At 42.4% G+C, this 144,179-nt stretch overlaps 1 long non-coding RNA gene and 1 pseudogene across 1 annotated transcript; both read right to left on the bottom strand.

The window, feature by feature from the left end:
- Positions 1-39,006: 39,006 nt before the first annotated feature.
- On the bottom strand, positions 39,007-108,612 carry LOC141583273 (uncharacterized). The gene is made up of 4 exons (XR_012515952.1): positions 108,412-108,612; positions 69,830-69,968; positions 65,246-65,363; positions 39,007-39,312 (listed from the first exon to the last, which is right to left on the bottom strand). It is a non-coding gene; the product is annotated as an uncharacterized LOC141583273 (long non-coding RNA).
- A 1,464-nt stretch (positions 108,613-110,076) lies between these two features.
- Positions 110,077-114,408, bottom strand: LOC141583246 (phospholipid phosphatase 2-like; annotated as a pseudogene).
- Positions 114,409-144,179: the final 29,771 nt, after the last annotated feature.

Here is a 144,179-nt window from a genome sequence, read left to right as displayed (position 1 = left end):
GAAACACGTTTCTTCTAAAAGCTGCGTTTGGACATTCCAGAGTGGATGGGAGAACAGGCTGTAAAGAGAAATACATTGCTCTAAAACCAAAACGGAGCTATCTATCAGAATGGTTGTCAATGTGTGTATACAACTTCCAGAGTTAAACTGATGTGTGTTTGCTGCAGTTCGGAAACCCTTTTTTTGGAGAATGCAGAAACAGTCTTTTCCAGCCGTAGAGACGCCTATAAGAGTCAGCAGTAAAAATGTGTTTAAAACACAGAAGACCCGCTTCTTACGAACTCATATGCTGTGTGTTGGTTCCTTTTAGGAAGTTGTATCTATGTTTAGATTCAGCGAGGTAGAAACACGTTTCTTCTAAGAGCTGCGTTTGGACATTCCAGAGTGGATGGGAGAACAGAATGTAAAGAGAAATACCTTGCTCTAAAACCAAAACGGAGCTATCTAGCAGAATGGTTGTCAATGTGTGTATTTAACTTCCAGAGTTAAACTGATGTGTGTTTGCAGCAGTTCAGAAACCCTTTCTTTGAAAAATGCAGAAAAAGTCATTTCCAGCCCTAGAGACGCATATAAGAGTTAGCAGTAAGAATGCGTTTAAAACACAGAAGACCCGCTTCTTACACACTCATATGCTGTGTGTTGGTTCCTTTTAGGAAGTTGCATCTATGTTTAGATTCAGCGAGATAGAAACACGTTTCTTCTTAAAGGTGCGTTTGGACATTTCAGAGTGGATGGGAGAACAGAATGTAAAGAGAAATACCTTGCTCTAAAACCAAAACGGAGCTATCTAGCAGAATGGTTGTCAATGTGTGTATTCAACTTCCAGAGTTAAACTGATGTGTGTTTGCAGCAGTTCAGAAACCCTTTCTTTGAAGAATGCAGAAACAGTCATTTCCAGCCCTAGAGACGCATATAAGAGTTAGCAGTAAGAATGCGTTTAAAACACAGAAGACCCGCTTTTTACGAACTCATCTGCTGTGTGTTGGTTCCTTTTAGGAAGTTGCATCTATGTTTAGATTCAGCGAGGTAGAAACACGTTTCTTCTAAAAGCTGCGTTTGGACATTCCAGAGTGGATGGGAGAACAAGCTGTAAAGAGAAATACCTTGCTCTAAAACCAAAACGGAGCTATCTAGCAGAATGGTTGTCAATGTGTGTATTCAACTTCCAGAGATAAACTGATGTGTGTTTCCAGCAGTTCGGAAACCCTTTCTTTGGAGAATGCAGAAACAGTCATTTCTAGCCCTATAGACGCATATAAGAGTTAGCAATAAGAATGCGTTTAAAACACAGAAGACCCGCTTCTTACAAACTCATCTGCTGTGTGTTGGTTCCTTTTAGGAAGTTGCATCTATGTTTAGATTCAGCGAGGTAGAAACACGTTTCTTCTAAAAGCTGCGTTTGGACATTCCAGAGTGGATGGGAGAACAGGATGTAAAGAGAAATACCTTGCTCTAAAACCAAAACGGAACTATCTAGCAGAATGGTTGTCAATGTGTGTATTCCACTTCCAGACTTAAACTGATGTGTGTTTGCAGCAGTTCGGAAACCCTTTCTTTGGAGAATGCAGAAACAGTCTTTTCCAGCCGCAGAGACGCATATAAGAGTTAGTAGTATAAATTCGTTTAAAACACAGAAGACCCGCTTTTTACGAACCCATCTGCTGTGTGTTGGTTCCATTTAGGAAGTTGCATCTATGTTTAGATTCAGCGAGGTAGAAACACGTTTCTTCTAAAAGCTGCGTTGAGAGAATCCAGAGTGGATGGAAGAACAGAATGCAAAGAGAAATACCTTGCTCTAAAACCAAAACGGAGCTATATAGCAAAATGGTTGTCAATGTGTGCATTCAACTTCCAGAGTTAAACTGATGTGTGTTTGCAGCAGTTCAGAAACCCTTTCTTTGGAGAATGCAGAAACAGTCTTTTCCAGCCGTAGAGACGCATATAAGAGTAAGCAGTAAGAATGCGTTTAAAACACAGAAGACCCGCTTCTTACGAACTCATCTGCTGTGTGTTGTTTCCTTTTAGGAAGTTCCATCTATGTTTAGGTTCAGCGAGGTGGAAACACGTTTCTTCTAAAATCAGCGTTTGGACATTCCAGAGTGGAAGAGAGAACAGGCTGTAAAGAGAAATACCTTGCTCTAAAACCAAAACGGAACTATCTAGCAGAATGGTTGTCAATGTGTGTATTCAACTTCCAGAGATAAACTGATGTGTGTTTGCAGCAGATTGGAAACCCTTTCTTTGGAGAATGCAGAAACAGTCATTTCCAGACCTAGAGACGTATATAAGAGTTAGCAGTAAGAATGCGTTTAAAACAAAGAAGACCCGCTTCTTACAAACTCATCTGCTGTGTGTTGGTTCCTTTTAGAAGTTGCATCTATGTTTAGATTCAGCGAGGTAGAAACACGTTTCTTCTAAAAGCTGCGTTTGGACATTCCAGAGTGGAAGGCAGAACAGGCTGTAAAGAGAAATACCTTACTCTAAAACCAAAACGGAGCTATCTAGCGGAATGGTTGTCAATGTGTGTATTCAACTTCCAGAGTTAAACTGATGTGTGTTTGCAGCAGTTCAGAAACCCTTTCTTTGGAAAATGCAGAAACAGTCATTTCCAGCCCTAGAGACGCATGTAAGAGTTAGCAGTAAGAATGCGTTTAAAACACAGAAAACCCGCTTCTTACAAACTCATCTGCTGTGTGTTGGTTCTTTTTAGGAAGTTGCATCTATGTGTAGATTCAGCGAGGTAGAAACACGTTTCTTCTAAAATCTGCTTTTGGACATTCCAGAGTAGATGGGAGAACAGGCTGTAAAGAGAAATAACTTGCTTTAAAACCAAAACGGAGCGCTAGCAGAATGGTTGTCAATTTGTGTATTCAACTTCCAGAGTTAAACTGATGTGTGTTTGCAGCAGTTCGGAAACCCTTTCTTTGGAGGATGCAGAAACACTCTTTTCCAGCAGTAGAGACGCATATAAAAGTTAGCAGTAAAAATGCGTTTAAAATACAGAAGACCAACTTCTTACGAACTCATCTGCTGTGTGTTGGTTCCTTTTAGGAAGTTGCATCTATGTTTAGTTTCAGCGAGGTAGAAACACGTTTCTTCTAAAAGCTGCGTTTGGACATTCCAGAGTGGATGGGAGAACAGGCTGTAAAGAGAAATACATTGCTCTAAAACCAAAACGGAGCTATCTATCAGAATGGTTGTCAATGTGTGTATACAACTTCCAGAGTTAAACTGATGTGTGTTTGCTGCAGTTCGGAAACCCTTTTTTTGGAGAATGCAGAAACAGTCTTTTCCAGCCGTAGAGACGCCTATAAGAGTCAGCAGTAAAAATGTGTTTAAAACACAGAAGACCCGCTTCTTACGAACTCATATGCTGTGTGTTGGTTCCTTTTAGGAAGTTGTATCTATGTTTAGATTCAGCGAGGTAGAAACACGTTTCTTCTAAGAGCTGCGTTTGGACATTCCAGAGTGGATGGGAGAACAGAATGTAAAGAGAAATACCTTGCTCTAAAACCAAAACGGAGCTATCTAGCAGAATGGTTGTCAATGTGTGTATTTAACTTCCAGAGTTAAACTGATGTGTGTTTGCAGCAGTTCAGAAACCCTTTCTTTGAAGAATGCAGAAACAGTCATTTCCAGCCCTAGAGACGCATATAAGAGTTAGCAGTAAGAATGCGTTTAAAACACAGAAGACCCGCTTCTTACAAACTCATATGCTGTGTGTTGGTTCCTTTTAGGAAGTTGCATCTATGTTTAGATTCAGCGAGATAGAAACACGTTTCTTCTTAAAGGTGCGTTTGGACATTTCAGAGTGGATGGGAGAACAGAATGTAAAGAGAAATACCTTGCTCTAAAACCAAAACGGAGCTATCTAGCAGAATGGTTGTCAATGTGTGTATTCAACTTCCAGAGTTAAACTGATGTGTGTTTGCAGCAGTTCAGAAACCCTTTCTTTGAAGAATGCAGAAACAGTCATTTCCAGCCCTAGAGACGCATATAAGAGTTAGCAGTAAGAATGCGTTTAAAACACAGAAGACCCGCTTTTTACGAACTCATCTGCTGTGTGTTGGTTCCTTTTAGGAAGTTGCATCTATGTTTAGATTCAGCGAGGTAGAAACACGTTTCTTCTAAAAGCTGCGTTTGGACATTCCAGAGTGGATGGGAGAACAAGCTGTAAAGAGAAATACCTTGCTCTAAAACCAAAACGGAGCTATCTAGCAGAATGGTTGTCAATGTGTGTATTCAACTTCCAGAGATAAACTGATGTGTGTTTCCAGCAGTTCGGAAACCCTTTCTTTGGAGAATGCAGAAACAGTCATTTCTAGCCCTATAGACGCATATAAGAGTTAGCAATAAGAATGCGTTTAAAACACAGAAGACCCGCTTCTTACAAACTCATCTGCTGTGTGTTGGTTCCTTTTAGGAAGTTGCATCTATGTTTAGATTCAGCGAGGTAGAAACACGTTTCTTCTAAAAGCTGCGTTTGGACATTCCAGAGTGGATGGGAGAACAGGATGTAAAGAGAAATACCTTGCTCTAAAACCAAAACGGAGCTATCTAGCAGAATGGTTGTCAATGTGTGTATTCCACTTCCAGACTTAAACTGATGTGTGTTTGCAGCAGTTCGGAAACCCTTTCTTTGGAGAATGCAGAAACAGTCTTTTCCAGCCGCAGAGACGCATATAAGAGTTAGTAGTATAAATTCGTTTAAAACACAGAAGACCCGCTTTTTACGAACTCATCTGCTGTGTGTTGGTTCCATTTAGGAAGTTGCATCTATGTTTAGATTCAGCGAGGTAGAAACACGTTTCTTCTAAGAGCTGCGTTTGGACATTCCAGAGTGGATGGGAGAACAAGCTGTAAAGAGAAATACCTTGCTCTAAAACCAAAACGGAGCTATATAGCAAAATGGTTGTCAATGTGTGCATTCAACTTCCAGAGTTAAACTGATGTGTGTTTGCAGCAGTTCAGAAACCCTTTCTTTGGAGAATGCAGAAACAGTCTTTTCCAGCCGTAGAGACGCATATAAGAGTAAGCAGTAAGAATGCGTTTAAAACACAGAAGACCCGCTTCTTACGAACTCATCTGCTGTGTGTTGTTTCCTTTTAGGAAGTTCCATCTATGTTTAGGTTCAGCGAGGTGGAAACACGTTTCTTCTAAAATCAGCGTTTGGACATTCCAGAGTGGAAGAGAGAACAGGCTGTAAAGAGAAATACCTTGCTCTAAAACCAAAACGGAACTATCTAGCAGAATGGTTGTCAATGTGTGTATTCAACTTCCAGAGATAAACTGATGTGTGCTTGCAGCAGATTGGAAACCCTTTCTTTGGAGAATGCAGAAACAGTCATTTCCAGCCCTAGAGACGTATATAAGAGTTAGCAGTAAGAATGCGTTTAAAACACAGAAGACCCGCTTCTTACGAACTCATCTGCTGTGTGTTGGTTCCTTTTAGAAGTTGCATCTATGTTTAGATTCAGCGAGGTAGAAACACGTTTCTTCTAAAAGCTGCGTTGAGAGAATCCAGAGTGGATGGAAGAACAGAATGCAAAGAGAAATACCTTGCTCTAAAACCAAAACGGAGCTATATAGCAAAATGGTCGTCAATGTGTGCATTCAACTTCCAGAGTTAAACTGATGTGTGTTTGCAGCAGTTCAGAAAAGCTTTCTTTGGAGAATGCAGAAACAGTCTTTTCCAGCCGTAGAGACGCATATAAGAGTAAGCAGTAAGAATGCGTTTAAAACACAGAAGACCCGCTTCTTACGAACTCATCTGCTGTGTGTTGTTTCCTTTTAGGAAGTTCCATCTATGTTTAGGTTCAGCGAGGTGGAAACACGTTTCTTCTAAAATCAGCGTTTGGACATTCCAGAGTGGAAGAGAGAACAGGCTGTAAAGAGAAATACCTTGCTCTAAAACCAAAACGGAACTATCTAGCAGAATGGTTGTCAATGTGTGTATTCAACTTCCAGAGATAAACTGATGTGTGTTTGCAGCAGATTGGAAACCCTTTCTTTGGAGAATGCAGAAACAGTCATTTCCAGACCTAGAGACGTATATAAGAGTTAGCAGTAAGAATGCGTTTAAAACACAGAAGACCCGCTTCTTACGAACTCATCTGCTGTGTGTTGGTTCCTTTTAGAAGTTGCATCTATGTTTAGATTCAGCGAGGTAGAAACACGTTTCTTCTAAAAGCTGCGTTTGGACATTCCAGAGTGGAAGGCAGAACAGGCTGTAAAGAGAAATACCTTACTCTAAAACCAAAACGGAGCTATCTAGCGGAATGGTTGTCAATGTGTGTATTCAACTTCCAGAGTTAAACTGATGTGTGTTTGCAGCAGTTCAGAAACCCTTTCTTTGGAGAATGCAGAAACAGTCATTTCCAGCCCTAGAGACGCATGTAAGAGTTAGCAGTAAGAATGCGTTTAAAACACAGAAAACCCGCTTCTTACAAACTCATCTGCTGTGTGTTGGTTCCTTTTAGGAAGTTGCATCTATGTGTAGATTCAGCGAGGTAGAAACACGTTTCTTCTAAAATCTGCTTTTGGACATTCCAGAGTAGATGGGAGAACAGGCTGTAAAGAGAAATAACTTGCTTTAAAACCAAAACGGAGCTCTAGCAGAATGGTTGTCAATTTGTGTATTCAACTTCCAGAGTTAAACTGATGTGTGTTTGCAGCAGTTCGGAAACCCTTTCTTTGGAGGATGCAGAAACACTCTTTTCCAGCAGTAGAGACGCATATAAGAGTTAGCAGTAAAAATGCGTTTAAAATACAGAAGACCAACTTCTTACGAACTCATCTGCTGTGTGTTGGTTCCTTTTAGGAAGTTGCATCTATGTTTAGTTTCAGCGAGGTAGAAACACGTTTCTTCTAAAAGCTGCGTTTGGACATTCCAGAGTGGATGGGAGAACAGGCTGTAAAGAGAAATACATTGCTCTAAAACCAAAACGGAGCTATCTATCAGAATGGTTGTCAATGTGTGTATACAACTTCCAGAGTTAAACTGATGTGTGTTTGCTGCAGTTCGGAAACCCTTTTTTTGGAGAATGCAGAAACAGTCTTTTCCAGCCGTAGAGACGCCTATAAGAGTCAGCAGTAAAAATGTGTTTAAAACACAGAAGACCCGCTTCTTACGAACTCATATGCTGTGTGTTGGTTCCTTTTAGGAAGTTGTATCTATGTTTAGATTCAGCGAGGTAGAAACACGTTTCTTCTAAGAGCTGCGTTTGGACATTCCAGAGTGGATGGGAGAACAGAATGTAAAGAGAAATACCTTGCTCTAAAACCAAAACGGAGCTATCTAGCAGAATGGTTGTCAATGTGTGTATTTAACTTCCAGAGTTAAACTGATGTGTGTTTGCAGCAGTTCAGAAACCCTTTCTTTGAAGAATGCAGAAACAGTCATTTCCAGCCCTAGAGACGCATATAAGAGTTAGCAGTAAGAATGCGTTTAAAACACAGAAGACCCGCTTCTTACAAATTCATATGCTGTGTGTTGGTTCCTTTTAGGAAGTTGCATCTATGTTTAGATTCAGCGAGATAGAAACACGTTTCTTCTTAAAGGTGCGTTTGGACATTTCAGAGTGGATGGGAGAACAGAATGTAAAGAGAAATACCTTGCTCTAAAACCAAAACGGAGCTATCTAGCAGAATGGTTGTCAATGTGTGTATTCAACTTCCAGAGTTAAACTGATGTGTGTTTGCAGCAGTTCAGAAACCCTTTCTTTGAAGAATGCAGAAACAGTCATTTCCAGCCCTAGAGACGCATATAAGAGTTAGCAGTAAGAATGCGTTTAAAACACAGAAGACCCGCTTTTTACGAACTCATCTGCTGTGTGTTGGTTCCTTTTAGGAAGTTGCATCTATGTTTAGATTCAGCGAGGTAGAAACACGTTTCTTCTAAAAGCTGCGTTTGGACATTCCAGAGTGGATGGGAGAACAAGCTGTAAAGAGAAATACCTTGCTCTAAAACCAAAACGGAGCTATCTAGCAGAATGGTTGTCAATGTGTGTATTCAACTTCCAGAGATAAACTGATGTGTGTTTCCAGCAGTTCGGAAACCCTTTCTTTGGAGAATGCAGAAACAGTCATTTCTAGCCCTATAGACGCATATAAGAGTTAGCAATAAGAATGCGTTTAAAACACAGAAGACCCGCTTCTTACAAACTCATCTGCTGTGTGTTGGTTCCTTTTAGGAAGTTGCATCTATGTTTAGATTCAGCGAGGTAGAAACACGTTTCTTCTAAAAGCTGCGTTTGGACATTCCAGAGTGGATGGGAGAACAGGATGTAAAGAGAAATACCTTGCTCTAAAACCAAAACGGAGCTATCTAGCAGAATGGTTGTCAATGTGTGTATTCCACTTCCAGACTTAAACTGATGTGTGTTTGCAGCAGTTCGGAAACCCTTTCTTTGGAGAATGCAGAAACAGTCTTTTCCAGCCGCAGAGACGCATATAAGAGTTAGTAGTATAAATTCGTTTAAAACACAGAAGACCCGCTTTTTACGAACTCATCTGCTGTGTGTTGGTTCCATTTAGGAAGTTGCATCTATGTTTAGATTCAGCGAGGTAGAAACACGTTTCTTCTAAGAGCTGCGTTTGGACATTCCAGAGTGGATGGGAGAACAAGCTGTAAAGAGAAATACCTTGCTCTAAAACCAAAACGGAGCTATATAGCAAAATGGTTGTCAATGTGTGCATTCAACTTCCAGAGTTAAACTGATGTGTGTTTGCAGCAGTTCAGAAACCCTTTCTTTGGAGAATGCAGAAACAGTCTTTTCCAGCCGTAGAGACGCATATAAGAGTAAGCAGTAAGAATGCGTTTAAAACACAGAAGACCCGCTTCTTACGAACTCATCTGCTGTGTGTTGTTTCCTTTTAGGAAGTTCCATCTATGTTTAGGTTCAGCGAGGTGGAAACACGTTTCTTCTAAAATCAGCGTTTGGACATTCCAGAGTGGAAGAGAGAACAGGCTGTAAAGAGAAATACCTTGCTCTAAAACCAAAACGGAACTATCTAGCAGAATGGTTTTCAATGTGTGTATTCAACTTCCAGAGATAAACTGATGTGTGCTTGCAGCAGATTGGAAACCCTTTCTTTGGAGAATGCAGAAACAGTCATTTCCAGCCCTAGAGACGTATATAAGAGTTAGCAGTAAGAATGCGTTTAAAACACAGAAGACCCGCTTCTTACGAACTCATCTGCTGTGTGTTGGTTCCTTTTAGAAGTTGCATCTATGTTTAGATTCAGCGAGGTAGAAACACGTTTCTTCTAAAAGCTGCGTTGAGAGAATCCAGAGTGGATGGAAGAACAGAATGCAAAGAGAAATACCTTGCTCTAAAACCAAAACGGAGCTATATAGCAAAATGGTTGTCAATGTGTGCATTCAACTTCCAGAGTTAAACTGATGTGTGTTTGCAGCAGTTCAGAAACCCTTTCTTTGGAGAATGCAGAAACAGTCTTTTCCAGCCGTAGAGACGCATATAAGAGTAAGCAGTAAGAATGCGTTTAAAACACAGAAGACCCGCTTCTTACAAACTCATATGCTGTGTGTTGTTTCCTTTTAGGAAGTTCCATCTATGTTTAGGTTCAGCGAGGTGGAAACACGTTTCTTCTAAAATCAGCGTTTGGACATTCCAGAGTGGAAGAGAGAACAGGCTGTAAAGAGAAATACCTTGCTCTAAAACCAAAACGGAACTATCTAGCAGAATGGTTGTCAATGTGTGTATTCAACTTCCAGAGATAAACTGATGTGTGTTTGCAGCAGATTGGAAACCCTTTCTTTGGAGAATGCAGAAACAGTCATTTCCAGACCTAGAGACGTATATAAGAGTTAGCAGTAAGAATGCGTTTAAAACACAGAAGACCCGCTTCTTACGAACTCATCTGCTGTGTGTTGGTTCCTTTTAGAAGTTGCATCTATGTTTAGATTCAGCGAGGTAGAAACACGTTTCTTCTAAAAGCTGCGTTTGGACATTCCAGAGTGGAAGGCAGAACAGGCTGTAAAGAGAAATACCTTACTCTAAAACCAAAACGGAGCTATCTAGCGGAATGGTTGTCAATGTGTGTATTCAACTTCCAGAGTTAAACTGATGTGTGTTTGCAGCAGTTCAGAAACCCTTTCTTTGGAGAATGCAGAAACAGTCATTTCCAGCCCTAGAGACGCATGTAAGAGTTAGCAGTAAGAATGCGTTTAAAACACAGAAAACCCGCTTCTTACAAACTCATCTGCTGTGTGTTGGTTCCTTTTAGGAAGTTGCATCTATGTGTAGATTCAGCGAGGTAGAAACACGTTTCTTCTAAAATCTGCTTTTGGACATTCCAGAGTAGATGGGAGAACAGGCTGTAAAGAGAAATAACTTGCTTTAAAACCAAAACGGAGCTCTAGCAGAATGGTTGTCAATTTGTGTATTCAACTTCCAGAGTTAAACTGATGTGTGTTTGCAGCAGTTCGGAAACCCTTTCTTTGGAGGATGCAGAAACACTCTTTTCCAGCAGTAGAGACGCATATAAGAGTTAGCAGTAAAAATGCGTTTAAAATACAGAAGACCAACTTCTTACGAACTCATCTGCTGTGTGTTGGTTCCTTTTAGGAAGTTGCATCTATGTTTAGTTTCAGCGAGGTAGAAACACGTTTCTTCTAAAAGCTGCGTTTGGACATTCCAGAGTGGATGGGAGAACAGGCTGTAAAGAGAAATACATTGCTCTAAAACCAAAACGGAGCTATCTATCAGAATGGTTGTCAATGTGTGTATACAACTTCCAGAGTTAAACTGATGTGTGTTTGCTGCAGTTCGGAAACCCTTTTTTTGGAGAATGCAGAAACAGTCTTTTCCAGCCGTAGAGACGCCTATATGAGTCAGCAGTAAAAATGTGTTTAAAACACAGAAGACCCGCTTCTTACGAACTCATATGCTGTGTGTTGGTTCCTTTTAGGAAGTTGTATCTATGTTTAGATTCAGCGAGGTAGAAACACGTTTCTTCTAAGAGCTGCGTTTGGACATTCCAGAGTGGATGGGAGAACAGAATGTAAAGAGAAATACCTTGCTCTAAAACCAAAACGGAGCTATCTAGCAGAATGGTTGTCAATGTGTGTATTTAACTTCCAGAGTTAAACTGATGTGTGTTTGCAGCAGTTCAGAAACCCTTTCTTTGAAGAATGCAGAAACAGTCATTTCCAGCCCTAGAGACGCATATAAGAGTTAGCAGTAAGAATGCGTTTAAAACACAGAAGACCCGCTTCTTACAAACTCATATGCTGTGTGTTGGTTCCTTTTAGGAAGTTGCATCTATGTTTAGATTCAGCGAGATAGAAACACGTTTCTTCTTAAAGGTGCGTTTGGACATTTCAGAGTGGATGGGAGAACAGAATGTAAAGAGAAATACCTTGCTCTAAAACCAAAACGGAGCTATCTAGCAGAATGGTTGTCAATGTGTGTATTCAACTTCCAGAGTTAAACTGATGTGTGTTTGCAGCAGTTCAGAAACCCTTTCTTTGAAGAATGCAGAAACAGTCATTTCCAGCCCTAGAGACGCATATAAGAGTTAGCAGTAAGAATGCGTTTAAAACACAGAAGACCCGCTTTTTACGAACTCATCTGCTGTGTGTTGGTTCCTTTTAGGAAGTTGCATCTATGTTTAGATTCAGCGAGGTAGAAACACGTTTCTTCTAAAAGCTGCGTTTGGACATTCCAGAGTGGATGGGAGAACAAGCTGTAAAGAGAAATACCTTGCTCTAAAACCAAAACGGAGCTATCTAGCAGAATGGTTGTCAATGTGTGTATTCAACTTCCAGAGATAAACTGATGTGTGTTTCCAGCAGTTCGGAAACCCTTTCTTTGGAGAATGCAGAAACAGTCATTTCTAGCCCTATAGACGCATATAAGAGTTAGCAATAAGAATGCGTTTAAAACACAGAAGACCCGCTTCTTACAAACTCATCTGCTGTGTGTTGGTTCCTTTTAGGAAGTTGCATCTATGTTTAGATTCAGCGAGGTAGAAACACGTTTCTTCTAAAAGCTGCGTTTGGACATTCCAGAGTGGATGGGAGAACAGGATGTAAAGAGAAATACCTTGCTCTAAAACCAAAACGGAGCTATCTAGCAGAATGGTTGTCAATGTGTGTATTCCACTTCCAGACTTAAACTGATGTGTGTTTGCAGCAGTTCGGAAACCCTTTCTTTGGAGAATGCAGAAACAGTCTTTTCCAGCCGCAGAGACGCATATAAGAGTTAGTAGTATAAATTCGTTTAAAACACAGAAGACCCGCTTTTTACGAACTCATCTGCTGTGTGTTGGTTCCATTTAGGAAGTTGCATCTATGTTTAGATTCAGCGAGGTAGAAACACGTTTCTTCTAAGAGCTGCGTTTGGACATTCCAGAGTGGATGGGAGAACAAGCTGTAAAGAGAAATACCTTGCTCTAAAACCAAAACGGAGCTATATAGCAAAATGGTTGTCAATGTGTGCATTCAACTTCCAGAGTTAAACTGATGTGTGTTTGCAGCAGTTCAGAAACCCTTTCTTTGGAGAATGCAGAAACAGTCTTTTCCAGCCGTAGAGACGCATATAAGAGTAAGCAGTAAGAATGCGTTTAAAACACAGAAGACCCGCTTCTTACGAACTCATCTGCTGTGTGTTGTTTCCTTTTAGGAAGTTCCATCTATGTTTAGGTTCAGCGAGGTGGAAACACGTTTCTTTTAAAATCAGCGTTTGGACATTCCAGAGTGGAAGAGAGAACAGGCTGTAAAGAGAAATACCTTGCTCTAAAACCAAAACGGAACTATCTAGCAGAATGGTTGTCAATGTGTGTATTCAACTTCCAGAGATAAACTGATGTGTGTTTGCAGCAGATTGGAAACCCTTTCTTTGGAGAATGCAGAAACAGTCATTTCCAGCCCTAGAGACGTATATAAGAGTTAGCAGTAAGAATGCGTTTAAAACACAGAAGACCCGCTTCTTACGAACTCATCTGCTGTGTGTTGGTTCCTTTTAGAAGTTGCATCTATGTTTAGATTCAGCGAGGTAGAAACACGTTTCTTCTAAAAGCTGCGTTGAGAGAATCCAGAGTGGATGGAAGAACAGAATGCAAAGAGAAATACCTTGCTCTAAAACCAAAACGGAGCTATATAGCAAAATGGTTGTCAATGTGTGCATTCAACTTCCAGAGTTAAACTGATGTGTGTTTGCAGCAGTTCAGAAACCCTTTCTTTGGAGAATGCAGAAACAGTCTTTTCCAGCCGTAGAGACGCATATAAGAGTAAGCAGTAAGAATGCGTTTAAAACACAGAAGACCCGCTTCTTACGAACTCATCTGCTGTGTGTTGTTTCCTTTTAGGAAGTTCCATCTATGTTTAGGTTCAGCGAGGTGGAAACACGTTTCTTCTAAAATCAGCGTTTGGACATTCCAGAGTGGAAGAGAGAACAGGCTGTAAAGAGAAATACCTTGCTCTAAAACCAAAACGGAACTATCTAGCAGAATGGTTTTCAATGTGTGTATTCAACTTCCAGAGATAAACTGATGTGTGTTTGCAGCAGATTGGAAACCCTTTCTTTGGAGAATGCAGAAACAGTCATTTCCAGACCTAGAGACGTATATAAGAGTTAGCAGTAAGAATGCGTTTAAAACACAGAAGACCCGCTTCTTACGAACTCATCTGCTGTGTGTTGGTTCCTTTTAGAAGTTGCATCTATGTTTAGATTCAGCGAGGTAGAAACACGTTTCTTCTAAAAGCTGCGTTTGGACATTCCAGAGTGGAAGGCAGAACAGGCTGTAAAGAGAAATACCTTACTCTAAAACCAAAACGGAGCTATCTAGCGGAATGGTTGTCAATGTGTGTATTCAACTTCCAGAGTTAAACTGATGTGTGTTTGCAGCAGTTCAGAAACCCTTTCTTTGGAGAATGCAGAAACAGTCATTTCCAGCCCTAGAGACGCATGTAAGAGTTAGCAGTAAGAATGCGTTTAAAACACAGAAAACCCGCTTCTTACAAACTCATCTGCTGTGTGTTGGTTCCTTTTAGGAAGTTGCATCTATGTGTAGATTCAGCGAGGTAGAAACACGTTTCTTCTAAAATCTGCTTTTGGACATTCCAGAGTAGATGGGAGAACAGGCTGTAAAGAGAAATAACTTGCTTTAAAACCAAAACGGAGCTCTAGCAGAATGGTTGTCAATTTGTGTATTCAACTTCCAGAGTTAAACTGATGTGTGTTTGCAGCAGTTCGGAAACCCTTTCTTTGGAGGATGCAGAAACACTCTTTTCCAGCAGTAGAGACGCATATAAGAGTTAGCAGCTAAAAATGCGTTTAAAATACAGAAGACCAACTTCTTACGAACTCATCTGCTGTGTGTTGGTTCCTTTTAGGAAGTTGCATCTATGTTTAGTTTCAGCGAGGTAGAAACACGTTTCTTCTAAAAGCTGCGTTTGGACATTCCAGAGTGGATGGGAGAACAGGCTGTAAAGAGAAATACATTGCTCTAAAACCAAAACGGAGCTATCTATCAGAATGGTTGTCAATGTGTGTATACAACTTCCAGAGTTAAACTGATGTGTGTTTGCTGCAGTTCGGAAACCCTTTTTTTGGAGAATGCAGAAACAGTCTTTTCCAGCCGTAGAGACGCCTATAAGAGTCATCAGTAAAAATGCGTTTAAAACACAGAAGACCCGCTTCTTACGAACTCATATGCTGTGTGTTGGTTCCTTTTAGGAAGTTGTATCTATGTTTAGATTCAGCGAGGTAGAAACACGTTTCTTCTAAGAGCTGCGTTTGGACATTCCAGAGTGGATGGGAGAACAGAATGTAAAGAGAAATACCTTGCTCTAAAACCAAAACGGAGCTATCTAGCAGAATGGTTGTCAATGTGTGTATTTAACTTCCAGAGTTAAACTGATGTGTGTTTGCAGCAGTTCAGAAACCCTTTCTTTGAAGAATGCAGAAACAGTCATTTCCAGCCCTAGAGACGCATATAAGAGTTAGCAGTAAGAATGCGTTTAAAACACAGAAGACCCGCTTCTTACAAACTCATATGCTGTGTGTTGGTTCCTTTTAGGAAGTTGCATCTATGTTTAGATTCAGCGAGATAGAAACACGTTTCTTCTTAAAGGTGCGTTTGGACATTTCAGAGTGGATGGGAGAACAGAATGTAAAGAGAAATACCTTGCTCTAAAACCAAAACGGAGCTATCTAGCAGAATGGTTGTCAATGTGTGTATTCAACTTCCAGAGTTAAACTGATGTGTGTTTGCAGCAGTTCAGAAACCCTTTCTTTGAAGAATGCAGAAACAGTCATTTCCAGCCCTAGAGACGCATATAAGAGTTAGCAGTAAGAATGCGTTTAAAACACAGAAGACCCGCTTTTTACGAACTCATCTGCTGTGTGTTGGTTCCTTTTAGGAAGTTGCATCTATGTTTAGATTCAGCGAGGTAGAAACACGTTTCTTCTAAAAGCTGCGTTTGGACATTCCAGAGTGGATGGGAGAACAAGCTGTAAAGAGAAATACCTTGCTCTAAAACCAAAACGGAGCTATCTAGCAGAATGGTTGTCAATGTGTGTATTCAACTTCCAGAGATAAACTGATGTGTGTTTCCAGCAGTTCGGAAACCCTTTCTTTGGAGAATGCAGAAACAGTCATTTCTAGCCCTATAGACGCATATAAGAGTTAGCAATAAGAATGCGTTTAAAACACAGAAGACCCGCTTCTTACAAACTCATCTGCTGTGTGTTGGTTCCTTTTAGGAAGTTGCATCTATGTTTAGATTCAGCGAGGTAGAAACACGTTTCTTCTAAAAGCTGCGTTTGGACATTCCAGAGTGGATGGGAGAACAGGATGTAAAGAGAAATACCTTGCTCTAAAACCAAAACGGAGCTATCTAGCAGAATGGTTGTCAATGTGTGTATTCCACTTCCAGACTTAAACTGATGTGTGTTTGCAGCAGTTCGGAAACCCTTTCTTTGGAGAATGCAGAAACAGTCTTTTCCAGCCGCAGAGACGCATATAAGAGTTAGTAGTATAAATTCGTTTAAAACACAGAAGACCCGCTTTTTACGAACTCATCTGCTGTGTGTTGGTTCCATTTAGGAAGTTGCATCTATGTTTAGATTCAGCGAGGTAGAAACACGTTTCTTCTAAGAGCTGCGTTTGGACATTCCAGAGTGGATGGGAGAACAAGCTGTAAAGAGAAATACCTTGCTCTAAAACCAAAACGGAGCTATATAGCAAAATGGTTGTCAATGTGTGCATTCAACTTCCAGAGTTAAACTGATGTGTGTTTGCAGCAGTTCAGAAACCCTTTCTTTGGAGAATGCAGAAACAGTCTTTTCCAGCCGTAGAGACGCATATAAGAGTAAGCAGTAAGAATGCGTTTAAAACACAGAAGACCCGCTTCTTACGAACTCATCTGCTGTGTGTTGTTTCCTTTTAGGAAGTTCCATCTATGTTTAGGTTCAGCGAGGTGGAAACACGTTTCTTTTAAAATCAGCGTTTGGACATTCCAGAGTGGAAGAGAGAACAGGCTGTAAAGAGAAATACCTTGCTCTAAAACCAAAACGGAACTATCTAGCAGAATGGTTGTCAATGTGTGTATTCAACTTCCAGAGATAAACTGATGTGTGTTTGCAGCAGATTGGAAACCCTTTCTTTGGAGAATGCAGAAACAGTCATTTCCAGCCCTAGAGACGTATATAAGAGTTAGCAGTAAGAATGCGTTTAAAACACAGAAGACCCGCTTCTTACGAACTCATCTGCTGTGTGTTGGTTCCTTTTAGAAGTTGCATCTATGTTTAGATTCAGCGAGGTAGAAACACGTTTCTTCTAAAAGCTGCGTTGAGAGAATCCAGAGTGGATGGAAGAACAGAATGCAAAGAGAAATACCTTGCTCTAAAACCAAAACGGAGCTATATAGCAAAATGGTTGTCAATGTGTGCATTCAACTTCCAGAGTTAAACTGATGTGTGTTTGCAGCAGTTCAGAAACCCTTTCTTTGGAGAATGCAGAAACAGTCTTTTCCAGCCGTAGAGACGCATATAAGAGTAAGCAGTAAGAATGCGTTTAAAACACAGAAGACCCGCTTCTTACGAACTCATCTGCTGTGTGTTGTTTCCTTTTAGGAAGTTCCATCTATGTTTAGGTTCAGCGAGGTGGAAACACGTTTCTTCTAAAATCAGCGTTTGGACATTCCAGAGTGGAAGAGAGAACAGGCTGTAAAGAGAAATACCTTGCTCTAAAACCAAAACGGAACTATCTAGCAGAATGGTTTTCAATGTGTGTATTCAACTTCCAGAGATAAACTGATGTGTGTTTGCAGCAGATTGGAAACCCTTTCTTTGGAGAATGCAGAAACAGTCATTTCCAGACCTAGAGACGTATATAAGAGTTAGCAGTAAGAATGCGTTTAAAACACAGAAGACCCGCTTCTTACGAACTCATCTGCTGTGTGTTGGTTCCTTTTAGAAGTTGCATCTATGTTTAGATTCAGCGAGGTAGAAACACGTTTCTTCTAAAAGCTGCGTTTGGACATTCCAGAGTGGAAGGCAGAACAGGCTGTAAAGAGAAATACCTTACTCTAAAACCAAAACGGAGCTATCTAGCGGAATGGTTGTCAATGTGTGTATTCAACTTCCAGAGTTAAACTGATGTGTGTTTGCAGCAGTTCAGAAACCCTTTCTTTGGAGAATGCAGAAACAGTCATTTCCAGCCCTAGAGACGCATGTAAGAGTTAGCAGTAAGAATGCGTTTAAAACACAGAAAACCCGCTTCTTACAAACTCATCTGCTGTGTGTTGGTTCCTTTTAGGAAGTTGCATCTATGTGTAGATTCAGCGAGGTAGAAACACGTTTCTTCTAAAATCTGCTTTTGGACATTCCAGAGTAGATGGGAGAACAGGCTGTAAAGAGAAATAACTTGCTTTAAAACCAAAACGGAGCTCTAGCAGAATGGTTGTCAATTTGTGTATTCAACTTCCAGAGTTAAACTGATGTGTGTTTGCAGCAGTTCGGAAACCCTTTCTTTGGAGGATGCAGAAACACTCTTTTCCAGCAGTAGAGACGCATATAAGAGTTAGCAGCTAAAAATGCGTTTAAAATACAGAAGACCAACTTCTTACGAACTCATCTGCTGTGTGTTGGTTCCTTTTAGGAAGTTGCATCTATGTTTAGTTTCAGCGAGGTAGAAACACGTTTCTTCTAAAAGCTGCGTTTGGACATTCCAGAGTGGATGGGAGAACAGGCTGTAAAGAGAAATACATTGCTCTAAAACCAAAACGGAGCTATCTATCAGAATGGTTGTCAATGTGTGTATACAACTTCCAGAGTTAAACTGATGTGTGTTTGCTGCAGTTCGGAAACCCTTTTTTTGGAGAATGCAGAAACAGTCTTTTCCAGCCGTAGAGACGCCTATAAGAGTCATCAGTAAAAATGCGTTTAAAACACAGAAGACCCGCTTCTTACGAACTCATATGCTGTGTGTTGGTTCCTTTTAGGAAGTTGTATCTATGTTTAGATTCAGCGAGGTAGAAACACGTTTCTTCTAAGAGCTGCGTTTGGACATTCCAGAGTGGATGGGAGAACAGAATGTAAAGAGAAATACCTTGCTCTAAAACCAAAACGGAGCTATCTAGCAGAATGGTTGTCAATGTGTGTATTTAACTTCCAGAGTTAAACTGATGTGTGTTTGCAGCAGTTCAGAAACCCTTTCTTTGAAGAATGCAGAAACAGTCATTTCCAGCCCTAGAGACGCATATAAGAGTTAGCAGTAAGAATGCGTTTAAAACACAGAAGACCCGCTTCTTACAAACTCATATGCTGTGTGTTGGTTCCTTTTAGGAAGTTGCATCTATGTTTAGATTCAGCGAGATAGAAACACGTTTCTTCTTAAAGGTGCGTTTGGACATTTCAGAGTGGATGGGAGAACAGAATGTAAAGAGAAATACCTTGCTCTAAAACCAAAACGGAGCTATCTAGCAGAATGGTTGTCAATGTGTGTATTCAACTTCCAGAGTTAAACTGATGTGTGTTTGCAGCAGTTCAGAAACCCTTTCTTTGAAGAATGCAGAAACAGTCATTTCCAGCCCTAGAGACGCATATAAGAGTTAGCAGTAAGAATGCGTTTAAAACACAGAAGACCCGCTTTTTACGAACTCATCTGCTGTGTGTTGGTTCCTTTTAGGAAGTTGCATCTATGTTTAGATTCAGCGAGGTAGAAACACGTTTCTTCTAAAAGCTGCGTTTGGACATTCCAGAGTGGATGGGAGAACAAGCTGTAAAGAGAAATACCTTGCTCTAAAACCAAAACGGAGCTATCTAGCAGAATGGTTGTCAATGTGTGTATTCAACTTCCAGAGATAAACTGATGTGTGTTTCCAGCAGTTCGGAAACCCTTTCTTTGGAGAATGCAGAAACAGTCATTTCTAGCCCTATAGACGCATATAAGAGTTAGCAATAAGAATGCGTTTAAAACACAGAAGACCCGCTTCTTACAAACTCATCTGCTGTGTGTTGGTTCCTTTTAGGAAGTTGCATCTATGTTTAGATTCAGCGAGGTAGAAACACGTTTCTTCTAAAAGCTGCGTTTGGACATTCCAGAGTGGATGGGAGAACAGGATGTAAAGAGAAATACCTTGCTCTAAAACCAAAACGGAGCTATCTAGCAGAATGGTTGTCAATGTGTGTATTCCACTTCCAGACTTAAACTGATGTGTGTTTGCAGCAGTTCGGAAACCCTTTCTTTGGAGAATGCAGAAACAGTCTTTTCCAGCCGCAGAGACGCATATAAGAGTTAGTAGTATAAATTCGTTTAAAACACAGAAGACCCGCTTTTTACGAACTCATCTGCTGTGTGTTGGTTCCATTTAGGAAGTTGCATCTATGTTTAGATTCAGCGAGGTAGAAACACGTTTCTTCTAAGAGCTGCGTTTGGACATTCCAGAGTGGATGGGAGAACAAGCTGTAAAGAGAAATACCTTGCTCTAAAACCAAAACGGAGCTATATAGCAAAATGGTTGTCAATGTGTGCATTCAACTTCCAGAGTTAAACTGATGTGTGTTTGCAGCAGTTCAGAAACCCTTTCTTTGGAGAATGCAGAAACAGTCTTTTCCAGCCGTAGAGACGCATATAAGAGTAAGCAGTAAGAATGCGTTTAAAACACAGAAGACCCGCTTCTTACGAACTCATCTGCTGTGTGTTGTTTCCTTTTAGGAAGTTCCATCTATGTTTAGGTTCAGCGAGGTGGAAACACGTTTCTTTTAAAATCAGCGTTTGGACATTCCAGAGTGGAAGAGAGAACAGGCTGTAAAGAGAAATACCTTGCTCTAAAACCAAAACGGAACTATCTAGCAGAATGGTTGTCAATGTGTGTATTCAACTTCCAGAGATAAACTGATGTGTGTTTGCAGCAGATTGGAAACCCTTTCTTTGGAGAATGCAGAAACAGTCATTTCCAGCCCTAGAGACGTATATAAGAGTTAGCAGTAAGAATGCGTTTAAAACACAGAAGACCCGCTTCTTACGAACTCATCTGCTGTGTGTTGGTTCCTTTTAGAAGTTGCATCTATGTTTAGATTCAGCGAGGTAGAAACACGTTTCTTCTAAAAGCTGCGTTGAGAGAATCCAGAGTGGATGGAAGAACAGAATGCAAAGAGAAATACCTTGCTCTAAAACCAAAACGGAGCTATATAGCAAAATGGTTGTCAATGTGTGCATTCAACTTCCAGAGTTAAACTGATGTGTGTTTGCAGCAGTTCAGAAACCCTTTCTTTGGAGAATGCAGAAACAGTCTTTTCCAGCCGTAGAGACGCATATAAGAGTAAGCAGTAAGAATGCGTTTAAAACACAGAAGACCCGCTTCTTACGAACTCATCTGCTGTGTGTTGTTTCCTTTTAGGAAGTTCCATCTATGTTTAGGTTCAGCGAGGTGGAAACACGTTTCTTCTAAAATCAGCGTTTGGACATTCCAGAGTGGAAGAGAGAACAGGCTGTAAAGAGAAATACCTTGCTCTAAAACCAAAACGGAACTATCTAGCAGAATGGTTTTCAATGTGTGTATTCAACTTCCAGAGATAAACTGATGTGTGTTTGCAGCAGATTGGAAACCCTTTCTTTGGAGAATGCAGAAACAGTCATTTCCAGACCTAGAGACGTATATAAGAGTTAGCAGTAAGAATGCGTTTAAAACACAGAAGACCCGCTTCTTACGAACTCATCTGCTGTGTGTTGGTTCCTTTTAGAAGTTGCATCTATGTTTAGATTCAGCGAGGTAGAAACACGTTTCTTCTAAAAGCTGCGTTTGGACATTCCAGAGTGGAAGGCAGAACAGGCTGTAAAGAGAAATACCTTACTCTAAAACCAAAACGGAGCTATCTAGCGGAATGGTTGTCAATGTGTGTATTCAACTTCCAGAGTTAAACTGATGTGTGTTTGCAGCAGTTCAGAAACCCTTTCTTTGGAGAATGCAGAAACAGTCATTTCCAGCCCTAGAGACGCATGTAAGAGTTAGCAGTAAGAATGCGTTTAAAACACAGAAAACCCGCTTCTTACAAACTCATCTGCTGTGTGTTGGTTCCTTTTAGGAAGTTGCATCTATGTGTAGATTCAGCGAGGTAGAAACACGTTTCTTCTAAAATCTGCTTTTGGACATTCCAGAGTAGATGGGAGAACAGGCTGTAAAGAGAAATAACTTGCTTTAAAACCAAAACGGAGCTCTAGCAGAATGGTTGTCAATTTGTGTATTCAACTTCCAGAGTTAAACTGATGTGTGTTTGCAGCAGTTCGGAAACCCTTTCTTTGGAGGATGCAGAAACACTCTTTTCCAGCAGTAGAGACGCATATAAGAGTTAGCAGCTAAAAATGCGTTTAAAATACAGAAGACCAACTTCTTACGAACTCATCTGCTGTGTGTTGGTTCCTTTTAGGAAGTTGCATCTATGTTTAGTTTCAGCGAGGTAGAAACACGTTTCTTCTAAAAGCTGCGTTTGGACATTCCAGAGTGGATGGGAGAACAGGCTGTAAAGAGAAATACATTGCTCTAAAACCAAAACGGAGCTATCTATCAGAATGGTTGTCAATGTGTGTATACAACTTCCAGAGTTAAACTGATGTGTGTTTGCTGCAGTTCGGAAACCCTTTTTTTGGAGAATGCAGAAACAGTCTTTTCCAGCCGTAGAGACGCCTATAAGAGTCATCAGTAAAAATGCGTTTAAAACACAGAAGACCCGCTTCTTACGAACTCATATGCTGTGTGTTGGTTCCTTTTAGGAAGTTGTATCTATGTTTAGATTCAGCGAGGTAGAAACACGTTTCTTCTAAGAGCTGCGTTTGGACATTCCAGAGTGGATGGGAGAACAGAATGTAAAGAGAAATACCTTGCTCTAAAACCAAAACGGAGCTATCTAGCAGAATGGTTGTCAATGTGTGTATTTAACTTCCAGAGTTAAACTGATGTGTGTTTGCAGCAGTTCAGAAACCCTTTCTTTGAAGAATGCAGAAACAGTCATTTCCAGCCCTAGAGACGCATATAAGAGTTAGCAGTAAGAATGCGTTTAAAACACAGAAGACCCGCTTCTTACAAACTCATATGCTGTGTGTTGGTTCCTTTTAGGAAGTTGCATCTATGTTTAGATTCAGCGAGATAGAAACACGTTTCTTCTTAAAGGTGCGTTTGGACATTTCAGAGTGGATGGGAGAACAGAATGTAAAGAGAAATACCTTGCTCTAAAACCAAAACGGAGCTATCTAGCAGAATGGTTGTCAATGTGTGTATTCAACTTCCAGAGTTAAACTGATGTGTGTTTGCAGCAGTTCAGAAACCCTTTCTTTGAAGAATGCAGAAACAGTCATTTCCAGCCCTAGAGACGCATATAAGAGTTAGCAGTAAGAATGCTTTTAAAACACAGAAGACCCGCTTCTTACAAACTCATATGCTGTGTGTTGGTTCCTTTTAGGAAGTTGCATCTATGTTTAGATTCAGCGAGGTAGAAACACTTTTCTTCTTAAAGCTGCGTTTGGACATTCCAGAATGGATGGGAGAACAGGCTGTAAAGAGAATTACCTTGCTCTAAAACCAAAACGGAGCTATCTAGCAGAATGGTTGTCAATCTGTGTATTCGACTTCTAGAGATAAACTGATGTGTGTTTGCAGCAGTTCGGAAACCCTTTCTTTGGAGAATGCAGAAACAGTCATTTTCAGCCCTAGAGACGCATATAAGAGTCAGCAGTAAGAATGCGTTTAAAACACAGAAGACCCGCTTCTTACGAACTCATCTGCTGTGTGTTGGTTCCTTTTAGGAAGTTGCATCTATGTTTAGATTCAGCGAGGTAGAAACACGTTTCTTCTAAAAGCTGCGTTTGGACATTCCAGAGTGTATGGGAGAACAGGCTGTAAAGAGAAATACCTTGCTCTAAAACCAAAACGGAGCTATCTAGCAGAATGGTTGTCAATGTGTGTATTCAACTTCCAGAGATAAACTGATGTGTGTTTGCAGCAGTTCGGAATCCCTTTCTTTGGATAATGCAGAAACAGTCATTTCCAGCCCTAGAGACGCATATAAGAGTTAGCAGTAAGAATGCGTTTAAAACACAGAAGACCCGCTTCTTACGAACTCATCTGCTGTGTGTTGGTTCCTTTTAGGAAGTTGCATCTATGTTTAGATTCAGCGAGGTAGAAACACGTTTCTTCTAAAATCTGCGTTTGGACATTCCAGAGTGGATGGGAGAACAGGCTGTAAAGAGAAATACCTTGCTCTAAAACCAAAACGGAGCTATCTAGCAGAATGCTTGTCAATGTGTGCATTCAACTTCCAGAGTTAAACTGATGTGTGTTTGCAGCAGTTCAGAAACCCTTTCTTTGGAGAATGCAGAAACAGTCATTTCCAGCCCTAGAGACGCATATAAGAGTTAGCAGTAAGAATGCGTTTAAAACACAGAAGACCCGCTTCTTACAAACTCATCTGCTGTGTTTTGGTTCCTTAAGGAAGTTGCATCTATGTTTAGATTCAGCGAGGTAGAAACACGTTTCTTCTAAAAGCTGGGTTTGGACATTCCAGAGTGGATGGGAGAACAGGCTGTAAAGATAAATACCTTGCTTTAAAACCAAAACGGAGCTATCTAGCAGAATGGTTGTCAATCTGTGTATTCAACTTCCAGAGATAAACTGATGTGTTTTTGCAGCAGTTCGGCAACCCTTTCTTTGGAGAATGCAGAAACAGTCATTTCCAGCCCTAGAGACGCATATAACAGTTAGCAGTAAGAATGCGTTTAAAACACAGAAGACCCTATTCTTACAAACCCATCTGCTGTGTGTTTCCAATGAAAGTTTGAGGACAGCCAGGCCAACATGCTGAAACCCCAGCTCTATTAAAAGTACAAAAATTAGCTGGGCATGATCCCATGTGCCTGTAATCTCAGCCTACTTTGGAGGATGAAACAGAAGAATGACTTGAACCCAGGAGGCGAAGGTTGCAGTGAGGTTAGATCACACCACTGCACTGTAGCCTGGGTACAGTTTAAAAAAAAGAAAAAAAATTAGGTTTTGTAGAGACAGAAGTTTCCCTGTGTTGCCCAGGTTGGTTTCAAACCTCTGAACTTAAATGATCCTATCACATCAGGATTACAGGTGTGAGGACTCACCCAGCCAACAAACTTGGGAGATTTAAAGAGGCTTAAAAGACATAACAATGCTGGCGAACAGTTATGGGCTAGAGATGCATACTAGGAAGGCTCTACTCTAAAGAAACACAAAGAGGCCAAGTGTGGTGGCTCACACCTGCAATGCCAAACACTTTGGGAGGCCGAGAAGGGAGGATCGCTTGTGCCCAGGAGTTTGGGACCAGCCTGGCAACGTAGTAAGACCCTGTCTCTACAGGAAAAAAAAAAAAAAAGTTTTTTTAAAATTAACCAGGAATGGTGGTGCACGCCTATAGTCCCGGCTACTCAAGAGGCTGAGGGGAGACAATCACTTGAGCCCAAGAGGTCAAGACTGCAGTGAGCCATGTTCACACCACTGCACTCCAGCCTGGGTGACTGAGCAAGAACCTGCCTCAAAAAGAAGACGAGCAGAAAGAAGCAATTACTGTGAATGTCAGGGTTGTGGAACACTTCTGGAGAGAAGGGAGGGGCTGGCATTGTGCCCATCTCCAGCCCCTTCTGGAAGTACAGAGTCTAGTGGGGAAGACAGCAGCACAAGTGGAGATTCAGGCCGCAGCACCAGGAAGTTCCCTTCCACCTTCCCACTTCCTTGCCCTTTCCTTTGGGGAATGGGACCATGATTTTCTTTCTTCTTTGCCTTTCTAACTAGATAGAGCTTCTGATGGGAGAATTCAGATACAGGATGTATAGCATCAACATCCACAGCCAGCTGGAATTGACAGCTTTTTTGATACCCCAGTCAGGCACATCCTGGATTCCTCTGCTAAGTACATCTGGATGTTGCAGCTGTCCAGTATTCTCAGCCACATGCTCAGTGCCCAGTCCCAGATCCTGGAAATCCCCTGATATTGCCCCCAAATGGAGAGACACTCACTCACAATTCTGCATAGAAATTGTCTCTATGTGTCTTTTTTTCTCCTTTTTTTTTTTTTTTTTTTTTTTTTTTTGAGAAAGAGCCACTCTGTTGATCAGACTGTAGTCCAATGGTGTGATCTCAGCTCACTGCAACCTCCACCTCCCAGGCTCAAGCAGTTCTCCTGCCTCAACCTCCCAAGTAGCTGAAGTTACAGGCACCTGCAACCATGCCTGGTTAATTTTGTGTGTTTTTTGTTTGTTTGTTTGTTTGTTTGTTTGTTTGAGACGGACTTTCGCTCTTGTTACCCAGGCAATGGCGCGATCTCGGCTCACAGCAACCTCCACCTTCTGGGCTCAGGCAATTCTCCTGCCTCAGCCTCCTGAGTAGCTGGGATTGCAGGCACGCGCAACCATGCCCAGCTAATTTTTTGTATTTTTAGTAGAGACGGGGTTTCACTATGTTGACCAGGATGGTCTCGATCTCTTGACCTCGTGATCCACCCGCGTTGGCCTCCCAAAGTGCCGGGATTACAGGCTTGAGCCACCACGCCCGGCTTCAATTTTGTGTTTTTTGTGGAAATGGTTTCACCATATTAGTCAGGGTGGTCTTGAACTCCTAGTCTCAAGTAATCTGCTCTCCTAGGTCTCCTAAAATGCTGGAATTACAGGCATGAGACACCATGCCCGGCCATTTCTGTCACCCACCTAGGCCAGACTCTGCATGTTTGGGCTTGATGAGACTGTGGCTGTCCAGCTGGCTGCCTGTCATCTTTAGTCTCTGTGTCTCCTCGATTCTTCTCAACTCCTCATAATTTTCTTTTCTTTTCTTTCTTTTGTTTTTTTCTTGAGATGGACTTTTGCTCTGTCACCCAGGCTGGAGTGCAATGGCATGATCTCGGCTCATTGCAACCTCTGCCTGCCATGGTCGAGCAATTTTCCTGCCTCAGCCTCCCACGTAGCTGGGACTACAGACACGTGCCACCATGCTGGGCTAAGTTTTGTATTTTTAGTAACATAGGGTTTCATCATGTTGGTCAGGCTGGTCTTAAACTCCTGACCTCAGGCGATCCACCCACCTTGACCTCCCAAAGTGCTGCAATTACAGGCATAAGCCACAGTGCCCAGCCTCAGTTTTTAAACTCAGCCCGAGTGGGTTTCTCTCACTAGAAGCTAAGAGCTCTGAGCCCTACAGCCTTCTGCCACCCAGCAGGAGGTGTTTAGATGTTTCTGGATCTAAAATCCAAGTGTCTAAGCCTACCAGTAGTTCCAAGTGCAGATGGTCACACAACTTTTTGACTTTACAATGGCACAAAAATGATCACATTCAGTAGAAACTCTGCTTCCAGTACCGATACAATCTGTCTGTTTTTCACTGTTGGCATAGTATTCAGTAAATTGCATGAGGGCCAGGCACAGTGGCTCATGCCCTTGATCCCAGTACTTCAGGAGGATGAAGTGGGAGGATCGCTGGAACCCAGGAGTTTGAGACCAGCCTGGGAACATAGTGACACCCTGTCTCTATAAAAAAGATAAAAATTAGCCACATGAAATTGTGTGCACCTGTAGTCCCATCTACTTGGGAGGCCGAGGCAGGAGGGATCACTTGAGCCCAGGAGATTGAGGCTGCAGTGAACTATAGTTATGCCACCGCACTCCAGCCTGGGTAACAGAGCAGGACCTCATCTCTTAAAAAATAAAAAATTTTGGCTTATGCCTGTAATCCCAGCACTTTGGGACGCTGAGGTGGCTGGATCGCGACGAGGTCAAGAGTTGAAGAACAGCATGACCAACACGGTGAAACCCCATCTCTACAAAAAATACAAAAGTTAGCTGGGTGTGGTGGCATGCACCTGTAATATCCCAACTCTGGAGGATAAGGCAGGAGAATTGCTTAGAACCTGGGAGGTGGAAGTAGCAGTGAGCCGAGATTGCACCATTGTACTCTAGCCTGGGAGACAGAGAAAGACTCGGTCTCATAATAAATAAATAAATAAATAAAAATTTAAAAGTAGGTAAACTATTGCTTCATGAGGACAGCATTTCTGTTTGGGATGATGAGAAAGTATAGAAACAGATTGTAGTGATTGTTGCACAATATTGTGAAGCTACCAAATGCCATTGAATTGTACACTTAAAGGTGGTACATTTATCCAAGTTTATTATCTAATTCTACAAACATTCATGAAGGCTGGACCTCTGAAATGTCAAAGTCATGATCCAAGGTGGGGAAGGGTGAGTGGGTTTTGTTCTCCTTTTAGTACTGCTCGGTTTGTTCTCAACCTAACGTCAGCTGGGCTAACATCCAATGCTTGGTAGGGTAGGCGTATTACGTGCATTTGCGGGATGAGTATGGTGGCTCACACATGTAATCCCTACACTTTGGGAGGCTGAGGTGGGCAGATTGCCTAAGCTCAGGAGCTCAAGACCAGCCTGGGCAACATGGTGAAACCCCATCTCTACTAAAAATACAAAAATTAGCTAGGTGTGGTAGGGTGCCTGTAGTCCCAGCTACCCGGTAGGCTGAGGGAGGAGAATCGCTTGAACCTGGGAGGCAGAGGTTGCAGGCAGTGAGCCAAGATGGAATCACTGCACTGCAGCCTGGGCAACAGAGCCAGACTCCACCTCCAAAAATAAAAATAAAAATAAATAGGACAAGTACAGTGGCTCATGCCTGTAATCCCAGCACTTTAGGAGACTGATATAGGCAGACTACCTGAGGTCAAAAGGTCGCGACCAGCCTGGACAACATGGTGAAACCCAATCTCTACTAAAAATACAAAATTTACCCAGTGCTCATGCCTGTAATGCCAGCCACTCTGGAGGCTGAGGCAGGAGAATCACTGGAACCTGATAGGCAGAGGTTGCAGTGAGCCAAGACTGCACCACTGCACTCCAGCCTGGATGACAGTGTGAGACTCTGTCTCAAAAAATAAATGAATGCATTTTCAACTTAGGATATTTTCACTTTTTTTTTTTTTTTTTTTTCAGAGACAGGATCTCTCTGTGTTGCCCAGGCTGGTCTTGAACTCCTGGGATCAAGCAATCTTTCGACATTGACCTCCCAAAGTGCTGGGATTACAGACATGAGCTACTGCATTTGGCTGCTATTACCAATTTATAATAGATTTATGGGGACATGACCCCGTCATGAGTCAAGGAGCATCTCTAATCATGCTGAAAATGGGGGTGGCTTGTGTGAGGATATGGGGGAGTGTCAAAACACAATGGAACCAGGGCCTGCAGGGGGACACCATAGCCTGCCTCTGGCTCAAACTCAGGGCTCCCTCCTCTTTGTCTCCTGCTGCAGGGCAGACATCAGGCTTGCAGCTCTGCAAATCCACGTTGTCTGCACTGAAGGACTTCAAATCCACAGCTGGGAGTTGTGGATGGTGTTGGAGCAGGAGCAGGGTAGAAGGGACACATCAGGGGTTAAACCTGTAGCCACAATGGCAGAGCAAGTTCGTTTTCTTTTTTCTTTCTTTCTTTTCTTTTCTTTTTTTTTTTTTTTTTTGAGATGAAGTTTCACTCTTGTTGCCCAGGCTGGAGTGCAATGGCATGACCTCGGCTCACTGCAATCTCAGCATCCCATATTCAAGTGATTCTCCTGCATCACCCTCCTGAGTAACCGGGATTACAGGCATGCATTAGCAAGCCTGGCTAATTTTGTATTTTTAGTAGAGATGGTTTCACCATGTTGGCCAGCTGGTCTCAAACTCCTGACCTCAAATGGTCCACCTGCCTCCACCTCCCAAACTGCTGGAATTACAGGTATGAGCCACCGCACCTGGCCCTAGTTTCTCTGCCCTGCCTGCTGGCTCTGTACAGCCTCAGCTTCTCTTCCCCCAACCCCTAGGTGATAGTGAGCAACCCCCACTCCCTGAGGTTCTAGGCCACCTCCCATGAGAGCCGTTACAAGTTACATGGGAACAGCAAGTACAATCGGGTGACCTATGTCCCCACCAAACCTCGCCGCATGTCTCCCGAGGGATTTCTCTTCCTTCTTCCCTTACCAGCATAAAGAGCTGAGGAATTTCCAGACAACACAGCCCCTAGCCCTGCCCTGTGGTAGGAAGATCATCAGGCAGCCATCACCTACACACCTTACTTCATTAAAGTGTCACACAGGTCAGGCGTGTGAGAGCTTGTAACCCCAGCACTTTGGGAGGCTGAGGCAGGTGGATCACAAGGTCAAGAGTTTGGGACCCACCTGACCAACATGGAGAAACCCCGTCTCTACTAAAAATAAAAAAATCAGCAGGCCGTTATGGCATGTGCCTATAATCCCAGCTACTCAATAGGCTGAGGTAGGAGAATCACTTGAACCCGGGAGGCAGAGGTTGCAGTGAGCTGAGATTGTACCACTGCACTCCAGCCTGGGTGATAGAGTAAGATCCCATCTCAATCAATCAATCAATGAATCAAATAAGTAAGTAAGTATCACATGGGAGATTCCTGCATGGCATGACAGGGAGGAGCCTAACCCAGCCTGAGGCAGGGATGGAGATCTGAGTTAGCAAACTGAAGCATAAGGATTTAGTGGGGGCAATTTCCATGGGGCAGGGGCCTAACCAGCTGCAAGTCAGCAACAGCAAACTTCTTTGACCAGGCTCATCACATCTAGATAAGTGAGAAAAACAATCACTCCTCACTGTGTGTCCCAAGAACTCTGGGAGCAAGTGAGTGGGAGCCATCATACTAGGGCCATTGTTTCTGTGAGCTTCCAGAAGCCTTTCACAGGCAGTGGGATTAGAATGGAGCAGGGCTTGGCTGAGCGCAGTTGCTCACACTTGGAATCCCAGCACTTTGGGAGGCCAAGGTGCGTGGATGGCCTAGGGTCAGGAGTTGGAGACCAGCCTGTCCAACATGTTGAAACCCCAGCTCTACTAAAAATACAAAAATGAGCCAGATGTGGCAGCACTCACCTGTGGTCCCAGCTACTCAGGCGGATGAAACAGAAGAATCTCTTGAACCTGGGAGGTGGAGGTTGCAGTGAGCCAAGATTGCATCACTACACTCCAGGCCTGAGTGACAGAGCAAGACTCCATCTCAAAAAAAAAAAAAGTAGGGGCAAGGGACAGAGTGGGGCTAAGTGGCTTCCAGGTTTACCTCTCCTCCAACACCCCATCTCTCCCACAGTCCTGAGTTGGGGGATGCCCATGGTGTTCCACAGGTGCACTTGGGATTTTCTCTCCTGACCCCACAGGATATTTACCTAAAACAGAAGCAGCACTGAGGCAGGACCGACCCAACTTTACTTCCAGCTATGCTGACTCCTGGACAGAGGTGGGGACTGGGCTGCCTATGGGAAGTTGTTTAGCAGGAGCAGAGAGAAACAGGGCTGAGATCACAACCCCAGCTGAAGAACAGTAAAACAGGATGATTAAAACACTTTACAAGAGCCAGGTGAGGGGGCTCGCACCTGTAATCCCAGCACTCTGGGAGACCGAGGTGGGTGGATCACCTGAGGCCAGGAGTTTGCAACCAGCCTGGCCAACATGGTAAAACCCTGTCTCTACTAAAAATACAAAAATGAGCCATGTGTCGTGGCCAGTGCCTGTAATCTCAGCTACTCAGGAGGCTGAGGCATGAGAATGGCTTGAACCTGGGAGGAGGAGGTTGCAGTGAGGCCTGATCATGCCACTGCACTCTAGCCTGGGCAACACAGTGAGATTCCATATCGACAACAATGACAAAACACTTTACAAATGGTGGTCCCTCAAAACACTTACACACAGAATTACCATTTGCTCTAACAAAGCCACTGCCATCCATTCCAAAAGAATAGAAAGCAGGAACTCAGAGAGGTATTTGCACACCTGTGCTCACAGCAGTGCTATTCACAACAGCCAAAAGGCAAAATCAACCGACGGGTCCACCATTAGATGAAAAGATAAACACAGTGTGATCCATCCGAACAGCAGAATATGACTCAGACTTAAGAAGGGAGGGAGGCCGGGCGAGGTGGCTCACACCTGTAATCCCAGCACTCTGGGAAGTCACGGTGGGTAGAGACTCTGTCCTGAAAAAATAAATACATACAAATAAAGAGAAATAACAAAGGAAGTGAGAATATATCGTGAGTGACTCTAATAAGTAAGGACTGAAAGCATTCTCAGCTGCTGATAGCATTACTACCAACCAGTTCAGTTACATTCCTTTTCCCAGCTGGGAAGACCTGCACTTGTCCCCCAGGGCTCACCTTTCTGTACACCAGACAAGCGATGGCCGACTGCAGCCTCATCTGCAGCACCTTGAGCCAGTACGTGTTCTGCTGCTTAAACAGAGTTTGCAGGCAGGCCGAGAGGAACATCAGCACTGCGAGGAGGTAGCGCTTCCAGGCCGGAGGCTTGAGATCACCAATAAACTCCAGGAAAAGGCTGGCAGGGGAAGGAGGGAGAAGGGACAGCTGGTGAGAGGAGGTACCCATGTGTGTTGTTTTTGCTAAAACCAGGCCAGGTGTGGGGGATGAGTCAACTTTTTCACAATCATGATCTCGGTTATGTCCCCCACTGTCCATGCTTCTTCTCAATCTTACTGCAGCTCCTCAAGGTCAAGAGATGGTGTTTTTCTTCCACCTTGTTATGGGCTAAATTGTGTCCTCGCAAAATTTGTATGTCGAAGCCCCAACCCCCGGTATGTCTGAATGTGACTGTATTTGGAAATAGGGCCTTTAAAGAGGCAATAAAGTTAAAGCGAGGTCATTAGGCTGGGCCCTCATCCAGTCTGACTGGGGTCCTTACAAGAGGAGAAAATGTAGACACACAGGGAGACACCAGGACACACACAGAGGAAAGACCATATGAGGACACAGGGAAGAGGTGGCCAACTGCACGCCAAAGGCAGAGGCCTCAGATGGAACCAACTTGTGGATACCTGATCTGGAATTTCCAGCCTCCAGAATCATGAGAAAAATACATTTCTGTTGTTGAAGCTACTCAGTCTGTGATGCTGTTACAGCAGCTGAGCAGACACCATATGAATCTGGGCTGGCCACAAAACCACCTTTGACCAACAGGGTAGAGTGGCTTTTGGCCTATTGCTTAGAAGCCTCCAAAGCAGCCACATGAACAAGTCTGAGCTAGCTTTTTGGAGGATGGGAACCCACATGGAACAGAAAGCCATCCCAGATTCAGACACACAACTGCAGGCACATGAGAAAACCCAGCCAAGAAAAGAAGCACCACCCAGCTGAGCCCAGTCCACGTTACTGACCCACATTACCATGAACTAAATAAATGAAGCCGCTTATCATTTTAAGCCACTCTTGGGGCATTTTACAACAAAAGCTAATTGACACGGTCATGTAAGAGCTGGCTTATTTGCCCTTCTGGGGCACATTCACTTTCTCATTAATCATTTCCCTTTTTCAGTATCCTTCTCACCCACCCTCCAGTGACCTGAGCACCAGATCTATAGGCAGAGGCATGAGAGCTGAAGCCCTCTGACTCTGGAGGGATGCCATTAAGAGACCACCAGACTTAGCAGAGCTCCTGAAGTCTGGACTCACCTAAGCAGCTTGGGGACAGTGAACCTGAAGACATCACTGATGAAGAGGCTGTGGGTCCCAGCAGGAAGGTAGAATGGAACACCTGCCAGATGGCCCGCAGCAGTGGGCCCCACTGCCTCCCTTCTTCCATAGGAATGGCTCAGTCTCTGGAGCCTCCATGCCACTGACTCCTTTCCTTTTAAACACTATTGCCTTGGTGTGCTTTAGAGGAAGGGAGAGGCTGGCTCTGGGTCCCATTTTATACTCAGCCACCAGCCGCAGGACCAGGCATTAAAAGCTTGTTTTCCTAACAATGGGCATGCATGGGTGTGGATCTAGCCTGGCTCCCTCCCTGTGCCTTCTTATCACCCTGAGCACCCATTTAAGATGCAGGCACAGGATTTGTGGGAGAAGGGCAGGAGGGCAGCCCTGAGGACTCTTAGATGGCCATGGGAAAACACACATGTTGAGCACCTACTACGTGCCAGACACTTCCCAGTCATCCTAAGACCCCTAGCAAGCCAAATGTTGTTCCCTTTTCACAGATGAGAAAACTGAAGCTCAGAGAAGTGAACTTGTCCAAGGGCACACAGCTGAGAAGTAAAAGCTGGGATTCAATTCCATCTCTCTGCCTCCAGAGCCCATGTACTTTTCTTTTCTTTTTTTTTGAGATGAAATCTCACTCTGTCACCCAGGCTTCAGTGCAGGGGTGTGATCTCAGCTCACTGCAACCTCTGCTTCCTGGATTCAAGTGATTCTCTCACCTCAGCCTCCCGAGGAGCTGGGATTGTAGGCAAATGCCACCACACCCAGCTAATTTTTGTATGATTAGGAGATGAGGTTTCACTATGTTGGTCAGGCTGGTTTTGAACTCCTACCTCAGGTGATCCACCAGCCTCAGCCTCCCAAAGTGCTGAAATTACAGGTCTGAGCCACTGCACCCAGGCTCCCATGTACTTTTCAATCTATCATGTTGTCATCCTGGAGGAAGAACAGCACCCCCTCTTCCACATGCACAACCAGCCAGCCCTTAGGTGGTTTTGAACTGGTGGAGAATCACAGCTGATGTGCATGGGGCCTGGTGCTCTGGCTCTGGGTGAAAGCACAGACAGATGCTCAGGCTGCCTCAAACTCTTAAGATCCCCAGCCTTTGGCCATAACCAGGGGCCACAGAGAAGAGCTAAAGTGAGGAATGAAGAGGAGGTGGTGGGGAGGCCCAAGGGCCCCTCCAGAGCACATCAGAAACCCTGGGCCATAATGGAGAGCCTGGGGTGATGCAGCTGCTGACAGCCGGTCACTGTGTGGTCTTGGGGAGGTAGACTGCTCCCCTCTCTGTGTGTGAGAGGATGAGTGTGGTCCCCCGCTCTGAGTCCCTTGTGTACCTCTGACAACCTGTAAGGTTATCAGTAATTTCTTGCTTGCTTGCTCTTTTGAGACCAAGTTTCACTCTTGTTGCTCAGGCTGGAGTGCAGTGGCATGATCTAAGCTAACTGCAATCTCCACCTCTTGGGTTCCAGCAATTCCGCTGCCTCAGCCTCTCAAGTAGCTGGGACACACCCCCATGCCCGATTAATTTTTGTATTTTTAGTAGTGATGGGGTTTCACCACGTTGGCCAGGCTAATCTTAAACTCCTGACCTCAGGTGGTCCACCTGCCTTGGCCTCCCAAAGTGCTGGGAATAAGGGTGTGAGCCAACATGCCTGGCCACTTATCAGTAATTTCAATCCCCATTACAAATCTCTGACCCGGGGCCACGTGCAGACATCGCCTATTTACATGAAGGAGCTCACTGACTTCCCTGGACCCCCTTGCCAGGTAGGTATTATTAGACTCTCCATTTTACAGAAGGGGAAGGAAGCAGGCTCTGAGAGGTGGCGATAGCAGCCCGAGGTCACACAGCAAGGGCAGAGCAGGGATTGCAGCCTCGATCCTGACTTATGGTTCCTAGAGTGTGTCTTGTGCACTAAGGACCCCCAACCCCACCATCATAATAATAATAAAAGAAGCATAACAAAAATCCCCTTGTGAGCTCAGGTGGCAAGACCCTTGCCGGCCATGGTCTTTGTCCCTCATTGCTGACCTGATCTGGTGTTTGGTTTGGCATCTATGGAGGGTTGTGGCTCAGCTCTGTTACTGAATGGGCATGGCCTGCTGCTCACAGGTATTTTGGCATTTGGGTCTCAAAGCCAAGAAGATGCCCCTTCCATGCAGAGAGCATCCCTGACCACCCTTTCTGTCTGACCCCACCATTTTATTCTTTACATTCACAGCCTTTCCCATGACACCAACCCTCTCTTTGTCTTGTAAGAACCCCAGGTGGGTAGACTTTGCCTGAGTTTTTTACCAATATGTCCCTAGTATCGAGTCCAGCTCCGACACACAGTAGGAGCTCAGTAAACACTTGTCAAATGAATGGGAAAAGCAGACTGAGTGATATGTGTAAAAGGGCCTAACGAGAGTGCCCAGCACATACTGTTATAAACATTTATAGAAGGAAGGATAGAGCCTGGCTGGGTGGACAGAACTTGGCTTTGGAGCCAGGAGACTATGGTTCCAATGCCTGCTCTGTCTCCTCTCCTCTGAGCTTTAATGTTTCCATCTGTAAAATGGGATCAGGGAAGAGTTGATTGGGAAGTTTTCTTTCTAGCTGGAGATTTTACTCAGTACGGTTCTAGCTGTTTGCCTGTAGAGTCATTGTGTTTAGCCTGCAGGCTCCATAGCAGGCATTTCCTCTTTTGGAGGTTTCACCTCCCATCAAGGAAGAGGTCCAGATTGCTGTCTGATGTCTGGTCTCTGGACTGAAGGCCATTTAGTGCAGGACTCACAAATGACCTTGATGAAAGGCAGGGGGTATGCATGAGTGGCATGGGCAAGGTGTGAGTTGGGGGATACAAAAGGGAGTGGTGAAGGCCGGGTGTGTGGCTCACACCTGCAATCTCAGCACTTTGGGAGGCCAAGGTGGGCAGATAACCTTAGGTCAGGAGTTCAAGACCAGCCTGATAACCTAAGCAACATGGAGAAACCCAGCCTCTAATAAAAAATACAAAAATTAGCTGGATCTGGTGGCTGATGCTTGTGGTCCCAGCTACTTGGGAGGCTAAGGAAGGAGAATTATTTGAACCTGGGATGTGGAGCTTGCAATGTGGCAAGATGGTGCTCCAGCTGGGGTGACAGAAGCAGAGAGAAGGAGGGAGGGAGGGAGGGAAGGAGGGAAAGAAGGAGAGGGGGGAGGGAGGGAGGAAGAAAGAAAAAAGAAAGAGAAAGAGAGAAAGACAGGAAGGAAGATAAGAGAAAGAAACAGAGGAAGAGAAAGAGAAAAGCAAAGGGAGAGAGAGAAAAGAGAGGAAGGAAGGAAAGAAGAAAGGGAGGGAGGGAGGGAGGGAAGAAAGATAACAGAGAAAAGAAAAAGATACATGCGTGCGTATGCTCATTGCAGCATGATTCCCAATAGCAAAGACATGAAACCAACTTAAATGCCCATTGATGGTAGACTGATAAAGAAAATGTGGTACATACACACCATGGAATATAATGGAGCCATAAAACAGAATGAGGTCATGTCCTTTGCAGCAACAGTGATGAAGGTAAAAGCCATTATCTCACATGAACTAACAGAGGAACAGAAAACCACATACTACATGTTCTCACAAGTAGAAGCTCAACATTAAGTACACATGGACACAATAGACACTGGGACTTATTTGAGGATGAAGAAAAGAGGAGGGTCAGGACTGAAAAACTACCTATGAGGTACAGTGCCTACCACATAGGTGACTAGATAATCTGTACTACAATCCCCAGTGACACTTATATAATAAACCTGCACAGGTACCTCTGAACCTAAAATAAAAGTTTAAAAAAAAAAACTGATAAACTAAATCAAAGGAAGCATAAGGAAAGGAAAATGTGAGATAAAAACAAAAAAATAGTGGATATAATAAATACTTTGGTACCTTAAAAAAAGGAAATAGACAAATTAGTAAGAAGGGAAATAAGCATAAAAGCAAAAAAAGAAAAGAAAAAAATTATGTTATCTCTAATTATGAGGTACTATTTTGCACAACTCTGTGCAAATACATTTGAAATCTGCATTTATTACTATCCAATTCAACTTCTAAATTATAAAAATATCCTACATCTGCACTGTTCAATATGTAGCCACTAGCTACGTGTGTTGAGTGAATACTTGTACACTTAAATGTGGCTCATGTGACTGAGAAACTAAATTTTTTCTAATTATTAATTTATTTAATTTCTAATTATAATTTTATTATAATTAGTTTAAATTTGAACAGTCACATGCAGCTAGTGGCTATTGTATCAGAAAGCATAGAAGAAAATGAAATTGAAATTTTCTTAAGACAGTGTTATTTACCTAAGTTAAATCCAAACAGTATTTATTTAAAAAACAAAAAACTTAAAGACCAACTCTATAAAAGAAATAAAGTTATTAAAGAATCTCATTCTCTCCCTCTGACACACACACACACACACACGCAGAGAGACACACACACACACAGAGACACAGACACAGACACACGCAAAGAGAGACACAGACACACACACACACACACACACACGCACACAGGTGTTACAAGGAAAAGGAAAGCTCTTCTTTATAACACAGAACAGGACTTTCACAAACTACTACTCATGGCCCGAATCCTGCTGCAGACCATTTTCCTGCAGTCCATGAGCTAATAATTTTTACACAGCTAAAGAAGAAATAGAATATGTAACAGAGACCATATGTGGCCCACAAAGCCTAAAAGACTTAGAATGTTGCTCTTTACTGGAAAAATCTACTGGCTCCTGATCTAGAAAAATGTCTGAATTTTAAAAATACCATTTTGCAAATACCATCAAGGTAATATGAGATTCTGGCATGAAATTACTCCTAGCACTATACACTAACATATTGTTAGGAAAAGGACATTCATATATCTCTATTATCCATCAAATGTTTATTAAGTATGCAATTTAAATCGAAGAGATGAAACTTAGCTTCACAAATATTGAGATAAAGTGACATTATAAACTTCCCAATACAATGCAATGGGAAACATAATATTTGCCTAAACATTTTGTCTAATCCAGAAGAACAGTTAGATGAATCCAGTTTGAGAAATATTCTATGAGACAATTGGTCTGGACTCTTAAAAAATGTCAAGGCTGTAAAAGATGAGGGAAAAGGGTGGAGGGAAAGCAATATTCTAGACTGATGAAAATAATAAACATGACCAAAAAATCCAATATAAGATCCCTGACTAATATAAAGAATATTTGAGAGCAAGTGGAGACATTTAAATTTAGACTGTATACTAAATAATATTAATTATCAGTAGCAAATGTCTTGTGATTGTTATTTTAGTAATATAAAAGAATGTGCTAATTTGGGGAAGAATCCCTTAAGTATTTTTGTATAATCTTGATGTCTGCAATTTGCTTTCAAGCAGTTCAGAGTTCCCCAAAATGTGTGTGTGCATGTATATGTACGTGTATGTAAGAGAGAGAAAATGAGTGTGTATGTGAAGAAGAAAAGAGACAAAGAGACACACAAAGCCAATCCCAGAAAATGTTAATCTGTGAATCTAAATAAAGGGCGCATGTGTCTTTACAGTACTTCTTTTTCTTTTTTTTTTTTTTTTTTTTTTTTTTTGAGACAGAGTTTCGCTCTTGTTGCCCAGGCTGGAGTGCAATGGCACGATCTCGGCTCACCACAACCTCCGCCTCCTGGGTTCAGGCAATTCTCCTGCCTCAGCCTCCTGAGTAGCTGGGATTACAGGCACACGCCACCATGCCCAGCTAATTTTTAGTATTTTTAGTAGAGACGGGGTTTCACCATGTTGACCAGGATGGTCTCGATCTCTTGACCTCGTGATCCACCCGCCTCAGCCTCCCAAAGTGCTGGGATTACAGGCTTGAGCCACCGCGCCCGGCCTGCAGTACTTCTTTTTCAACTTTTCTGTTTGATGTTAAAAGTCGGAAGAATTTTTTTTTAAGGCACCTGTTTATTCAGGGTGAGCATGATTTTCAAATTTCTTTGCTAGATGTTGGTTTCCTGTAGTTGTTAATACTTTTGTGCCACCTGATTGCCTTATGACAAAATAAACTTAGCTATGAAAGAAAAACTGTCTGTGTAGCCATAAAGCCAAACAATTGCTTCACTGAATAGGAAAAGAAAGTATGAAGTTTATTGCAAGTAATATTGTTATAAACTGTTATTCTCCTCATACAGTATAACCAATTATTACCTTGTAATGTTAGTCAGCATCTACTAATAAGGAGAGAGCAATGGGCAGTATTTATACACAATGACACTGAGACCAATTCCTTGTAGCCTGAAAAACAATATGGCAAACATTAAGAGAAGGTACAGGAGGTGTTTTCATGATTTACAGGACAAGAAATCACACTATCTTCTTCTACTAGATGATTAACTATTCTGGGAAACATATACTCAGGTTTATAGTTATAATAGACAAGAATACAAGGTGCATAAGCAACCCTGTCATCTTTCATTATTACAATCTTGCCAATCTGGAATGAAGCAAAAAATGACACATGTAGATAGGGGCATTGGCCTAAGAAGAGGAAGACCAGAGTGATGGCTTCAGCTCTGCTTCCAAAGCAGAGCTCTAAACTTTAGAGGTGCCATATATGGCATCTCTAAAGGCTCTTCCCCATCAAAGTCTCCTCCTTGGGAGACCAATGGACCAGACCAGGAATCCTTTTGTCTTCTTCACTCCCACCGGGACTTGCTCTTTTACCCTTTCTCCTATCTCTTTGTCCTCTTGATGTTAAGTGCTACCTTGTTTGTTGTGGAATATTTAACCTATAATATTTATATATTGGTTAAATATACTATTATGTGTGGTATGCAATATAGACTGACTTGTCGAATGGATTGAGTCTGTGTTCCCCATGGCTCTAACTATGGAGTGAATGGGAAGTGCTAAGGAGAACTGTCTCCTTGGGAACTCCTTGTAGCTCATGGCTTTTGTGATTAGAAATTCTCTGGAGAACTAAGAGAATTAGGATGAGTTCTTCTTCAATAGAAGTCTGACGTGTGGAAAGACACACACATGTATGAACCAGGATACCTCTAACCTTGCACTGCTGATGACATGGGGCTTTGAGAAAAAATTGCCTAAACTACTGAGGACATAGATGCCACCAAGTGAGGTATGGGTTAAATCAAGCAGAGTAAGACCATAGATGAGTAGAATGCTTTGGAAATTGATTATTAGATTAACTCAGAGTTAATTTAGAACATTTGTCAATCTGTTCAGTTGTGTGGTGTGTGATTTTTTAAGTACATAGGCAAATTTTCTTTCCTAAATAGGCACAGTCTCCAGAACGTTACTGAATCTTCCTTTGATCATTTTACATTTTATAATATTTCTGAGTCATTATTTTAAACATTATTACCTCTGAATAGGGATTGTAAATATGGGATGTGAACACTGGATTGAATCTGTACAGGATTCATGCATCCCTGGAAGATGATTTTTGGAGGGACATAAATCTCGAGTGTGAACTAGTTTCTACTCTTTTTCTCCTTCTCATGAAATATGAGTGTAGCAACAACAACAAAAATTAAGTTGAGGATTCTGGTTAGTTTGGGTTCATAAATTTATCAAATTCTTACCATATTTTGCTTTAAATCAAAGTGAATGAAATTAAATCTATATCCCCTAGTCTAATTCCCTTTAGTGAGACTGCATTCTTTCCACAGCTATTAGAGAAAGATTTTTTTTTTGCCCACACATTTTCAAAGAAGTTTCTGGAGCTTACAACACACCGGCCATCATTTAAACTATAAGAATTCAGAAGCAGAAATTCTACCCACAATTGAACTTCACTGAGTTGGCTGACATGGTGTTTTAAATTCTAGTTCTGCTATAGAGCAAACCCAGATTGAGAAGCTGAGGACAAGTCATACGTATTGTTTGTACTGGGAGACTGCATCATTAGCAGAGTCTTTGATACACAACGGCAAGTTCTGTTTAAGATGTTTATGCTCCCGGGAGTTTTTCCTAGCGTTCTTCCATTAGACGATATGTACACAGAGCAGTGTTCACAAACTCTGAGTGGCATTGACATTAATTTCTAATAATGTTTAGAAACATTTGTAAAATTTCTAAACATTATTAGAAATTAACAATAGGGCCCCATCCTCCAGTATACAATGTGCATGCTAAATCAATGACCATTATTTGATGCACGATCCCACAAAGAAAAAATATATGGGTCTCAGAATTAAGGCATGGAAGCCACAATGGCTCTGTTACTATCACCCCCAGTAACCCACTTCTGGAATGCGTGCTTCCCATTTCCACAATTCTGGGCACCACAGGTGTAGAGAACTCTTCCACCAGCAGATAGAAAATACAGCTGCCCCTTTAACATTTTGGGCACTTTGTGTTTAGGGCCAACAACAACAACAACAAACAGAATAGGGAAAATTGCCATCCGGGAAACGGTACATGGCCTAGTCGTCAGGAGGAAAGCTGCTATTACACATTTGAGAAGTGAGCAATCAGCTTAATACCAAGGTGGTTCGCAGACATTAGTATTTCATCATCTAATTTTAATCATAAACCCATAATTGCCATAGCCATAGCCTAAGAAAAGTAAACATGAACTTGGTCCCCACAGGAAGGAAGTTGTGGGCTACCCACAAAGTTAGCATCCTTCTACCATTATAAGAACTAAGGTGAAGGGCTCTAGAATGAATCAGAGGGTTTAGCCTAGAACTCTGCCTCCCCAGTAGCAGCTGGGGCTGCAATTTCTCCTACTAACCTTTTTCCCTTATAACCTTACAAGTTTCTTCAAAGAGAAAGTCCCACCAGAGTCCTAAACGAGCCACCCTGAGAAATTATATGAAACAAACGGCCATAGAAATACGGAAGAATTGTCATAAATACTGCAGTGCCCAGATCTCTCTGCCCTATTTCCTTCAAGACTCAAGGACATGTACCCCGAGCTGGGTATGACCTCGCTGAAAGAGATTACCTCTTCTCCAGTGAATCCCTACCCAAGTACTGGAGATAAACAATAAGCTCCTCTCCCCAAAGAGGAACAACTCTGCGAGGCTACCCAAGCTTCAGGGCTCCCTTTGGAGTCAGCTGCATCCCTGTTGCAATGCATCACAGCTCCAATTCTTCCTCTGCCCAACCCTAATTCTTTCCTTTCCCCACACCCCAAGTGCTGAGCCCAAGACCACTCCCTAAGAAACATCCTTTACACTCATTTCCATCTGAGTCTGTTTTCTGTGGTAGTCAATCTACAACAAACTTTAAGTAACCCTGGCATACTAACAGCAAAAAGTTAATATTGCTATTTTACTTGCACCATAGTTTTTTTTTATCACTTTGCAGTATTTTTTCTCTTAGTGTCATCTAAAAGCAAAGAAAATTCTTCAATCAAATGTGTTTATACCCTAACAAGAGCTGTACTATACAGAATTATTTTTAAATATATAAGATACCTTTGATTCCTCCAATATAAATACATGTTTAACATGGCCAAACAATGTTAAGACAAACAGGAAAAAAGAAAATTTGATTATGGAATAAAATATTTGGGTATTTAGGCCGGGTGCGGTGGCTCAAGCCTGTAATCCCAGCACTTTGGGAGGCCGAGGCGGGTGGATCACGAGGTCAAGCGATCGAGACCATCCTGGTCAACATGGTGAAACCCTGTCTCTACTAAAAATACAAAAAAATTAGCTGGGCATGGTGGCACGTGCCTGTAATCCCAGCTACTAGGGAGGCTGAGGCAGGAGAATCGCCTGAACCCAGGAGGCGGAGGTTGCGGTGAGCCGAGATCGCGCCATTGCACTCCAGCCTGGGTAACAAGAGCGAAACCCCGTCTCAAAAAAAAAAAAAAATTGGGTATTTGAAGCAAAGAAATGGCTAAAGTGTTAATTGTACTTAATTGGCATATAACCTGAGACTCATCCAATATATCAGAAATCAAGTGACTTCTACACTCTGATCAGATTGTAGTACCATTTACTAGGCTTTCTTTCTCATTTTCTTCTACCTTTATTTGCTCATCTCTTTATCTCTGGAATGTTTTTAAGCCTGAAATCCCAGTAGCTGTACTTTCCCACCCACTGTTACTTGTCTCTGAAACCTGCCTACCATCCTGGATGTGCCTGACCCTTTATTAGCTATCTGCTGAATTGAGGCAGCTGCTGCCTAGTCCTGAAGTATCTAGCAGTGTCCAGTATCTGCCTTGGACTCCTTGGCCTGGGTAAATTTTATTTTTTCTTAATGGAGAATGCAATGGAGTCACAGCTTACTCCTGGGTTAGGTTCTAACATTAGTCTATTAGGTGAAGAAAAAAATGTAGGACACTGATAATACTCTTGCAAATCTTGTCAGATAAGAAAAAAGGAAATATATCTCAAAAATGCCTCATTGCTGTTTTTTTTCCCAGCATTTGAATCAATCACTATGAAATGTTTGGTTTTCATTTAAGGTAATACATTATTCAAATCAGTGCTGCGTTTAAATACAAAAGTTCCACTTAGCTTAGCAAGATGCTGACATTTTAAAAGGCATGAGGGAAAGGCCGTTCCTGTTCATTGAAGGAACTCACTGGAAGATTTCCCTGCATGATTTAAAGTATTACTTTTCCTTGATCTTTTATTTTTGTTGGTTATTATACATAATACTTTGTAGTTTATTTACCAATAATATTTGTATATTTTTATGGCATACACGTGATACCTTGATATACTCATGGAATGTATAATGGATCAAATCAGGTTATTGATCAAGTATTTAGGATATTCATCACCTCAAATATTTATCATTTATTTATGTCGGGAACATTTCAAATCTTCTAGCCATTTTGAAATACATATTGTTAATTATAGTCACCCTACTGTGCTATTGAACACAGGTATTTATTTCTTCTAACTAATGTTTCTCTTACTTTAATGGCCTCCAGTGTCATCCATGTTGCTGCAAATGAAAAGATTTTTATTCTCTCTTATGGCTGAATGGAATTCCCTTGTGTATATATACCACATTTTCTTTACCATTCATCTGTTGATGGACACGCAGGTTGACTCGATATTCTAGCTATTGTGAACAGTGCTGCAATAAACGTGGGGTTGCAGGTCTCCCTTTGATACACTGATTCCCTTTTCTTTGGAGAAATAACCAGGAGTTATAACCATAGGATTTCTGGATCATATGGTTGTTCCATTTTTAGTTGTTTGAGAAATCTCTGTACTGTTTACCTTCATAGCTGTACTAAATTACACTCCCATCAACAGTATGTAAGAGTTCCCTTTTCTCAGCATCCTTGCAAGAATTTATGGTCTTTTTAATAATAGCGCTCCTAACTGGGGAAGATGACAACCCTGATTATTAGTGATGCTGAGAATATTTGTATAGACCTGTTGGCCATTTATACTTTAATTCTTATGAATTAAAAACACACATACAACACAACCCAGTCAGTTAGGCATGGATATGATAACTATGAGATCGACTAACCCTGGGAAGTGGCAGGACCTGACCTATGCAAATGCCATATCTTCCTGAACCCTTCCTCCAGAACTACTTTCATGTGACTAACTCTGTTTCCGCTCTTTCATACTCTTTCTGTTCACATATTTTCCCCCACTTTCATGTTCCTAACCACTCCATTTTAATCTCACTGCACGACTGATTTTCAGCTTTGCTATTCTATGTGAGCGATGACCCCAAAAGGGACTTCCAATCTGTTTAGCTACTAGATGATGATACAGAATAGAGAAATAAACATAACATTGAATTCACATAACTGTATTAGCCTTTTACAAATCAGATCAACCATGGCAATGAACTCTCACCATCCATCTTTTGGTTGATTAATATTATAAACAAATCTATTCCTCTGGGCAGACATTAAACATGAGAAAAATTAACAAAGCTGCACTAATACAATCACAAGGTCAGTAATTTATAATCTGAGAAAAGGAACTGGTAAACCATATTTTAATTATACAGTTTCATCATGATACATTACTTATGTGACATTTTAAAATTTGTTCACACAATAATTAATCCAGACAAGAAGGTTGTAATAAATCATAACCAGATAACTTATACCAGCATACTTTTCTCTCAGCATATTTCTTCCTAGCCTACTGGATGTTTGTAACAATATCCCTGGGGTCAGATATGTTCATACTAATTCATTTACCAAACTGTACAAGTATTTTTAAATATATTACTTTAATATGTTACCAATCAGAGAACAAGTTAGTCAGTAAACAAATAAATGGCTGAAAATATTACTGTGTATTCATGGATTTCATATTTGTTTCCAGGTTGCAATGCATGGAAAAGTAGAGAGTAACTTAGAAATTAAAACCTGTTAAATTCAGGAACATGCTGGATAATTTTAAAAGTTGGAACAGCTGGCCGGGCGCGGTGGCTCAAGCCTGTAATCCCAGGACTTTGGGAGGCCGAGGCGGGTGGATCACGAGGTCGAGAGATCGAGACCTTCCTGGTCAACATGGTGAAACCCCGTCTCTACTAAAAATACAAAAAATTAGCTGGGCATGGTGGCGGGTGCCTGTAATCCCAGCTACTCAGGAGTCTGAGGCAGGAGAATTGCCTGAACCCAGGAGGCGGACGTTGCGGTGAGCCGAGATCGTGCAATTGCACTCCAGCGTGGGTAACAAGAGCAAAACTCTGTCTCAAAACAAACAAACAAACAAACAAAAAAACATGTTGGAACAGCTATAAAAAGGTAAAGCCATGTTTCATTTGGGAAAAATAAAAGTTCCTAATAAGAACATTAAAAATGTGAAAATGAATTTCTATCACTTGTGTTTTGACAGATCTCAAATTCATTATTGTCAATGTGCTTTCTTTTGGGAACAGTTCTAGTGATAAATCTAGTTTTAAAACACGTAAGACATGCTCAACCCTTTGACATTCTGGTCATCATGTTTCTTTACCACGTTGGACACTTGAAAAGAAATGCTATTTAACCAGTTGTCTGTGTTTTTTGTTTTGTTTTTTTTTAAAAGCAAATTAAAAAAAAAAAAGCCCATTAAAACATTAAAAAGTATTCTCACATGCATTAGCATACCTTAGCATATCTGATTATCTAAAGATAATTTATTTGGACAGATATTATCCCAATTTATAGTTGAAGATACTAATATCAGAGAGGTTTAGATTTGCCCAAGGTCACAGTTTTAATTCTGAAAAGCTTCCAATATCATGTTTAGCTTTTATACCACCATACAACTGCTACAATGGAGCAAATGCGCTTTGTTTACACTGGTATCACTAAGCCATGAAGCAGTGTCTGACCCCGAGTAGTTTAATCAATCTTTTGTAAATGAATGACCAGAGAAATGATTGAATGTCTGAGTCACTGTTGGGTTCCATAAGAGAGGTGGTTAAGCTACCCTTTGGCAGGAAATGAATCCTTGCAGCTCATTACAGTGGCAGCTACAGCTCTAGAGATCTCATAAATTTTGAAGGTTCCTAAAACATAAACACCTGAACTCCCAGTTGTAAGCTTCATTTAGAAATTTCCACCTCTTCTATGTGAGTGCAGTTAAGTTGGATATAACTATGAGATGTTTCACATAAGCCTCATGGTAACCCCAAGGCAAACATCTATAGTAGATACAAAATAGAGAAAAAAATAATCAAAGCATACTACTACAGAAAATTGCATAATTACAAAGAAAGACTGCAAGAAGAAAGAAATAATCTATAAAATATCCAGACAACAATAAATAAAATATCTATAGTAAATCTCTACCAATCAATAATTACTTTAAGTGTAAATGGTCTAAAATTAATAAAATATACAGTGCAGCTACATAAATTTAAAACAGACCCAACTACATGCTGCCTAAAAGAGACTCATTTCACTTGTAAAGAAACACGTAGACTGAAAATGAAATTATGAAAATAGATATCCCATACAAATGGAAATCAAAATAGAGAAGGAGTAGCTGTTTACCAGATAAAATAGCTTTATATTCAAAACTGTAAAAAAAGAAAATATAACAATTCCCATACAAATGGAAATCAAAATAGAGCAGGAGTAGCTATTTATCAGATAAAATAGGCTTTATATTCAAAACTGTAAGAAAAGAAAATATAACAATTATAAATACATATGCACCACCCAACATCAGAGCACCTAAAGTATAAAGCAAATATTAACAGATATGAAGGGAGAGATAGACAGCAATACAATAATTGAAGGAGATTTCTTGGGCAGCAATAGCCACCATTTTGTGATCTGTTGCAGTTTGCACAATTTCAGTTTCAGTTCCTGTTTTCCTGCTGATAAGTTTCAGTTTAATGTTTCCTGCAGGCAAGTTTCAGTTTAATGTTTCCTGTTGACAAGTTTCAGTCTTTGTTTCCCTGCTGATAAGTTTCAGTAATGTTTCAGTTTCTGTTTCTCCACTGAATGTTTCAGTTTCTGTTTCCTGCTGGTAAGTTTCAGTTTTGAAACTCATGAAGGCCGGAATCTCCCAACTGCAAGCTTCCTTTGCCCCGCCTCTCTGCCTGAGCCTATTTAAGCTGTGAGCTTAGCAACAATAAATGAGACTTGATCAGACTCCTGTCTTGTCTCCATTCTTCGTGTCTCCTGCCCATCCATCCCCACTCCCTCCCTTCGAGCTCCTGTTGTTGTCCTGCAGGTCGGGACAGATTTCAGTATTACACTTTCAGCAATAGGAAGATGATTAAGGAGAAAATTAATAAGAAAATGTTGCCAGGTGCGGTGGCTCAAGCCTGTAATCCCAGCACTTTGGGAGGCCGAGGCGGGTGGATCACAAGGTCAAGAGATCGAGACCATCCTGGTCAACATGGTGAAACCCCGTCTCTACTAAAAATACAAAAAAAATAGCTGGGCATGGTGGTGCGTGCCTGTAATCCCAGCTACTCAGGAGGCTGAGGCAGGAGAATTGCCTGAACCCAGGAGGCGGAGGTTGCGGTGAGCCGAGATCGCGCCATTGCACTCCAGCCTGGGTAACAAGAGCGAAACTCCGTCTCAAAAAAAAAAAAAAAAAAAAAAAAAAGAAAATGTTGGGCTGGGCGCGGTGGCTCAAGCCTGTAATCCCAGCACTTTAGGAGGCCGAGGCGGGTGGATCACGAGGTCAAGAGATCGAGACCATCCTGGTCAACATGGTGAAACCCCGTCTCTACTAAAAATACAAAAAATTAGCTGGGCATGGTGTCGCGTGCCTGTAATCCCAGCTACTCAGGAGGTTGAGGCAGGAGAATTGCCTGAACCCAGGAGGCGGAAGTTGTGGTGAGCCAAGATCACGCCATTGCACTCCAGCCTGGGTAACAAGAGTGAAACTCCATCTCAAAAAAAAAAAAAAAAAAAAAATGTTGGACTTCACCTATACTTTTTTTGTTCACCTATACTTTCAATCAAATGGACCTAAGAGATATATGTAGAACATTCACAGGATACATATTCTCCTCACGTCCAAATGAAACATTCTCCGGGATATATCATATGTTAGATCACAAAACAAGATTAACAAATTTAAGATTAAAAATATATCAAAATCTTTTCTGATTATAATGGTATAAAAGTAGAAATTAATAACAGGAAAAAAAGACCTGGAATATTCTCAATATAAGAAATCAAAAACCATGCATCTGAACAGCCAATGTGCCAAAGAAAAAAAAAAAAGAAATTACAAGGAAAATTTATAAATATACAGAGATAAAAATGGAAACAAAGCATACCAAAACTTACGAGACACAGCAGAAGCGGCTGTAAAAGCAAAGTTTATAGCAATAAACATGTACATCTAAAAGAACAAAGATCACCTCAACATTACACCAAAAGATACTAGAAAAAGAAGAACAAACTAAGCCCAAACATAGCAGAAGGAAGGAAACAATAAGGATCAGCGCAGAAATATATCAAATGAGAATAGAAAAAGTACGGGAAAAATATCAATAAAACAAAGAAGTGGGTTTTTTTAATTTTTTTTTTTTGCAAAAATAAACAAAAGTGAAAAATCTTTAGCTACACCAACTAAGGCAGACAGAAGATTCAAATAAATGAAATCACAGTCCAGGCGCTGTGTCTCACGCCTGTAATCCCAACACTTTGGGAGGCGGAGGTGGGCAATAATGAGGTCAGGAGACCAAGACCACCTTGGCTAACATGGCGAAACCCCACCTCTACTAAAAATTAAAAAAAGTTAGCCAGGAGTAGTGGCACACCCCTGTAGTTCAAGCTACTCAGGATGGTGAGGCAGGAGAATTACCTGAATCTGGGAGGTGGAGGTTGCAGTGAGCCGAGATGGCACCACTGCACACCAACTTGGGCAACAAGGCGAAACTCTATCTCAGAAAAAAAAGAAAAGAAAAGAAAAGAAATCACAGATTAGAGAGGAGACCTTACAACAGATGCCTCAGAAATGAAAAGAATCATAAGGGGCTATTATAAACAGTCATATGCCAACATTAAATAACCTAGAGAAAATGCATAAATTTCTAGCAACACACAACCTAGTAAGATCAAATCAAGAAGAAACAAAAAGGTTCAACAAACCATTAACAAACAAAGTTGAAGTAGCAACCATTTACTGATTAGGAGATCCTTTCCTCATTGCTTGTTTTTTTCAGGATTGTCAAAGATCAGATGGTTGTAGATGTGCGGTGTTATTTCCGAGGCCTCTCTTCTCCATTAGTCAGTGGGTCTATTCTGGCAAGAGTACCATGCTGTTTTGGTTACTGTAGCCTTGCAGTACAGTGTCAAGTCAGGTAGCATGATACCTCCAGATTTGTTCTTTGTGCTTAAGATTATCTTGAGTATACAGGATCTTCTTTGGTTCTATATGAAATTTGAAATAGTTTTTTTTTCTGATTCTGTGAAAAATATATACGGTAGTTTGATGGGAATAGCATTGAATCCAAAAATTACTTTAAGCAGTGTGGCATTTTTATGATATTGATTTCTCCTATTCATAAGGATAGAATGTTTCTTTGTTGGTGTCCTCTCTTATTTCCTTGAGCAGCCATTTGTCATTGTCCTTGAAGAGGTCCTTCACATCCCTAGTGAGCTGTATTCCTAGGTATTCTCTTTGTAGCTATTATGAATGGGTGTTCATTCAAGATTTGCCTCTTTGCTTGCCTATCATTGGTGTAAAGGAAGGCTTGTGATTTTTGTACATTGATTTTGTATCCTGAGACTTTGCTGAAGTTGTTTATCAGATCAAGAAGTTTTGGGGCTGAGACAATGAAGTTTTCTAAATATAAAATCATGTCATCTGCAAACAGAGACAACTTGACTTCCTCTCTTCCTATTTAAATATCCTTTATTTCTTTCTCTTCCCTGATTGCCCTGGACAGAAATTCCAATACTATGTTGAATAGGAGTGGTAAGAGAGGGCATCCTTGTCTTGTACCAGTTTTCAAAAGAAATGCTTTCAGCTTTTGCCCATTGAATATGATTTTGGCTGTAGGTTTCTCATAAATAGCTCTTAATATTTTGAGATATGTTCCATGCAAAGACACACAAAGGCTCTAAACCAAGGGATGGAGGAAAATTTACAAAGCAACTAGAAAGCCAAAAAAAAAAAAAAAAATTAATTAGGGGTTGCAATTCCTAGTCTCTGAGAAAACAGACTTTAAACACAGGTCAAAAAGACAAAGAAAGGCATTACATATGCTAAAGGAAACAATTCAACGAGAATACCTAACTATTCTGAATATATATACACCCAAAACAGAAGCACCTAGTTTCATAAAACAAGTTCTTGAGCCTAAGACCTACACACACACTTAGGCTCCCATACAATAACAGTGGGAAACTTCAACACCCCACTGTCAAGATTAGACAGATCAATGAGACAGAAAATTAACAAGGATATTCAGGACTAAACTCAGCTCTGGATCGCGTGGACCTAGTAGATGTCTACAGAACTCTCTACCCCAAATCAACAGAATATATGTTCTTCTCAGTGCCACATGACACTTATTCTAAGATCAACCACATAATTGAATTAAACCACTCCTCAGCAAATGCAAAAGAACTGAAATCATAACAAACAGTCTCTCAGACCACAGTGCCATCAAATTAGAACTAGGATTAAGAAACTCACTCAAAACCACACAATTTCATGAATATTGAACAACTTGTTCCAGAATGACTCCTGGGTAAAGGATGAAAGTAAGGCAGAAATAAAGAAGTTCTTTGAAACCAACAAGAACAAAGAGACAACATACCAAAATCTCTGGGATACAGCTAAAGCAGTGTTAAGTGGGAAATTTATAGCACCAAATGCCCATATGAGAAAGTTAGAAAGATCTCAAATCGACAACCTAACATCACAACTTAAAGAACTAGAGAGGCAAGAGCAAATTAATCCAAAAGATAGCAGGAGACAAGAAATAACTAAGATCAGACAAGAACTGAAGGAGACAGAGACATAAAAACACCCCCAAAATATCAATGAATCCAAGAGTTCATTTTTTCAAAAAATTAACAAAATAGATAAACCCTAGCTACACTAATAAAGAAGAAAAGAGAGAAGAATCAGACGGACACAGTAAAATGTTATTAAAGGAGATATCACCACTGACGCCACAGAAGTACAAACTTAGAGAATACTATATTACCTCTATGTAAACCAGGAAAAAGTCAAATCGCTGAACAGACTAATAACAAGTTCTGAAATTGAGGCAGTAATTAATAGCCTACCAAAAAAAAAAAAAAAAAAAAAAAAAAAAAAAAAAAATCCAGGACCAGACAAATTCACTGACCAATTCTACCAGAGGTACAAAGAGGAGCCTGTACTATTCCTTCTGAAACTATTCCTAACAATGGAAAAGGAGAGGCTTCTTTCGAACTCATTATATGAGGCCAACATCATCCTGATACCAAAATGTGGCAGACACACAACAAAAAATACAAAACTTCAGGACAATATCACTGATGAACATCAATGTGAAAATCCTCAATAAAATATTGGCAAACTGAATCCAGCAGCACATCAAAAAGCTTATCCACCACAATCAAGTTGGCTTCATCCTTGGGATCCAAGGCTGGTTCAACATATGCAAATCAATAAACATACCATATAAACAGAACCAAGGAGTAAAATCAAATGATTATCTCAATACATGCAGAAAAAGCCTTTGATAAAATTTAACATCCCATCATGTTAAAAACATGCAATGAACGAGATATTCATGGAACATATCTCAAATTCTTCTTAAATTTTTCTAAAGCTTAGAACTAGAGGGAATACTGTCAAACCCATTTTTTGGGCCAGCATCATTCCTATGTCAAAGCCAGACACAATAAGGAAACTACAGGCCACTAAGAAGAACATAGATGGAAAAACCATCAAGAGAACACACACAAAATGAACTCAAGAACACATCAAAGAAATTACACACAATGACCAAGTTGGATATATGTCTGTCTCAGCACTGTTTTTATCATGAAACCATGGTAAAGAAGCTAAAGAGACAATTTAAACACTGGGAGTATAGATTTACCAACCATAGTCTCTCTTAAAAAGTTAACACCTAAAATATGTAAGGAATTCAAACAACCCAATAGCAAAACAAAATAATAACCTGATTAAAAAATAGGTAAAGGACCTGAACAGACTTATCTCCAGAGAAGACATAAAAATGGCCAACAAGTATATGAAAACGTGCTCAATATCACTAGCCTTTCGGGAAATACAAATCAAAACCACAATGATTTATCCCCAACATCTGTTGGGACGCTTATTATGAAAAAGACAAGAGGTAAGTGGTGCTGAGGGTGTAGAGAAAAGGAAACACTTACAAACTGTTGGTAGGAATGGAGATTTAGGTAGCCACTTTGGAAAACTTTACAGAGCTTCCTAAAAGAAATTCAACGTAGAACTACCATATAGCAATTCATGTAGAATTACCATAGTAATCCCTCTTCTGGATATATCCCCAAAGGAAATGAAATCACCACCTTATAAGGATATCTGTGTGTCCATGCTTATTGTAGAATTATTCTCAAAGCCAAAGTAGGGAAATGAGCTAAGCATCTACTGATAGAGGAATGGATAAAGAAACCATGGTATACATATACAACAGATTACTATCTGGCCTTAAAAAGGAGATCCTGCCGTTTTCAGCAACGTGGATGAATTATGTTCAGTAAAATAAGCTAGATATAGGAAGACAAATACTACACGAACTCACTTATATGTGGAATCTTAAAAACATAATCATAAACACAAAGCAGCAGAGTAGAATGGTAGTTGGGAAAGGTACAGGAGAAATGAGAGATGTGGGCCAAAGGGTATGAATTTTTTATTTACACAGGATGAATATGGGTAGAGAACTAGCATACAGCATAAGCATCATAGTTGATGATATTACATTGTATACTCTGGAAATTTGTTAAAACAATAAATTTTAGATACTCTTACCACACACGCACATACACACACGTCAAAAGGAAAGGTGACTATGGAAGATAATGTAGTAATTTATTAAAGTATTTGACTGTTAAAAGCACTTCACCATGCAGATGTATACGGAAACATGTTGTACACCTTACATTTATACAATAAAAATATTACTCATCATTATTACTGAAAAATAAAATTATTTTTCATAGACACTTAAAATATAAATTATATTAAGATAACTGTACACATATTTTAAGCATTTCTCAGTATTAATTTTTAACATGGTGAATAGTAATAGAACCCACATAAATAATTACTGAAAATAAAAATGTCTTCCCCATTCTACTGAGAGATCTTCAGGGAAAATATTCTAGTAGTCCAGGTTAATTTTTTTTTAACTCTATATTTTTTGTGGACATAATTGCAAGTCAAAAAAGAATCTTCCTATGAATCATCGGTTATTTCAGTGTCCTAGGCATCTCTAAAAATAAGCTGCCAGACAACCTGAATCTGGAAAAGAATTGAAAATTTCCCCATTCAGTTGTGTTCTTTTTGTTCACTGGTAACTGTAGGAATTTTTAGAAATCAAGTTGCTTTCTCGATGTTCACTGCATTCAATAGCATGGATGTCATGAAAATGTTCCCTTATTTATCTGTATGCCTAATCATTAAACTGTAGTATGAAGTAAATAATAATTCACTTGAAAAGCTCCTCTGTAGTTACTGCAGATTTGAGTGTGATTATTTAAATGTCACCCGATGAGGCAGAGTAGGATGATTACCAACCACCTGCCCGTCTAATACATCTTGAAAGGCATCAAAACTCATGTGCTTGCAGGCAAGAAGCATGATATAATTATTTCATTCCACTTTAATAAATCATGCTTCAGTTTACTACTGTGAGCCAGGGAGGATTGAAGAGAAAGTGGAATGGGCTCAGAACTCTGAGAAATAAAGCACAGCTAAGGAGACAGCCAGAGAAGTTGTAGTTCTGAAATTGGCTGCTTTCTGTCAAACACTGAGAGACTTTCTTTCTCATAGAGATTAGCTTATTTTTTTCACAAAGGTGGAAGGGGATATTCGGAAATTTTTTTAAAAATCACACACTGGTGTATAGAAAGAAAAATTTAACAATACAGTGAGACCCCCTGATCTTTCATACTGATATGAATTAAAACATAAGGCATGTCTATCCTGACAAAGACCAAATACACAATTACATAAGCCAAGATTCATCATCTTTCTCAACATCATCATCCACTGAATGTTTACTGTGTGCCAACAAGTTAAGTGTTTTCAAGGAAACCTCACAAAACGTTTATGAGCCAGGTACTTTTATGAGCCCCTTTTTTCAAATGAAAAAATTAAAGCCTACAGAAGTTGTAAATAACTGGTCCAAAGTGGTTACACTACTAAAGATCCTCTCATTCCAAGGTCCCAGTCTTCCCAAAGAGCAAAGAAGAGATTAATATGGCTCTAGAATAAAAATAGTAGTATTTGGATAAGAAAATGAGTGTTACAGGAAGGAGAAAGCACACAGGATGAAAAGAGAAGAAAAGTTATGTTTGTAGAATAACTAGGAGACTGACTGAGTCAGTGGAGGATTTATATTGAGAAATGGTAGGAAGCAAGCTAGAATAGAAGACTGGGGGCAAATCAGTCAAATAGATTTAAATGCCAGTCTAAAACCAGGGCAATTGGAAGCCAGTGCACATTTTTTATCAGAGTTCAATACTTGAATAATTCTGTGTTTGTTTTAGGAAATCACACAAGATCATCAGAATTTGCAGCTAAAATTAATTTTATTGACAATCTGGTTAAATACATTTAATTTAGAGATTAGACATTGAGATTTATGTTAAGGATCCCTACTCTTTGCTACTTAAAAGTCAAGATAAGTGAACATTACATTTAGCTGAGAAAAGAAATATCCAGTAACTGCCTTTTGAATATGAACTTTTAATCACTGTTACATTGTTTTGTTCCTTGAGAATCTGTGATCTTCTAAAGAAAACAGATTCCTATTTTTATGGTAGGAACTTTATGAATGCAGACACTTAGTGAAGAAGTAATATAAGTGGTGCCAACAGAAAATGGATTTAGGAGAAGTAAGTGACATGAATTGGGAGAATGTCGTAAGCCCATTTTAGCCATGTTCCCCAAGACCTCCAGAATGCCTTTCACCCATAACTACTCACTGACATGGTGGCTTTCAGGTGAATGCCATGGAGATTGCTGGGCAAGGAGCATGGAGAAGACCAATCAGAAAATGCCTCGAGTCACTTGCCTATGTAAAATATCTCCCCTTTTGGGCTCTGTGTATTCTGCACTTTCTCAATATTCAGCTACATTAGATCCTCTTCTTGTTTCATTTTATTAATTTTTTTTTAAGAGATAGGGTCTCACTGTATTGTCCAGGATTGTCTCAAATTCTCAGGCTTGCCTCCAACTTCCAGGGCTAAAGCCATTCTCCCACCTCAAGCCTCCTGAGTAGCTGGGACTACAGGTTCATAACACTGCATCTGGCTCTTTCTCTTAACTCTGACCACTAACTTCTAGAATTTCCTGCTATGCCACACTATAACGTGAGCTTATATGTATTTATAGAGGCTGCCAAGAAACAGTCCCAGAAGTGCTGTGTTCCAAATCTGAGAACAGAGCTTTGGTTTACTTCATGTATTGTTTGATTTTTAGGCTAGGGAAGCAAATGCATCCTTTAAACCAACTTATGTCCGTCCTGCCTCTGGGAAGTCTTCTCCAACACAGACGTCTTCAAACACAGAAATTGTATTTCTAAAAAAAAGGTGTGGAAAAGCATGTCTGAAAAATTTCAGTTCTCATAACATAGAAGTTAAAAAAAGTAAGCAATAAAAATGTCATTGAATATATACATTCACATGTGAGACAAACATAGATAATGCAAATAAAAGTTGTGAAGGCTACCCACTTTCAAAACAAAACATTGACGAACTTTAATGTTTTTGCTACATTCCTTCTGTTGAACCAACTTCTTCAGAACCTTAGGAAATATTGCAACAGTATTGAGATCTAAGGAGAACACAGATCTATAATAACATAGGTCTAAGATCTAGAACATAGATATAAGATCTACGTTCTCCTCCATATTTTAGGTTTTGCTTCTTAGAAAGGACTTGAAGCAATGCTTACTGGTTTTTAAATTATTGTCTTCTGTATGAGAATTTTCTCTTGTTTCGCACACATCTTCGCCAAAAATAAATAAATAAATAAATAAATAAATAAAGACTTTGTTACTTTTTGTTTGACTTCCTTTCCAATTACCTTGGTTCATTAGGGTAAGATTTAGCTGTATTTTCTCCATAAACTGAAAGAGTAGACATATTTTCTCTGTGGACAACCCAACAGAGCCACCATCATTTGCTAAAGAACAGTTGCTATATGTTTTTGTGTTTACATGTACTTAATTAAATGTGGCTTATATTAAAAATAGCACAGATGTTTTGTTAGAAAACCAAGATTAGAAAAATATTACTACAGCCAACTCCACATCATCTCTCTTGCCATTTAGTTTCTACCATTCTGAGTCAAACTATCAGCATTGCTTCCATTATTCACCATTTCTCTTTGATGCTTCACATCGTTTCTTTTCTTTTCTTTTTTTAAATTTCTATCACAATACCACTCTCTCCCCACAACTCGAATTGCTCAAATAATTACATGAGGACTACCCTGGTTTAGATAGTGCCCTTTCATATGTTTTCTCATTCAGGTTTTATAAAAACTTGTTTTATGCCGGGCGCGGTGGCTCAAGCCTGTAATCCCAGCACTTTGGGAGGCCGAGGCGGGTGGATCACGAGGTCAAGAGGTCGAGACCATCCTGGTCAATATGGTGAAACTCCGTCTCTACTAAAATACAAAAAATTAGCTGGGCATGGTGGCGCGTGCCTGTAATCCCAGCTACTCAGGAGTCTGAGGCAGGAGAATTGCCTGAACCCAGGAGGCGGAGGTTGCGGTGGGCCGAGATAGTGCCATTGCACTCCAGCCTGGGTAACAAGAGCGAAACTCCGTCTCAAAAAAAAAAAAAACAAAAAAAAAAACTTGTTTTACAAGACCTTGTTTTACAAGACCTTAAAATTGTGTGATTCAAATGGGCAATATGTAGCAATATGTTCATCTTTGATCCACCAATCCCACTCTTGAGAATTTATTCCAAGGACCAAAATGTATGCACCAACTCTATATATTAAAATAAGTATTAATAATACCAGGTTTTGAAATGAACACAATGTCCAGTAGTAGGAAATCAGTTAAATAAACTATGATACATTTGCATGATGTAATAATGAATCCAATTTCCATGATCATGTTAAGCATCAAAGGAAGCATCTAAAACTATCTACATTATGACAGAAACTTGGATGTATTATTGATATGTACACCTGAAAGAGCTGAAAGTATATTTTACAAAATGGTAGGCTTATCAGTGCTTTTTATCTCTATCCTTTTCTCTTTAACTATAAATAGCATATATCTCATGTGAGATACATGTGTGTATATATACATACGTATAAAATTGGCACCAAAGTACATATCATAATTTTACCTTTAAGAAAAATGAAACTTATGCTACCACTTACATATGACCCAGAAATTTCACTCCTATGTATGTACCTAAAGGAATAAAAATCTGTGATCACACAAATATTTGTACCTACATTTATATAGCAACATTACTAACAGTAGTCAAAAGGTAGAAACCCTCCACATGTCACCTTGATGAATTTTAAAATGTGGTAGCCATACAATGGTTATCATCCATAAAAAAGTAGTGATACACACCAAATTTAACCTTGAAAACATAATGCCAAGTGAAAGGAGTCACTCAAGTAGACCTTACATTGTGATACGGTTTGGCTGTGTCCCCACCCAAATCTCATTTTAAACTGTAGTTCTCATAATCCCTCTCTGTGGTGGGAGGGATCTGGTGGGAGGTAATTTAATCATGAGGGTGGTTACTCTCATGCTGTCCTAGTGATAGTGAGTGAATTCTCGTGAGATCCGAAGGTTTTATAAGGAGCTTTTTCACCTTTTGCTTGACAAGTCTTTTTCCTGCTATCGTGTGAAGAAGCACGTGTTTACTTCCCCTTCAACCATGATTCTAAGTTTCCTGAGGCTCCACCAAGCCATGCAGAACTGTGAGTCAATTAAATCTTTCCTTTATAAATGACCCAGTCTTGGGCAGTTCTTTATAGAGATGTGAGAATGAACTAATATACATCACTATACAACATTTTTACTGAAATGTTTGGCATAGACAATTCTACAGAGACAGAGAATATATCAGGGATTGCTTAGGGATGGAGGCATTGGGCAATGGGAGTGTATAAATAAAGGGCATGGAAACTTTTTTCAGATTATGAAAACTACAGTTGACTGTAGTGATAGTTGTACACATCTATTAATACACTAGAAGCTATTACTGTATGCTTTAAATGAATTAATTGCATGATATATGAATTATAACTCAATAAACATATTTAAAAATAAAAATAAAAAAATAACACATTTCTAGCAGCTTTCTTTTCCTTGGAAAAAACTTTAATTTACTTCTGTAATAGAGTGTTTTAGAAAAAAAAAACACTCACAGGACTAGATTCTTTAGTTACACAAATATAAAGCAAGTATATTGACTTTGAAAAACTATGGAATCTCAACAATTTTCAGTGCAGAAGCTGCAGGTGGAAATATTATATATCCTGTATGTGAATGTAAATTGAGTATTCTTACTTTTAGGATCACTTGCCTTTGGAAAGTTAGATCCTTTTCCCCCCATCCCCACATAAATATATTCAGTCCAAACTAAACATAGTATGAACTATGTTTAGTCGTATGTTGGTATTACATATGAAGTTAAGACTAAATAGTTTTATCTTTTAGAAATGTATAGCGACTATCGTGAATGTGTTTCTTGGGTCTGGAAAGTCTAACCACATCATCATAGGTGGGGTATGCGGTTTTTATGAAGGAATGGCTACTATCACTGTCAAACATACGAGATCATTAAATAAGCACGACTTCCTTGGACAACAGGGGAGGGGACCTGGTATTCTTTCTGGCATCCAGGAAGATTGTCTCCTGGTATACGTGGTACCAGATGGCAGAAGTTACTTTCTGATGGAGCTGAGATGTCCCTGACTGAGCAGCAACCTACCAGGAGGAAGGCATGAACTCTCTGGTTTGTTTAGTATCTACACACTAAGAGAAACTATTTCTAATAGCAGTGCAATATACTTCCTCTATTTTACTCTATGTATCTGCATTTACTCAAGTTCTATGACACAGCATAGCCTCACCTGAAATATAATTTGGGGAAATTAAATGAGGGGTTTATATTCATCCTGTAAGTAAACTGATGGAGGAAGAGTATGATGCAGAGAAACCACTGGATTTAGTGAAGTACTCTAAGAATTCCACAGATTTAAAACAAAATCAGAATACAATCCAACAAAACAACTCGCAAACACAGCCAATGGGTCAATTTGCAGTACATGTTATGCATATTGTATACATACATTTTAGGGATTTCCAGAATTTTCTTGGATAAAAGAATGGACTGCCTCCTGTGATCGAAAATCATTTTAAGGTAGATATTTTAAATAAGGTCTCAAATGTCAAATACATAAGGTAGGAAAACCTCAAAGGACAAATTTATTTATTTTACTAAAAAAAAACTAATTACATGGAAATAATATATCATCATCATTTCTCAGTTATAAAATGACAGAGTTTTCTGTTTTCTTATTCCTACTTTTTTTTTTTTCTTTCTTTCTTTCCTTTTTTTTTTTTTTTTTGGTTGTTGTTGTTTGAGAGACAGTCTCACTCTGTCGCCCAGGCTGGAGTGCAGTGGCATGATCTCAGCTCACTGCAACCTCCACCTCCCAGGCTCAAGCAATTCTTGTACCTCAGCCTCCTGAGTAGCTCTGATTATAGGTGCAGGCTGCCACGCCCAGCTACTTGTTATTAATTATCATTATTATTATTATTTTGTATTTTAGTAGAGATGGGGATTTACCATGTTGCCCACTCAAAATCATGGGCTAAAGTAATCTACCCACCTCAGCTTCCCAAAGTGCTGGGATTACAGGCATAAGCCACCATGCCCAGCCTCTTATTCAGACTTTCCTATGCTAAGTTTTTCAGCACGTGCTGCTGTAAAAGGCTGCATTGCTCTTATAGTCTAAACGTAGAATATATGTTATATTTTAAAATCATGTATTATGTTGTATATAACATATTAGAGATAGATATAATTGTAGCTACATTATTCTTCCCAAAGTTAGGGAAAAAATAGAACTGCTCATTTGAACTTTGATAAGGTTTAACCTTTAGAAGTTTCATGTTCATATTGAAATTAATTCTTCCCTACATCTAAATCTATGGTTTATTTTGAACATGTCACTAAGTCCTACTGTATTTTAAAATAATTAAAATATCCTTCCTAACTCTACTCTCTTAACCTCATACTTCATTTCATTGAATTCCTCCTCAGATGATATGGGTTAGAGTTCCTTTATTCAAGAGTGATATCAAAATTATTTAGCAGAGTATATTATGGACAGGATCAATCAGAACCAGATGCCAACTACTCAAGAAAACTTACAGATCAATCAGAACACATGCCACCCAATCAAAATAAACAGCTAAGTGCTAGATCAGGGGCCTAGAAGCCCCCCTATTACATAAGACATTACCTCATTCGTTGCTAAATCATGGGAGACATTCAGAGATCTTAGAAGGGGCAGGAGACTTGGAGTAGCCAAGTCTAATAACCAACATGCATGAAAGGTTTTCGCTGTTTTACTTTGCATAGATGTAACAATACAGTTGTTTATGTCTGCTCCCTCTCCAAACATTGCTGAAGTGTCAGCTAAGCAATAAGAGAAATATAATACCATATTAAGTGACAGAGCAAGAGATGTTAACCAACTTTTGGAAGAGGAAAAATTGCTAGGTGATAGCTGACTTTACAGAAAGGAGAAAGGTGTTGCCTAAGTGGAAGCTAAGCAAGATTCCAATGAGAAATAAGCTAACTTATCTTTTAGAATCCTGGAAAATTTTAGACATCGAAGATGCCAGGTATTTCTGAAGTTATGGGGCTTAGGGATCATGACACTGAAAATGAAGCATTGCCTAGGTGTCTGTAAAAGGACAACTGGATTCTGTGTCTCTTTCTCTGACTTCATGCAACCAAGTAATTTCCTCTTTTTTATGTCTCAGGAGATAATTAATTTATTCTCTGTAGAAACTGGGTCAAAGAGTGTCAGAATCCAGGTTGTGAAGGCACAGTAAAAGCTGAAGTGAGGTGCCATGCTAGAAACAGTGTTTACTGAGAGTACCAGATCCAGTCTCCCTCCCTCACATGAATTCTGAAATATTTACAGACAGGTTTATCCATCCAGGCCTTTGGAGGGTTTGTCTATGGGAAAAACATTGGTGGGAATGTGCAATGATACAGCTGCTTCATGAAATATTTTGGTATTTTCTTAAATAGTCAAACATACACTTACCATTTGATTCAGCCATTCTACTCCAAAGTTCTGAAAGAAAATATTCTTTCTGATACTGCTCTCCTTTAACCTTGTATGTAACGTTGTATATGGATGTTCATAGCAGTTTTATTTGTAATAGCCAAAAACTAGCAATGCTTTGAATATCCATCAAGAAATATAGAAAATCTGAGGTGATTATATGTAATGGACTACTACTTAGCAATAACAAGAAATGAATTATCAGTATAAGCGACAATATGGATGAATCTCAAAATATTTTTTCTGGATGAAACAAAAAACAGGACAAAAAAGGAGTATATTCTGTATGTATGAAGAATGGGGAATGAGGAAATGTGGGAGCAAAGGATTGCAGAGATACATGAGTAAACTCTGGGAGCTGAAGGATATGTTCATTATTTTTGTTGCAAGGGGTTCACAAGTTTGTAAATATGTCAAAACATTACATTCTATGATTTAAATATATATATTTAACTTTTAAATATGCAGTTTTTGAGGATTGAGTATAACTTGATTGTTTGATAGATGAATGATAGCCAGATTGATTGACTGATAGAAATGTAAAGCCAGGAATCCCTCTAGAGACCTTTGCATTTCTAAAGCTTGGGTCACCTAACTAAGTTGTTCTCTTTATATCACCTGCGAATGAGAATAACTTTTAGGTCTCGGGCATTCTAATTTTTTAACTTAATTATAGAAATCATTTTTGTAGTTATATTTTTATTTGTGCTTTGCTTTAAATGCAAAGCATTCTCAACAATGGACATAAGTATCCAATAACAAACAGCAAGTATTAATGTCTTTTAACATAAAATTTACTGAGAAGTAAAAATACAAAGCTTACGAGTACAGAAATGATAGTTCTTCCTGGTTTATTTTATAAATAACCTCAGATCATGCTAAATGGCCAAAGTTACTTTATCTTCATTTGAATACTTTGATTCTTTTCATGAAGAGTTTCTCTCAATTTAAGACATTTGCTTTATGTCCAATTTAGAGAAGTATATCAAGTACTATATACACTATTTAATAATTCCTGCAGGAAGATGGAAGAATAATTTTATATAGTCATTTGGAAAAGGTTGAAAATATCCCAGTGGACACAGCATAATTCAGTACCTTTACTACTTTATTGATTTTATTTTGAGTAATTTGTCCATGTTGTGCTTTACAAATCATTTTTAATATATGCCTGGCATGCTTCTATCTTCATATTATCCCAGTTTTTTTTCCACATGCTTTCTAAAATTATAATTTAACTCAGAGGTTCATACTGGCTGCATATCCCAATCACCTGTTAAAATATCAACATCCAGGCTCAACTCACAGATTCTGATTTAATTGTTTCAGGTAGGGCCCTGGCATACATATTCTTAAAAGCATCCCTGGCAACTCTAATGTGTAGCCAATATTGAGAATCACTGACTATCTTACACACTGTCTATATCAGCATTTTCCAAATGTGCTTGAACGTAAGAATGTTCAAACAAGATACCTCAAAAATCCAAAACAAGACTAATGGCTCTAAATTTCCAAATTTTAGATCCTCAAGCAAAACCTCCTGAGTCAGGATCTCCACAGAAGTAAGGAGAATCAAGAGCTTCAGTTTAAGAAGCACTATTTCACAAGACTCCAAAGACATTATAATCAATCCCAGAGGTTGGAAAAGATAAAGAATATATAGACACATTGGGGTCTTTCAATCTCCTGCCTTCTCATACCAACATTCAATGCAGCATCGTTTTTAAAACTTTTATCTCCTAAATACATGTGAAATATCTCTACTTACCTCCATTACCCCTCATCACACCTGTCACCTAAGAGCCTAACAACAAACCTCAGTCTACTCCAGTATATCATTCTCACACCAGGTCACTGGCTTCTACTCTTGCCTTACTCCAACTTGTTTTCTCCATTAGAGCCAGACTTATCATTTGGAACATCAATCTTACCAAGTCACCCAGAGCTTAACATATTGCCCAGAGCTCTTATGGAAATACAGTACAAAACGTTCACACCTTGGTCTGGCTTCCACCTTTTCCCACCTCATTCAGGACTCAGCTCCCTTTACTTCCTGTCATCTGGCCAGGATAGCCTTCTTTCTCTCTGTTCATACAGGCTAAGCAAACAGATTGCCACAGGCCATTTGCAGAAGCTCAGTCTTCTGCTTGGAAAGCTCTTCCAGGCCCCCACCCTACAGCTTTATCTACTTAAAAAGGCCTATGCATTCTTCACAAGTCAGGCAACAGCCAAGCCTTCATCTTCCTCTAGATAAGTCAAATCTTGCAACCTCAGGCTTTTTTAGTAGCATATACCACTCCTTCCTAAAATTGTCCAGAATTACAGCATGCATTCATCTGTGTGACTTCATTTTCGTTTTCCTCCTCTCCCAGCACCTATTTGACTATGAACTCACTGGGAACAGAACACTTTTTCTCTCTGAGACCAAATTGCCTAGGTTCAAATCCTAGCTTACTATTCTAAACATTTTGTGTGCAGATATTAACGCGACGGTAATTATTCTGATAATTTTCTCATTGCCGTTGTTAGCTTTAGAGCAATTGTTTTTTCAGATCTGTGTAACTGTATTAAACTGAAGCTTCCATATTAATTATGGCAGCAGAATTAGTCAAATGTTTATGTTGTTACACATTTAAGCCCAGAAATTTAAAATACATTTTTAAGAATCAACAGATTTTCATATGCTATATTTCTAACCTTAATAGCATTACAGGTATTTCTAACTTTAATAGCATTACAGGGGTGGGGAGGGCAGGGAAGAAAAAGAAAAAAATGGTAACAGCTCAGCAGCAAAGAAAGGTCAAAGCAGCGTTCAAGCGAACAGACTCAGCCCAAGGCCACAACTGTGGCCCAGGCTCAGTAGTGAGTACCACAAGCAGAACACAAGCAGAACGCAGCAAGCAGCAGCCATGTGGGGCCAGGTCCAAATAGCTGCGTGCTGCTCTCCGCAGGTGTTCCACAGCAAAATTTTGTGTGTTCTTTGTAAACAAGTAACATCCAAAATTGTAATTCTCCGCTAAGGTTTAAGTAACATTTAAATTCTAATAATAATTTCTTTGTTATCTCTGAGATAACTCTTTTAAAATCTGATTTAATTAAAGCAGTAGCTTCTAAAGGGGAAGAAATTACATCTAGCCCATAAATTAGTTAAAAAGCAAGTAGAAGCTAAGCATGTAAAACTACACCCTTTAAAGAAAAGCTTTAAACCAAATGGAAGTAATATCAGTTAAGTTAAAAAGTAAAACTGTTAAGCCCATTCTCAAAAAGTAAAATGGCCAAACCTACCTGATATTTCCCTGTTGGAAAACTTAAACGTTGTTCAAAAAGCAAAGCTTGCTGCTCCAGTGGCTCTATACCGGCCTTCCACAGCAGTAATTGTCTATTCAGGCTGGGATTCAGCAGGCTGGTAAAGATGAAAATTTAGAGGGATAGCAGTTTCCAGTTATAATGCACCCCCAAAATGAGCAGGGACAGTTTTAGGTAACATTGAAGCCTTTTCCATTTAAATGCCATTTAAATTTCTAAAGAAACTTAAACAAGGCAATCAATAATGCTAATACAAAATGTCATGTTGCTAAGCAGCCTTTTAAAGGGATAGCTCATTTAATGGACTATATTAAGGCTCATGATGGCAATGGAGGAAATTTACATAAGGCTACATTATTAGTGCCAACTATGGCAGGATTGAGGGTAAACAATGGGACTGCTGCATTTCCTGGAGCTTGTTTCCATTCTGGAAGAAAGGAACACACCAAAAGGACTGCAGACAAAATCTAAGAACAGGACCTCAGCCGAGGGTAACAACAAAAAATACTAAACCAGACATTTGCCCCAAGTGTAAAAAAATAAAGAAAAATAATTGGGCTAATCAATGTCATTCAAAATTTAATAAGGAAGGAAACCCGATTCCAACTGGGTCCTATCCTGCTTAAGTTACTCTCTTATCTCTGTACAATGTTTGTCCCCTGCCACCAATAAAAGCGCAGCAGCAAATTTGTGTAGCACTCAGAAAGTAAATATTTTACCTGGGGAGCCTCCACGAAAAAATACCAGCAGGAGTTTGTAAGCCCTTACCTACAGAAACAGTGGTTTTGCTTTTAGAAAAACCTAGCCTTAATACTAAAGGGATAAAATTTCATACAGAAGCTATTAATAGTAATTTTACAGGGGGAATGCAAATTGTATGTCATTTTCCAATACTTGCAGTGCTAAACCTAAAAAACGCATAGCACAAATGTTACTTTTACCTTACATCAAATTAGGTCAAAGCAAAGATGAAAGAATTGGAGGATTTGGAAGTACAAATAAGCAGGGCAAAGCTGCATACTGGATATATCAAATTACAGATAAACACCCAGCATGTAAAGTCACTATTCATAGAAAAAAAACTTAAAGGTTTAGTTAATACTAGCACAAATATCTCAATTATTTCTGTTCAGCACTGACCCTTTTCTTGGCCTGTATAAAATGCTCACTCTAATATAGTCAGAGTGGGGTAGGCCTCAGAAGTTTATCAAAGCAGTCTTATCTTACCATGCAAAGGGCCCCATTCAGTCTACTGTAATTCAGATTCCTATTAACTTGTGGGGAAGAAACTTATTACAGCAGTGGGGAACCAAAGTCTTAATACCTGAACAATCGTATAGCTCCCAAAATCAACAAATAATGGAGGCCATGGGCTATGTGCCTGAAATGGGAATAGAAAAAAATTTACAGGGTCTAAAAGAATCATTAGAAGTTAAGGGACAAAGTTCTCAACATGGTTAGAATATCATTTTTAATGACAGCCATTGTTAAACCTCCAAAACCAATAGCTTGAAAATAGTTAGATAATAAACCAATTTTGATAGAACAATGGCCACTTACAAAAACTGGAATTTTTTTTAAATGTAGTTGCTAAACAATTAGAAAAAGAACATGTAGTTCCCACATTTTTAGCTTAAAACTGTCCTATTTTTGTAATAAAAAGGAAATCTAAAAAATAAAAAATGTTAACAGATCTCAGAGCAATTAATGCAGCTATACTACTTTTACCCACTATGATTCAAAAAAATTGTCTACTACTATTATTGATTTGAAGGACTTTCTTTTTTTTCTTTACTTTTCTTTTTTTTTTTTTTACGATTCCTTTGGCAGAAAAGAACTGTAAGCAATTTGCCTTCACTTTTCCTAATACACTCATCAAAAACCTGCCTAAAAGTATTATTGAAAAGTGCTTCCCCAAGGGATGTTAAACAGTTCCACAGTTTGTCAAACTTATGTGGACACAGCTATTAAGCCCACTAGAAAAAAATTTCCTCAGTGCTATATTATTCATTATATAATATTCTTTGTACTGCACCAAATAAAGAGTTACTTATACAATGCTATAACCATTTAAAAAAAGAAATCCATTCAATGTACTAGGTTAATCGTAGCTCCAGATAAAATTCAAACTACAACTCCTTATTCGTATTTGTGCATGTTGGTAAAAAAAAAAAAAAAAAAAAACACGACAAAAAAACCCCCCACTATGTCACTTCAAAAGGTGTTCATCAGAAGAGATAATTTAAAAACTCTAAATAATTTCCAGAAGTTACTTTGAAATATCAATTAGATAAGACCTACTTTAGCCATTTCAACTTATGCTATGAGTAATTTGTTTTCTATTCTTTGAGAAGATTCCAGTCTGCATAGTCCTCAAGAATTAACTTAAAAAGCTAAAATGGAATTGCAAGTAATTGAAGAAAAAAATTCATAAGGCTCAAGTAAGTAAAATTAATCATAAAAAGCCTTTAACATTATTAATTTTCCCTATTTAACACTATCTTATACTCTCTTAGTAATAATCTCTTAGGAGTTATTATTCAAAAATCAGGAGTTAGTGGAGTGGCTGTTTTTACTTCATAGTAGCACTCACACTCTGTATTTGGACTGAATTGCAACTTTGATTGGAATGGGGAGGTCTCAAGTTGTAAAAGTGCATGGATTTAATACCATAAGAATAATAGTGCCTCTTACAAAAATTCAAATTCAGCAAGCCTATACTAATAGTGTAACATGGCAAGCCTATTTGCCAAGTTTTGTGGGCACTTTAGAAAATCATTACCTAAAAAACAAAAATTTTTCCGTTTTTAAAATAAACCAATTGGATTTTATCCAAAATTAGTAAGTCAAATCTCATTGAAAATGCAGAAAATGTTTTTACAGATAAAATCTAGTAACAATAAAGCTTCTTATTCAGGATCTAAAAGCAAAGTTATTCAAACTCCTTATACACTATTGGGTCTGGCAGAGGATCCAGGGAATGGCATAGCCAGAATGGACAACTGGGCCTTTGAATCTAGGCCACACATAGGTAGACTAACAAGTGATGGTGCAACCAGCTCAGGCAGCTTTATGTAAGGGCACCTGCTAGTTAGGAACATGCACCCCACCCCAGACCCCAATCCCAGACCACCTGCCTGCACTGGGCATTGTCTCATCTTGGCAGAAAGATGTGGGGGTGATGATCAGGTAGTATGTCCCTGGGTCTCAGGCCTCAGAAGTTCCTTAGGAACTTGGCAGTCACTGGGCAGGGGAAGGGGCCCAGGGACCCCTTGTGTGCATTTGCCCATGGAATGTGTTCCTACCCCAGCTTCTCAGCCCTCACTAGAAGAGTCCAGGGCTTCCACCTGCTCTATGTTTCCAGCTCTGATCTACTGACCTGGTGACTCTGAAGGCTTCCTGACTCCAGCCTGGGGCCTCCTCTGTTAGATGGGGGTTCCAGGTTTCCTGCAGACAGAGGCCAACCCTTGGAGGTTGAACCTGGACCTCTTTTTTTTTAGACGGAGTCCCACACTGTCAGTGGTGCAATCTTGGCTCACTGAAATCTCCACCTCCTGGGTTCAAGTGATTTTCCTGCGTCAGCCGCCAGTGTAGCTGGGACTACAGGTGTATGCCACCATATCCAGCTAATTTTTTTGTATTTTTAGGAGAGATGGGGTTTCCCCATATTGGCCAGAAGGATCTCAATCTCCTGACCTTGTGATCCGCCCACCTCAGCTTCCCAAAGTGCTGGGATTACAGGAGTAAGCCACCGCTACCGGCCCTTAGTTCTTAAAGTATAATTTTTTTCTCTCTCCAGTCTCCCATTTTTACTAAGGAAAAATCATGATATGACCAAATGTCTCTATTATACCTGGCCTGAATATTTGTATAAAGTATAGCAAGAATAATTATTTTTACATATGTTTTCAAAATCGGATTTCATAAAACTTGGTTTCATAAAGTGAATCTCAGATAATACTTTTTAAAGCTGAGCCCAGCTATGGGTCTTGTTTTGTAGAAAAACCCACAGTCCTCCATTTTGTCCCTCACTTCCTGGAGTCCGCCTGCAGACCCTATTCTGCCTGGTAGCGCAGGGCGACCAATCACTGCTCAGCCTTAACCCGCCAAACCTAAAGCCAACCCCCATCCCCCACCCCTTGGCAGTTGCAGTAGTCTGCCTAGAAACAAGACAGCCAATAAAATTCAAACCTAAGCCCGCCAAGAGGTGACCAATCCCCTTCTGGCACGCAGAAAACCCTCCTCTGCTCTCCCTTAGACCAATCACTCTGCAACACCTCGCCTAAACAGGCCGCCGCCCCTATAAAAACCCTCTCTGGCAGCTGCTGGGTGCAGCTCAGCTCCCCTCCCTCCTGGGTTGCCCGCAGATCCCAATAAACCTGGACTCGGCTTAACAACTCCTCGCTCTCATTTGCTTTGGGGAGGGTCTCTGCGGGTCGCACAGGTCTGTTCCCTCAAATAACTACATGAGTTGCATAAATTTCTCTTTTGAGGTCACAGGATAACTTGGGTATCATAAGCCTGTCAGGAAGTGACATTATTTACTTACCACAAGTTACTTACAGGGAATGTGTAGACAAGGTATGAAGCCAGTTTTCCCAAAGGGTTTTTATTGACTCTATACATCAAGTTTGATTCCTTAGGGAAAGCATGCCATTCCAGTCAAAGCCTTGCCAAAATAACTAATTTCTCCAATTGTGACCTGTTGCAGAAGAAAACATTCTTTTGCACTTATGCAAATTATATTTCCATAAGTTAAGAATCTATTCACAAATAGATTCTAAATTCTGGAGTAAACAAATAGAGAGAAACAAATATGCTTCTAATTTTGTTTACTCAATTGGAGTATATTTTACTCAATTGCTAAAAGCTGTAAATAGCTCAAAATAAGCTTCCTGAACTCTGAAAAACAAAACAAAGGATCAGTAATATTTTAAGCAAAGCCAAAAAGATTACTTCAGTCTATATTAGTTCACTCCGTGCAGTTATCTCCTGTTCTGCTTTATATTCTTGAACATTTCAGGTCTCCATGAGAGTCCTGAAAGTTTTTTCTTTATGCTAATGACAAAATTTCCAAAGTTATCAGAAACCTGCATTTAGGAGCACCTGTCAATGTCCCATAGCAGATTATAAGTCACCTTTCAAAGAGGATTAAAACAAGACAACAAATGTCTGTGGATGACAAAGAAGTCTTAGGATAACATATTTATGCAAATACAGTCCAAGGAAAATGAAACACCATTTCACATTTGGCAATGCTTTCTTTTTTTTCCTGAGATAGAGTTTTGTTCTTGTTGCCCAGACTGGAGTGCAACGCTGCAATCTCTGTTCACTGAAACCTTCACCTCCTGGGTTCAAGTGATTCTCCGGCCTCAGCTTCCTGAGTAGCTGGGATTATAGGTGCTTGCCACAATACCTGGCTAACTTTTAGTATTTTTAGTAGAGATGGGGTTTCACCATATTGGCCAAGCTGATCTCTAACTCCTGACATCAGATGATCCACCCTCCCTCGCCTCCCAAAGTGCTGGGATTACAGATGGGAGCCACTGTATCTGACCTGACAATGCTTCCTGACAATTCTTCCTCTATGGTTTTTATACCAAATAAGCCAAATGTCATTTATGTACTTCAGGGGATATAATATCTAAAAGATATGTATGTAAGAAAAACAAGTGATTTATAATTTGATTTTTACAAGTTTCTCGGATATCAAATCCCAGGTTATCTTAAGTCACTCATTAACCAAAGTGATAACTCAAAAATTGTAAAAAGGCAAAAACCTTTACTCATTAATAGAGGGATGACTTCACTTTCCAAATAATATATATTTTTCCCTTTCCTGTTGTTCCACTTTATTCAAAAGGTCAGGCAAAAATCTTTCATTTTTAAAATAATACATGAAAATCTTGTTCACAGGGAAAAGTTAAATCTCACCTTTGTATTAGTGCATTATTCATATCAAACCTAATTCTTTTTTTTTTTTTTTTTTTTTTTTTTTGAGACGGAGTTTCACTCTTGTTACCCAGGCTGGAGTGCAAGGGCATGATCTCAGCTCACTGCAACCTCTGCCTCCTGGGTTCAGGCAATTCTCCTGCCTCAGTGTCCTGAGTAGCTGGGACCACAGGCACGTGCCACCATGTCCAGCTAATTTTTTTGTATTTTTAGTAGAGACGGGGTTTCACCATGCTGACCAGGATGGTCTTGATCTCTTGACCTCATGGTCCACCCACCTCGGCCTCCCAAAGTACTGGGATTACAGGCTTGAGCCACCGTGCCCAGCCTCAAACCTAATTCTTAATAAAAACTTATTGAACCTCCTTCATGACAAGAAACTGAAGCACTACAAAGGGGTTTTGAAACTTGGAGTGAATGACAGTATGTTTCAGTAATGCTTCATCTACCCAAGGGTAAACAATCAAATCTCTCCTCGACTGTTATCTAGAGAGGGCATCCAAGATGGCCAATTAGGAGCAGCTCAGGATTGCAGCTCTCAGGAAAAGCATGGAGGGTGAGTGGATGCTGCATTTCCAGATGTATTTTTATTGCTCACAGACCAGGAGATTCCCAAGCGGAGGAGCCCCATGGGTGGCCAACATGCCTATCTTGGCCCCCGCAGTTGTTTTGGCCTGCATGGCTGTTTTTGCCAGTGCAACTGTTTTGCTGGTGCCCCAGCATGGCGGTTCTCCATACAAAATACACAGGTCTGGATGCCATTTTAGCCGGTGACTGGAGCTCTGGGAAGGCAAAGTCACCCATTCATCTGATTAAAAAGGGTACTGAAACAGGGAGCCAGACCAGGAGAGTCTCAGGCAAAAAAGCACCACGAATCTCAGTGCTGCTGTTTCAGCTGGCACAGTGGGTCACCACATGGGAAATCACACAGATCCCGGCGCCTTTTCAACAGGTGACTGGAACACCTGGGAGACAGTCTACCGTTAACGAAAGAAAAATAATTTATTTTAAGGGGCTCTGAGGCAGGGAGCCAGGTGATCAGTCTCAGCTGGTCCCACCTCCACAAAAAAAAAAAAAAGCAACCCGAAACACTCTGTATTGAGAGTTTCACAGCAAGCACAGCTGAACCTGGGAAGGCCCAGCTCTGTGGGGGAGGGGTATCTGCCATTACTGAGGCAGTCCACCACTACAGAGGTAGTTTGCCATTCCTGAGGCAGTCCACCATTACAGAGAGAGTCGGCCATTATAGAGGTGGGCCACCAATGCCAAGGAAGTTCTAACTACACCCATAGAAACAGGACTGCAGGGAAGTTCACATGGCAGCTGGGCAGAGCCCACAGCAGCTCAGCAAAGCCTAGGCAGGCAGACAGTGACAAGGCTGCCTCCTCCCTGGGTAGGGCAGCCCTGAAAAAAAGCCAGCAGCACAACAGAAACTCATAAATAAAGCCCTAACTCCTTGGGACAAAGAACCTGGGAAGAAAAAAAAAGGGTGGGGTTTATGAGTTCTGCTGCAGCAGACTTAAATGTACCTGCCTATCAGCTCTGAATGAACAGCGGAGCTCACAGCTCAGCACTTGAGTTCCTATAAAGGACAGACTGTCTCCTCAAGCAGCTCTCTGACCCCGGTATATGCCAAGAGTCACCTCACAAAGGAGAGATAAGACTGACATCTGGCAAGTATCCTTCTGGGACAAAGATAGCAGAAAAAGAAACTGGCTGTAACCCTTACTGTTCTGCAGCTGCTGCAGGTGACCCCCAGGCAAGCAGGGCCTGGAGTGGACCTCAGCAGTCCTACAGCAGAGAAGCCAGACTGTTAGAAGGAAAACTAAGAAACAGAAAGAAATAACTTCATTATCAACAAATGGGACATCCACTCAGAGACTCAATCTGATAGACAACAGCTACAAAGACAACAGGTGGATATATCCACAAAGATGGGAAGAAGGCAGTGCAAAAAGAATGAAAACACCCAAAACCAGAATGCCTCTCCTCCTACAAGGGATCACAACTCCTCACCAGCAAGGGATCAAGGCTGGATGAGGAGAATACATATGATGAATTGACAGACTCAGGCTTCAGAAGGTGGGTAATTAGAAAGTTCTGTGAGCTAAAAGAACATGTTCTAACTCAATGCAAAGAAACTAAGAACTTTGAAAAAAGATTTGATGAAATGCTAACAAGAATAAACAACTTAGAGAGGAATATAAGTGAATAGATGGAGCTGAAAAACACAACAAGAGAATGTCATGAAGCATACACAAGTTTCAAGAGCCGAATTGACCACAAAAAATATGGGACTATGTGAAAAGACCTAATCTACATTTGATAGGTGTACCTGAATGTGATGGAGAGAATGAATCCAAGCTGGAAAATACTCTTCAGGATATTATCCAGGAAAACTTCCCCAACCTAGCAAGGCAGGCCAATATCCAAATCCAGGAAACATAGAACACCACAAAGATATTCCTCAAGAAGAGCAACCCCAAGGCACATAATCATCAGATTCACAAGGGCTGAAATGAAGGAGAAAATGCTAAGGGCAGCCAGATAGAAAGGTCGGGTTACACACAAAGGGAAGCCCATCAGACTCACAGCAGATCTCTCAGCAGAAACCCTACCAGCCAGAAAAGAGTGGGGGCCAATATTCAACATCCTTAAAGAAAAGAACTTTCAACCCAGAATTTGATATCCAGCCAAACTAAGCTTCGTAAGTGAAGGAAAAATAAAATCCTTTGTGAACAAGCAAGTACTCAGAGATTTCATCACCACCAGGCCTGCTTTACAAGAGGTCCTGAAGGAGGCACTGAACATAGAAAAGAACAACCAGTACCAGCCACTCCAAAAACATACCAAAGAGTAGAGAGCATCAACACAATGAAGAATCTGCATCAACTAACAGGCAAAACAGCCAGCTAGCATCAAAATGGCAGGATCAAATTCACACATAACAATATTAACCCTAAATGTAAATGGGCTAAATGCTCCAATCAAAAGACACAGACTGGTAAACTGGATAAAAAGCCAAAACCCATTGGTGTGCTGTATCCAGGAAACCAATCTCACATGTAATGATAAACAAAGTCTCAAAATAAAGGGACGGCAGAATATTTACCAAGCAAATGGAGAGCAAAAAACAGAGCAGGAGTTGCAATTCTCATCTCTGATAAAATAGGTTTTAAACCAACAAAAATCAAAAGAGACAAAGAAGGACATTACATAATGGTAAAAGGATCAATGCAACAAGTAGAGCTAATGATACTAAATACATATGCACCCAATACAGGAGCACCCAGATACATAAGGCAAGTTGTTAAAGACTTACAAAGAGACTTAGACTTCCACACTATGATAGTGGGAGACTTTAAGACCCCATTGTCAATATTAGACAGATCAACGAGACAGAAAATTAATAAGGATATCCAGGACTTGAACTCAGACCTGGACCAAGCAAACCTAATAGACATTTACAGAATGCTCCACCCCAAATCCAAAAAATATACATTCTTCTCAGCACCACATTGCACCTACTCTAAAATTGACCAAATAATCGGAAGTAAATCACCCTCAGCAAATGCAAAAGAACGGAAATCATAACAAACAGTCTCTCAGATCACAGTGCAATCAAGTTAGAACCCAGAATGCAGAAACTAACAGAACCACACAGCTTCATGGAAACTGAACAACTGGCTCTTGAATGTTGACTGGATAAACAAAGAAATGAAAGTAGAAATAAAGATGTTCTTTGAAACCAATGAGAACAAAGACACAACATACCAGAATCTCTGGGACACATTTAAAGCAGTCTCTAGAGGAAAATATATAGCAATAAGTGCCCATATGAGAAGCAAGGAGAGATCTAAAATCGACACCCTATAGTCAAAATTGAAAAAGCTAGAGGAGCGAGCTCAAAAAAAACCTCAAAACCTAGCAGAAGACAAGAAATGACTAAGATCAGAGCAGAATCGGAGATAGAGACACAAAACACCTTTCATAAAATCAACAAATCTAGGAGTTGGTTTCTCGAAAACATCAGCAAAATAGACCACTAGCCAGATTAATAAAAAAGAAAAGAGAGAATAATCAAATAAATTCAATAACAAACGATAAAGGGGATATTATCACAGATTCCACAGAAATACAAGCCATCATCAGAGATTATTACAAACAACTCTATGCACAAAAACTAGTAAACCTGGAAGAAATGGATAAATTCCTGGACACTTGCATCCTCCCAAGCCTAAAGCAGGAAGAAGTCAAAACCCTGAAGAGACCAATAACAAGATCTGAAGTTGAAGCAGCAATTAAGAGCCTACAACCCAAAAAAAGTCCAGGTCCAGATGGATTCACAGATGAATTCTATCAGACATACAAAGAGAAGCTGGTATCATTCCTTCTGAAACTATTCCAAGCTATGCAAAAAGAGGGAATCCTTCCCAAATCATTTTATGAGACCAACATCATCCTGATACCAAAACCCAGCAGAGACTCAGCAAGAAAAGAAAACTTCATGTAATTCCAGCACTTTGGGAGGCCGAGGCGGGTGGATCACGAGGTCAAGAGATCAAGACCATCCTGGTCAACATGGTGAAACCCCGTCTCTACTAAAAATACAAAAAATTAGCTGGGCATGGTGGCACATGCCTGTAATCCCAGCTACTCAGAAGGCTGAAGCAGGAGAATTGCCTAAACCCGGGAGGCAGAGGTTGCAGTGAGCCGAGATCATGCCATTGCACTCCAGCCTGGGTAACAAGAGCGAAACTCCATCTCAAAAAAAAAAAAAAAAAAAAAAAAAAAAAAAGAAAGAAAAGAAAGAAAACTTCAGGCCAATATCCATGATGAACATAGATGCAAAAATCTTCAATAAAATACTGGCAAACCAATTGCAACAGCACATCAAAAAGCTTATCCACCATGATCAAGTAGTATTCATCCTGGGGATGCAAGGCTGATTCAATATATGCAAGTCTATAAACATAATTTACCACATAAACAGAACCAAGACAAAAACCACATGATTATCTCAATTGATGCAGAAAAAGCCTTTTAACAAAATTCAACAGGACTTTATGCTAAAAACTCTGAATAAACTAGGTATTGATGGAATGTATCTCAAAATAATAAAAGCTATTGATGACAAACCAACAGCCAATATCATACCAAATGGGCAAAAACTGGAAGCATTCCCTTTGAAATTTGGCACTAGACAAGGATGCCCTCTCTCACCACTCCTATTCAATATAGTATTGGAAGTTCTAGCCAGAGCAATCAGGCAAGAAAAAGAAATAAAGCGTATTCAAATAGGAAAGGAGGAAGTCAAATTGTCTCTATTTGCAGACGACATGATTGTATATCTAGAAGACCCCATCGTCTCAGCCCAAAATCTCCTGAAACTGATAAGCAACTTCAGCAAAATCTCAGGAAACAAAATTAATGAGCATAAATCACAAGCATTCCTATACACCAATAACAGACTGAAAGAGAGCCAAATCAAGAACGAACTGCCACCGGGCGCGGTGGCTCAAGCCTGTAATCCCAGCATTTTGGGAGGCCGAGGCGGGTGGATCACGAGGTCGAGAGATAGAGACCATCCTGGTCAACGTGGTCCGTCTATACTAATAATACAAAAAACTAGCTGTGTGTGGTGGCGCGTGCCTGTAATCCCAGCTACTTAGGAAGCTGAGGCAGGAGAATTGCCTGAGCCCAGGAGACGGAGGTTGCGGTGAGCCAAGATTGCGCCATTGCACTCCAGCCCGGGTAACAAGAGCGAAACTCCGTCTCATTAAAAAAATAAAAAATAAAAAAAAGAACAAACTGCCATTCACAATTGCTACAAAGAGAATAAAATACCTAGGAATATAACTAACGAGGAACATAAAGGACCTCTTCAAGGAGAACTACAAGCCACTGCTCAATGAAATAAGAGAGGACACAAACAGATGGAGAAACATTCCATATTCATGGTTAGGAAGAATCAACATCGTGAAAATGGCCATACTGCCCAAAGTAATTTATAGATTCAGTGCTATCCCCATCAAGCTACCAGTGACCTTCTTCACAGAACTGGAAAAAACCACCTTAAACTTCATATGGAACCAAAAGAGAGCCCGCATAGCCAAGTCAATTCTAAGCAAAAAGAACAAAGCAGGAGGCATCACAGTACCGGACTTCAAACTATACTACGAGGCTATAGTAATCAAAACAGCATGGTACTGGTACCAAAACAGAGATATAGAACAATGGAACAGAACAGAGGCCTCGGAGGCAACACAACATATCTACAACCATCCAATCTTTGACAAACCTGACAAAAACAAGCAATGGGGAAAAGATTCCCTGTTTAATAAATGTTGTTGGGAAAACTAGCTAGCCATGTGCAGAAAGCAGAAACTGGACCCCTTCCTGACAGCTTACACTAATATTAACTCCAGATGGATTAAAGACTTAAACAGAAGACCTCATACCATAAAAACCGTGGAAGAAAATCTAGGCAAAACCATCCAGGACATAGGTGTAGGCAAGGACTTCATGACAAAAACACCAAAAGCATTTGCAACAAAAGCCAAAACAGATAAATGGGACCCAATCAAACTCCACAGCTTCTGCACGGCAGAAGAAACAGTCATTAGAGTGAATCGGCAACCAACAGAATGGGAAAAAAATTTTGCAATCTACCCATCTGACAAAGGGCTAATATCCAGAATCTACAAAGAACTAAAACAGATTCACAAGAAAAAAAAAAGCCCATTCAAAAGTGGGTGAATGATATGAACAGACTCTTTTCAAAAGAAGACAAATAGGAGGCCAACAAAAAGATGAAAAAATGCTCATCGTCACTGGTCATTAGAGAAATGCAAATCAAAACTACATTGAGATACCATCTCACGCCAGTTAGAATGGCGATCATTAAAAAATCTGGAGACAACAGATGCTGGAGATGATGTTGAGAAATAGGAACACTTTTACACTGTTGGTGGGAGTGTAAACTAGTTCAACCACTGTGGAAGACAGTGTGGCGATTCCTCAAGGACCTAGACATAGAAATTCCATTTGACCCAGCAATCCCATTGCTGGGTATATAGCAAAAGGATTATAAATCATTCTACTATAAGGACACATGCAGACGAATGTTCATTGCAGCACTGTTTACAATAGCAAAGACCTGGAGCCAACCCAAATGCCCATCAATGATAGACTGGACAGGAAAAATATGGCACATATACACCATGGAATATTATGCAGCCATCAAAAACGATGAGTTCGTGTCCTTTGTAGGGACATGGATGAACCTGGAAACCATCATTCTCAGCAAACTGACACAAGAGCAGAAAGTCAAACACCGCAAGTTCTCACTCATAGGCAGGTGTTGAACAATGAGAACACATGGACACAGGGAGGGGAGCATTACACACTGGGGTCTGTTGAGGGGAAAAGAGGAGGGACAGCATGGGGTGGGGAATTGGGGAGAGATAGCATGGGGAGAAATGCCAGATATAGGTGATAGGGAGGAAGGCAGCAAATCACACTCCCATGTGTGTACCTATGCAACAATATTGCATGTTCTTCACATGTACCCCAAAACCTAAAATGTAATAAAAATTTTTTAAAAATCTGGAGACTACAGATGCTGGAGAGGATGTGGAGAAATAGGAACACTTTTACACTGTTGGTGGGAGTGTCAATTAGTTCAACCATTGTGGAAGACAGTGTGGTGATTCCTCAAGGACCTAGAAATAGAAATTTCATTTGATTCAGCAATCTGATTACCAGGTATATATCCAAAGGATTATAAATCGTTCTACTATAAGAACACATGCACACCGATGTTCATTGCAGCACTGCTTACAATAACAAGGACCTGGAACCAACCCAAACACCCATCGATGATAGACTGAACAAAGAAAATGTGGCACATATACACCATGGAATACTATGCAGCCATTAAAAATGATGAGTTCGTGTCCTTTGCAGGGACATGGATGAACCTGGAAAACATAATTCTCAGCAAGCTGACACAAGAACAAAAAATCAAACACCACCTGTTCTCATTCATAGGCAGGTGTTGAACAATGAGAACACATGGACACAGGGAGGGAAGCATCAGATATTGAGGTCTGTCAGCACAAATAGAGGAGGAACAGTGGGGATTGGGGAGTTGGGAGGGATAGCATGGGGAGAAATGCCAGATATAGGTGATGGGGAGGAAGGCAGCAAATCACACTGCCATGTGTGTACCTATGCAACAATATTGCATGTTCTTCACATGTACCCCAAAACCTAAAATGCAATAAAAAAAAGGAAAAAATTTTTCTCTAAAAGTCCTACTAATAATAATGTCTAGTTTGTGGAGTTTATCAAAAAGGAAGACTAAAATATTGGATTCTCATCCACCTTATAACAGAAGAGAACTTCTTCAACCTAATAAAGGGCATCTCAAAAAACCCTGTATCAAACATCATATTTAATGATAAAAAAATCAAATGCTTTTCTCTTAATGTCAGAAACAAGACAGGCATTTCCACTGTCACCAGAATTTATAATTATACTGAAGAACTGAAGGTTCCACCTTGTATGATGAGGTCAATCATTCAATAAATAATCTTGGAAATGAAGAAATAAAACATTCTCTTCATAGATGACATGATTTGTACTTGGAAAATACCAAAGACTCTGCAAAAAATGAATGAAACTATTTGTTGAGTTCAGCAAAGTTTTAGGATGCAAGGTCAATATACAAAAATTAATTATAGTTCTATATACTATACTATAAAATTCTGTTCTATAAAATTAATTGTAGCTTTATATACTATAAAATCTGATTTCCAATTGTTCATAATTAGTACATTCATAATTAGTATGAGCAATTGGAAATCAAAATTTAACATGAAGCACTATTTACAATAGCACCAAAATATGAAATGCTTAAGTATAAATCAATCAAAACATGTACAAAATCTGTATGCTGAAAACTGCAAAACTTATCAGAAAATATCACAGATAACTAAATAAACAGAAAGATATACTGTGTTCATGGATTGGTGAACTCAATATTCTTAAGATGTCGGTTCTCTCCAATCAATATCTGAGCAAAATTTTTGTAGAAATGTATCAGCTGATTCCAAAATTAGGTTGAAAGACAATAGATTAAAACTAGCCAAAAGAATTTCCAGAAAGAATAATAATAGCAATGTTGAAGAATTCACAATATCCAATTTTAATAGTACTGTATTTAAGACAGTGCACTGCTGATAAAAAAAAATGCAGACAGATAAATCAGAGGCAGTCCAGATGTAGACCCCAACATTTTAATATAATGAAATGGAGAAAGAATAGTTTTTTTTACAAATACTGCTGGGATAATTGTAAATCCATATTTCTTTTGTTTGTTTGTTTTGTTTCGTTTTGTTTGAGACGGAGTTTTGCTCTTGTTACCCAGGCTGGAGTGCAATGGCGCGATCTCGGCTCACAGCAACCTCTGCCTCCTGGGCTCAGGCAATTCTCCTGCCTCAGCCTCCTGAGTAGCTGGGATTACAGGCATGCGCCACCACGCCCAGCTAGTTTTTTATAGTAAATCCATATTTTTAAAAAGCTAATCTTGATCCATATATCACACCATATAGAAAGTAATTTGACACTTTCTAATAGGCATATACTTACAGTACAACACAGCAATCCAGGTAATTACCCAAACAAATGGAAGACTGTGACAAACACAAAAGACCATATACTGTATTATTTCACTAATACTAAATTCTGGAAAAGGTAAAACCATAGTGACTGAAACTAGATAGATGGCTGCCTAGAACTGGGAATTGGAGGAAGGCACTCACTGCAAAGGGCCATAAGGAACTTCTGGCAATGATTTATATCTTGATTATGGTCATGGATACATGACTGTGTGTAAACTCCAAAGCTTACTAAATGTTACATTTAAAATACGTAAATTTTATTGCATGGAAATTATTCCTCAATCAAACTAGGGAAAAGTGAATTGGCTAAATTATTCCTCGATCTTCCTTGAATTCATTTTGACTTACTTGAGTCATTTTTTGACTGAGTCATCCATGTCCACCCTTCTTCATACAGTAGTTTCCTGTATCATCAACTGTTGTTCAGCCTTTATTAAAAGTGCATCACTATTTTCTCCAGAATTTTCTTCCATGCCTCTAACACCCATTCTACAAGTTTTGATGTAAATGTTCAAGCAATGATGATATTACTTTTGCTGCTTACCTGACTATAAGATGCTTTCTGACTTCAGATATATTAAAATGTGAAAAAAAATGTACATCTAAGAACGAAAATGTGATAGAAGGAAACAAGGTTTAAATGCTGGTGAAATGAACTTTTTAATTATTATGTAATAATCTCTTTATCTTTAGTAATGCTTTTTGGTTGTCAGTGTTACCTGACATAAATATAACTAACATGACATTCTTTTAATTTTGTTGGTATATCTTTTCCCCACCTTTTTGCTTTGAGAGATCAACCTTGCCTTTACAATTAACGGGCTCTAGAGAGCTAGTGCTGGTGTTGAGCAGTGTCCATGATGTCTGGAGGAGGTAGATATTTGACAGAGCAGTAACAGTACCTTTAAGATAAGACTTATTTATAAGTAAACAAGATACACCTCCAGAGATCCCCAGAAAAACTTGAGAAACATTGTAGAAGTAGCTAATGTCATCTGCAAGCACATGGAGCAAAAGCGACTGACATCTGAGTATTAATGTAATAATGATTCCTGTCTCTGTTCTCAATTGACTTTATTTAGAATACATATACAACATATAAAAATGTACTTAAAAGCCAGGAAAAATTCTACTAACACCTTAGCCTGGATTATCACAAATCAACAAATCTGTATGTTCTATTTCACTGCAAATAACACATATTACCTTTGGAATATTTATAACACCAAAAGTAAAATGAGAGAAATGTAAGATAACCCTTCCAAAATATAATTAAATGATTGGGCAATAGGAAGACTGAAAAAAAAAGTCTCTTAAATTTGGCAAGAAAGAAGTCACCAATAAGCTCAGGAAAGACATTTACAGTAAAGTACAAGGACTAGGAGCCATATTAAAGAGAAATGAGTGAAAATCAATTACTGTCAACAATATGTTTGAGGAATTTGGGGTGAAAGGGTAGTTGCATATTTCTTTTGAATCAGTCCATATCCAAAAATCTAAGGTTTAGGCCTTCCCAACTAAATTGCCTCATGCTGATTTCTTTCTGCATATCACTTTAAATTTTTATCTTGTCATCTCTTTTTACCAGATTGTTTTCACAATCTGATAAAAGGTCAAGAGAGTCCTGTCACACAACATGGTTCAGATACTCACTTTGACACCCACTGACCATGTGGCCTTAACTGCTCTGACCATCCATTTTCCCTGTCCTGCCTCCTGCCACCACTCCAGCAACCTCAACATCCCACTCTGAGTTCTTCCAGGAACATCATTCAGGCTATTCACTCACTCATTCATTTTTTCAATCAGTGAATATAATGGAGCACCTGCTGTGAACTTGAGGTTGGAAAAACAGTTGTGAACACTGTATAACGTTATCTCTGTTTCTCCTGACAGCATTGCTCAAGCAGTTCCTTGTGTCTGGAATGCTCTTTTCTGGCTCACTCCCACCAACCCTCAGGTACCATCTCTGCCAGGAAGGGCACCTGCCCACCACTATCCCCCAGATATGGCCAATAACTGAAGGCAGACCTATAGAAGTTTAACTACAGGCCTGTAAGCAAGAAATATCTGGTAGTGTAAGCTGTTGAGAGTTGGGGGGCTGTTTGTTACAAAGCATCATTGCAGCAAAAGCTGACCAATACAAACAGGCAAATTCTAGCTTCAAGTTTCAGGACTGGGACACAGTGAATCAACGCTTAGTGTTTTTAGGCAGGGTGGGCCAATGCTAAGCAGATGTTCTCAGAAGAGACAACATCTGAGATTGAGAGAGACCTGGGTGTGAGTCTTTGCTTTGTCATGCAGGGGTAGTAAAAAGTCTATTGATTAAAAAACACATTCTCTGGAATCAAGTTGCTTGGGTGCAAATCCCAGTGCTGCCACTTATAAGCTATGTAACCTGGTACTAGTTTCTTAACTTTTGGGCCTCAGTTTCCTCATCTGTGAAATGGAAATGATTCAAGTACCAGTCTCACTAGGGCATTAAGTTGATTCAGTAAGCTAATTTATGTGATGTGCTATGAGTCGCTACTTTTCAGTCATTGTGGGTGAGCTTGGCTTGGCAACTTTACTTCTAGAACCTTGTCATGTATCCAGCGCAATTTGTGTTCTTTGGATTACTAGAAACTCTAGCTGGCATGTTGTAGCTTTCTAGGCACCAAAACCTTCTTGTGTTGTCTCCATAGCAACTGCAAGCATAGACTCTGGAGTCGGACACCCTCAAGTTTTAATCTGGTGACCTTGGGCAACTGATTTAACTCTCTTTGCTCATAAAATAATAGCAGTAATTTCACACGCCTCTGGGGTATGATGAGAATCAAATGCAAATAGTGTATTTTTTACAGAAGTACTTAGCACAGCCCCTGGCTCATAGATGGTGTTATTGGCTCTTCTTGGAGAGAGGTGACCTATTGGAGAGCCATCTGCTTCTGGGCATCAGTTTGCAGGGAGGGTGTGACCAGAGCAATCCACTCTTGCCAGTAGGACCCTTTGAGTCTTTTTCCCGAAGGTTGGCAAGAGCCAGTCACAGAGAATCAGCAGAGCACACCTAGTACCTCCTTCTCCTCTATCTCCTAGCTGTCTGGCTTGATCCAGAAGACTTGTGAGGGCCCCCTTCTTGTGAAGAAACTCCTAGTTGGAACCCATCTCTACAATGGCCCCACCCACCAGCACCACAATCCAAGCAGCCTGGGGCAGGATGTGGAGTGCGTGGGTCACAAGAGTCTGTGTCTGGGCAGGGAAGGGTTAGGAGTTAACACACATGTGGTCACGTTCCATGGCTGATGCCTGTAATCCCAGCACTTTGAGAGGCCAAGGCAGGTGGATCACTTGAGGCCAAGAGTTCAAGACCAGTCAGGTCACTGTGGCTAAGCCCTGAATCTACTAAAAATACTAAAATGAGCTTGGTATGGTGGCACACACCTGTAGTCACAGCTACTTGGGAAACAGAGGCATGAGAATCACTTGAAACTAGGAGGTGGAGGTTGCAGTGAGCTGAAATTGCACCACCGCATTCCACCCTAGGTGATGGAGCAAGATTCCATCAAAAAGAAAGGAAGGAAGGGAGGGATAGAGGAGAGAGGAAGAGAGAGAAAGAGGGAGAGAGAGGAAGGGAAAGAGGAATGAAGGGAAGGGGAAAGAAAGTAAGAAAAGAAAAGTCATAAACATGTGCTTGGCCAACCTCTGGAGCAGGGGGTAGGGGTGGGAGTATTGTCCCTGGACTCCGAGTTGGGAGAGCTCCCCTCCTTGTGCTCCTGCTATCTTTCTTGAAAATAGCATTTCCAAATAGAGAAACAGAGGGGACTCCTTCAGCCTACCTCAAGAAAACAAGGAGTCCATCTGACCCAGGACAATCATCCAAGGCAGAGCTGTAGTAGTTAAACCACAGATGCATAAGCAAGAAACAGATGTTGTTGTAAGCTGATGGAATCTGACAGGTTGTTTGTTATGTCGCATCATCACAGCAAAAGCTGACCAATAAAGAGGAAAATTGGACTCAAGTGGAAGGTGGCGGTGAGAGAAACTTGGGTTAGGACAGAAGGCTGAGGGCTTCCTCTGCCTTTGCCCTGTGCCCTCTGACACATGTTCCCAAACTTACTGTTCCCTGGAGTAGCCCGCCAGGCCTGATGACCTGGTTAAAGATGTGCTAAGTGAGGTGGGCATCCAAGCCCACCAGGGGGTCATCCAGCAGGTACACAGTTGCCTTTCTGTACACAGCCTGGGCGAGGCTCAGCTGCTGCTTCGGGCCCCTGAGAGATTCATGTCCTGTGGCCACAAAAGGGACATCTACAGGGTGAAACTGGGGAGCCCACGCAGAAGCAGGTTGGGGTGCAACTGCCCATCAGGGTGAGGTGTAGCTCCCCATGTCTCTCCCCTGGGGACATGGTCAGCTTCAAAGGCACTCACTCCCAAGCCAGCATTCCCTACATTCTTACCGGCCTCGCTTCTCCCCTTCCCAGCACACTTCCTGGAGGGGTTACCTGTGCTTCCCAAGCTACTCTGTCTCCTACTCACTCTCTGTATCCATTTGAGTCCAACTTCTGTTCCCTTTCTCCACTGAGACCACCTTTAATGAGGACACCATTCATTTCCCTATTCGATGATCCAGTGGTAACTTTTCAGTCCTACTTATTTTTATTTTAAATTTTAATAGATTTCTTTTAGTTTCTATTGATATGTAATAGTTGTACCTATTTGAGGGGCACAGGTGATATTTCGAGACCTGTAAAGCAGTGGTCCCCAACCTTTTTGGCACCAGGGATCGGTTTTGTAGAAGACAACTTTTCCATGGGCCTGGGGGCAGGGGGGTGCTCTCAGGATGATTCAAGCACATTACATTTATTGTGCACTTTACTTCTATTATTATTATTATTAATTGAGATGGATGTTTGCTCTCCTCACCCAGGCTAGAGTGGAATGGCATGATCTGGGCTCACTGCAACCTCTGCCTGCTGAGTTCAAGCAATTCTCCTGCCTCAGCCTCCAAAGTAGCTGGGATTACAGGTGCCTGCCGCCACATCTGGCTGATTTTTTGTATTTTTAGTAGAGATAGCATTTCACCATGTTGGCCAGGCTGGTCTCGAACTCCTGACCTCAGATTATCTCCTGCCTCACACCGCAAAGTGCTGGGATGATAGGCATAAGCCATTGTGCCTGGCCTGCTCCTATTATTATTACATTGTAAAATATGACAAAATACTTACACAACTCACCATAATGTAAAATCACTGAGAGCCTCAGCTAGTTTTGCTGAAACTAGATGGTCCCTCTGGGGGCAATGGGAGACTGGGAGATTGTGATAGATTATCAGGCATTAGATTTTTATAAGAAGTATGCAGTTGCAGGGCATGGTGGCTCATGCCTGTAATCCCAGCACTTTGGGAGGCCAAAGTGGGTGGATCACAAAGTCAGTAGTTTGATACCAGCCTGGCCAACATGGTGAAAACCTGTCTCTACTAAAAAAATATAAAAATTAGCCATGTGTGGTGGTATGTATCTGTAATCCCAGCTACTCAGGAGACTGACGCAGGAGAATGGCTTGAACCCAAAAAGCAGAGGTTGCAGTGAGCCAAGCATGTGCCACTGTACTCTAGCCTGGCAAAGAGTGAGACTGCATCTCAAAAAAAAGAAAAAAAAAAAAAAAAAAAAGAAGAAGCAGCAGGCAGCCGAGATTCCTCACATGTGCTCTTTACACTAGGGTTTGTGCTCTTATGAGAATCTAACACTGCCATTGATCTAGAGTTGGAGCTTAAGTGGTGATGCAAACAATAAGGAGTGGCTGTAAACACAGATGAAGCCTCATACACCTGCCCCCTACTCAACTGCTGTGCTGCCTGACCAGTTCCTAACCGGCCTCAGACTGGTACTGATTCATGGCCAGAGGGTGTGGGGACCCCTGATGTAGAGAGTATGTAATGATTATATCAGGGTAACTGAGATAGTCAGCACCTCAAATATTTATCTTTTGTATTGAGTACACCACAATCCTTGTCTTCTAGCTGTCTTGAAATTTACAAATAAAGTCTCATTCACTATGATTTCCCTTGTGTAGTATTGATTACTATCACTTATTCCTTCTATCTAGGACTTCTTGTCTTTCATGCATTCCTTTTTAAAATTATTTTTATTTATTTTTGAGACAGTCTTGCTCTTCCATCCATGCTGGAGTGCAGTGGCATGATCTCAACTCACTCCAACCTCCACCTCCAGGGTTCAATCGATTCTCCTGCCTCAGCCTCCTGTGTAGCTGGGATTACAGGTGTGCCACCATGCCTGGCCAATTTTTGTATTTTTAGTAGAGATGGTCAGGCTGGTCTTGAACTCCTGACTTCAAGCAATCTGCCCGTCTCAGCCTCCCCAAGTATTACAGGCATGATCCACTGCACCCGGCCATTCATTCATTCTTTTTTTTTTCTCTCTGTAATCTAGACTCAGATGACACATTCATTCATTCTTACATTAATTTATTCCATTAAGAACTACTGCCTGGTTATCATATCCCTGTCAGGGTTCTAGTCTTTGGGGAAACAGCAGTGAACGAAACAGTTTCTGCTGTCTGAATGGATCCATCACTCTAATGAGAAGGAGAAAGACAGGCAATGCACAAACAAACCAGTAACACAGACAGCACATTAGGTAGAAAGCGCTATGAAGAATAAATACTAAAGTAGGTGCAGCCAGGTGCGGTGGCTCACGCCTGTAAACTCAGCATCTTGGGAGGCCAAGGTGAGTGGATCGCTTGAGATTAGGACTTCGAGATCAGCCTGACCAACATGGTGAAACCCCATTTTTACTAAAAGTACAAAACTGGTGGCACCTGCCTTTAATCCTAGCTACTCGGGCGGGAGTATTGCTTGAACTTGAGAGGCGGAGGTTGCAGTGAGCCGAGATTGCACAACTGCACTCCAGCCTGGGGAACACAGCAAGACTGTCTCAAGAAGAAAGGAAAGGAAGGAAAGGAAAGGAAAGGAAAGGAAAAAGGAAAGGAAAAAGAAAAGGCAAGGCAAGGCAAGGCAAAGCAGGTGTGGGTGTAAGGTGCACTAGCATGAGCAGGGTTGCAGTGGTGGGTGGTGGATAAGGTAATCTGGGAAGCCTTCTCTGCGAATGTGACAGAAGTGAGGGGTGAGTCCTGGGAACTCCTGGGGAGAGATTTCCCACAGTGGGAACAGCAGTTGTAAAGGCCCTGGGGACAGAGTGTGCTGCAGGGGATCAGGGAACATTACAGACTCTGGAGGCTGGAGTGAAGCCAGGAGATGATGAAGGAAGATGGGGATGACAGATACCAGAGCAAGGTGACAGTGACCTTGCCAGGGATCATCACGACTTGGGCTTTGACTCTGAGGAAAATGGGAAGATGACCTGAGGTCAGGAGATCGAGATGAGCCTGGCCAACATGGTGAAACACTGTCTCTACTAAAAATGTAAAAATTAGCCAAGTGTGGTGGCATGTCCCTATAATCCCAGCTACTCAGGAAGCTGAGACAGGAGAATTTCTTGCATGTGGGAGGGGGAGGTTGCAGTGAGCCAAGATTGCACCACCCCAGCCTGTGCAACAGAGTGAGACTCCATCTCAAACACACACACACACACACACACACACACACACACGCACACACAAAAGTGGAGGACTGGATTTGGCCTGGGGGTCACAGTTTGCAAGCTCCTGCCCAAGCCATAGCTCCAGATGCATATATTCTGTGTCTTGGACATCCCTGTCCAGACCCTTTGGTGAGGCCCAGAGAGGGGAAGCAATTAGATCAACATCACCCAACAAGGCAGGGCAGAGTAAGACAGGACTCTAGTCATCTCATTCTCAGTTGTTGAACAGACCCTCACAGCCAATCCCTACCATGACTCCTTGAGTCTCTCTTTGTGTCCATTTCTATTTATTGATTAGTGATTATTCATTGAGCACCTAGTATGTGCTTGACCATGAGCTCAGCCCTTCTTCTTCCTCACTTCCCTGACCACTCCCTGCATTTCTCCATCACGGTGCCCATGATGAGTCAGAGACCCAAATGACCCCCAATTGCAATGCCTCCCTGACCCAAAAGACCCTGAGACTCTCACCTTCTCCCTAATTGAAGTGTGGACTCCCCCAGGAAAGTTATCCACATCTGGCCCACAGGGCACAGGCCTCTAGGACTCTCTCAAGCCAGGCTGGGTCCAGCTACTGCCTGAGGCACACTTTCTCCACCACAGAGGTGTTCTGCACCCAGGCCTCCTGGAGCATGTAGGCCACTGAACACTAAAACACGACTTACTTTGGTCACAGAAGGATGATGGGGAAAGACATATGACAGGTTTTGAGGAGCAGTGGGAGCCGGGCTCTGGGTGGGTGCGTGGGTGCGTGGTTGAGAGAATGAAAGTGAGCTTGGCTGAGATGGGGAGGGGTGGAAAGGCAGTGAGGAAGGGGGACTTTCAGGATGATGGGGACATCCTAGCACACAGGAAGGGGGTGGCCTTACTTGGATGCTCACAAACCCTTCCACCTTTGACAGCGCCCCAAAGAGGATGGACAGCAGGGAGGACTTCCCTGTCCCCACTGGACTGACTAAAGGCAGGAAACAGCCCTGGGACATGGTGAGGTTTATTCTTTGAGTGCAAGAAAGGAGACATGACATTGGTTAGGGCCCAGCCCTCATCTTTGAGGAAGGGTGAGCCTCAGATGGAGACGAGCTTTCCTGCTCCAGGACTCTAAGAGCACCTGTGGGGCTGTTCCTTTCCCAGTCCTTGTCTGGCTATTTGAGCAACCATCCTGTGCACATCTGTGCATGTGCACATGCATACACACATACAAAGTGTGTACACATGCATGTACACTCATTTGCACACTCATACAAGCATGTTAGCATGCACATCAACACACACAATGTAGGCACAAATCTACGCAACAAGCACATATGCATACCCAAGCAATCCATGTTCACATGCATACATGTGTGCACACACACCATGCACACACAAGCATGAATGTCCACCCACGTGCACAGAGTTGGCAGTACCCTGAGGGTTTCACCAGCCTGGCCTCCTGCCTTGGCTCCTGCAATAAATAGGCTCTTTCCTCCCCTCCCTGCCCCTGCTCTTGGTTCTGCCCCACTCCTGTCCATGTCCCATAGCCCATCCTCCACCCCGTGACCAGAGGGATCTGTTAAAACCCAAGTTGGCAGTGGCTCATGCCTGTAATCCCAACACTTTGGGAGGCTGTGGTGAGTGGATCACCTGAGGTTGGGAGTCTGAGATCAACCTGACCAATATGGAGGAATTTCATCTCTACTAAAAAATACAAAAATTAGCTGGGTGTGGTGGTGGATGCCTGTAGTCCCAGCTACTTGGGAGGCTGAGGCAGGAGAATTGCTTGAACCGGGAGGTGGAGGTTGCAGTGAGCTGAGATCACACCACTTCACTCCAGCCTGGCAACAGAGGCTCCATCTCAAAAAACAAACAAACAAACAAAAAACCCAAGTCAGCTCTTAACACTTCCCAGCTGAACCTGTTAGCACACCCATTTCACTCAGGGTCAAAGCTAAAGTCCTGATGATCATGAACGACATCCCGTCTCCGTCCACTCTGTGCCTCAGCTGCTCTTTCTTGGCCATGCTGACCTCCTTGCTGTTTCTTGAACACAGTAGGTCAGTGGTTCTCAACTGCGGATGACTGCATCCACCAAGAGTCATTTGGCAAGATCTACATATTTATGGATGTCACAACTGGTAGAGGGTGATGCTGGCATCTAGTGGGTAGAGACTGGGAGTCTACTAAACATCCCATAATGCACAGGACAGAACCCAACAATGAAGTTTCAGCCCAAAATATCAACCATGCTGAGGTTGGAAAACCCAAGTCCAGGCATAGTCCTGACCCAGGGCCTTTGCATATGCCATTCCCACTGCCTAGAAGGCTCTTCTCCCATGCCAGCCATGGCAGCTTATGCCTGTAATCCCAGCACTATGGGAGATGAGGCAGGTGGATCACTCGAAGTTGGGAGTTGGAGACCAGCACAGCCAACATAGTGAAACCCCATTCTACTAAAAATACAAAAATGAGCTGGGTGTGGTGGGGCACACCTGTAATCCCAGCTACTCGGGAGGCTGAAGCAAGAGAATTGCTTAAACCCCAAAGGTGGAAGTTGCAGTGAGCCAAGAGCATGCCATTGCACCCCAGCGTGGGTGACAGAGCAAGACTGTTTCCAAAAAAAAGCAAAACTGTTCTCCCAGACACCTGCACGGCTCACCGTCTTTCCTTATGATCTCAGCTTGAATGCCAAGCCTTCCCTCACTAGGCATGCCATCGTGCTCTGTCCCCTTGCCCTGGATTCCTGTTTGGACCTCACCTCTACCAGCACATCACCCCAAGACAGCAGGGCCCTTGTCTGTTTCTTTCACCCAATCCCCAGTACCTAGAACAGAGCATGGCCCACAGCTAGTGCTCCATCAATGAAGTGACTGAGTGACAGCCAATGCAAATACTGCCCAGGACATATTCTCTCCCTTCTTATGGAGTTTCAGGCCTGGCTGAGATTTTTTTGGCCACAAAGACCAAGCCATGGAATTGGGGGCTGTAGATGATAATGATCTGGGACTGACATATGTGGCACAGAATTGAGCAAAGCCGATTAAGCAAATGCCATTGTCCCCATCTGCAGGAAGTGCAGGTCTATGCTGTCCAGGTCCCCACCTGCAGGAGGTACAGGAGCATCCTGGGAACCTTCCTGGCAGAGGCCCAGCCCAACCTAACCCACCCTCCCATCCCAGGCTGGAAACCTGCACCACCCCTCAGGTGGAAGTCAGCTGGAGCCCTACACAGCTTCTCCCTGAAAACATGAGGCTGGTTTCCATGGGTGTCATTCTGTACCTGTGGAGGCAGGGAGGGCTTTCCTGGAACCAGGCAGAGGTGGCACCATGTATCATGATGCAATCCTTTCTGGCAGCTGCAGGGCACAAGAGGCCAGTTACGGGAGCCCCCTGACCTGGCCACCCTCTGCATCGGGGAGGCCAGAGGCAGAAGCGGCAACAGGAAATCTCTCCTACTGAACAAACCGTCCTGCTGCTCGCTGGCTCCTGTGTGACCCTGCAGGGGTAGGGCGCGTGTCTCACACCTGTAATCTCAGCACTTTGGGAAGCTGAGGTGGGTGGATCACTTGAGGCCAGGAGTTTTAGACCAGCCTGGCCAACTTGGCAAAACCCCATCTCTACCAAAAAGTATGAAAAGTAGCCAGGTGTGGTGGTGGGTGCCTGTAATCACAGCTACTCAAGAAGCTAAGGCAGGAGAATTGCTTGAACCTGGGAGGTTGCAGTGAGCCAAGATTGCACCGCACTCCAGCCTGGAAGACAGAGCGAGACTCCGCACTCCAGCCTGGAAGACAGAGCGAGACTCCATCTCAAATAATAGCAAGTACTTATTAGAATATATATTATATATTTTTAATTACATAACTACAATAATTATCATAACCATTATAATCGGTAATAAATATTTCACTGTGACACGTGTAATTAGATTAGTGGTTCTTGATCCTTAACAAATAGAATCTCCTGAAAGATTTTCTAAAAATCAAAGCTCTCATGGCTCAGCCCAGATCCATTAAATCCATTCTCACAACCAGCTGCTGTGATGATCAATATGCCCATTTTGCAGATGGAAACACAGAGGCTGAGAGAGGTGATCTACTTGTCAGGATCAACCAGCTAGTCAGTGCTGGGGCTGGGATTTGGACCTGGGCAGTCCAATGCCATCGGCTAGGTTTTTACCACTAGGTGAGTGTTTTTCAGGTACACAGTTTGCCCAGGTTCTTCAGTACAACAAGGGGGAGGGTGGCTTGGTCTGTGGGGTGACAAAAGGATGGGATAGAGGGGCAAGCCCAAGTAACTTGAGTTTGGAGAGTCTCATCATGCAATAATGCTTGCAATGATGCTATTTTCTTTTCTCCTTTTTTTTTTTTTTTTCTGAAATGGAATCTCACTCTGTAGCACAGGCTGGAGTGCAGTGGCATGGTCTTCGATTACTGCAACCTGTGCCTCCCAGCTTCAAGTGATTATTCTGCCTCAGCCTCCTGAGTAGCTGGGATTATAGTGCACGCTATCACACCTGGCTAATACTTGTATTTTAGTTTGGCCAGGCTGGTCTCAAACTCCTGACCTCATGATCCACCCACCTCGGCCTCCCAAAGTGCTGGGATGTCAAGCATGAGTCACCATGCTGAGCTTGCAGTGATACTTTTTTCTAGCTTGACCAAAATGTTGCCATGCTTATCATCTTGGACTTTCTGCATGAGGACAAGACCTGGTCTGTTCGAGGAGGAGTCCCCCCAATCCCCAGCTCACAGACTGGTACAAGTCTGCAGCCTCAGGAACTGGACCATACAGCAGGAGGTGAGAGGAGGAAAGGCGAGCATTGTGTCACCTGTGTTCATATCCATTCCACATCACATGCGTCCACACTTGATCTCCGCCTCCTGACAGATCAGCAGTGGCATTAGATTCTCATAGAAGCATGAACCCTATTGTGAACTGCACATGTGGGATATCTGGGCTGCATGCTCCTTATGAGAATCTCATGTCTGATGATCTGTCACTGTCTTCCATCACCCCCAGATGGGACCGTCCAGTTGCAAGAAGACAATCTGAAATCATTCATTACATGTTACAGTGTAATAAATGTACAATAAACATCATCCCAAATCCATGCACCCCACCCTGGGCCATAGAAAATCTGTCTTCCAGAAAACCAGTCCCTGGTGCCAAAAAGCTTGCAGACCACTGTGTTACCATGTTCCCAACAGTGCCTTAGGTATTCTACTCAACCATCAGTACCTCTAACTTTCACAGAGATGGGAGTGAGGCTGAAATTTCAAATCTTCTAATGGCAAGGTTAGTTTCTTTGGCAACCAGCCCCACTGAGGCTGTCCAGGTGCCCCCAGCCATCAGTCATCTCATTAGCATACAAAAGACACATCATTTCATACATTACACTCAGGACACTGGGGCAGAGACCACACACAAACTCTTATTATGTTCCAGTAACCCACAGAATGGAAGAAAAAATCTGCACAGTAGATTCTTCATAAGCGTCTGTTATCCAGAATGTATAAATAACTTTTACAATTCAACAACAAAGACAATCCAATCTAAAAACTAATGAAGCACTTTAATACACACTTCACCAGCAAGCACTTAAGAGATGCTTAACATCATTAGTCCTAATTCAAACCAGAAAGAGATACCCCTTAACTCACACTAAAATAGTCATACTAAAAAAAAAAAGTGTTGACAAAGATGTGCGGAAACGTGAACTATTTAACACTGCTTGTGACAATATGAAATGGTGCAGCATATGTGTCAAATAATTTGGAGTTTCTTCAAACAGTTGCAAGTAGATTTGCCATACGACTCAGTGATTCCATTCCTAGCTATATACACCAAAGACCTGAAAACAGGTGTTCAAACAAAAACTCGTATGCTCTTTAAATGTGTCAAGATCATAAATATGCAGGAAAGTCTTGGGAACACTGACAGGAAAACTGGATCAAAATGAAAAAACACATTATACTCCCAAGCAGGGCAGGAGGTAAAAGTGAAATGAGTTTGTGAACTGAATTATCACATAGGAACCATGCTGATTTCCTGATCTAGGGGTTATGTGGTGGTAACCTAGGAGAGTTTCCATGCTTTGGATAAAGTATACTGGAGTATTTTGTGGGACGCTGCAAATCTGGTACAGCAGTAACTGCTGGGGACTCTAAGAAAAGAAACAGGTTATATTTTGCACTGCTTCTGGAAGTTTCCTAGAAGTATGACATTATTAAAAAGTAAGTTACTGCCGGGGGTGGTGGCTCAAGCCTGTAATCCCAGCACTTTGGGAGGCCAAGGCGGGTGGATCATGAGGTCAAGAGATCGAGACCACCCTGTGGTCAACATGGTGAAACCCCATCTCTACTAAAAATACAAAGAATTAGCTGGGCATGGTGGCATGTGCCTGTAATCCCAGCTACTCAGGAGACTGAGGCAGGAGAATTGCCTGAACCCAGGAGGCGGAGGTTGCGGTGAGCCGATCGTGCCATTGCACTCCAGCCTGGGTAACAAGAGCAAAACTCCATCTCAAAAAAAAAAAAAAAAAGTAAATTACTTTTTAAAACAACCGTATCAATACTACGCCAGAAAAGCAGAGACATCACCAAAATCCACTATAGAGGCTACGCTTCATCCAAAGCTGTGAACCCTTATAAAAGCCTCAACGTCAACAGACTCCACTTAGTAGATATTATTATACTTATTAGTATTAGAGGCTACTGTGCGGATACATTAGTGTTACGGCACAGTGTGGATATTAGTGTTAGGACATGGTGTACATATTATATTGGTGTTGGAGAACAGTCAGATATTACATTAACATCAGGGAACCATGTGGATAGTATTACATTAGTATTAGAAGCAATGGTGTGGATATCAGATTAGCGTTAGAATATGGTGTGAATATATTGGTTTTAGGGCACAGTATGGATATCATAGTAATGTTAGGGCATGCTGTGATTATTATATTAGAGGTCACTGTGAGAACATATCTTAGCAGCCACTGCGTCTGGATATTGACAATGATATCAGGCTGTAGTCTTAATGATGCGATTTGGGGATTTCATTTTTCTAGATGAATTTCTTCCTTTGCTGAGTACTCTAAAGCTCTCTTCTCTGCATTCAGGGCCATGGAAAGGAAGCATTTTACTCATCAATGAACAAGACTAAGTTGACACAACCCTTGTGCTGCCCTGGCACCTCAGAGGGAAGTTGGTCAGGGGTGGGTTCACGCACCCTCTGGTGGCGCCAGAGCTCAGGACAGACACTCTTACTCAGTTTCTCAGCAGATGTTCACCCCTGCCTGGCTGTCCTGAAATACCTATAAAATTCAATATTCAGTTTATTCAATGTAATAATTTTGGAAACTCAAGCCAAAATGAAGCCCACTGTAGCCATATCCTTCCCAAAAATAGTGATGGAAGACTTTGGAAGCCATGTAGAATGAACTGAATATATACACAAAATAAAAAAAAAACCAAAAACCTACTCAAAATAGTCCAGAGGTGGTAATATAAAATGCAAAACTATAAAAAATCTAAAAGAAAATCTAGATGACATTGGGTTTGGTGTTGAGTTTTAACACACAACATCAAATGCCAATTCATGAAAATATTGATAACAGACTTTATAAAGCTAAATATTCTACTGTGGAAAATTGTATTCAGAGAATAAAAAGACAAGACAGATGTGAGAAGATATTTACACAATACATAGGTGATTTTAAAACTGGTTAAATATCTGAACAGATATCCAACCACAGCAAATATACCGATAGTAGGCTGGGCATGGTGGATGCCCATCTCTACTAAAAATACAAAAATTACCCAGGCATGGTGGTGCATGCCTGTAATCCTAGCTGCTCGGGAGGCTGAGGCAAGACAATTGCTTAAACCTGGGAGGCGGAGGTTGTGGTGGGCCAAGATCACACCATTCCTCTGCCCTACTGTATATGTAAAAATGCAGATTCACTGAACCAGACTAAATTGTATTCACTGGAAGGTTGATCAAGGATTCAAAAGAATGCAACCTTTTGTTTTATCTACTTCTGACCTAGAAGCACCCCCACTTCCTACTTCCAGTTGTTCCTCCTCACTGAATCAAATGACTGTACATCTTATGCATATTGATTGGTGTCTCCTGTCTCTCTAAAATGTATAAGAGCAAGCTCTACCCTGACCACCTTAGGCCCATGTTGTCAGGACCTCCTGAGGCTGTCATGGGCGTGTCCTTAACCTTGGTGAAATAAGCTTTCTACTTGACTGGGACCTGACTCAGATATTTTGGGATCACAATCCACAATCACCATGGTGTGACAGTTGACTACAGCATTCAGTACAGAGACGTGCTATACAGGTTTGTAGCATGGGAGCAATAGGCTATACTATATAACTTATGTGTGGAGTGGGCTATACCATCTAGGATTTAAAAAGACACTCTATGGTGTTCAGACAAGGATGAAATCACCAAGGACAAATTTCTCAGAAAGAATTCACATCAATAGAAGATGCTTGAGTGTATTTTAAATGGTTAAAGCCTAGAAGAAAAAAAAAAGAAACTCAACTCCTGTTTTGGTTTAATAACAAAGCTTAATAGAGTTAACATATTTCATCTAATCTAAGATGCTAATAATTAACAAACATTATTTTATGCACCATCACAAATAGGTTGCCAATTAAACTTTCTGAATAACAACAAAAATGTGAATTTACTGCTATTCATGCCAGTAAAGTAAAATGAAAATGAATTACGGTTTTGACATGTTAAAGTAAAACAGGAGGAAGCCGTTAGCCTGAGGTCTTGCAAAGGAAATGGAAACCGAATTGGAGGCATTAAAACTGACTTTAAAACAGGAGCAAACCAACCAGTCAATGACAATAAACCCAGCTGCTAGTTGGCTTTATGACTGTTGATGCTGAGGGAACCATCCCCACAACAGGCAGTCGCCTAGGTGGAGCCAAGGAGAAACCTCACTTAGCTGCCACCACTAACAGCTCAAAGTCCCAAGCCCTGTTTTCCATTCTGGTGCTTCAGGTGTGATTCACAAATCATTCCTTTGCTTAAATAAACAAAATTTATTTTGCCTAAAATTCTCTAACCCCTAAATCCTAACGACTAACTGGTAACCCTAAACTTTAACCCTGACCCGTATCCCTAATCCTCACCCAAAGCCCTGAGCATACATTGGTTTCTGCGTTTGCACTGATACGTCACTGTTGATGATTCAAACTGCTGTATGGCGGCCGCAGGAGCAGCGCGGACTTTACAGTAACGCGCGGACGGAGGCCTTGCATCAGCATCACAGCTGTTTTCTACACGAGCACTGCGGGTGTTGTATTCACATTCCGGATGTCACAGCTGCCTTAGGAACGCGCCATTGCGTTCCAAGGCTGCGGTGTGCACCTCGCACTGCCGCCACGTGGCCTTGGCTCGGGAGAACCTCAGCGCGCAGGACTCTGAGGGGCTTTTGGTGTCCAGGTTTCCACACCGAGATCTTCCTACTAGTCTCTGACCCTAAGCAGTCAGGCTGCAAACAGGAAGGATTTTACTCACTGTGGACGCGGCCCAGAGTCGTCCCCAGGTGAGGCTGTGCCCGCTAGGTCTGTGCTGTGGAGAACGCAGCTCCGCCCTGACGGGGCCCCGCAGGTCTGCACTGAGGACGACAGAACTCCGCAGGCCGCCATGACGCAAGGCACGCCGGGACCGTGACGCCGTCTGAAAAGGCGGCTCGGGCGCCCCCTGCTGGCGGCCGCCGGGCAGTGCGGGGCCCTCTCGCTCCCGGTGATGTGCCCGCGCCCTCTTCCGGCGACGAGGGCCACGGCAGGGCCCTCCCACAGTGAGACCCGAGCCCCGGGGTCTGTGCTGAGGAGGTCGCAGCTCCACCTCCAAGTGCCCCCAGATCAACGCTGAGGAGAACACAACTCTGCAGACCACGTGGGCGGCAATGATGCACCTCGGGGGGCGGAACCTCAGGACTCTGAAAAGGCTGGCTTGGGCGCCCTCTCCTGGCGGACCAATGCAGGGCCCTCTTGCTCACACTGCCGTGGCAACATGCTCCCTGCTGGCAACTAGGGCAATGCAGGATCCTCAGGCTCACTGAGCTAGGGGGCTGTGCATATGTACACAATGTGCACCTATATGTACATGCATACATACTGTACATCTGTACGTAATGTAAACATGTAAATGTGCACATACTGTACCTCTCTACCTAATGTGCACATTATGTACACGTGAACATGTATACATTACATATATGTGTACATATTGTACATCCTTACATAATGTGCACATTATGTAAACGTGTATATTTTGTACAGCTGTACATAATGTACATAATGTGCACAAATATGTACACATGTACATATAGTACATATGTACATTACGTACATGGTTACACATTGTAATACCAAAATAAATTAAAAGTACATAATGTGTACAATCTGTATATTTACGATATTACATATTGTATATATATAATTGTAATTACATATATCATTGTGATATTACAATAATGTATATATCATACACATGTGCACATAAATGTACATATTGTATGGATTATGTACATTTATTGTACATATGTATTGTGTACACATATGTACATCACAGTAAAGGTACATATGGTACATATTATATACATTTATTGTAATATCCCAATAAATGTACACATTATGAGTATATTCTGGGATATTATTTCTAGTATATTAGATAAAAATTACTCCTAATATCAGGGTGGGTATACACCCATGTGTGTATATCTTGTGATATTATCCATCATATCCTAAGTAAGTATTACTCTCACTGTGAAAGCAAGTGTACACTCTGTGACTGTTCCATTATCACAGGCGGTGTACAACGCTTCTGCGATGTGGTTACTAATATCCTGGGGAAAGTACCCTGAATATCGCAGGAAGTGTACACCACCACTGTAATATTGTTTCTAACACATCCAAAAACGGAGAGGATGTTACTCCAAGTATCTCAGGAAGTGCACAAACCCCCAGTGATATTGTTCCTAATAACTAAGGGATTACAGATAATAATACTCACAATCCGACTGGGGCTGTACACCCGTCCTGTGATGTTGTTCCTAATATCCAGGGAAGGAGAGGATGATGTTACTGCCCATAGGGAAATACTCTCAGTATGGCAAGAGGTGTACATCAAGCTCTCATATGGTCACTAATGTACACACACACACACACACACAAAATTATATTGAATTAAACATTGCAAGGGGTGAAAACCCCCTGTGCTTTCAATCCTAATGTCAAGGAAGGTAAGGATGACATTTTTGTCAATATCAAAGACATGTAACTAGAACTAGTGTTATTGTGCTTAATATAAAAAAAAAACAGAATAACATTATGATCGCCCTATGATATGGTTCTAAGTATCATATTACACAACATTTTCAAAACAGATGGTCCCTAGGAGCCAGGGTGGGCCGGGGGGCTGCTACAGGCCCTCTACTGGGGTCTGTCGGCACAGCCCCATAGCCAGGGGGTCCTAGCAGCCAGGGTGAGCTGGGGGGCTGCTGTAGGCACTCTGGATGGGGTTGTGTGCACAGCCCCCTAGCCAGGAGGTCCCTAATAGCCAGGATGGGCCGGGGGCTGCTATGGGCCCTCTGGCGAGGGGTGTGGGCACAGCCTCCTAGCCAGGGGTCCCTAGTAGCCAGGGTGGGCCAGGGGCTGTGTGTGGGCACAGCCTCCTAGCCAAGGAGTCCCTAGCAGCCAGGGTGCCCTGGGGGACTGCTACAGTTTTAGCTGTGTATTTTGAAAAAGTTGTCTCTAAGTGCTATAGCTGATGAAATTAGAATGAGTGATCTGTGTCTACTTGAGTTGAGCTTTCTTTTAGTAATAAAGGATTAAGTTCTATTTGAATTCTTTAGAACTGACTCTCATTCTTGTCAATCAACTGTGAATTTTCTGTGTTAATTTCTAGCAGAGGTAATATAGTTAATCCAAAACTATAGGTATATTAAAGTCCAGATTGACAAGTATACTCAACAAACCAGGCACTGAGCTGGAAGAGGGATCTTTTCCCAGTGGGCCTTAAGGCCCACATAAATCCCTGTGCAGAAATAGAGAAACAGAGACAGAAAGGGACTCGCCTAAGGCTTGTCACTTGAAAGTGAGTGGCTGACTGACTGGCAGAGGGCTGGAAATCAAATCCAAATCTCCTGACCTCTAATTTGAAAGGGTGCACTGCCTCCCCAAGGCCCAGTTTCACAGGTAAATAGCTTAACAAGGGCTTTACTGGATTGAAGTCAACATTAAAAGACATCGGAACAGTCTTTGGCCCCTTGTCTCTAACGAGAATTTGCCCAGGTAATATTTTAACACTGGGTCTAACCTGAGAGATCTGGACTTTCAGCCTGAAACTCTTGAAAAGGATTGATTAACTTAGGAGTTCCTGCTACAAAGTAAGAGTCAAGAACCATTTTCAGCAAAGGTGAGCTGACCTCAGTGGTCAATAGGAAATGAGCTGGTTTCAATCACCACCCTCTCACTAATCATCAAGATAAAATTTCTTAAAACATACATGTATTGTGTTTTTCGGAAGGCTGGGGGTTATCCAAGATTCTGAGTAATATGCTACCACAGGAAGGAGATGCTGTTCACGCCTGAAGACAGACACACAGACACACAGACACACACACACATACACAGAGACAAACAGTCTAAACACACAACTGGTAGTGTCCAGCCAGATACTTAGCAGTATGAGGAGGGCTTTGAAGTCATTCATGCTCCAAAGGAAAAGACACCTTTCCCTAATTCACACGTCCATTCTCCCTCCTTATCCCCCAATGCTGTCTTCTCCTCAAGCCCACGCATTACTAAGTAGAACAAAATTAGGCAGGGCTATCAGGATAAAGCATTGTCAATGATGCTCTCATTTAAAATAACAGCACAGTCAAATGGAGAGCATGCTTGCATATAAAATGTGATTCTTTCAGACATGGCTCATGATGACTGGGACCACGCCTCCAGGGAGAAGCTCTGCTCCGCAGCCATCCAAGCTGTGTGCCTGGCCACCTCCCAAAGTGCTTCACACTCTCATTTCACCCTTAGAGGCAGACAAGAGGACTGCAAAGGACTCATGTGTCTCCTGTGCTCTCTGAAAAAGACTCCCATTTCTCCTGGGGACCAAAAAGAACAAAAGTTGCTTTTTCTTTGTAGAGCACACAACTTTTCCAAAATACACAGCTAAAACTGTCCTTGATTTAAGTGCTATAGCCCTAGCCCTAGCGCTAAACCTAACCCTAATGCCGAACCTGAACCCTAACCCTAACCCTTTTCTCAAATTGACTTTTCTGGAAACAACTTGTTTGGCCTTGTCTGTAGTCGACTTTTCTGGAATCGACTTACGTTGACTTTTCTCAAATCGACATTTCTGAAATTGACTTGCCTAGCCTTTTCTCAAATCGACTTTTCTGGAATCAACTTATTTGGCCTTGTTTGAAATCGATTTTTCTGAAATCAATTTGGCCTTGCCTAAAACATGTTTTCCAGGATTCAACTTGCCTTTCCTTTTTTGGAATCGACCTGCCTTGTCTGCAATCGATTTTTCTGGAATCCACTTTCCTTGCCTGAAATCGATTTTTCTGGAATCGACTTGCCAGGCCTTGCCTGAAATCTCTTTTCCTGGATTCGACTTGTCTTGCCTTTCTTTTTTTTTTTTGAATCGACTTTTCTGGAATCGACTTGCCTTGTCTGAAATCAATTTTTCTGAAATGGACTTGCCAGGCCTGTTCTCAAATTAACTTTTCTGGTCTGAAATCGATTTTTCTGAAATCAACTTGCCTGGGATTGCCCGAATCTATTTTTCTGGAATCGACTTGTTTGGCCTTGCCTGAAATCAATTCCTCTGGAATTGACTAGCCTTGTCTGAAATCGACTTTTCTGAAATCGATGTGCCTGGCCTTGCCTGAAATCCATTTTCCTAAATCACTTAAAGCAGGGACCATTTTAGCTATTTTAGCTGTGTATTCTTAAAAACAGCCAGGCGCGGTGGCTCAAGCCTGTAATCCCAGCACTTTGGGAGGCCGAGGCCGGTGGATCACGAGGTCGAGCGATCGAGACCATCCTGGTCAACATGGTGAAACCCCGTCTCTACTAATAATACAAAAAATTAGCTGGGCATGGTGGCACCTGCCTGTAATCCCAGCTACTCAGGAGGCTGAGGCAGGAGAATTGCCTGAACCCAGGGGGCGGAGGTTGCGGTGAGCTGAGATTGCGCCATTGCACTCCAGCCTGGGTAACAAGAGCGAAACTCCGTCTCAAAAAAAAAAAAAAAAAAACTTGTCTAGCACTTAAAGCACGGACAGTTTAAGCTGTGTATTTTCAAAAATTTGTCTCTAAGTGCCATAGCTCATGAAGTCAAAATGAGTGATTTGTGTCCCCTTGAGTTGAGCATTCTTTTAGTAATAAAGGATTAAGTTATATTCAATTTTTTTTTTTTTTTTTTTTTTTTTTTGAGACAGAGTTTCGCTCTTGTTACCCAGGCTGGAGTGCAATGGCACGATCTTGGCTCACCGCAACCTCCGCCTCCTGGGTTCAGGCAATTCTTCTGCCTCGGCCTCCTGAGTAGCTGGGATTACAGGCAGGTGCCACCATGCCCAGCTAATTTTTTGTATTTTTAGTAGAGACGGGCTTTCACCATGTTGACCAGGATGGTCTCGATCTCTCGACCCCGTGATCCACTCGCCTCAGAAGCTGAGGCAGACAGATCACATGAGGTTAGGAGTTCTAGACCAGCTTGGCCAATATGACAAAACCCCATCTCTACTAAAAATACAAAAATTACCCGGGCCTGCTAGCATGCACATGGAATCCTAGCTACTTGGGAGGCTGAGGCAGGAGAACTGCTTGAATCCAAAAGGTGGAGGCTGCAGTAAGCTGATATTGAGCCACTGCACACTAGCCTGGCTGAAACGGCAAGATTCCATCTGGAAAAGAAAAAAAGAAAGAAAACCAAAATGTCTGGGAGTGGCAGGGTGTAGTGGCTCACTCCTGTAATCCCAGCAATTTGGGAGGCTGAGGCGAGCAGAGCACCTGACATTAGCAGTTCAAGACCAGCCTGACCAACATGAAGAACACCTGTCTCTATGGAAAATACAAAAATTAGCTGGGCATAGTGGCATGTGCCTGTAATCCCAGCTCCTTAGCTGGATGAGGTAGGAAGATCACTTCAACCTGGGAGGTGAAGTTTGCAGTGAGCCGAGGTGGTGCTACTACACTCCAGCCTGGGTGACAGAGACTCTGTCTCAAAAAAAAAAAAAAAAAAAAAAAAAAAAAAAAAATTCAAATAATTTCACACTAGAATAGTTATACTAAAAAACAAACAAACAAAAAAGAGTTGACAAAGATGTGCAGAAACTTGAACCCATAAACACTGCTTCTGACAGTATTAAACAGTCCAGCCTATGTGTAAAATCATTTGGTGTTTCTTCAAACACGTGCAAATAGATTTGCCATATGACTCAATGATTCCATTCCTCGGCATATACTGTAAAGAACTGAAGACAGGTGTTCAAACAAAAACTTGTATGTTCTTTAAGTGTGTCAAGGTGATAAATATGCAGGAAAGTCTGGGGAACAGTGCCAGGAAAAGAAAACTGGATCAGAACAATGAAAAAACACATCATACTCCCAGGTGGTGCAGAAGGTAAAAGTGAAATGAGTTTGTAGACTGAATTATCATGTAGTAACCATGCTAATTTCCTGATCTAGGGGTTATGTGGTGGTTACCTGGGAGAGTGTACTTTGGGCAAAATATACTGAAGTATTTTCTGGGACATTGTAAATCTGGTACAGCAACAACTGCTGCAAATCTAAGAGAAGAAAGAGGTTATACTTTGTACTGCTATTGGAAGATTCTTAGAAGTATGACATTATTGGAAACAAACTACTTTTTAGAACAACCATATCAATACCATGCCAGGAAAGCAAAGACCTCATCAAAATCCATTATAGAGGCTATAGTTCAACCAAAGCTGTGAAATCCTTATAAAAGTCTGCATGTCAACAGAGTTCACTTAGTAGATACTACTGTATTTACTAGTATTAGAAGCTACTGTGTGGATATGTTAGTGTTATGGCATGATATGGATATTAGTGTTAGGACATGGTGTGAATATTATACTGGTGTTAGGCCACGGAGTGATTACTATATTACACACCACTGTGAGAATACTTGTGAGAATACTTATTAGCAGCCGCTGTGTCTTGGACACTGACAAGATCAGAGTGTAGTCAAAACAGTGGATGTGAGGGTTTCCTTTGTCTAGCTGAATTCCTTCCTCTGCTGAGTACTCTCTAAAGACTCTCTCCTCTGCACTCAGGGCTTTGGACAGGAAGTTTGTTACTCACCAATGAACAACACCAAGTTGACATGACCTTCATGCTGCCCTGAGGAAGATAAAGCTCCTTGCCGCTTCTGGCACCTCAGAGGGAAGTTGGTCAGGGGTGGGTTCGTGCACCCTCTGGTGATGCCAGAGCTCAGCACAGACACTCTTGCTGAGTTTCTAGGTGGACGTGCAACCCCGCCTGGCTGTCCTGAAATACCTATAAAATTCAATATTGAGTTTACTCAATGTAATAATTTTAGAAATTCAAACCAAAATGAAGCCCACTGTAGCCATTCCTTCCCGAAGATGGTGATGGAAGACTTTGGAAGCCATGTAGAATAAAATGAATAAATACAGAAATTAAGAAAAACAAAAACCTACTCAAAATAGTCTAGAGACGGTAATTTTAAATGCAAAATTATAAAAAATCTAAAAGAAAATCTATATGACATTGAGTTTGGTGTTGACTTATAACACAAAACATCAAATGCCAATTCATGAAAATATTGATAACACAGACTTTATAAAACTAAGTATTCTACTGTGCAAAACTGTATGCAGAGAACAAAAAGACAAGAGAGATGTGAGAAGATAATTACAAAATACATATGTGATTTTAAAACTGGGTAAATATCTGAACAGATACCTAACCAAAGCAAATATACTGATAGTAGGCTGGGCATGGTGGCTCATGTCTGTCATCCCACAACTTTCGAAGGCTTAGACGGGTAAATAATCTAGGTCAGGAGTTCCAGACCAGCCTGGCCAACATGGCGAAACCCCATCTCTACTAAAAATACAAAAATTAGCCAAGCGTGCTGGTGGGCACCTGTAATCCCAGCTACTTGGGAGGCTGAAGCAGGAGAACCACTTAAACATGGGAGGTAGAGGGTGCAATGAGCCAGCATCGTGCCATTGCACTCCAACCTAGGTTACAGAGCAAGAAAGACTCCATCTCAAAAAAAAAAAAAAATTGTTAATAACGTATCTGACACATGTTGATATTCACGAGGGGAAACTAGTTTGGGTCTACACAGGAAATCTGCATTTTCCTCCCAATTTCAGTGTGAATCTAAAACCAATTTAAAATAAAACCTTTATTTAAAAATTACAAATTTTTAAAAATATCTGCTTACTTATTTGTACTAATAAGTAGTAATTGACACTAACTACTACTTTTCAAAACAAGGGCATTCATTATGCTGCAAAGTAATTTATGCAAACATATATAATTTCAATGAAATGCCTATTTTACAAGATTTATGTTAAAATAACACATCCATGTAAACATATTTATCATATCTTTTTTCTTGTGGTGTGGTTCACTCTCTAGGAAATCTGGTCACCTTAGAACCAAGGAAAGACTTCAGATTTTGGAGACTATTTCAATTTACAGCGGGACATTTTCAAAAATATAACTTTAAAAAAAAAAATAGCAATTGATTGTGACTGAATCACTTATTATAATGAATGCTTGTCTTTGTTTTGTTTCCCAGCATTCCTTTTAGCTACAATACAACAAAAGCAAATATTTGCGATTGGAAAAAATATTCAAAGGAAGACTGTAAAGGGAATTTGTGACCACAATTATTCAATGTTTCATGACGATGCTTTCTAATACTGAAAAGTTTAAAGGGATAGTCAAAGTTATTCCCCCAAAGATGCTTTGAAGAAATCGATGAAACTAGAGAAACAAAAGTGGCAGGACAATCAATGCGACTTTAGATGTCACTGTGTCTTGTGAGAAAAAGTAATTTACCTTCAGAGGATCGCCAAGAATTACTGGAAGCCCAGACTCTGGAATGTATCTAAATTTAGTTGTTAATATCACTAGCAATGAATGTGATAAAAAGGGATCTCTGTTTTATTTGTGTAATACAATACCAATGCAGTATTTAATGCTCCAAGGAAAACAAGTTATACCTGAAATACAGTTGACAATATCAGAATCAAAATAAGCTTCCTGACCAGGCATGGTGGCTCATGCCTGTAATCCCAAGACTTTGAGAGGCCAAAGCAGGCGGATCACCAGAGGTCAGGAGCTCAAGACCCACCTGCAAACACGGAGAAACCCCATCTCTACTAAAAATGCAAAAATTACCCAGGCTTGGTGGTGCATGCCTGTAATCCCAGCTACTGGGGAGGATGCGACAAGACAATGGCTTAAACCAGGGCAGAGGGGGGTACGCTAGGCCAAGATCACACCATTCCTCTGCCCTACTGTCTATGTAAAAATGCAACTTCACTGAACCAGACTAAATTGTATTCAGTGGAAGGCTGATCAAAAAATTGAGAAGAATGCAACTTTTGTTTTATCTACTTCTGACCTAAAACCACCCCCTAGCCGCCTTCCTACTTCTAGTTGTTCCACCTCACTGAACCAAATGACTTTACATCTTACACATATTGATTGGTGTCTCCTGTCTAAAATATATAAAAGCAAGCTCTACCCTGACCACCTTGGGCCCATGTTGTCAGGACCTCCTGAGGCTGTGTCATGAGCATGTCCTTAACCTTGGCGAAATAAGCTTTCTACTTGACTGAGACCTGACTCAGATATTTTGGGATCACAATCCACAATCACCATGGTGTGACATTTGACTACAGCATTCAGTACAGAGATGAGCTATACAGGTATGGTATGTAGCCTGAAATCAAGAAGCTATACCATATCACTTACGTGTGAAGGGGGCTACACCATCCAGGTTTTATAAGGACACTCGATGGTGTTTGCACAAAGATGAAATCACTAAGGACACATTTCTCAGACAGTATCCACATTGTTAGGAGATGCTTGAGTGTATTTTCATTGGTTAAAGCCTAGGAGGAAGAAAAAGCAACTGAACTCCTGTTATGGTTTAATAGCAAAGCTTAATAAACATTTCATCTAATCTAAGATGCTAATAATTAACAGACATTATTTTATGCAAATCACAAATAGGCTGCCAATTAAACTGACTTTCTGAATGACAACAAAAACGTGAACTTACTTTTCTAATGCCAGGAAAATAAAATGAAAATGAATTATGGTTTTGATATGTTAAAGCAAAAAACGAGGAAGCCGTTAGCCTGAGGTCTTGCCTAAGCAAATGGAAACCGAACTTCGAGGCATGCAAACTGACTTAAAAACATGAATAAACCAATCAGTTAATGACAAAAAGCCCAGCTGCCAGCTGGCTGTATGACTATTGACACTGAGGGAACCATCCCCACAACCGGCGGTCACCCAGCTGGAGCCCATGAGAAACCTCACTCAGCTGCCACTGCTAAGAGCTCGAAGCCCCAAGCCCTGTTTTCCGTTCTGGTGCTTCAGGCATGATTCATGCAACATTCCTTCCTTCAAATTTGCCTAAAATTTTTCTAACCCCTGTATCCTAACCCCTAACTGGTAACCCCGAACGCTATCCCTAATCGCTAGCCCTAATCCTCACCCTAAACCCTAACCACACGTTAATTTCTACGTTTGCACTGATATGTCCGTGTTCAGTATTGAAACTGCGGTACTGGCAGGGCCGCATGACTAGTGCGGATTTTATAGTAACATGTTTGGACTGAGGCCTTGCGTTAGCATTAGGTGTTTCCTACCTGAGCACTGGGCTTATTGTATCCGTATTTCAGAGGCCATATCTGCCTCAGGAACGCTCCATTTGTCTTCTGAGGCTGCTGGGTGCACCTCACACCGCAGCCGCCTGGCCTTGGGCGGGAGAACCCAGGTGCGCAGGGTTCAGAGGGGCTTTTCGTGTCCAGTTTCCCACACAGAGCTCTTCGTACTAGTCTCTGACCCTCAGCAGTCAGGGATGCAGACAGGAAGGATTTTACTCACCGTGGACATGGCCCAGAGTTGTCTCAAACCGAGGCTGTGCCCTACGTCTGTGCCGTGGAGAACGCAGCTCCGCAGATTGCCCTGAAGCGATGCGATGCACGCTCGGGAGCCCCCTGCTGGTGGCCAGGCGGTGCGGGGCCCTCTTGCTCATGGTCCTGTGTCTGCACCCCTCCTGATGGCAGCTGGGGCCACCGCAAGCCCCTCTTGCAGTAAGAACCCCGCCCCAAGGTGTGTGCTGAGGAGGACGCAGTTCCACCCTCACAATGCCCCCCAGTTCTGTAAGGAGGAGAATGCAACTCTGCAGACCGCTGTGACTCAATGCACGCTGGTGATGTGACAGGATGTACATCGGTGGAAGAGCCTCAAGAATCTGAAAGGTGGGTGTGGGGGCCCCTACTGGGGGCCTGCACTGCAGGGCCCTCTTGCTCACGATGCTGTGCCCACGCCCCCTTCTGGCTAGATCCACTGCAGGGCCCTCTGACAGTGTGGTGACCGGCATCACCTGCTGGCAGCTGGAGCACTGCAGGGCCCTCTTGCTCAGTGTAGTGGCAATATGTCCGCTGCTGGCAAACAGGGCAGTGCTACATCCTCTTGCTCACAGTGTGGTGCCTGTGCTGCTGGGCACTCTTACTCTCGGTGTAGTGGGGTCACGCCCCCTGCTGGCCGCTGGGGCACTGCAAGACCCTCTTGCCCATAGCGTCCTGGCAACACTCCCGTGATGGCAACTAGAGCACTGCAGGGTTCTCTTGCTCATGGTGTGGTATTCGCTGGGATTACAAGCGTGTGCCACCATGCCTGGCTAATTTTGTATTTTTAGTAGAGACAGGATTTCTCCATGTTGGCCAGGCTGGTCTCGAACTCCCAACCTCAGGTAATCTGCCCGCCTCAGCCTCCCAAAGTGCGGGGATTATGGCATGAGCCACCTAGCTCGGCCTAATTTTTTGATTTGTCATAGAGACGGGGTTTTGCCATGTTACCTATGCTGCGGGGTTTCCTTCTGATGAGATGAAAATATTCTGGAATTAGGTAGAGGAGATGGCTGTACAGCATTGTGAATGTACTAAAAATGAACTGTACACATTAAAATGGAAGAAATGGTGACTTATACAAATTTTATTTTGATTTATTTATTTATTTATTTATTCTGGTCCGACATTACCCTAGGCTTGTCAGTCAATATTTTGATTTTTTTAAAAAGGACAATGATGAGTTGAAACGTTTAAGGGCCTATCAGTAGAAACAGTAAGAAGACAGCGCATGGCTGGGTGCGGTGGCTCACGCCTGTAATCCTAGCACTTTGGGAGGCCAAGGTGGGTGGATCACCTGCAGTCAGGAATTCAAGACCAGCCTGGCCACCATGGTGAAACCCTATCTTTAAAAAGAAAAAAAGACAGTGCAGAAGAGGGCAGGGCTGAGACTCAAGGGAGTCAAGGGAGACAGCACGTTCCCCGCGGCCTCCTGCTGTCTGCGGGGCGCCTGGAGCCCTGAGCCCCGCTCCTGCCTGACCCCCCGCCTGCTGGCTGCTAACCATCTGGCTTCTGCGGCTTCTTCAGCTCCCACTGCCCTCAGAGTGAAGGCTGCTCGTCCACACCCACCTGGCCTCGGTGACGTCAGCAGCTTTTCCCCTGCACACGCTCTCCAGCTGCACATAGACCGAGCAGTTGACCCAGCTCCACTTGGGGTCACAGATGGCCAGGAAGCTGGGGTGCAGGTGGCCGATCGTGTACTTGGCCAGGTCCGTCAGAGACTGGCTCACAGCCACCCCGAAGAGGAAGGTCCCCAGCACCTTGTACATGGCAGCCACGTAATTATTGAAGTCAGAGCAGGAATAGAGCCAGTCTGTGAGCACCAGGTAGGCTTCTCCTGCCGAGACCTGCGTGTGGGGCAGCCGCGGTGACCAGAGGGGGTCCTGGTCAGCCCATGGGCCCTTAGTGGGCCTCAGTCCTCCCCACGGGCCTCCCCAAGGCTGCTGCAGAGCTGGGGACTCTAAAGGTGCCCAAGCTGGGCTTGGTGGCTCACGCCTACCAGCCCAGCACTGTGGGAGGCTGAGGCGGGAGGATCACCTGAGGTCGGGCATTCAAGACCAGCCTGACCAACATGATGAAACCTGTCTCTACTAAAAATACAAAAATTAACATGCCTGTAATCCCAGCTACTTGGGAGACTGAGGCAAGAGAATCACTTGAACCCAGGAGGCGGAGGTTACAGTGAGCGGAGATCCTGCCATTGCACTCCAGCCTGGGCAACAAGAGCAAAACTCCATCTCAAAAGACAAAAGGGGGTTCCTATTTTGTTGTTGTTTTTTGTGTTTTTTTAAATTTATTTTTATTTTTATTTTTTTGAGAGGTAGTTTCGATCTTGTTACCCAGACTGGAGTGCAATGGCACGATCTCGGCTCACCGCAACCTCCGCCTCCTGGGTTGAGGCAATTCTCCTGCCTCAGCCTCCTGAGTAGCTGGGATTACAGGCACGCACCAACATGCCCAGCTAATTTTTTGTGTTTTTAGTAGAGACGGGGTTTCACCATGTTGACCAGGATGGTCTCGATCTCTTGACCTCGTGATCCACCCGCCTCGGCCTCCCAAAGTGCTGGGATTACAGGCTTGAGCCACCGTGCCCGGCCAAAAGGGGGTTCCTATTACCCACAAGTACCACTCGGGGCAAGGCTGTGTCCCCCAGCCCCCCACAGACCTCCAGGCCACCTCCATCAGGAACCCAGGGTAGGGCTGTACCCCATCCCGCCCCCTCCCTGTCCCTCTGAATCCCTCCTGTCTTACAAGAATGACAGTGGCTGTGATGGTGACCCCGGCCATGAGCCCAAGGGTGATGGTGTCTGGACGGTAGGGGTACCGGATGGAGTCATCCCCACAGTCAAATCCTCGGTTATACGGGGTGTTCACCAGCGACACAGAACAGCGAAGGACAGGGAGGCTGGAGGGGGAGAAGGGCCTGGGAGCTGTGAGGTTCTCAAACCAGCTGGGCCATGGGGCCCCCACACCCGCCTTGGCCTCGAGGCCTGCTCCCACCAACAAGGAAGAGCTTTTCTCACAGCACGTGGGAGGCCCAAGCGACACTCCTTTCCCATCACCCTCAGATGAGCACGAACTCCCCAGGCCCTCTCCCCGTCACACCCTCCCTCTGCTCCTTGAAAAACCGGGCAAGGACGGGCACGGTGGCTCAAGCCTGTAATCCCAGCACTTTGGGAGGCCGAGGTGGGTGGATCACGAGGTCAAGAGATCGAGACCATCCTGGTCAACATGGTGAAACCCCGTCTCTACTAAAAACACAAAAAAATCAGCTGGGCATGATGGTGCGTGCCTGTAATCCCAGCTACTCTGCAGGCTGAGGCAGAAGAATTGCCTGAACCGAGGAGGTGGAGGTTACAGTGAGCAGAGACCCTGCCATTGCACTCTAGCCTGGGTATCAAGAGCAAAACTCCGGCCCCCAAAAAAAACAAACAAACAAAAAAAAACGGGCAAACACTCACCTCTGGGCCTTTGCACAGGGACTTCTCTCTGCCCAGAATATCTTATTTTTATTTTTAAAAGTAGAGACTGCGGTCTGATGCTGACCAGGCCCGTCACAAACTCCCAGGCTAGAGCGACCCCCCAGCCTCAGCCTCCCAAAGTGCTGAGATTACAGGTGTGAGACAACGTGCTGGTCACCAAAGTGACTCTCACTTCCACTCAGTTTCATCTCCCCTCCCGGCTGTCCCCACCAGCATCCCTCTCACAAAAGGAAAGGTCTGTTTAGCCATGCGTGGTGGCGTGTGCCTGTAATCCAGCTACTCGGGAGGCTGAGGCAGAAAAATTGCTTGAAACCGGAAAATGGAAGTTGCAGTGAGCTGGTCGTGCCACTACACTCCAGCCTGGCAACAGGGCGAGACTCTGTCTCAATTTATTAAAAGAAAATAAATAAATAAATAAATAAATAAATAAAAATAAAAGGGAAGGTCTGCTCTTTCTCCCTATTGCCCCATGTGGAACTACGCAGTCACCTGTGGGACACTGGACTTAATCTCCCCGCCTCCACCCGCCAGCACCAGGAGAGGCCTATTGTATTCAGGACAGAGACCCTGGAGGCTGCTCAGAGCCTGGCCAGCGCAGATGTTTAATAAACATCTGTTAAAACAGGCAGGACTTATTTCAACCTAAGAGCTGGCCAGAGAAGTCAGGAAAAGGCAAAAGCAGGGGCACAGCGGAGGTGCCTTCCTGCTCGCCCCTGCCCGCCACTGACCCTCGTGCCAGGGCACATGCCAGCCACATGGTAACTCAGGGACGAAAAGCACATTCTTGTCAATTCCACACTTGCGGAAGGTGTCACACAGCACTGGGGCTCCCGGGGCCCTGCTGGGCTCAGGGTGGCCAGGGAAGCCGGAGTCAGCTACAGAGGGCAGGGCCCGGGGCAGCTCCCTGTTCCACACGGCAGGTGCACAACAAAAGCGCAGGGTGTCTACCCCAGAGAATAACGAAGGCAGGGCGTCTTTGGCCCAGCAGGGCAAGAACAAAAAAGCGTGGCTCTTCCGAATTCTGAGAGCCTGAGGAGGGACAGGGAGCCTCACACTCCTCCCTGCATGCCAGCTGCAAGGGTCCTAGGACACGGCACGCCTTCGATGCTGGCTGAGTCTGGGGAAATAAAACAGTGAAGACAGCAGAGCTCCTCACAGGGCAGAAAAGGCGGAGGGAATGCAGAACAGAACGGGCAGCGCAGGGGCCCAGAGCCGGGACGGTGCCTGGAGAGGCCAGCGCTGGGGCAGAGCGGGATGCCTTGTAAGAGCCCAGCTTCTGCTGGGGCGCAAGGGCGGCTGGCGCTGCTGTGAGTGATGGCAGAGACCAGGGAGGAGGCTCCTGCAATTGCCCCGCGGTGGAAGGTCAGGGTCACAGGACACCAGCCCCTCCCAGGGGCTCTCAGCAGGCGGAGGCTCACACCGGTTGGCCTCCGTTTCCGACCTCCCTGCCCCAGTAACTCCAGCTAGAGACTCAGACACCCCCATGACAACTGGCCCCGGGCTTCCCTCTGCCTGGAAAGCTCACTCTGGGGTCCCCGGAACAGGCACCTTCTCTTCCTTTGACCCCCGGGAGCCTTCCCGCCCTCACGCTGCCCCCACAGCCCCGTCTGGAACCTGTGGACTGCACTGTGACGGGCCGCAGCTTCCAGATGGAGGTGCCCTCGGCCTGGCCGCCACCCCTGGCACGCAGCAGCCACACCCAACCCCACCCTGGCGGCACCTCCCGGCTGTGCGGCCTCCAGCAGGCGACTCCGCGCGGCTGCCCCTCCCTCACAGGCCGTTTACGGAACCGTTTAGGTTATCTGCATGCTGCTGAGGGCCTGGCAACCAGAAAGTGCCACACACGTTTAAGTAACTGACAGCACAGCTGCTCAGGACATGGCACCCAGGGCTGGCAGACACCCCACAGGACATGGCACCCAGGGCTGGCAGACACCCCACAGGATATGGCGCCCAGGGCTGGCAGACACCCCACAGGACATGGCACCCAGGGCTGGCAGACTCCCCACAGGACATGGCGCCCAGGGCTGGCAGACACCCTACAGGATATGGCACCCAGGGCTGGCAGACACCCCACTGGACATGGCACCCAGGGCTGGCAGACACCCCACGGGGACCTCGTGCTGTCCCCTGGCCCCCCCAACAAGGGTCTACTTCGGAGTTCAGAGTGCTTGGCCAGAGAACCAGGAAACGCGCTCGGGAGGAGCGCACCCCTGGCCACCCCCCCGCGGTGACAGATCCGCGACGCCATTGTCCCTTCAGCCACAGAGCAAACACTTGGCCTTTGTTTCCGGGACCCTGGTGGGAGGCCTCCGGGCACTGCTTCCCCAACCTGGCCCAATAACCCGCGGGACAGGTTTCAGTCTCCCGAGGTCCCGAAGCCTGGGACTCAGCTTTTCTCTCCAAGTGTCTCCCCCGCCCGAGGCGCAGGTGTTCGAATCCCACCGATGCGCAGGGCCTATGCCTATCTAATTACTATTATTATTTTTGAAACAGAGTTTACTTCTCATTGTCCATGCTGGAGTGCAATCTCAGCTCACTGCAACCTCTGCTTCCCAGGTTGAACCAATTCTTCTGCCTCAGCCTCCCAAGTAGCTGCGATTACAGGCACATGCCACCATGCTTGCCTAATTTTGTCTTTTTAGTAGAGGTGGGATTTCTGCATGTTGGTCAGGCTGGTCTTGAACTCCTGACCTCAGGTGATCCATTCAACTCGGCCTCCCAAAGTGCTGAGATTACAGGGATGAGCCACCACACCGGGTTTTGGTTTTTGTTTGTTTTTTGAGATGGAGTCTTGCTCTGTCTCCCAGGCTGGAGTGCAGTGGGATGATCTCGGCTCACTACAACCTCCACCTCCCGGGTTCAAGCAATTCTCCTGCCTCCGCTTCCCGAGTAGCTGAGATTGTAGGCACATGCCACCACACTGGGCAAATTTTTGTAGTTTTAGTGGAGTGAGAGTTTCACCATGTTGGCCAGGCTTGTCTTGAAGTCCTGACCTCAGGTGATCCACCCGCCTCAGCCTCCCAAAGTGCTGGGATTACAGGCATGAACCACCTCAGCTGGCCACTATGCCTATCTCATTGTATTTCTAAAAGGAGAGGGAAGAAAAATAATTGTATTTCCATCCTCACAGTAACTCCATGAAGGAGATAATAACATGTACCTTTTACAAATGTGAAACAAAAGCTCCAGCTTTTTTTTTCTGAGAGTGTCTCACTTTGAAGCCCAAGCTTGAGTGCAGTGGCATGACCTTGGCTCACTGCAGTCTTGACCTCCGGGACTCAAGTGACCCTCCCACTTTAGCCTCCTGAGTAGCTGGGACTACAGGGGGACACTGCCACATCTGGAAAAATTTTTGAAATTTTTTGTAGAGATGGGGTCTTGCTATGTTGCCCAGGCTGCTCTCAAACTCCTGGGCTCAAGCAATCCTCCCACATCAACCTCCCAAGGTGCTGGGATGACAGGCATGGTCGCTCCAACTTTTTTTTTTTCCCCAATGCCACATTAAGTTGTTAGCAGCTGAGTCAAAAGAGTCCTGGGGTCTGCTGACTCCTACTTCAGTGTTTCTTCAGCTAGACTACAGCCACTGTCATTCCTGGAAGTTGTCTGACAGTGGACTGAGATGGATTATTTGGGTGTGTAGCACAAACAGAGGAACATCTCTTAGGAGACCGAATCCTGAAGTTCTGATGGGGCCAGCATGTATTCTGGGGAAAGGTTCCATAGCTCCCATCCATGACCAGTGAATAGGAATTAGGTACCAGGCGTGGTGGCTCAAGCCTGGAATCCCAGCACTTTGGGAGGCTGAGGTGGGTGGATCACTAGATCAGTTCAAGACCAGCCTGGCCAATATGGCAAAACCCCGTCTCTACTAAAAAATACAAAAATTAGCTGGGCCTGGTGGTGGGTGCTTGTAATTCTAGCTACTCAGGAGAATGAGGCAACAGAATCGCTTCAACCCAGGAGGTGGAGATTGCAGTGAGCCAAGATTGCGCCACTGCACTCCAGCCTGGGTGACAAAACAACACTCAGTCTAAAAAAAGAAAATGCTGGGCATTGGCCAGGTACAGTGCGATGGCACACATCTGTAATCCTAGCAGTTGGGGAGGCTGTGGCAGGCAGATCACTTGAGGTCAGGAGTTCCAGACCAGCCTGACCTACATGGTGAAAGCCCATCTCTACTAAAAATATGAATATTAGCTGGGCGTGGTGGCAGTTGCCTATAATTCCACCTACTCAGAATGCTGAGGCAGGAGAATTGCATTAACCTGGGAGGCGGAGTTTGCAATGAGCTGAGATCATGCCACTGTACTCCAGCCTGGGCGACAGAGCAAGACTTCATCTCAAAAAAGAAAAAAAGTTGGGTGTGGTGGTGTGTGGTCTCAGCTACTTAGGAGGCTGCAGTGTGCAGACCACTTGAGCCCAGAAATTTGAGGCTTCAGGGAGCTATGTTGGAGTCACTGCACTCCAGACAGTGACAAAATGAGATCCCTATTTCTAAAAAACTCATTTAAAAAATTAACAAAATAAGAGAGACAATAGGATAGTATTCATCACCAATAAGAGATCAATCACATCACCCACTGAATCTTGCCAACACGATCAAACTCTAATCTAATGGGGTGAGCATAAATCCAGCTGCAAATACGCCACAAATACAAAAGACAGAAATGGGTTCACCTGCACCAGGGAAATCCAGACTTTGAGAAATGCTGCAGGCCCAACAGTGTGGAGTCTTCCAAAATTCATAGAAAAGAAAAGGGATAGGCCAGGCAAGGAGGCTCACGCCTGTAATCCCAGCACATTGGGAGGCCGAGGTGGGCAGATCACAAGGTCAGGAGTTTGAGACCAGCCAGACAACATGGAGAAACCCCATCTCTACCAAAAATACCAAAATTAGCCTGGTGTGGTAGCACATGCCTGTAATTCCAGCTATTCAGGAGGCCGAAGCAAGAGAATCACTTGAACCTGGGAGTCGGAGGTTGCAGTGAACTGAGATTGTGCCATTGCACTCTGGCCTGGGTGACAGAGCAAGACTCTGTCTCCAAAAAAAAAAAAAAAAAAGGAAAAGGAATAGAGGAGAAATTTGTAGATTTCGTCTTTTTAAAAATTTTAGTTTTTGGCCAAGCATGGCTGTTCACACCTGTGATCCCAATCTTTGCACTTTGAGAGACTGAGGTGGGCAGATCACCTGAGGTCAGGAGTTTGAGGACAGCCAGGCCAACATGGTGAAACCCCGGCTCTATTAAAAGTACAAAAATTAGCTGGGCATGGTTCCACGTGCCTGTAATCTCAGCTACTTGGGAGGATGAAACAGAAGAATGACTTGAACCCAGGAGGCGAAGGTTGCAGTGAGGTGAGATCACACCACTGCACTGCAGCCTGGGTAGGGTAAAAAAAAGAAGAAGAAAATTAGGTTTTGTAGAGATAGAAGTCTCCCTGTGTTGTCCAGGTTGGTTTCAAACCTCTGAACTTAAATGATCCTATCACATCAGGATTACAGGTGTGAGGACTCACCCAGCCAACAAACTTGGGAGATTTAAAGAGGCTTAAAAGACATAACAATGCTGGGGAACAGTTATGGGCTAGAGATGCATACTAGGACGGCTCTACTCTAAAGAAACACAAAGACGCCAGGTGTGGTGGCTCACACCTGTAACGCCAAACATTTTGGGAGGCCGAGAAGGGAGGATCGCTTGTGCCCAGGAGTTTGGGACCAGCTGGCAACATAGTAAGACCCTGTCTCTACAGGAAAAAAAAAAAAAAAAAAGTTTTTTTAAAATTAACCAGGAATGGTGGCGCACGCCTATAGTCCCGGCTACTCAGGAGGCTGAGGGGAGACAATCACTTGAGCCCAAGAGGTCAAGGCTGCAGTGAGCCATGATCACACCACTGCACTCCAGCCTGGGTGACTGAGCAAGAACCTGCCTCAAAAAAAAGACGAACAGAAAGAAGCAATTACTGTGAATGTCAGGGTTGCGGAACACTTCTGGATAGAAGGGAGGGGCTGGCATTGTGCCCATCTCCAGCCCCTTCTGAAAGTACAGAGTCTAGTGGGGAAGACAGCAGCACAAGCAGAGATTCAGGCCGCAGCACGAGGAAGTTCCCTTCCACCTTCCCGCCTCCTTGCCCTTTCCTTTGGGGAACGGGAGCATGATTTTCTTTCTTCTTTGCCTTTCTAACTAGATAGAGCTTCTGATGGGAGAATTCATATACAGGATGTATAGCATCAACATCCACAGCCAGCTGGAATTGACAGCTTTTTTGATACCCCAGTCAGGCACATCCCGGATTCCTCTGCTAAGTACATCTGGATGTTGCAGCTGTCCAGGATTCTCAGCCACATGCTCAGTGCCCACTCTCAGATCCCGGAAATCCCCTGACATTGCCCCCAAAAGGAGAGACACTCACTCACAATTCTGCACAGAAATTGAATCTAGCCGGGCGCAGTGGCTCAAGCCTGTAATCCCAGCACTTTGGGAGGCTGAGGCGGGTGGATCACGAGGTCAAGAGATCAAGACCATCCTGGTCAACATGGTGAAACCCCGTCTCTACTAAAAATACAAAAAATTAGCTGGGCATGGTGGCGTGTGCCTGTAATCCCAGCTACTCAGGAGGCTGAGGCAGGAGAATTGCCTGAACCCAGGAGGCGGAGGTTGCAGTGAGCCGAGATTGTGCCATTGCACTCCAGCCTGGGTAACAAGAGCGAAACTCTGTCTCAAAAAAAAAAAAAAATAAAATAAAAATAAAAATAAAAAGAAATTGAATCTATGTGTCTTTTTTTCTCTTTCTTTTCTTTTCTTTCTTTTTTTTTTTTTTGAGAAAGAGCCACTCTGTTGATCAGACTGTAGTCCAATGGTGTGATCTCAGCTCACTGTAACCTCCACCTCCCAGGCTTAAGCAGTTCTCCTGCCTCAACCTCCCAAGTAGCTGGAGTTACAGGCACCTGCAACCATGCCTGGCTAATTTTGTATTTTTAGTGGAAACGGTTTCACCACATTGGTCAGGCTGGTCTTGAACTCCTGGTCTCAAGTGATCTGCTCTCCTAGGTCTCTTAAAAAGCTGGAATTACAGGCATGAGCCACCATGCCTGGCCATTTCTGTGTCACCCCCCTAGGTCAGCCTCTGCATGTTCGGGCTTGAGGAGGCGGTGGCTGTCCAGCTGGCTGCCTGTCATCTTTAGTCTCTGTGTCTCCTCGATTTTTCTCAGCTGCCCGCAAATTCATTTTCTTTTCTTTCTTTTGCTTTTCTCTTGAGATGGAGTTTTGCTCTGTCACCCAGGCTGGAGTGAAATGGCATGATCTCGGCTCATTGCAACCTCTGCCTCCCATGTTTGAGCAATTTTCCTGCCTCAGCCTCCCAAGTAGCTGGGACTACAGACAGTAAGTACGTCAGTAAATAAACAAATTCGAGTCTGCCTCTAAATAAATCGATTAATAGATAAATAACTCAATAAATACATAGCCTCGCTTGGAGCCTGGGGAACAAGAGCAAAACTCTGGCCAGGCGCGGTGGCTCAAGCCTGTAATCCCAGCACTTTGGAAGGCCGAGGTGGGTGGATCACGAGGTCGAGAGATCGAGACCATACTGGTCAACATGGTGAAACCCCGTCTCTACTAAAAACACAAAAAATTAGCTGGGCATGTTGGTGCGTGCCTGTAATCCCAGCTACTCAGGAGGCTGAGGCAGAATTGCCTGAACCCAGGAGGCGGAGGTTGCGGTGTGCCGAGATTGCGCCATTGCACTCCAGCCTGGGTAACAAGAACGAAACTCTGTCTCAAAAATAAATAAATAAATAAATAAATAACATAACATAACATAACCTTTTTATTAAAAAGTCGTGCATTTGCTTGGTTTTTTACTGTGCTTTTAACATATGCTACTTTTTTTCATTCTTAAAAGTTCTCTGTGATGTTAGCAGGCTGTGATTATTTCCATTTGAGAAATGATGAAACCAAGGCTCAGAAATGGAAATAAATTTTCTAAGGTCAAACAGCAAATAGGTGCAATGAACTGACAGCAAGTTTAGTATCCCAGACCCAGATCCCAAATATAACTGACCTCCTTACTAGGCTCTCCAGCTACCAAAAAAAAAAGAAAAGAGGAAAAGAAAAAAGATCACACCAAAGCCCACTAGATAAGGAACAAATCTCTCCACTAAAGAATTCAGATCAGTTTTTAAGAAATGTAAGACACACAATCCCATGTTATTTAAGATGTCCCAGACTGGATAAAAAAAAAAAAAAATAGCACACTTAGAAATCCTTTCTTCATTAGCCTAAAATCAGTAACAAAACTTAAAAACCCCAGAAAACTGAAAACCAGATTCATTTGATTCATTTAAGAGTACTGATGATCCAGGAGTGGCCAACTTGGAAGAAAAAAAAAAAAAAAGAAGTATTATTGATGAAATTCCCTTTCTAAAATAAAGAAACTCCTGGCCAGGCATGTGGCTATAATCCCAGCACTTTGGAAGACCTAGGTGGGTGGTCATTTGAGGTCAGGAGATTGGCCTACCTGGCCAACCTGGTGAAACCCCGCCTCTACTAAAAATACAAAAGTTAGCCAGGCATGGCGGCAGGCGCCTATAATCCCAAGTACTTGGGAGGCTGAGGCAAGAGAATCGCTTGAGGCTGGGCGTGGTGGCTCATGCCTGTCATCCAAACACTTTGGAGGCCAAGGCGGGCGGATCATCTGAGGTCAGGAGTTCAAGACCAGCCTGGCTATCGTGGTGAAACCCCACCTTTAAAAAAAATGGGGTGGGGGGAACCAGATGAAGGAATTTAAATGCCTCTTTAACTTTGCCTAACAGGAGAAAACACTGGGAGACAAGAATGCTCTGAAGGTGGGGCAAAGGGTCACTGCCCTCCACCAGCTCCAGGAGGATGTGCCCCCGACGCTGCTCCATCCCTCCACCCTCTGGGGTGCCACAGAAAAACCTACCCGCGAGTTTCTTCCCCAGAGCCCACGAGAGCAGGGCTGCAGCCGGCAAGGAATCCAACGCAGGAAACTCAAGCGCTCGGGGAGCCCGGCGCGCCCACCCCGCCGGCACAGCGGAAGTTGTGGAGGCCCCCGGCGCGCACACTGACCCAGCTGGACGCCGCGGGTCTCGGACTCACCGTTTCCCGGCTTGGCGCGGCGCTCCCACCTCGGAAACGCTGCGTGGACGTCCGGGTAAACCTCAACTCAGCGCGCCGCCGACGCGCCAGCCCGCGCCTACCGCGATGCTGACGCCCGGTCACCGCTGACGCGCCGACCACGTCGCGGACGTCCCCGACACTCCGCAGATGCCGCGGAAGCCGACCGAGCCGCGGACCCCGCGGACGCCCCGACGCGCGAACCTCAACGCCAACGCCGCCGACCCGCTGAACGCGCTGCGGCCGCCCACGACGAGCCTACCACGCCACTGACATCACCGACGTGCCGACTGCGCCGCCGGCGCCATCCGCGCCAGGGACGCCGCCGAAGCGCCTCGGAAGCCGCCGTCGCGCCGCAGACGCCGCGGACGTTCCCAACACGCTGCAGACGGCCCCGACGCAGAGCGCGCCGCGGACGCCGTCAGCGCCTCGAACGCCTACGACGCGCCGACTGCGCCGCCGACGCCACTCACGGTGTCAGCGCCTGGGCCGCTGCCGAACCGCTAACCGCGCCACGGATATCCCCGACGAGCCTACCGCGCTACCTACACTCCTGACCTGCTGACCGCGCCGCCGATGCTATCCGCGGACGCCGCCGTCGCGCCGCTGACGTCACAGATCCTGTGGACGCAGCCGACGCCGAACACGCCGTGAACGCCCCCTCCCGCCCCCGACGCGCGGACCTCGCGGCCAACGCCACTGACGCTGTCAGTGCCTGGACGCTACCAACGCACTGACCGCACCGCGGTCACCGCCGACCGCGCTGCCGGTGCCATCCGCGCCTGGGACTCCGCCGTCGCGCTTGGGACGCCGCGGACGGGCCAGCCGCGCAGCGGACGTCCCCAACACGCCGCAGACCCCGCGGACGCCCACGACGCTCCGACAGCGCCGCCGACGCCACTGAAGCTGTCAGCGCTTGGGACGCCGCCGTCGCGCCGCTGACGTCACTGACGCGCCGACTCCGCTCCGGACGCCACTGACCCTCTGGACGCGCGGACCACGCCGCTGACGCCCTCGACGCGCCGACGCCCCGGGATGCCGTCGAACCGCTGACCGCGCCGCCGACGCCCTCGAGGAGACTACCTCGCCGCCGACACTCCTGACGCGCAGACCGCGCCGCCGATGCCATCCGCGCCCGGGACGCCGCCTTCGCGCCGCCGACGCCGTTAGTGCATGGGACGCCGCCGACACGCCGAGCGCGGCATGAAGGCCGCAAACCCTCCGGACGCCGCTGACGCCGACCGCGCCGCGACGACCCTGACGCGCTGACGGTGAGTAATCGGTTTGGCTAAGATTCTTTTCTTTTCCTAACTTAATGAAAAAAACAGGCTTGGAATTTCTCTGAAAGGCTGAAGAACTGCCCTTACCTTATGTTGCGTTGAGGTCGTTGCTTTGCGGTCCCGATGTGGCCCAGAGAAGGTCCGTCCTTACTCTCCTCCTCGGACGGCCTGCGGGGATTCGGACATGCAGGAGGTCGCGGTTCGATCCTGCACGGCGGGCCACGTGCCAACAGCGCTTCCCGGTGCCTTTCCCGTCGGGGCCCCTCGCTGGGACGACGTCACCTGCGCGGACCGTCAGGAAGGGCGGCCGCGGGCGCACAGTGACTCGCCACGCCGGGCCCGTGCGGGGGGTGGGTTAGATCAGTCTCACGAGCAGTCATTCTCCAGTTTGGAAACTTTATACTAATCGAAGAGTAAAATAATGTTGGGTTTGTTTTATTTATTCTTTATTTGCCTTTTTTAAAAAGTACTTTCGTCTAAGTTTTGTATTTTGGAAATTTCAAACCTACAGAAAAGGGGCAAGAATAGTATAGTGAAGACTCATATACATTTTTATTCAGACCAGTTATTAACATTCTGCCACATTTGCCTTATTTCTTTGTATGTACAGAAACATACGTGTGGATGTATTTTCTGAACCGTTGGAGAATTTCTTACAGAAATCATGACACTTTATGCTGCACACGTCGGTGTTTCCTAAGAACAAGGGCACTCTCCCACATAGCTACAATATAATTATCGTACTCAGAAAATTTAACTTCGATATAGGCTTAGTATCTACTATGCAGTCCACAGTCAGAGTTCCTGTTGTACCAATAACGTTCTGTATAGCTACTTTGATTTCCCCCAATCCAGGGCTTATGCATTGTGCTTAGTTGTCATGTCTCTTAGTCTCTAATCTAAAACAGTTGTTTAGCTTTTATTTCTTTTTCTTTTTTTCTTTTTCTTTCTTTCTTTCTTTTTTTTTTTTTTTTTGAGACAGAGTCTTGCTCTGTCACCAGGCTGGAGTGCAGTGGTGCAATCTAGGCTCACTGCAACCTTTGCCTCCTGGGTTCAAGCGATTCTTCCACTTCAGCCTCCCGAGTAGCTGGGACCAAAGGCGCGTGCCACCACACCGGCTAATTTTTGTATTTTTAGTAGAGACGGGGTTTCATCATAGCCAGGATGGTCTCGATCTCTTGACCTCGTGATCCGCCCACCTCGGCCTCCCAAAGTGCTGGGATTACAGGCGTGAGCTACCACGCCTGGCCTAGCTTTTTCTTTTCTTTTTCTTTCTTTTTTTTTTTTTTTGAGACGGAGTTTCGCTCTTGTTACCCAGGCTGGAGTGCAATGGCGCGATCTCGGCTCACTGCAACCTCCGCCTCCTGGGCTCAGGCAATTCTCCTGCCTCAGCCTCCTGAGTAGCTGGGATTACAGGCACGCGCCACCACGCCCAGCTAGTTTTTTTTTTGTATTTTTAGTAGAGACGGGGTTTCGCCATGTTGACCAGAATGGTCTCGGTCTCTCGACCTCGTGATCCACCCGCCTCGGCCTCCCAAAGTGCTGGGATTACAGGCTTGAGCCACCGCGCCCGGCCCTAGCTTTTTCTTTTTAGCGAGACTGGCATTTTTGAAGAATTCAGGACGAATATTACTTTTTTTTTTTTTTTCTTTTTGAGTCAGAATCTGTCATTGCCCAGTCTGGATTGCAGTGGTGCCATCTCAGCTCACTGCAGTCTCTGCTTCCCGGGTTCAAGCGATCTTCTCACCTCAGCCTCCCAAAGTGGAGCTAGAACTACAGGCATGCGTCACCATGCTTGGCTAGTTTGTTTGTTTTGTTTTGTTTTGTTTTGTTTTGTTAGAGATGGGGTTTCACTGTGTTGGCCAGGCTGGTCTAGAGCTCCTAGCCTCGAATGATCCACCTGCCTCAGCCTCCCAAAGTGCTGGGATTACAGGTGTGAGCCTGGATGACATCTTTCTTAGTGCATCACATCAGTGCATGATAATCAGTTTGTATCATCCGTGGTGATATGAAATTTAGTCATTTGGTTAAAGTTGTAGCTGCCAAATCTCTCCATTGTAAAAGTTTCATTTCTTCTTTATATGTAAGTCATCTGCTGGCTGAATTTGAGATGTTGACAGTTCTGTTTTCCAACAATCATTCACTCAGTGGCTGTAGTATCATTTGAGCCTTGCTTGAACCAACTCTTACATTGGTAGCTTAAAAATAGTGATTTTTTTCAGGGCTGAGAATGGTGGCTCATGCCTTTAATGCCAGCACTTTGGGAGGCCCAGGAAAGTGGATCACTTGAGCTCAGGAGTTCGAGGCCAGCCCGGGCAGTATGATGAAATTCCATCTCTACTAAAAATACAAAAATTAGTCGGGTGTGCTGGCACATGCCTGTAATCCCAGCTATGCAGGAGGCTGAGGCAGGAGAACCGCTTGAATTCGGGAGGCAGAAAGATTGCTCCACTGCATACCAGCCTTGTCGACAGAATGAGAGTCAGTCTCAAAAAAAAAATTACAATTTTCTGTTTGTAAAATTTCTTCTTTATTTCTTTGTGGATATTATTTTATAAAGAAGAGCTGTCCTTTCCCTGTCTGTGTACTCCATTTGTTTTTATCAATATGGATTTTCAAAAATCATTATATTACTGATTTTGGTCATTATTTCCTTGACTCCTTAAATTAACCCAGATTCGGTCAATGGGAACCTCATCGAGCTGTTTCTCTGACCCTTTGCCATATCCCCATCGGTTTTTTTTGGTTTCTTTATTTTTTGTCCTTTCATAGTTTCTGGCACAGTAAGAAGTTCTATGATTACCTTTTACTTTACCTGCCTCAGTCCCAGGATCAGCCATTATCCTAAAGAGCTCCCTGGTTCCTTTTGGTGGGTAATGGCATTGACAAACTGTAATCTGGGCACAAGATTTCTTCATTGCCACATGAATACCTTTTGCTTCTAGGCCCTTTTAAGTGAACAGAGCTAGCAGTGAGTATTTTTAAGTATATATGTATGTACTTGTATACACATGAAGATTTGATACTGACTTCTCTAATTCGAATTTAACAGTATAGGTTCTTTTTTCCTTCATTTCACATTCGTATCTTCTTGAGAGCCCTGGTTACTTATAACGTCACTATATTTCAAAATATTTACACGTTTGCGGAGCAGTATACTATGCAAAAGTAGTTTCAGAATTACTACATAAATACCACTTATCAACAGTAAATGTATTCTGTAATGTTTACCTTTTTTTGTAAATCTTCTCATTCTTAAGGTAGTTTTGTGATTCTTTTTATCCTTAGGGTATTTTGCACTGACAATGTTCAGTTAGTGAGTTCAAAAATTATTTGGATTAATTTGTTTTATCTTCTGGGTGGCTTTATTATCTGTTTACCATATAGATTCATTTGTTGATGTTAGGATTGAATTTCGGTTTTTTATGTCCCATTAATTGACAAGCTGACTTACTTATTAGAAATTAAACGTTAACACAGTTCAAAACTCCAGTATATAAAATGATATACTCAGATGTCCCATCTCTTTCCCTATTCCCTCTCTCCTGTTTCCACTCATCTCCTGAAGGTAATCAGTTTCATTTCTGGGTTATTCTTCCTGTGTATCTTTTTGCAAAAATCGGCAAATGAATCATCTGTATATATATGATGTATATGTGTATATTCTTATTCCTCCTTTTCCTAATATAAAACCTATTACCTTACATGTATTCTTGAGCATGTAGCTTGTTTTCCTTAACATAGTCTCAGGATTTCTAAATCACTCCATATATGTTGATAAAAGATTGTCCTTACTCCTTTTTTACATCAGTATATAGTTCCATCTGTGAATATACTATACTTTATTCAATCTTTTCTTTATAGACTGCAGGATGACTGTGGTATTTAGCTCTTAGAAATAATGCTACAAAGAACAACCTGTGTATATGTTTTACTTTTTTCTAATTATTGGAATGTGTCCTCAGTAAATTCCTCAAAGAAGGCAGCTGATAACCACATTATATTCATAGCAGTTAAAACTAACACTCTATTTTCATTTTAGGAGACTTGAATACAGTGGCAGGGCTGGAAAAAGAACTGAGTAGTGCCAAAGAGGAACTTGAACTCATGGCTAAAAAAGAGAAAGTCAGGTGAGTTTTCTAGTCAAGTCTTAATTTTTAAATCCCTATTATTTTTACTTTCAAAATAGTTTATGTTTAAAAGTGTCTAATTCTCCAAGTAGAATATCTGAGTCCAAATGCCAGGTATGACTTTTTTCTTTTTTGGGAAAAATATGTTATTTTTTATATACATTATCTTAACAAGATGCTCCTGTTTTTGTATTGGGACCATTAAAACTTACTAAGTGCTGGAAAAACACAACTCTCACTCCCCATTGCTAATTGGGCTAAAACAACTGTAAAGGACGGGTGTGGTGGCTCGCGCCTGTAATCCTGGCACTTTGGGAGGCTGATGTGGGCTAATCACTTGAGGTCAGAATTTGGAGACCAGCCTGGCCAATAAGGCAAAACCCGTCTCTACTAAAAATACAAAAATTAGTTGGGTATGGTGGCAGGTGCTTGTAATCCCAGCTACTCAGGAGGCTGAGGCAGGAGAATCACTTGAACCTGGGAGGCAGAGGTTGCAGTGAGCTGAGATCATGCCATCGGACTCCAGCCTAGGAAAGGAGCAAAACTCCTCCTCTAAAAATAATAATAATGACAGTAAATAACTGGTATAAATAGGAAGGATTGTGTGATTGCTGCTTAGAGTTATGACATTAGACCCATGAAATTAGTTTTAGAAACATGAAAGGAGAAACTTGAGTATAGTCAATGTTTATTGAGTATTCATATGCAATGTACCGTGCTGGGTATTTAAATTAGCACTAATGCTTACAACTCTACATGAAGTAAATGATGTCGGCCCCATTATTACAGATGAAGAAGCTGAAACACTGATTTTGCTTATAGAATGAGAGTGGAGAATAGTCATGTAACTAATAAATGCCAAAGCTTTGATTCAAACTCCTGTCTTTTGTGACTTCACATAATTCCTAAGATTTATTTTTCCCATCTTATGCTTTAACTCTCTCGAGCATAGACTTTTCGTCAGTTATTTTAGAAGAGGCCTTTCAGCCTTAGAGATTCGCACCCTCCTACCTTTCCTATATATATATATTTTTTCTGTTCCTAGAACAGAAAAAGTCTGGTGTACCTACAGAGTCATGAGTGAGGAGTAAAATGGCTGATATTCAAGTTGGAAAAGCAGGCAGGAACCAGATCACTAGGTTTGTTAAAAGAATTAAATAGACAGGAAATATATATTTCCTAAATGTCTACACAGCTGGTTGCATATTCATCTGTGATGTTGAGGAAATAGGGCCACCGTGCAGAGTTACAGACTGAAACTAAAAGCTTGTTTGTTACTCTGGCATCTCTTTTAGAAGATCAGTCAGTGTCGTGGCTTCCTAAATTAACTTTAGCTAGCTAGTCTAAATAGCTCCTTAGATTTTTTTTCTACCTTTTGTCATAGTTAGATCTATAATATAGAATCTGTGTTTGTATTTGTGATGGAATTAATGTATTTTATCTTTTGATTTTATTACCATATTTCTGCTTACAAATAGACTCATGTTTTTGACTCAGTTTTTAGGATATGAGAATGTGTGGCACTGAAGAGATACCAGGTTTTAAATTCCCCTAGTCTCTTTTCCTTTTTGTGGTTCTGCCTTAGCCGTTATCTGATTACTCATGTCAGGTATTTTAGTTTCCACTTGCTATTCCTGTGTTTCTCACATATACCAAATCCAGAGTAATGTTACTTTTTGGTTCTGTCCTGTTTTCAGGATCATGAAATTCTAGTGCCTATGAATGGGTATTTTGAGGGGCTGATACTTAGCTATTGCTAACTAGCTTTAGCGGGTTTATTTAAAATAACTTGCCCTTACCATAAAGACAGTATGGATATGCAACATCTATTGAGAAGACGTGATAGCCTAGTGGCTCTGAGTCAGCTTCCCTGAGTTCATATTCTAGCTCACTAGCTAGCCCTGTGATTTGTGTTTTGTTTTGTTTTTTTTTTTAAAGATGGGGTTTCACCATGTTGGTCAGGCTGGTCTTGCAATGCCGACCTCAGGTGATCTACCTGCCTTGGCCTCCAAAGTGCTTGGATTACAGGCGTGAGTCACCATGCCTGTTCTTTTCTTTTCTTTTCTTTTCTTTTCTTTTCTTTTCTTTTTTTGGTAGCCCTGTGATTTTTGAACAAGTTTCTTAGTTTCTCTCAGTCTCAATCACCTTGTCTGTAAATTGAAGAGTAGAAGTCACCTTATGTATAAATCAAAAAGGAGTTACCTCAAAGGATTGTTGTGAGGATTCACTCCTTCATTCATTAGCTATGTGGGAACCTTCTCTCAGCTTGGGCTCGTGTTGGGGACGAGGTAGTGAATGAAATCTGCAAAGTCGCTGGCTCTATTTAGTTAATTTCCACTGGGGAGATACAGACAATAAACAGATATAATTATAGATGATAATAAGTGATAGGAGGGAAATGATAGAAAGTAGCGTGGATGGAGACCATCTTAAATAGGGGAGCCAAAGAAGGCTTCTCTGAGCAGATGACATGTAAACTGAAACCTGGGAATCAGAGACAGCCCTGGGAAAGATATTTCAGGCAAAGGGAGTAGTAGTTGTAAAGCCCTGAGTTAAGAGAACATCTGGTGTTCCTAGAACAGAAAAAGTCTAGTATACCTACAGAGTCATGTGTGAGAAGTAAAGTGGCAGATACTAAAGTGGGAAAAGTAGGCAGGAACCAGAGCACTAGGTTTGTTAAAAGAATTAACTATATACAAAGCATTTGTTAGAGAGCCAGTGACATAGTAAACGTTAGCAGGTATGGTTATTTGATTTTTTTTTTTTTTTTTTTGAGACAGTCTTGCTCTGTCACCCAGGCTAGAGTGCAATGGCATGATCTCCGCTCACTGCAACCTCCACCTCCCAGGTTCAAGCAGTTCTGCCTCAGCCTCCTGAGTACCTGGGATTACTGGCATTCACCACCATGCCTGGCTAATCTTCGTATTTTTAGTAGAGATGGTGTTTTACCATTTGGGTCAGGCTGCTCTTGAACTCCTGACCTCATGATCCGCCCGCCTGGTTTTCCCAAAGTGCCAGGATTACAGGCGTGAGCCATGGCACCCAGGCTATGATAAGTTTTAATGAACTTTGTCATAACCACGTATTTGTCATTTTCTGTTGAGAACACTGAAAGTTCAGGGCATGTAGCACTAGCTTTTGGCAGGATTCCTTCAGAGGTGGTGGCATGTTCTTCCATCTGGAGGCATGTAATGTTTGGTGATCTCTTGTGATGTTAGCAGCTTTTGTGGTTTGATGCCTAATCCATTAATTCGTTAAGGGTTGCAAAATGGAGATATCCTAATGCTATCATTTTTTCCTCTATTAGCTGAAGTACTTATATTAAAAACTTCATCTCTTCTTGCTTCTACTAATGGTCACCATTCTTTTTAAGTAACATAATAAGCATGTTAAACAAATTTGGTGTGTTTTATGGTGCCAGTTAAGGTGGAAGATATCATTAAAAAGAACTATTACATCTTCCCGTAAAACATCCTTTGTTACCATACTACATGAATTTTTTTATTTGATCCTGTAGAGCCCTATTCTTGTCTCATTTTCTCTTGCATTACTGGCTGATAGTGATATGATATGCAAAAGCATTTGCCTCCGTGTTAAAATGTAAACATGCCAGATATTGTTCCCTTTATTCACAGTTGGAACTTTCTGCTCTACAGGCCATGATGGCTGTGCAAGAAGAAGAGCTGCAGGTGCAGGAAGAAGAGCCCCAGGTGCGAGAAGAGCCCCAGGTGTAGGAAGAGCTTCAGGTGTGGGAAGAAGAGCTTTAGATGCGGGAATTAGAGCTGCAGGTGTGAGAAGAAGAGCCCCAGGTACGGGAAGAAGGGCGCAGGTGCGGGAAGAAGAGCTGCAGGTGCAGGCTGCTGATACAGAGCCTCTGACCAGGAAAATACAGATTAAAGAAGACCTCATTAAGGTCCTTCAAAACTTTTTACAGATCACTGGAAATGTTCACATCTCAGATTACCTGTAGGGCATCTTCAGACACTATGCACACATTGAATCCCTTGCCCAGTGCCTATCAGTATCCCACTTGAAAGTACAGGCAGACTGTCCCAAGAACATTTGTTCCTCTGCTCCTCAACTGAATAATACTTTTATTACTATTTTCATGTTTACACTTACTTTTTGACTTCCAGGATCTGCAAATACAACTGGTTATCCTGAAGACATACCAGCTGTAGAACGCCTGACCAAAAAGTATTACTTCTTTGGCAAAAAGTTGCTTCAGTAGAATCCCAGGATCAAGAAATTTCAGGAAAACAAAGACAACAGGTAAGTCATTGGAATACAGACTCTCTCTCTCTCTCTCTCTCTCTCTCTCTGTCTCTCTCTCTCAATGTCTCTCTCTCTACACACACACGTGGAGTCTCACTGTGTCACCCAAGCTTGAGTGCAGTGGTACGACCATGGCTCACTGCAGCCTCAAACTCAGGCTCAAGGCATCTTCCTGCCTCAGCCTCCTGAGTAGCTGGAGCTGCAGGTGCATACCACCACACCCAGCACAAACCTTGTTTTTCTACTGTGAAATAAACCGTGGTATTGGTTTTTCATAAATGTTATTTCATCGGGAAACCTCTAAAGTTTCCTACTTTGATCAGTAGCAGTTGTAGATGCCTCTTTCTGATGTGTGGTTCTGTAAAGAGCAGTAGTTCTTCTGGACACATACCAATGGTTATCCCTCACACTCATGCATAAGTCATCTCCCTCTCAGCTGAATCTTTCTCCTCTCTGCATTTTACCATGTTAAAATCTCTCCCAGTTAAAAAAAGAGAAAGAAGCCCCTGCCTTTGCCCCAACTTTCTTCGTAGCTCCAGCCCTGTTTATCCTTTCTTTTCCAACAGACTTACTTGCTTGTACTTCCTGTCTGCATTAGCATCTCTCTCACTAACTACTCACCCCTCTCCGTTGTGGCTCTCAACTCTGCCTTAAACAACTCTGTTGGTTATACATGATCGTAGCTCGTTATCTTTATAGCACTGTTACACTCACAATGACACACGTCTATGATTAATGAATGTCTTTTTCCTCCACTAGATAGTAGGCTTTCCCTTAGAACATGGAACAGAGTCTTTCCCATAGAAGGTGCTCAATAAATATTGATTGAATGAATGAAGAATACTGGTAACCCCTATTATGTATGTTTCCCTCCTGCCTGTCCCGTTTCCCTCTTACTCCTTTCTCTCAGCTGCTTTCCTGTGCTGCTAGCTTCTCTCTCCTTTTTGTCCTTTTTGCTCCCATGTTTGAATTCCACCTTACAGGGTTTTAAAGATTTAAAAAATAGTGAATATGATATTGATTTGAAAACTGTACAATACTGTCAAAAGCTTAAGTACTAAGATAGCGGGCTTTTTATGTCATGGGATGTGCTGATGCATTTTCTTGTTTCTCAGGATGAACTGTGGCTTCCCGTCTCACTGTGCCATTTTTGTATTGCTTCTTCTCTCTTCTTCTCTCAGTTGCTGCTGATGCTAGAAGGACTAGTAGATGAACAGAGTCAGTTCAGTGAGGACTTAGAAGCAGAGAGACAGCTCTCTAGCAGTCTGGTGAAGTTCCATGCCCATCCAGAGAGGTAAGAGAATGGCTATTTTTCCTTTTATTCTTTGTTGAAATTTTTATTTATTTTACTATTGTATCCTTTTTATGCCTTTTCTTTTTTCTGAAGTGTAGATGATTATAATACTGAACAGGTTATAAAAAACAGGGACAATTACTGGGGCTACCCACATTGTCGTTTGTTTTATAGATTGCTCTGAGCCTCAGTGTCAAAATAAGTCAGGAATAGTGCCTGTTTCACACAGCGATTGCAGAGATTAAATGAGAAGACAGCTTTGGTGTCTAAAACAATGTGTTGCATATAGTCAGCACTCAATGTATGTTCCTTTCCTTTTGTGATCCATTTCCTGTTAAAGGCTGTTCTATTATAAAAGTAAGGCTACACCCTGTCTCTACTGAAAATACAAAATTTCGCAGGGCATGGTAGTGTGTGCCTGTAGTCCCAGCTACTCGGGAGCCTGAGGCAGGATAATTGTTTGAAACCGGGAGGCAGATGTTGCAGTGAGCCAAGATCCCGCCACTGCACTCCAACCTAGTGCCTGGTGACAGAGCAAGACTCTGTCTCAAACAAACAAACAAACAAACAAAATGAAAATGATACCCTAGGAGTATTTCTGGGAGCATTTAGGTTACACCTGTTGCTTTGGAACCTAGGAAGGGGGCTATGAAGCCAGAACCAAAAAAAAAAACAAAAACAAAAATAGCTGTAGAGGTCTGACTTGTTCCTGTTGTGTTTTAATAAAATAGAGATGAGAGGATGTGTGTCCATGGGCTTTATGGGCTGCATTTGTAACCATTGTTTCTTGCTCTGGTATTTAATGATTACTTTTCCCAGGAGACCAGTTTTTCCTGACTGTATCACAGCAAACATCTAAGCCTTGCTTTTTGATTGGTTAATATCTTTTGGGAATTGGGAATGCAAGAGTATTATCAGGTTTTGGCATTGTCTAAGATGAAAGATAACTGGTGAGACTCCCTCATGGTACTCTTTGACCATAGTTGTTTCTCTGAGACCGTCTCAGAATCTTCAGTCCCACACTCCATATGCCACACCCAGCAAAGCTTCCTGAGTTACTCACAGTCTTCAGCCACCAGGGGACTGACTTTTATTCTGTCTCCCTCCAGCTCCTCCTGAGGATTTCAGGAGCACCACCTCTGAGGATGATGACGAGGTAAGAACCCCTTTTTCTGTCCTGTAAAGAATGCCGTGTCAGGTGGGGATCGGGGAGGGAGAGCATCAGGATAAATAGCTAATGGATGCAGGGCTTAAACCTAGATGATGGGTTGATACATGCAGCAAAGCACCATAGCACATGTTCACCGATGTAATAAACCTGCACAGTCCTGCACATACATCCTGAGACTTAAACTTCAAAAGAAAACAAAATTAAAAAAGAATTGTTTCTTTCTTGATTTCTTTCCTTCTGTTAATTGTGACAGTCTGAGAAGGCACATTATGTACCACATGTCCAATTCTCTTTGTGGGAGTGGAATTCAGTGGGAGTGTCTTCCCATTGGATACGTGATGTATCTGAATGTTTTTAAATGACAGCATCCATTATCAACTGTAATGCAGAGGAATTTTCCTCAACACCAGTTTTCCTCTTCGGTTTAGGCATTGTGTGTTTGCCAATGTAAATAAACTTCATAGATAAATTCTGTGGGAAAGGGTCTTGTCTTTTCCACAGGTGTCCTCTGTACTACCATTTTTGATTCTTGGCCTTTGACTCAACCATTGTCTTACAACTAGTTTTCTGAAGTCATCAAGAGACTAACAGATCTGGGCAGGGGGCGGGGGTGCACAGAAGAATTAATCTGATCCTCATGGCGTCTTCTTTTGTCTAATTGCAGAGTTCATAACTCCCTGGTTATGGTATGTACCCTGAAGTAGCTCACTTGCTGAGGAACAAACTTGTTCGTTGTAATATATAGAAACCTGATTCTGGGTTCTGGTTAAAGAATATTGGGAGTCTAGTGAGAGCTAATAATTGTGCAAGTGTATAACTCTGATCAGAGGGGCTGTATGACTGCATGTGAACCCAGAGGACCAGCCAGGGGATGTGTGAGCCAACGTGGCTTCAGCTGGAGTAGAAGTGAGTGTACCTCTCTCTGACTTACTCTGATGTTGGTGGTTCTAAAGAGTGGATTCTGGAAAATCTCAACAGTGAAGAAGATGCCTTTCCAGGTAGGCAACAAGATTACAGGTGGAATCTAATAAAGCAGGTGCCCAGGAGACTTCAGCTTCTGCCTGCTGCTTGGGAGGCTTAGTGAACATGTAGAAAGAGAAGAAAAAGAACACATGGATGAAGTTTGTTCTTGTCAGAGATTAATGTCATAGTGGTGAGAAGTGCGAGTACCCTGTCTGTGATCACCTCTTCTTGCTTTATTATTTAAAGATGGTCTTTCTGAGGACACCTCTTTTCTGCCTCTGCTTCTGCCACTGCAAAATGTTAAAGCCTTTGGTTTGGGACACAGTTCTGTAGTTACTTAATCCTGGAGACAACAGTTCTTCCACAGTGTGCCCAGATGCTTGGGAGAAACTGATCCTCACCTTCTGAACTGTTAGGTTTCATGGCAGCACATTCATTTGTCTGTCCTTGCTGTTTACTCCTGATATCAAGGACTTTCTCTGGGCATGGGGGACGGGATGAAGATTCGCTCTGGGCTCATTGCAAAGCTCCAGTGTCTTGTAAATGGAGGAAGAAGCACAATCTTGAGCACACTGCTCAGTTTGTTTATTCAAATGAGGATATGCAGTTTTACCGTCATTTGTTAAAGAGGCCTTCCTTTTCCCATTTCTCGGCACCTTTGTGGAAGATCAGTTGACTGTGTATGTGTGCATTGGATTTTGGGCTCTCTATTCCGTATCTCTGATACTTACGGGTGCCCCCATGCTAGGACCCTGCTGTCTGAATTTCTCTATCTTTTCCTCTTGTAGATTTCAATCTCATGAATGCGTATCTTCCAACGCTATTCTTTTTCAACATTATTATGATTATTTGAAACATACGAGAATTCATAAAAAAATTTGGGTTATCTTTTCCGTTTCTGCACAGATGGCTGTTACCAGTTTGATAGTAGTTCTTGTGCATCTTTGGATCATTTTGTAGTATTGTGTATTAGGTTTTGTCTTCCTGTCTATGAATACAGGATGCCTTTTCATTTATTTGTACCTTCTCTACTTCTTTTCAGTCACATTCTGTTCTTACCAGGTTACGAGTATTTCATCTCATTGGTTAGATTTATTTCTAAGTATTCAATGGTTTCAGAGGTTATTATCCATGGAATTACATTTGTAATCTTACTATTGGATTATTTATATTGAATGCATATTAACACAACTGCCGTTTGAGTGAGTGTTAACCTTGTACTCTGCAATTTTGATGAATTTATTAGCATGAATAGTATTCTTGTAGACTATCTCTGATTTCCCATATGCAGAATGTTAAAGAAGTTCTCAGCTTCATACCTCTCTTCGCAAGTATATTTTTACTGTGAAGGCCTTTGAAATGTGAAGGAAAATGCACAAGAAAGAAACCTAATGTTGCTATTCCCATGGCTTCCCTCCTTTCATCAACCTAAATGTATGTTTAGTTCACAGTATTTGAGAGTGTGTTGCTTCTACTCATATCACAAGTTTTCCCAAATATCTAATAATAATATGTGTGTCTAGGCCAGTTTACCTACCAAAGCATAGACTTAAACATCCTTTTGAGGATTATTCAAAATTCCCTATGTACAGAGATATGAATAATATGCTTTCACCCAACCTATTACCCACCCTCCTTGGAAGGAAAGAATGCACAAATCAGGTCTCCCGTGACACTATCCAGAGCACTTTTCCAAGGCTAAGCTACAGTCATCTCCATAACTTGGCAACAGCCTCAAGTTTGAGCCACTTTTCATTTAAGAGAAAGAAATCATACAGGATTTGATATCACATGCTTAGAACCTTCCATTATGGTAGATAATTCTCCTCCCCAAGTAAACTGGTTACTATAGTGAAGTCAGTTAACATATCTATCATCTCATAGTTACCCATTTTTATTTGTTTTTGTGGCAAGAGCAGCTAAAATCTACTTATTTTGCAGGAATCCCAAATATAGTATAGTTTTATTAATTATAGTTGTCATGTACATCAGATCTCTGGAGTTGTTTATCCTATGTATCTGCTACTGTATAACTTCTAACATACATGTCTCCATCTCTACCTTTCCCATGTCCATGTTAACTCCTGTTTTATTCTTTCTGTATATTTGACTCTCTCTCTCTCTCTCTCTCTCTCTCTCTCTGGATTCTACCTACAAGTGAAGTGATGCAGTATTTGTCTTATGATGCAGTATTTGTCTTTCTGTGTCTGGGTTGCTTCACTTAGCAACATGTGCTCCGTGCTCTTCCATGTTGTGGCAAATGGCAGGATGTCTCTTTTTATAAAGATTGGATAATATTCTATTTATCCATTATTTCTCTGTTGACAGACACCCAAGTTGTTTCCATATCTTGGCTACTGTGAATAGTGCTGCAATACACATGGTAGCACAGATATATTTATGGCATGGTGATTATATGTCCTTTGGATGTGTGCCTAGAAGAGGGATTACTGGGGTACAGGTAGTTTTGTTTTTAATATCTTTTTTTAAATATAGAGATGGAGTCCCATTATGTTGCCCAGGCTGGTCTTGAACTCCCAGCCTCAAGCAGTCTTCCCACCTCAGCCTCCCAAAGTGCTAGAATTATAGGTGCAAACCAACTCACCTGGCTTATTTTAAACTTTATTTAGAACCTCCATATTCTGTTCATAATGGCTACACCAATCTACATTCCCACTAAAAATATATATATATATTGTTTTGCAATGTATTTTTGGAGCAGAATAATATCTGCTTTTTGTGGCTTTGGGGAAACACAGCTGTTTTCTTTTTATTTTGCTGATGTTATTTTCAGCAGTATTAGGAGAGCAGTCTAGTTTCATTAACTAGCATCAAGAGTAAAAAGCTCAGTAATTACCATTTGCCATCTGTTAATCTCCTTCACTGAAGCATCTGTTTAGAACTATTTATCATGTGCAGTTGGGAATGTAGGGGGTTTTTGTTTATAGGTAAATGTTCTTTGTTGAATGTGGGTTTTATGAGTAGTGTTTTTATCCTTGGCTTGGCTTGCCTTTTTGTGTCTTTTGAAGAGCAAAAGTTTTACATTTTTGTGATGTCCAATTTATTTATTTATTTTTCCTTTTACAGTTCAGACTTTTAGTGCCCCGTTTAAGAAATCTTTGCCAAATCCAGGGTCATTAAAATTTCTTCTTACAGTTGCTTTGAGCAGTTTGGTGATTTGTTAGATTCATGATGTTGAGTTAATTTCTGTATATACAGCAAAGTAAGTGTCAAGGTGTTTTTGTTTTATTTTGTTTTATTTGTAGATGACTATTCCATTGTTCCAGCACATTTCATAAAAAGATTATTCTTTTCCTCATTTAGGGGATTTGTCATTTCAGCATTGCAGTTTTGTTGAAAATCAGTTGATTCTATATCTGTTGTGGCCTCTTTCTGGACCCTTTATTCTTTTCCATTGATCTAGATGTGTATTTGTACCAATACCATCAATACTGTAGTTACTGTAGCTTTGTTAACAAACCTTGAAACCCAGGTATTGGATATCCTCCACCTTTTTCTTTTTTAAAGTTGTTTTAGCTATTCTAGGTCTATTACATTCCCATATACATTTTTAAATTACTATGTCAATTTCTAAAAGCCCCGATAGAATTTTTATCATAATTGCATTGAGTGTATCCATCAGTTTTGTGAAAATTGACCTATTAGCAATATTGAACCTTCAAATCCAGGAATGCAGTATATCTCCCCATTTACTTCTTTAGTTCCTCTGTTTAGTTTCTCTCATTTCTTTACTGATATTTGGTGGCTTTCATCCTGTACATTTTTTTCTCAAATTTATCCCTATTTTTTGGTGCTATTATAAATAGTATTTTAAATTAAGTACGTGGAAAGATGTTCATCATTAGCCACTGGAAAAGGTAAATTAAAATCACAGTTAGATACCACTCCACTAAGGTTTCCCAGCTTCAGCACTGTTGACATTTTGAGCCTCACAATATTTCCTTGGTTGCAGGAAGGTGGGGGTTGGGGTGCTTGTCTTGTACATTGTAGGGTGTTTAGCTGCATCCTTGGTCTACCCATCAAATGGCAGTATTATTTCTTCCCTTACTCAAATTGTAAAAACCAATATGTCTCCAGACATTGCAAAGTGTGCCCTAGGAGGCACCCATTCACTACAGTGGTTAAAATTTTAAAAACTATTGGCAAGACTATGGAGCAACTGAAACTCACACAAGCTGCTTTTGAGAATGTAAAATAGTTTCAACTACTTTGAAAACAGCTTGGCAGTTTCTTTTTTTAATTTTGCTTTCAATTGACACTTAATTGTACACATGTATGGGGGTACTCTGTGATGTTTTTATACATGTATGCATTGTGCAATGATGAAATGGTATTTAAAATATCACCTCACTTATTTCTTTGTTGTAAGAATATTCAGAATTCTTTCTTCTAGTTATTTTGAAATATACACTGTGATGTTATTACTGATGTCTTCCTACTTTTGTGCTAATCAAAGCAGTTTGAAACTCAGCTCTATGCCCTTGAGCATGGCATTTAATTTTTCAGAGCTTTCTTTTACCCAAGGATAAAATAAGGATAATAACACCCACTGCACAGGGTCGTTGTGTGAGGATTAAACATGCATGTAAAAGTGTCTGTGTCAGGACTTGAACATGAGATAACCTCCGTCTAGGGGTCCTGATGTTCTCTGGTTCAGCCTCACCCTTGACTTACTCTCTGACCTTGAACAAGTGTCTGGGTCTCTCTGGGCCCTGTTTTCTCATCTGTAAAATGAATGAGGTTGGAATAAAGGATCCACAAGGTCCCTCTAGCCCTCTTGAGCTGTATGCTTTGAATCAGTCCCTTAAATGAAATGGACAGGTTGGGACTGGCAGGAGGGATAGGAGGATCTGATTGCTGAAAAGGAGCCCGGGGAGAAGGGAGGGCTTGCAGAGGTTCTGGCTGAGTCTGCTGTGTGCTTCACTGGAGAACATCCTCACATGTCAGGCAGCTCACACCTCAGCCATCTTAATGTTCCCTGCACCTCCAGGTTGATGTTGCCCCTGGCAACACCGACACAGTCTCTGTTCCCTTTGATGTGCTCACTCCCAGCATGGCTTAGTTGACAAGAAGTAGCAGGAGCGGCATTTTCCTGCACACAGTGAGCCAGACGAAAGGGGGCCTTAAATCTATCATGAAGGTTAGGTTTGCAAGCCATGGGGCCCGTGAGGGACCTGAATGCCTGAGCTTTGAGAATCTTCCTATTTTGGCTGGAATTATGAGTTTAAACCTGCTGGAACTCAGGAGGTGCTGAGATGCCTGCAGAGGCCAGTATTCCTGGGAAGCACTGCTGTCCATGGACTAAAACATGGGGCACTTTTGTTCAGCAGAGAAGGGTTCAAGGGTCTATTGTGCCACTTGCTAATTTATGCCAATTTCTTAGTTTCTCTGAGACTCAGTTTATTTATTTATAAAAGGAAATCATAATATCTCCTGCAGTTTGCATTTGGGCTGCTTTGGTTCATCCAGCATCTCTTTCCCCCTCTGTTTTTGGCACCTATCACTCCTGTCTCCCTTCCTTTGGGAAAGTAAGCTTCCTGCACTCAGGCCCTGATAGTCTGACCAGATAGTCAGTGACTATCCCACCTCTCTCCTCAGAGAGAGGTATCAGCTTAGACTAAACCAATCACAGCAATCCATTCTCCCCAGGAAATAGTGATTGGTCCAAGAAGAACATGTGACCAAAATCAGCCTAATAGAATCCTTGACTGAAACTTTATCTATGGCTATAAGAGAGCGGTTCTCTCTTCCCTCTGGAGTCAGTAGATGGGATGAGCTAAGCTTGGAGCTGCCAGTAGTTATGATTTCCCTTCCAGCTTCCCTTTCTTGCCTCATGAGTAAATCCCATAGCAAAGAGAAAGATGCTCCTGCACAGAATCAAAATGTTGAGAAACATAAGGAGTATGAGCGATCCAGTGATATCATTGGAGCCTGTGAGTCCAACTGTGCCTGAGGCTATTCCCTGGTGACTCTCCCAGCTCTACAAGCAACTACATTCCGTCTTAGGTGAAAGCAGCTGGACTCTTTTGGTTGAAAGTCGAAGGCCCAGGGAATTTGGTAGCTTAGTAAATATTGCTTTTACTCTGGTGGCAGTCACTGCGTACCCTTCCACAGCTCTTTTCTCCCTAATCTCAGTTTCCTAGGGGAGTATCTGTCCCTCCCATTTGACCGAGAGCTCCTTTGGGGTGGTACAGGGTCTGACATGCCCAGCATTTACTTCCATCTCAGTGCCTGGGGCATAGAAGGTATAGGAAGTGCCCAGGACAAAAGAATCACTTGAACCTGGGAGGCGGAGTTTGCGTGAGCCGAGATTGTGCCACTGCAGTTCAGCCTGGCAACAGAACGAGACTCCGTCTCAAAAAATAACAAAAGAAAGTGCCCAGAGAATGTCTGATGATTGAGGGAGGGAGGAAGTGACTGAGTGTTGACCCAGGTCTGCCCCTTCCCATCCTGCATTCTGCTCAGGCCTCTCCTCCATGACTTCTCCCTAAACCACCCCTGTACCCATAGGATGGTTTACTGAGTGTTTGCCGTCCTCCTCCAGTATCCTCCAGCATCCTCCTCCAGGTTTGGATCTCTGCATTTGTCCCATCATCCTTAACACAGTTATTTATTAAGCACCTAGAGGTGCCGATCTAGGAACTTGGAGTACACTTGTGATCAAGATAGACTCCAGCCTACCTTCATGGAATTTGCAATGTGGCTGGGGATACCTATGAAGAACAAAGAAATAGACAATGCCAGGTCCTGAAGAGTCCTCTGCAAAAGCTAATGCAGGGGAAGGGGAGGGAGGGTGGCATGTTGGGGAGAAGCTGAGGAGTGAAGGAGACATCGCCTCCCCTGACCATGACTACATGCTCCTTGCATAAGCCTGCACCTGCGAACATGAAGTTGAATCCAGGAAAAAACAGGAGGAAATACCCTGACCTTCTCTCCTCCTGTCTTTTAGTCTCCTGGCAGCACCTCCCATTGGCTGAACCCAACAGAAGCCAGCTGTCACGAGAGTCCCTGACATAGTGCACACAGGGCAGCCTCCTTGGTGCAGAGCTGGACAGGAAGAGATGGGGAATGAACTAGGGTGTGAAGAACAACCAGCCAGGGATGATTAGCAGAATATTTCCTCCAAAGCTAGTGGCATTGCTTCAGCATGCTCATTATAGTCGGTTCCTTTGTATTTTGGTATGAATTGAATGTTTCACAAACGGTGTGAATCATTTATTTTATGAAACTATTTTAAAAAATAATCAGATGGCCTGGTGCTCAGGGGCAGAAAAAAGGTGACCTTGACATCATGACCCCACCTGGAAATTGGGTCTCAAAGCCACATTTGAGGCTAAGCAGGTGCAAGCTCCAGTGAAAGAGCAGAATTCAGGCACCCAGACACCCGAGTTCACGTTCTGCTTCAGCCACTCACCTGCAAGGTGACCTAGAGAAAGTCCCTCCTCTCCCAACCTCAGTTTCCCCAGCATACTTTAGTGATCGCTCATGGGCTTCTCAGCTCTGATGGGCCAAGAGCCCTCTGAGAAGTGAGAAGACACTAATACTGTCAGAAGCCCAGCGTTCACTGATTGTGGAAGACAGATGACTGAACGTACTTATACGGAGGAAGAAATTCAAATAAATGGCTCCTGCAGAGCACTTCAGGAGCATTTCCAAGATGATTAAAAGGCGATGATGAGCACTCTTATCAATGCCTGCTGGGACATGAGGGAAAAACCAAGGGCAGGTGCTGCCACAGCAGTTTGTAGGGGGAAGGAAGGATCCCGGGAGCGGCAGCAAGTTGGGGAGGTGAGAGAGACTCAGCTGGCAGCTGGGCTGTGATACCAGCTGTAACCTTACTTCAGGATGTGACCTTTTGGCAAGCCCCTTTGCCTCTTAGGGCTTCAGTTTTCCCAGCTGTAAAATGAAGGGGTTGAACATGTCACTGCTGTGGCCCCTTTCAGCCCTGTGCGCATATGGGCCAATGGATCCAGCAGTAGGCAAAATGCTGGGGAACTGAAGTTTCCAGGTCTTTAGCCAGAGGGAAAGCTCCCCACTGGGTGAGGAGCACAGGCCCCCACAGGCTGAGCTGAAGGCCAGGCCCACTCCACGTTTTCTCCGTAACTTTGGGCAGGCTCCTTTCCTTCTCTGGGTCTTTGTTTCCTTCCCTGGAAAAGGAGATCATCATGGCGATATGATTGGGTTTGGATTTAGATCTCGTTGTACTTCTGTTTGTCCTATCTGTTATTTGTATACCTTTGTCCCTTTCTCTGCCTTCTTTTAGACTGAATATTATTTATGATTCCACTTTGTCTTCTGTGTTGGCTTGTTAATTATAACTACGTTTTGCATTTTAGTGGTTGCTTGAGTGTTAGTAGACATTGTTAGCACAGTCTGCCCAGGAGACATTATACTGTTTCTCACTTTAAGAACATTTACAGCAGTGTAATTCCACTTCTCCTTTCCCACCTTTGTACTATTGTTATATGTTTTACTTCTACGTAATTTGTAAATATTACACTACATTATTAATTTTGTTCAACAGGTCAGTATTTTTGTGTGTGTGCATGTGTGTGAATAAAAACTTGTTACTCTATATAGCTGAGCAGTATTGTATTACATGGCTATATTACCATTTGTATTCACCTATTGAAAGACATCTTGGTAGTTTCCAGTTTGGGGCAATTATGCATGTAGCTGCTATAAATATTTGTGTACATATTATTGTGTGAACAGAAGTATTCAATTTACTTGGGTAAATATCTATAAGGAGGATTTCTGGATTACATGGGAAATGTATGTTTAATTTTATAAGCAACTTGAAGACCCTCTTTTGCACACAGCCTTTACAGGATTTCAAATTTATGTATAGACTATGATAACTTTTAAAAGAGATGGCCAATTTTGCTAAAATTCAACACAGAATACAAGGATACCTTGACGTACTTTAACTGAATTTGATTTGGGATTTCAGGATATCTCCATGAAACAAATGTTATCTATTAAAATGTGCAAATGGCTATATTTTTGATACATAAATACATCTTTTTGTGAATGAATGAATGACAGTGGGAATGGAATGGACATGGTAATGAAGTTGAAGGAATGGATGTGAATAAGAGCTGAAATAGACACCTAAGGCTCTTGTATTAACTGAAGTAAGGAATATAGTGATAAAAGTAGAGTGGAGACTGTAACATGTGCCACCTGTGTAGTTACCTGAGAGTACTCTTGATTTCATGTGGATTCAAGTCACTGTTTAGGGTCATTTTGTTTCAGTTTAAAGGAATCCCATTTTACAGTAGATCTGCTAGGAATAGATTCTCTTCATTCTTGTGTATCTGGGAATGCCTTTGATTCCTCTTCATTTTTGAAGGTTAGTTTTCCTGGACATAGAATTCTTGATTAACCTTCCTCTTCTGTTCTTTGTATATGTCATCCTATGTCTCCTGAGATTTGTAGTTTTTTATGAGAAGTTAGCTACTAATCTTGTTGAGGATACTTTTGGCATGATAAATCATTTTTCTCTTGTTTTGAAGATTTCTTCTTTGTCTTTAAGCAGTTTGACTATGCTGTGTCTGTGTGTGTAGCTCTTTGAGTTTATCCTACTTGGAATTTGTTGGGCTTTATTTGATGTGTAGATTAACATTTTAAAATCAGATTTGAGAAGTTTGGGCCATTATTTCCATATATATGTGTGTGTGTATATATATATATATATATATGTGTGTGTGTGTGTGTATATATATATATATATATATAGAGAGAGAGA

The sequence above is a fragment of the Saimiri boliviensis genome (genome assembly GCF_048565385.1).
Source record: "Saimiri boliviensis isolate mSaiBol1 chromosome 19 unlocalized genomic scaffold, mSaiBol1.pri SUPER_19_unloc_2, whole genome shotgun sequence".
Classification (NCBI taxonomy): Eukaryota; Metazoa; Chordata; class Mammalia; order Primates; family Cebidae; genus Saimiri; species Saimiri boliviensis.
The sequence above is the reverse complement of the archived record's forward strand: the minus strand, read 5'-3'. Positions and strand labels throughout refer to the sequence as shown.